Source organism: Gallinula chloropus (genome assembly GCF_964237585.1).
Source record: "Gallinula chloropus genome assembly, chromosome: 4".
In the NCBI taxonomy this organism is placed as follows: Eukaryota; Metazoa; Chordata; class Aves; order Gruiformes; family Rallidae; genus Gallinula; species Gallinula chloropus.
The window spans coordinates 71,960,189-72,104,367 of record NC_140088.1 but is presented as its reverse complement, the minus strand read 5'-3'; the positions used below and the strand labels follow the sequence as shown (position 1 = coordinate 72,104,367).

At 44.5% G+C, this 144,179-nt stretch overlaps 2 protein-coding genes across 4 annotated transcripts; one reads left to right on the top strand and one right to left on the bottom strand.

The window, feature by feature from the left end:
• Positions 1-41,354: 41,354 nt before the first annotated feature.
• LEF1 (lymphoid enhancer binding factor 1) lies at positions 41,355-109,195 on the top strand (the record flags this gene model as incomplete). 3 transcript variants are annotated; one of them, XM_084264112.1, is made up of 11 exons in its annotated part: positions 41,355-41,564; positions 42,415-42,478; positions 43,936-44,069; positions 80,793-80,925; positions 84,705-84,795; positions 86,966-87,049; positions 88,906-89,028; positions 89,563-89,725; positions 92,210-92,317; positions 95,977-96,025; positions 109,116-109,195. In XM_084264112.1, 11 exons carry the CDS (start codon positions 41,355-41,357, stop codon positions 109,193-109,195), a joined length of 1,239 nt encoding a protein of 412 aa, XP_084120238.1. The 3 variants fall into 3 exon arrangements, with proteins under 3 accessions (XP_084120238.1, XP_084120239.1, XP_084120240.1); XM_084264113.1 differs by lacking the exon at positions 86,966-87,049; XM_084264114.1 differs by lacking the exons at positions 86,966-87,049; positions 109,116-109,195 and adding an exon at positions 96,681-96,709.
• Positions 109,196-124,515: 15,320 nt separating this feature from the next.
• HADH (hydroxyacyl-CoA dehydrogenase) lies at positions 124,516-144,158 on the bottom strand. The gene is made up of 8 exons (XM_084264116.1): positions 144,002-144,158; positions 140,246-140,374; positions 138,632-138,789; positions 133,304-133,430; positions 130,681-130,770; positions 129,119-129,191; positions 126,027-126,143; positions 124,516-124,983 (listed from the first exon to the last, which is right to left on the bottom strand). The coding sequence occupies exons 1-8, from the start codon at positions 144,128-144,130 to the stop codon at positions 124,865-124,867; spliced, it is 942 nt and encodes a 313-aa protein (XP_084120242.1). The 5' UTR covers positions 144,131-144,158; the 3' UTR covers positions 124,516-124,864.
• Between the last annotated feature and the right edge of the window lie 21 nt (positions 144,159-144,179).

Below are 144,179 nucleotides of genomic sequence, written 5' to 3'. Positions count from 1 at the left end.
ACTGTCATGCAACTCAGATCAGGCAGCCTGGTATGGATGCATATGCTCCACAGTATGGTACCACATGCTCCTCATGCGAGCAAAGCTGTCACTTTGATCAAAGAGCAGGACCAGGTCCCCTTGCTGGTGTGCTGTGACAAGAGGGGATTTGCACAGTTGGGGAACAAGGAACAGATAAGCAGGACCAGGGGACTGCTTGCCAGGGAGCTCTGGCACATCATACACCCCGCCCCCCCCCCCCACCACCACACACACACACACACACACAGAGGGATGCTACCTTCAGTCTAAATATCCTCTGCAAGTTGGGATGCCCTCTTGACCTACATAGTAGAAAGAATTGTTTATCTTCACTCCTTTCTTGCCCTTTTTTCCTCCCAATAAAGCTTGAATAATCTGTGTTTTCCACACCTCTCATGGGAACTGTGGGTATTCTTTAATTTCCTTTTCTCAGTTTGGATAACTCCAAGATAAATTTAACAAGAAACTCCTTCTGTAATGCCCTCAGGATAAAAAGAAGAAAAGTGAGGTGTAAAAGTAAATGAAATATGACAGCTATATCTTTAAAATCATAGGAACACTAATCTGTTAACTATAGTTCTCTAAATCACAACAGTTCACTGATCAGAGCACACTATTTGTCCTTCTAAGTAGGGAGAGATGCATTCTGAGAAGCTCCTGTGTGAGCCAGTGGTATTGTACTTGGTGGAAATAATTAAAATGATAACTGTTATCACCACCAAGAAATACTTACAATTTAATTAAAGGCAAGGATTCTTTGTCAATGTCTAACTAGAGCTCTCTATGGATGAGATTTTCAGAAGCACTGAAATTTCAGAGGGAATAAAGTAATTTTGGTCTTTTTCTTTGCCAAGTTTCCAATTCACAAGGAAGGCTGACAATACACAAGCACATCTAGTTCTCAGAGGGACTTTTAGGTCATCAAAACCAGTCCCTTGTTCCAGAAATCCAATACTCCATACAACCTTTTTTTATAGACACATACCCCAACCAGTGCCAGCTACAGAGCTGTCCTTCAGCAGTACTAGAGAAGATATCTGCTAGTAGGTGGTGGTGCTGGGTCACAGCTGGTCAGCTGCTATAAGCACCTAGTCCCACAGAAATGGGAAGGTGAAGCCCAAGAAGCTTGACTCTGAAAATGCTCCTTGAAAGGATTGAAACAAATGCCTTTCTCTGATTTTAAATGTCACGCTCAGCGATGCAAACCAAAACAAGTAACACTCCTGCTCTCACCCATTATCATCAGGAGTGCTTGTCAAAGGATGATCAGTATCATTCCTATATGGGAAGCCAAATGAGCATTAAACAAATTCAAGCTTTAGGGCTCTTTTTTTGCAAGATAGCATCAGATATTAGCCACCATTTCTTGCCTCATCACATGCTGTTCCCCTCAGCAATCAAGATTTTAATTACACAAATCTGTCTCTGGGTATTTTCTTGCATAACTACTAAAAGACATGAGCATACTGAACTTGTGGCTATAGTAGAGATGTACATTATATACAAAATCCAAATTGGGATAAGGTTTTCAAACTTTCCAAAATTCAGCTGTACTGAGATCTATGATTTTATATCAGGGTGGGTAAAGGCATGGGTTTGTAGCTTCCTTTTTACTCTGACCCTGGAAAGAGTCCTGGTAATTAGAGATATATGCATATGTCTGCATATGAAAACCTTGGCCAACATTATATGAAAGGAGGCATTTGTGTTGGCACTTGTCAAACTGCTGGCTCTAGCCCTTGAAAGCTTGTTGCAGGGAAACCTGAGGCAGGATCTGACCTGTGACCTTCAACTCCTGACAGGGTAACTTCAAGCAGTTCAGAAGTCTGGTTACTTCTGATAAACATTCTGATGCAATTGTTTAACAGCCCCCATCTGGTGAGCCTTCAGCCTCAACCAGGAAGCCCCTTGGATTCAGGCCCTCTCACAGGTTTCTGCATTTTCCCATTTTTTCCCCCAGTCCCAAATAGAACCAAAAAGTGCCTGATGCCATAAAGATAAAAGTTAAAGATAAATTCAGCTCTGTGGCAGGGGGAGCAGAAGCAGGGGTTTAATCCTTGTCCAGGCATAAAGACTTTGCAAGCATCTCTAGGGGGTCTATGTTCCTCCTCTCTCTTCAAGGTAGACTATTGACTATTTCTTGTTGGTTTTTTACAGTGATATTTGTACAACAGCTACTTAGCTTTTCACAGAGTACCCAGGCAAAGCTTGCCTTTGGATATTGCAATTAAATTATTTACCTGTTATTTTCTCATCCTACAGCAAAACACACCACCTGCTTCACATACTGCCTGCGTGAAAGCACTGCTGTCCCCTTGTTTCAGCACCAGTTTAAAAAAAATGATGCTGCCAAGAAGCAGCACCTGCTTACTGCTTTTGTTTGTTTGCCATAGTTGGATGCTGTGCTGACTCATTTCCTTTCACTTTAAGTATCCTATTGATTTGCATTGATTTTTGCCCAGGTTTAGGTTGCTGTAGAAAAAAATTAATGTTTGCTAAAGTTGGAGCCAAAGTGATTTTAGTCCTTGAGACACAGGAGTCTCACTAACATCCCACATGAGTAGCTGACAACACCCTGCACTAGGAAAAGTTTGGAACAGAGCTGGATGTCAAACGAGTCAGTCCAGGAAAACATGGCAGAACACAACCCTCAAGTCCTTCCCACCATACAAAAAAAATTTGTTTACAGTTTAACTTTTCTTACTAGACAGCTTTTACTGCCACTTAAAGACAATACATGGATTAAAGACAATAGAGAGATTAAGATCTTTAAAGTTAAACATTACCAAAATCCTAGAACTGAATTAAGATTAAGAGAGTGGTTCAAGAAACGTGGGGAGAGAAATGCAAACTGTGATGTTCAGCAGAGGTCAACAGAGGACTGGAGTTGGACAGCTTGCGTTGAGTCTGGAAGGCAGCATGTTGAGGCATAGTGAAAGCAGAAGTTCCAAGTCACCTTTTCTTTGCTATCTGCATTCTTGTTAGGGTTTTGGTTTGGGCTTTTGGGGTTTGGGTTGTTGGGTTTTTTTTTTACACTATTAGCTTCCATTATTTCTTTCTTCTCCCAAAATTGTTAGGTTCCATCTCTTCCAGTAGTTTCATAAACAAGAGTTTTTCAGGTCTTAGTATTTTTAGGAGGGATGTTACAGACACTGTAATTCCAAAACTAGCAAAAAAATTTTGGAAGAGGTAAGCTTCTAGTCTAGGTACTCTAAGTCTCACCTCTGAAGAGCCTGCCTCTGCATTCAGTACAGAGAAATTAAACCCCGAATCAAAGCATTTAGCCTGAAGCCAGATGATGCAAAGCCTCCTCACTCCAGCACACCCTGCACGCAGCACTCCACACACCAACTTGGAAGGTCACAATGAAGACCTTCAGTTCACATCCAAAGACACGACTTAGAGCAATGCTGAGCACTTGCCAACTTAAATCTCTGAAGGCAACACAGACTGCTGGAGATAATACAAAGACCAAATTATAGGAAAGGTCTTTTACAGTGCTCATGTAACTGCATCTTTTGAAACCAACTACATGACACCTTCACTTCCACATTGCTAGAGCCAAGTGGTGCACAGTGCAGAAAACACAGCTCCCAAAGCCAACTCTTCTGCAGCAGAGCTCATACAAAACGAGGACAGCCTTGGGTTGCTTTTAATTTGTATAATATACAGCTTGCCCTAGTTTATACACACTGCAGCATTAGACAATTAGACATGCTGAAGTATCATTATTCGCCTGATTCACAACTGAGCACCCTCTGTCTCAGCTTCTCTTCGCTTCCCCATCCGCTTCTTCATTTTTGCAACTCTCACAGAATAGCTGCCCCACAACTGTAATTACTCCACTGCTTGTTTAATAGCTGCATTTTCTAAATCAAAAGTGGCATTCTTTTCTCAACAAATCTTGATTATTTGCAAATTTTTGCCTAGGAAATTTCTTTCAATTGTTCTTTTTCTATTTTCACATCTTTATGAAGCAAGAAAAGGTCATAACTGAAGTTAAGATTGTCAAGCTTAACTTCTGAGCCTAGTTATATTATAGGATTATGATGTTTCCATTTTGAAAAGTTAATAATCTTTTGCAGAAAGTGTCAAAAAGCAGCAGGAAAAAATGGTGTTGGAGGAAAAGTATTTGCAGCTGTTTTATAAAGCAGTTCTATTACAAAGTTTACAACTTTCTCCCCAAGGCACAGAAACAATACTTCCCCTGTGTCCTTGAGTAAAATTAATATAATAGAAGGATCACCAACACTAATGTATATGCAGCCAGATACTTGTAAAATGACTTGATAAACTTTGCCAGAGCAACAGGACATGTAAAATGCACAATATACAGCAAAATATTGGAAAATGCAGTACATATGGAATACTTAAGGATGGGCACCAGAAAACTTTTTAACATTATTGTAAGTTACATGCTATTTTAAGGTAAAGAAAAGATAGCACCCTGTACTCATGCCAACAAATCGGGTCACATGATCATGTATTCCTATTTATTTACCATACCAGGTAATGATGGAGAGACTTTTAAAATTGCTTGCTGGGTCTACTTTTTGTCTAAACCTACATTGCATTAGTTACCATTAATCCTGCTATGTGGCTCCCAAATGGCAAGGAAAATAGCCACTTATTTTGAAAAATACCTAAAAATGACACTATTTTAGCATCCATCATCTTGCTTCTTTCTAGCCCCAAGGAGTTCTTGTATAGTCCCATGGGAGGCTTAGAATATCTATCACTAACAGTAGAAATAGCCTATTTTTAGGTTTACATGCTTGTGACATATAACTTCCTAAATCTAGTTTCAGTTTATCCCTAAATATTTTATATATATGTATCAGGCAGTTGTAGTAGTAGAGAGGCAGTCAGGAGAAAGAAAATACTCAGGCTACCATTTCTTAGCTGGCTACCCAAGTTCTTTTTTGAAGATTTTAAATTAAATTCTAGTGACTTTATTAATGTAACAGCAGAAGTTAAGCAAATAAAAGTAAACTAATTTGTCACATGAATTTTATTATACCAAACACTGGGATGCACAGTGCATTAAAACAGGGAAGTAAGTTAACCTGTACAAGTAGCATCTTCTCCTGTTCACTGAATAATATTGAACTAGCAACTGCCTTGTGCTGGTGTGAACACAAGTCTTCATGCATCTTATGACCCATGTTTTATCACTTCTGAGGATCAGTATTCTTGAAGCTGGAAAGACAGATTTCAAACTTGCCAAAAGTAGAAACAGTGAAGAGTAGCTCAGCACATCTAGCCCAGGCACCTTGAAGTTCTGCTCAGGATTCTTTCAAAGACCACGAATCTGAATTAAACTGGATTTATTTGGAAAGTTTAGAACTCTGTCTTAAAGGAGACTGAACAGCTCATGCTTTCTCCATAGCTCAAGTAGTAGTATCTTCTCAGGCAAAAGATGTTGACTTTGCTGCAGCTGATCTTAAGAGTTCAGAGCCTCCTTATTTCTTTACTCTATCCACCTAGGAAGGACACACTAGGCATTGAAATCCACAGGGATTATTTCTCAGTATGAACAATGGCCTTGCTCTGAAGATTTAGTTAGTTTTTACAAACACTTGTGCAGCAAAAGAGTCACATTTGAACAAAGATACAGTCACCAGGGGTATATTTTTCTCCAAATAAAGTCATACATTTTCTTTCAGACCATGGACTAAAATGGCCAACCTCAGAAAACTGCAGCATGTAGTAAAAAACCCAGCAACAATAAATTCAGATGCATCACCCAAAGTAACGAGTGCCCAAGGGATATTAGCAGTTACATGGGAGCCTCCTGCCCTATTCCCAGTTTCTGGGAGCTCAACACAGTTCTGCCGCTTGGAGATTCTCAAGGATGGTGAGGCAGACAGCCCTGGTGGGGAGCCCAGCAGGCTCATGGTGCATCTGTGCTCTTATTTCTATGTGGACTTCCTGCAGCAGAAGGGAACAGGATGTTCATCATTAGCCAGTCACCATCTGTAGCTAAAACGTCAGATGGCAGAGAAATAGGAAAGGGGAGTTGCTATTTCTCTTCCAAACCTTTTTTTTTTTTTTTTTTCAGTGAGGTGGCATTCAAATCATGAAAGGAAAGATGATGACTACGGAAGAGTGGATTTTCAGCCTACAGACTCAGGTGGCCCAATATAACCAAAACTCATAGATGGACAGTCTCAGGGATGCCCTAGAGCCTATTCTTAAACACCCCTTGAGAACCAAATATCAGAAAAGCTACATTTGTCTGCAACAGTGGTCGCTGGTTGAGGCAAAATATATTTTTACATTAGTTCTATCCCAGAATAAGATATGCAGACAAGAAAGAAATATATGCAGCAGAGAAAAGCTAGTAGACCATCAAACTTAAACACTATTTCAAAGTCCCACATTACTGAGGATCATAAGAAAACCAACAAAAACCTGTTTTGACCCAACAAGCACAGAGTTTTTCCTTAAGAATCTCAACAGCCAGGTCATGAAACTTTAGTTGCCATAGGGGGTTAGTAACAGAGTTACTTGGGACTATTTCACAAAGAAATTTGTTTCAAAAGATCCAGGAAGTAGAACAAACCTAAAGAAAAATTGAGCTTGTCTATTTTACCCACAGCCTTTTTAGCAGAAGCAATGATCTGTGATTGCAACATGACTCAATGACTCATGTGAACATGCACCAGTATTAGCAGAACTCTCCAGACCCAAAATGAACTGGCAGGAAGACAACCTGCAGCTTAAGCCCTGTATCCTTCCAACACTATGCCAGTGCTCCAAAGAAGTTAACGTGACTTGAATGGGCACTTTTCAAGCCTCAAGCCTCAATCTCTACTGTTAGATGACAGGCCAACCTTTCTTTTTTCAGATTCAGACCTCTGAATACCCATACACACAACCCTATTTCACAAAAATGGACTGGCCCGAGTTAGTACAAAGGTAATAAAAAGAGAATTTGTAGGCATTGTGTCACCTCCAGGCTTACACTGGCACCTGAGGGGAGAACAGAACCTTCTGAACATTTAATTCGATCCTTTACTATGATTCCAGTGCTTCTGGAATTTAATCCATCTTACTTAGAGTTCTCTAGCATGTCTGTCCTACCCTGCAGGGCAAGCAAACCTGGCGACAATGAGGCCTTTTCATGTTCTTAGGAAGGTAGGAGGAATTTAGGATGCTTTTAGGAATCTTTTAGGAACACCATCCCATACACAGATTAGACTACAGGAAGGCACTAGAATTGCACTCAGTTTTCACTATTTGATTCATCTTAATTTTTTTTCCATATTGTTCAATGAGTACTAGATGTTTATCAGTGCAAAAGAAATAATCATTTGAATTTCAGTATATTAGAATTATACGTACATGCAAAAGTACAAATCACTGAAAGAAATTAGCACTGAGTAGATACCACACACAACATCAAAAAAACATTTCACTGCAGAACTGCAATGGAGATTAATAAAGACAGAACTTTATACAACACTTAGCTGTGGATACATAACACAGTCATGTGAACATGAAAGGAGAAAGGGAACATTATCCCTTCATGTTCTGCAATACTGGAAGGCTTAGGTTAAATATAATTTCAAAGTGTTTCTTGGCTGAATCTAGTATTCCACTCTTTTGAGGAAAGTTCTTGGATCCCGTTAAAAGACTGATAATCCTGCAAAGAGGAAGACCACGTTACCACAAGTGACTAAGAAACCCTCCGAATTACCAGACAACATTCACCAACAGGCCTAGCATGCTCTAAAATAAATTAATATTGACTTATAGTAATTGCAGGATATATTACTGTTTAAATCTCACAGTAAGCCAAAGATATCAATTCTCATGAAGAAAAGTCTCTTGAGTAGAACCTCCAGATCCCTCACTCATCGCAGTAAGACATTTCATGATGTGTCCCCTACATGTTGTCATTATGCCTGGAGCTGGACTACAGGAATAATTGATTTTTCAGGTTAGTAACAACATGGGGAGGGTCATGACTGCAAGCCTCCTAAAATATTCATTTCTTTCCTCCCAACAGTAAAATCAAGCCATTTCAGTGGGCATACAACATGCTTTTAGTATGAAATATTTCATTTATGGGCACCTGCAAAGGGCCAGATGCACAAAGTTACAAAAGACTACTGCACGCCCCACTTTATTAATAAAGTGGATAGAGAACTTGTTCAGTCTCAAATCCCTTCTCTGAGTGAGAAGGATAGAGAACTTGTTCAGTCTCAAATCCCTTCTCTGACTGAGAAGGCATGAATCCTCATCATGTAAACATGAGTACGATAGCTTTAATGGTACCCTGGCAAAACAGGAGACAGGAACCCAGGAAGGTGGTGCTAGTTGGTACTTCACAGTCTAACAGAAATCAGAAACCACTTCACAGATGCAGTATCAGAAGCTCTCTGTTGTGCCCTAACAGTGGGAGTGACAGCCTCTGAAATGTTTGTTACAAGTCTTATATAAAATAATTTGTATCAGTTGAGAATTCAGCAGGAGCAGATTTTTTCCTCAGCCAAGAGTCAGAGTATCTCATCTCTAGACATGACTATACCCTCTAAGCATGAGAAAGGAGAACCAAGGCATCCTTTGCCTATCTTCTTGCCTGCATCTATCAGGTTGCTGCAAGGCTGCACCTGTGGGTCACATTTCCATTGGCTTGTACAGCCCCATCTCCCACAGCCAAAAAGACGACTGAGCAATGCTTTCTGAGGGCAGCCCACCCTTTACTGCCTACACTCACCACCACCCCCTCCAGACAGCCCATCTACCCAAAAAGCTGGACAACCAACTTTACCCATAGAGGTCTTTTGCTTATGCTCTCATGGGAGAGAAGGGATCAGGTCCTACTTGCTACACTTGGGAGGTTAAAGCTTAATGATAGACTGTTGTAGTGTGTAATTGAAAATGTCCGGTTTTTTTTCCTCCCACTCCTCACATCACCGTGTTCCTGCTTTGGCATTCCAGAAGGACTTGTATGGCCCTCTCTCAATGCACTCCATGCCCCAGTGCTCTGCAGCCACTGGACAGCATTGATGTCCCTGAAGGAAAACAAGCCCTTCCTTTTGCTGGCTGCAAGGTAGGCACTGACACTCAGCAGAAGCTACTATATGAATAAACATAGCAGGACAGATCCTCCTTAACACAAGCAGCGCTTTGGCATCCTTCTAGTGATGCCAGAGAGCCCTGATGTAGCTGCATATGTGCTTCATGCCCATTTTAAGGTGTTTTTTGCAATGCCAGGGGCATGTAAAGTAGCCTCAGAATAAATGAATTCAGGCCCAACAACACAAACACTATAATGGCATTTCTGTGGGAACTTTCCCAAAAGCTATCTCCCACTGAAACTCTACTCTAGGCTGATGCTCATTCTGCTGGTCACATGTGGCTCCCAGACCTTTTCAGCTCATCAGCCTCTGAACATATGCGATGGCGTCTCTGTGTGGTGGAAAGACAAAAAAAGAAAAAAGGTGGCTCTGCTTCCAACTCCACAAAGGATATGAGCAAGCTGTGTATGCTTCTGCAGCCTGTGTCAGGCAGTAAAATTAGATCCTTACAGACCTCTCCCTTGCAGAGATGTAACTAGCTACACATCGGGCTGTATAGGGCTGTGTCAGAGGTACAAGTGCATCAGAAGAATGGTAAGGAGAAAGATAGCTTGGTTCTGCCATTGCCAGGGTTCTTCTGATAGCTGGTCATCTCAGAGTTGCAGTAAACAGCCTGCAAGGGCTATGTGGAAGTATAATGAGCACTTCTGAAATTATTACAGTTTTTATATGTGCATAGCATTTTTGTTATTAAAAAAGCTCATCAGGAAGTCAAAAGTGCAGCAGCAATAAGATATCTGCACATTTATAATTTCAAATTACAGACCCATGGCTTTATTTTTCTCACTTGCTTGAGTTAGAGATGAAATCAAACAGTTCAATGTTATCCTGAAGAGAATCCAGGTATGCAAAACTCTCATTAACTCTGCCTGTGGGTAAAAAGTAGGCTGCTTCTCTTAAAACCTTTAAAACAATGTTTCACACCAACATCAGTGTAACAGAATTAGCTGACTGATGGTTTGAGAAGGGCAAGAGGGGCTAACATTCCAAAGACCGGACAGTCCTGATTATAGTGCATCGAGGTACCTTCTAAATGTTGCAGACTATACTCACAAGCTGTTGGCATCACTGCTGCCATTCCATGCAAATTCCTCTGCTAGCTGTGCATTAAAAACATTCACAGTGATCTTTTTAACCTCTGTCTATGTGTCCTCAAGAAGTTGACTGAAAACACAGGGAGACCAGTGAACACTTCTACGAAAAAATTAAACTCTGATGCCTCAAAAGTGTATTTTTCATTTTAGACATTTTCTGACTTTCCCCCTTTCATTTGAAATTCAAGAGCCTTAAAAAGAGAAAATAAGTTAGGGGAAAACCTCCCGAAAGGGTTAATTTTTTTTCCCTACAGCTTCTCTAAGCGGAACTGATATTCTTAGTCTGACTTAAGGATACGGAATAGAAAGGCTGCCAACATCTGTTGTGGTCAGAGACAGATAAAAGAGACTAATTCAGAGCTGGAAGAACCCATGTAAAGCATTCTGTGTTGCATTACCCTTTTCATAAAAGCACGCAAAATAGTATTTGATAGTATGGAAGATAGATGCTCACCTAAACTTCTTCACTTTAGGGACCTCAGAGTTTCACACTGCATACAGATACCCTCATCCTCACACCCAGAGCCAAAAAGAGAGTGTACAACATGAAACATTTAACCTCTACCTGGGGAATTCCAGGCTGAGAATATTTCTGAAACACCAAGTATATATAATCACACTGCTATGTAATGGGAAAGAATGAGACACACAGATTATTTGGAAGCTCACGGGTATGGGGATCAATATTGACGTAGACTGCTGATTATGAAGAAGTTAGCACAGAACAAATTAGGATGCTAATTAACTTTGGATGTGGATTAGCCCAAACTCCATGTAGGCACTCAGAGCAAGAGTATCCACACAGAGACTCAAAGAGATAATGTGATTTACATTCACACCCTAATTCAGTTATTAAACATACTTCTCGTAGACAAGCTTTCAAATTAATGTAATCAGCAATTATTTCCAAGGAAGCCAACTGCATCCCAACAGTATGTAATAGGCATATGGCCAAAACTGGGTCAAGATCTACAGCCCACAAAACAGTATCATCTATATTAACTTTTGCCAGGACTGACCTCACTATGGGAAGGGAATTTCAATCTCTGACATGGATTTCAAATAACAGTTATTTTACTACAGGAAGGGAACATTTTACAGGCAAGCAGCTTAATTGCATTACAAGCGAGACTGAAGTGACACCAAATGTTTAGTGTCTAAATGTTCTTCTGGTGCATGCTCTGCTTTCCTTATTCCAAGGAAGCACCCAGTGAAGTCAGCAGAAACTCTGCCCAAGGAAGGGCTGCCAGCCTGCCTTATGTTGTAAAGCAAGAATCATACCTCATGTTTGTATCACTAGATAAAATGCAGACATCCCAGCTGTCCAGCTTCTGGGAAGGTCTGAGCTAGAAGTTCTGCCTTCTTTGCTTCTCCCAGGAGGTGCCCCTGTCCTTACACCAACAGAGCTTATCAGTTTTTCCTCTTAGCAGTTTCTTTACCTCTTACACTCTGACATGAGCCCACAAATCACATCACTTAGCTTTCTGCAGAGGGGCAGAACAGTACTGGCATAAATAGTACCTGGCAAAACTAGAGACATTTTCCTTTAGCTAGCTCCATCTTTTTTTTTTAAATAATTTTGTTCTTCTTGGTCTTAATAGCCTAGAGAGTCTCACCAAGCATTTTTCACTTTGTATAGACTATTTCAGTTGGAAGGGGCCTACAACCGTCATCTAATCCAACTGCCTGAGCACTTCAGGGCTAACCAAAAGTTAAAGCACATTAAGAGCATTGCACAAATGCCTCTAAAGCACTGACAATCCTAGGGCATCGATCACTTCCTTTGGAAGCCTGTCCCAGTGTTTGACCACCCTCTTGGTGAAGCAATGCTTTCTCATGTCCAGTCTGAACCTGCCCTGATGTAGTTTTTTTATCAGATTGTGAAGCACTAGTTCATACCTGCACTGGATCAATAATCAGGGTTCTTAACACTAACGCCATTTTTTCCTCCTATTTATGCATGCCTTTCACAAAGCAGGTGTAAACTTAGAAATTGGCTTTATGACCTCGTTTCCCCATTGCTAAACTTTTAACTAAATGTGATTTTTTCAGCTCAATAGCATGCTTATGTATTAAATATACAAAGAATTACAAAGTCACATTTATTGAGGTTTTACCACTGTTAGATACACATTTCACAACATTAAAAGCCTCCAAATATGTTTTAAATTATTTATAAGTATTTATTTTGTCATACTGAGGGGTTTTTTTCAAGTATAAATAGGTTTTGAATAACTGATCTTTATTTTAGACGCATGGAAATCAATTATTTAAAACATATTTTGAGGTTTCAACAACTATACCATGCCCACCTCTTTCTTAATCTCAGACTGCACATATCAAAATCAAGATGTATGCTACCACTTACTACAGCTAAATGAAGCATCTGATACAGCTCTGAGATCCCACTGCATGTCTCCCAGTTAAATAATATGCCCAGAAGGCCAATAGCAGTTTTCATGCAAAATCTGATCTAGTGGGATTTTGCTCTCCAAAACCTGACCACCTCTAAATCTGTATTTCTACAACTGTGATGGCAGCTCCTCATAGAGAGTTTGGGCAAGAAATAGGAGGTTTTGGTACACCACACAAGTTCTTCATGTTCCACAGTCCAAAATAGACTTATCTGGAGCCAATTTACTGAGTGTAATTTATACCAGACCCTTGCTGGAATGACTTGCACTCTTGCGGCTCTTCAGATGTATATCCAATAGGGAGCTGTCACTCTATGAGTTTTAATACAGAGATCCAAGTACAAAATCCAGTACCCAGAGACACCATGTGGCTTTGTAGCTCTCAAGAGAAGCTGAGCCAAAAGCTCGGCAGCTGGGCTACACACATCCATGAAGTTCTCTTATTTGTGACAGGTATAATACAGGTTATTTTCTTCTTTTCAAGATTTGATAGTGTTCTTCAATAAATTAGGTCAATTAGTTAAAAAACAGGTTTCCAGCCTAAGAAGTTTGGGATTTTTTTTGCTTAGGTTTGGCTTTTTTTAAACTATTAGTTCAGCATGACAGATGTGGCCCTTAGAGATGCCAAATAGTGTGTACATATACATGTACGTTTCTTCCAATAAGTGTAGCCAATTTTCTTATAATCATGAAGACCCTTGGAGCCTGTCACAGTGCTTATGAGCTCAAAAGGCTACATATAATAATCTACGTATCACATGACCTGTCTATATATTACATAAAGAGAACCTGAACCAGTTGATGAAGCAATAGCAGTTGCCAGAGACCAGCTGCTATATGTGAAGTAGTGACATTGTGGAAATCATACCAAGAAGGTACATTCCCACTGCATCCTGCAATGCAGTGCACTCACCTTTTGGCAAACCACTGCCCAGGCCAGGCAGCATAACACTGCACAGGTGATCTCTATTTAGAAAATGGAACAGGCACAGGATAAGAACAACTTAGTTAATTTTGTTGCAATTAGTGTCTGGAATACCTTAATTTAAAAAAAAAAAAAAAACAAAAAACCACAAAACCAGAAGACACAACAAATTACAATGGTTTTACTTTTTCCTTCAGAATGGTCAGAACAGCTTTCATGCAAGCCACTGCAAAGCTTTCTGGATATTAATATCCAGAAACTAGATTATATTCACCTGAATGTATACCTCAGACCATACCACCACTGTACTATCAAAAGACAGTTTTTAGCAGTCTCACACCACTACTGCGTCCTCACTACATGCCTGTTTCTCAACAGGAAGATGAGTAACAGAGTCTGAGCCTAGCAACACACATGCTAGTCAATAACGGAGCAAATAGGTGAGCTTAAACCTGCCACATCCTAGATCCCTGTAATTTCTAGAGCATCCTTTTAGCTTGAATAGAAGGAAGGAGTTCCCTTGCACCTCATGCCCAGCAGGTCCTGAACCACAGAGCAAGACATTAAAATTGTGGGGCAGCAGGAACTTTACTGAAATTAAAACAAGTAGATTTTCATTACCTAAGTATGCTAATGACTTATACCAGCAACATGTCACATTCTTAGTTATCCGTATTAATAGCCTCACTTCCCTCTGGGAAAGGGCTATAGATCTCTCCTGAATATTTTTGCTAAAGTAGTTGAATTTAACAGCATCGGGTAGAGCATCAATATATACAGAGCTCCTGTATTGCAAACCCTCAGCCACACACGGCAGTTTCACCTTTGAGACTGCCTATGAAATTTAACAATTATAGAAAGTTCTTTGAAATCCTCACAGCAGGCAAAACAGAGCAATGACCCCAACACCAGCCCCACCAGCTGTGCCCCACAAGCAAAGGGAAACAGCAATGCTGGCACAGTGAACCCCAACCTTCTGCACCACTTGTCACCTGGTGTGGTAACCCAAGTACAACCCACAACTGAAACGCAGGAAGTTGAAATGGGGAAGGTTGAGGAGCAGCATTAAGTGTTCACCTAATTAGGTACTGAAGGAAAGACACACCAGCAGACTCCCTGGCTCATTGTACACCTCTGCCTCCAGTGCTGGCAGCCTGCCTTGGGATTGCCAGCCAAAGCTGCCTGCTAAACAGTAGCAACCACCCCATCTCCACATCACAACGTAAACCATTAGACTCGCAAATGCTTATTTAGGAGTAAAGGGCATAAGAACAGATTTACTCCCTGATCATTTCAACATCTCGCTGAGCAAGGGACATAGTTGTCCATGTGCTGAGTCATGCTGCTGGTAGAGGGGTCCATAGACAGACAACTATGTGCTGAGCTTTAAGCACATGTTGAAATGCTATTCTAAACCCAAATGGATTTAAACTTGTGTTTAAGATTAAGATTTGCCTAGTGCTTTGCTGAATCAGAGAAAAAAAGACACCAAAAAACCCCACCAGAAAAAGCCTGGAGGATACCAAGGAGAGAGTACAAGGCTGGATTCATTATTATTTTAACAGCAGCCCACTCTTTCAAATTAGTTGATACTTCTGAAGGCTGTTCAAGTGGTTGAACTGTTTCCAGGCTATTAAGTTGGTGTAAGTATTTACTTTGAATAATATTTTGTGATTCAGCTGCCAGATCTCTTTTATCTATAGCAATTTCCAGTTAGTAGGTGTCATTTGCACGTTGCTTTACATATATTTAAGATTTTATGGATTAGCCACGTGCTTCCCAGCTTTGTAACAGTATCGCGGTTTAACACAGTAGGCAGCTCAAACAACCACACAGCCTTCACTCACTGCCACCCTCAATGGGATGAGGGAGAGGATCAGAAAAAAGAGGTAAGACTCATGGTCTGAGATAAGGACAGTTTAATATGACAGAAGAGAAAGAGAAGAACAAAAATTAAAGAATATACAAAGCAAGTAATGCACAGCACAATGGCTCAGCAACCTCGGACCACCAATGCCCAGCTAGTTCCCGAACTGCGGTCCAAACCCCAGCCAGCCCCCAAGTTATAGACTGAGCACGATGGCATATAGTGGGGAATATCCCCTTGGCCAGTTTGCAACTGCCTCAGCAGTGCCCCCTTCCAGTTGCTTGGACACCCCCAACCCTCACTTCCCCAGCAGGGCACTACGCAAAGCTGAAAAGTCCTTAATTTACAATAAGCACAGCCTAGCAACAACCAAAACACCAGTGTGTTATCAACATTACTCTCATCCTAAATCCAAAGAACAGTGCCATACCAGCTACTAGGAAGAAAATTAACTCTGTCCCAGCCAAAAACAGGACATGCAACTTTCCTTTCATGTGTACCAGGCCTCTTGCAAGAGCTGATTGAGCAGTAGGACACCATAGGCTACAATACCAAATGCATCTTGGGTAACATACATATTTTGGCTTTATCCCTCACACTGTATCAGAAGTGTGTAAACAACTAAGAATGCCAGCTTTAAGGAAATAGCAGCCATTATTTCCCTTGTACAACTGCACATTAAAATACAAGCTAGCAATGGAAAACATGCCTGCAGCTTTCTATGAACTGACAGCATTTTAAACAATTAAGTAAATTAATAACTTTTAATTACATAGCTCTCATATCCAGTGATTTTAAAACATTTTTTACAGCTCTAACAGCACCTTTGCTTGGCACTAAGCAATCACAAAAGACAAGAACTGTATTGCAAAAGGCTTACACTTAAACCCAAAAGAAATATTTATCTCAAAAAATAAACCAACCCTGCAAGATCAATAAATATTATTCTCTTCTTTCATAGACAGCTAGACTTCTCATATGTTTAATGGACATATACAAGGCCTGCAAAGTAAAACAGCACAGGGTCTAGCAAGGCTAAGGATTAGAACAAGTTCAAAACCAGAGAGCTTGCCTCTACTCTTAAACCAAGCACTTCGGGGGTGTGTGGGAGACAGAAGAGACTTCTGGTAATAACAGATTTATACCAGCTTAGGTATCTCTTACCCATTCATCTTTTGAAGCCTCACCTTTCCCAACTGCACAACAAGGGAAAACAGAAATCTCACACACCACCCCACAAAGAAGAAGACAGGATCACATATGCCCACACCTCCAGCCCCTCAGCCCTTTATAGCTTCTTTTGCCACCTGGTGTGAGACACAGCTGGGATGAATCTTCCAGAACTGCTCCACCCAAAACACCAGGCTGTGTAATTCATGTAGGTCTCATGGCTGTCAGGGTGGGGCTGGGAGTCAATTTGTCTCCTACTGCAGCAGTAATTTTCTCTACCAATCAGAGCAGTAGCAAGTCCCGCTGAGGACCCAAAAGGCAAGTGTGGCAAGGTCCTTGCACAGGTCCTGCAGAAATCTTTCCAGTATTACACACGCACGCATGCTCCCTCTCCCCCACTAAAAGCCCCTTCCCAATAACATGCTGCTCACAGTCAAATTGATACTTGTATGTTGTTGACACAGACCTTTCATAAACAAAGACCACAAAAATAGTCATGAGTTGCCAGGTGATAGGAAAGCACCAACGTTTCTCCATGGCAAGAGGAAAAGCTAGCAGCAGCAGCCTAAATAGAAAAGGGTTGATTTTTTTGTTTACAATACTTGAGTGAGAACAAACTGGGCCACCCATTTAGAGCTGGATCCTGCTCCCTGACTGCACAGCTATTTTTAACTTCTCTGTTTTTATAACAAGTCTGGCTACAAAGTTTGCTACTGCTCCTTATACAGAGAATTCATAGACTTTCAGCAAGACTGACGTATTTGAGATTAAATGGCAATTTTAGTTGAAAACTGACAAGGAAAAAAAGTGGCTTCTCTTAGCTGGTAGATCTGTGCCCTGCATGCATTCAGTTATAATTTATCCATGCTGGTGATAGAATACATTCCCCTCATTTTCAATTGCTTAGCTCTGCAGACCTGATGGAGCTCAGTGAGACAAGAGCATCCACATCTTAGGGCTTTCCAAAGTACGTCTGTGAGAAACTTGCAGGGATGGTCTTTTGGGGATTTTTTGGGGGGATTGTGTTGGTTTTCTAAATTTGGCTGGAATTTCCATAGGCAACAAGTGCAGGTGGATCTCCCCTACAGCTGCCTGACCAAGCTACTGTGTGTGCAGACGCTTGTGCCATGCAGGACCCACAAGACCTATGAGATTCTCACATAATTCCTTGCCCCCAACAACTAGGGCTTCAAACAAAAGGCTAAGCAAAAGCTTTTCAAATGCTGAATCTGCAAAGGTGAACAAGGGTGTATTTTGGCCGTAGTGCCACCTCTGTCCTTCAGGTCCACTGCCACGGCAGCCAGCTTCACCTCCTTCTCCCAGTAAAGCCCAGCGCAAGCAAAGGTATCAGAAAAGTCATCGTGTTGACTACCTACTGTGCGCATGGCCTGATGTGTTCTTTGTAAGGTAAGTCCAGTCTCAACTTTTAGAAGTGTTCCTGCAAAAGGGCATATAGAGAGGACATCCCTCTCCAGGGATGTGTGGGACAGACTGGTTTTGAGGAGAAGCAATACTCCTTCAACGTTTGTTGCATGCATTTGTTTGGTGGCATGTCCAAGGGGCACGTCCTCAAAGACGGACCCAGGTAAACAACACAGATGACACTGATGCAGCTGAAAATTTTATTCCTTCCCAGTAGCTCCCTCCAGAGTCTAGTCTTTAGCTTCCTGAACTTTAGGGGAAAGATTTATTCGGGGGGGGGGGGGAGGGGTATGGGAGTGTTGGTGATTTGGGGTTTTTTTAATTTCTACTTAATGCCATTAGATGCCGTGAGATAGAAAACTTGAGAAATCAAGCAGCCATACACACAAATAAAAGGAGAGAAAGCAGAGAAAAAAAATGATGTCACCCTCAAGCAGTTCCATCAAGGGATGACATTTTAAATCACATCATGTCTCACACCCATTTCTTAGTGCAAAATAAATCACTCGAACAGAGTGCAAGCCAATTTTTACTTTAAAAAATGTTGTGTCCTAAGGCTGTCTTCTTGAACTTCAAAAGCATACTTCATAATTACTCTACCTATCAAAGGAAACTCAATATTTCACCTCCAACCTCCCTCCACTTGTGTTATAATTTTTAATTGTTAATAAATTATATTAATTTTAAACTGGTTATTCTCTCTTGAAATTACATCTTTAAAATGAGTATGCAAACTGATTTTAAATTAACATATTTACCTTTAAATTATATTTCAGTAATTTGTTTATGACTTTTCTTCCCTGTTAATTCTTGTATTACAATTTCAATCTTGGGTTACCTCATTTAATTTTATTTCAATACTATTGTCTCAATTTAAGAGTTAAAATCTGTTTCATAGAGCTTGAATTTTCTGGAAAAGAAAATACTTTTCTTTTTTAGCACGTTTATATATTTTCACTTAGAGGCATCACTATGCACTTGGGCTTTTGTAATTGCATGTTTAAGACATGGAGGAAAATTTGGAGGTCTTATTTGCAATCTAAAATCTGCTCTTACAGGTTCTTACAGGTGCACGCAGGCACTCGTAAAGAATATATCGCATCAGTAGTTCTGGCAGAGCTACTTTGTTTTCTGTAGCTAGCAGGTGTTTTGCTTATTGCAAATACAGTCAAGGAGGCCAGACATGGGAGGCATCAGGTATTTTCTGTAGAGGTGGGGGTGCTTGTGACACAAGGAAGCAAGTGTCCTCTGAGTACCGAGGTCTCATAGTGAAAGCATCACTCTTCATAGAGTCCAGCGGGCAGCATTTAAGAGTTCTCACTGATTTTTCGAGGCTGGTCACATGTTTACATGGATGTAACTGTCACAAAATGGTAGAAAAATGTCAGGATGCTGGTGCCAATATGACATGAATCAGCGCTCTTAAAAATTCCAGCATGCAGGAATTATCCTCATGGCAGGACCATCCGAAATAGGTGGCGAAGTCTTGTGCCTAAAAGCAACCTGAGCTGGGAAACAAGAAGAGAAGTTCACACCCAAGCAATGGCTTGGCTTCTGAGGCTCTCAGAGTGGATCAAGGCATACTGGAGCACACTGCAAAGGAAAAAAAGCATCCAGTTGGTGAACTCAACAACGTGGCTGAACAAACAATTCCCCTGTTGAAAGAAAAACCTTCCCAGAGATGCCTTTGGGATTCCCGGGCAGCACACAGGAAAGAAAAACAAAGCAGAGACTTTTCCCAGAGACTACGTCGTGAATGTTATGCTAAGACCAGTGTCTACAGGACATTAGTCAGTGCCAGGTGGGTATTCTTATAGTCTGCAGTGGGGAGGGGGGTTGTATTAAAAAAAAAAACAAAACAAGACTGTTTTGCCACCCCAGTAAATTACACAGCCACAAATGAAACTATTTTTTTCCAGAATTATCAGCAGACAGCTGCAAATTGCCCACATTAGAAGAGCTCCCACTATCAAAGGTGTGAGGCAAAGCCTGTATCTCAGAGACTGCTGCTCCCCAAACCTGCCACATTTTGTCATCTTGCCCCCATTATTCTTTATGCACAACAGTCTTCCCATAGGAAAGAAATCTGGGTTTTGTTCTTCCTTTAGACAAGTTCTCTGATCACAACACAGAGTCAACAACATGAAAGACATAAGTTTCCCAAGGCATCCTGATGACACCCATTGCTGGTAGATCACAGGGCAGCTAAATCACAGGAAGATGGAAGACGAACAAGCACACCAAAGAATAGTTTCAGACCAAACTCACGGTCTTGCATAAGTGTCAATACATGCTTCCAAGTCCCAGCTCACCAAGATGAAAATGTAGCTCCTAATTTTTCCCATATGTTTCAAACAAAAAGTTATGAATGAAAGATGGATCTTCTTCCCAGTTCCCTTCCAGCACAACCCACCCAGCTCCAGATTAACCCACTTTCTTCTAATTCAGGCTTCTTTGCGTGGTCAGAAGCAAAGCAGAGAGCTGCACCAACAGGGACACTGGACTTTGCCTCACTGAAGCAGCAGTTGTGTGAGGTAGAAGGCAGCACATGCTGGGAAATTCGGATATCTAAATATGTGTTTTTCTCCAGCAGAGTGAGTGGCAGTGGTTGTGTGGAGGGAGGCAGAACAGTTCCTTTCTACATTGCAAGGGCTTCCAAGAGAGAAATGTCTTTCAAGCAACAGTGAGGCACCACAGCTTTCCAAATGTTCTCATTTATTTCTGAGAGTCGTCTTCCTTTAAGGAGCAACATGTTTTCTCTCGAGTCTGGCATAGCCACTGGCTGAAGCAACAGATGCACTACACTGATGATCCTGAAGAAGGAAAAAACATCTGTCTGCAGTAGTTTTTTCTGACTCTGAGGACCAAGTGTGTAAGCCTGCGGGAACTTCACAGGCACTTGGAGTCCTAATTTATTCATTGGTGGTTTATTTATACACCTTTATGCAAGAGCTTTGGTGATACAGAGTAATGTACATAAAAAAGTTTTAGCATATAAATTACATTTGTTCCTCATTTTAAGACAACAAGCAAACAAAAAAAAAAAAGAGAGAGACTTTGGGTGTCTGTGAAATGGCATGATGCTAGATGCTAGCACACTGAGGAGGGCATTGGACGTTTTATAGTGTACACAATTGGCACACCTGGGAAAATGCATACACTGCCAACTAAAATGCCTAATCTCTTCTTTAGCAGTTTTGTGGTTTAATTACAAAACCTAGTGAACAATTAAAATTCAGGTCAGCACACAGCAGCAATATCAGCCTTTGATGTGGGGTCAGTCTTGGTCACAGTCCTGTACTCATTACATAGGTTAATCAACTTAGTGGAGTAAATATGACAGGACTGGCCAAAAATCTATGTAATTACCATCGCTCTGAGAGCACTGGCAAGCAGGGCTGGTTTATTTGCTTGATACACAAGTATTATTTCTTCTAAATAAAACGCAGATCAAGAGCTGTTACTGTAAAGCCGATTTCTTACATGAACAGTCCCTCTTGTTGCTGCTGTCCATCCGTGTGTGCGCATGTACACACAACAGTGTGTACCCCACATACACTCATGCAAGTGCACCCCACACATCCCCAAATCAAGGAAACCGATCACAACCCTCAGACAGGCTATACTCTGTCCAGCTTGAGGGATGCAGCTTAGGCCAAAATGTCATAACCTTCTGCCCTGAAGAAGAGCAATTCCTGCTGGCTTTCGGGTAAATGCACAGTGCTTTGCTCCCCACCATGAAAGTCAGCAGTTATCAGGCTGTTCAGCCTGGGATTTTCGCAATAGGCACCCAATTTCCCCTGAAAGGAGAGTGACAGCTAGGAGGTTTGAGCTGGGATTTTTGCAACAGTCACCAAACTCCCAGGGAAATTCAGTGAGAGCTGAAGACTTTTGATCCCTTGCATGAAAGTTGATAGCAAATTAATATGCATTTCAATGGTGGTAGGAGTAGGTCTGGGTGCCACACTCCCATAAGCTCTTTTGAAAATCAGAGCCTTAAATGGTAATTCTCTGATACTCCAAATGTGTGGGGTTCAGTATTTTTTTCTAATTCTAAAAAATGTATTAGTCATAATTTTCTTCTGCCTTTCAGTCCCTATGAGATAAAAGGAGTCTGGCTTTACAAGCAGCAAGATTTACCAAAATAGCCACAGAGAAGTTTTAAACCGTTTTTCTACAATATTTCCAAATTATTTTTCTAGTTTTCTTTTCAGTAAAATGTGTGCTATACAGTGTGTAGTACTGTGGGCTGAGCATTTGGCTGGAATGACATGTATGGGTTTGTGATAGGCGTCATCTGAACCCTATCGATTACCTCAGTGGCATCCTCCCTAAGAGCAGCCAGCCAGCCATAGGTGACAATTAACCAAGGGAGGAGGCTGCAGAAACACGCCAGAGGGTACACACGGCCATAAAATACATAACAACAGGGTACAGCATGGCACTGTGGTGGCATGTTGTGTTTTCATTAGGGTGTGTCTAAATATTAAAATAGAACAATAAAGAAGAAAATGTTTTTGTAATAAACCATGGGTCATCCCTTTGTGAAACAACAGCTTTAGTGCTGCAGAGACAAGGTCTCCACTTCTTGTGCTCGTTTTCTGGTGTCTATCTCAAGGGTCTCTTTATTTACTATTGGAATAACAATAAATAACAGGAGCCTTTAAGTGCTGCTACAATGTTAATGCTTACTACTAGTAATAGGCGTTGATGAACAGATCTTTACTGCTCATTTTCTGTTTGAGTCCTACTCCCTACAACACTCTGCTCTCTCATTCTCTCCACCCACTGCATTTAAACGAACAAACCACGTTTTCTTTATGTCATCTCCATCCATCCCAAGAGCTTTGATCACCAAAGGGAACATGTCAGAGCTGGCAGTGTTTTCATTCTGGGGGAAATGTTGATATTTCAAACTTATTTTTGCTGTGCACCTAAATGACAGCAAGTATTTTCAATTGGGCTTTCAATTTAGTTTTCCAAGGGGAAATGAAGCATGGTCAGGATAGCTTGTTTAACTTACCTTTAACATAACTTTGCTGTTTGACTTATTTTATTTTGAAAAATTACTTTTTAAATGCTTCCTTAAAATAAATTAAAAACTAACCTTCAAGATAAAATTGCTGTAAACAAAATATTGAAGATGTGACAGCAATCAAAAAGGATGTATTCATATCTTGCTTTTATATTTTCAAATAAAATTCACTGAAATGGTCACAAACTCCTAGACATTCACTAATTTAAACAAAAATGGCATTTTTGGTGGAAAAACCTTTTAAAATGTTTTTCACGGTCTAGTTAAAGCTACCAGGAGTGAGCCCAATGTCATCATTCCCCCTTGGGACCCACAAACACTGGAAGAAAGTAATAGGGTTTGGGAAATGAAGAGCTTCCCTCTGGTTGAGGTGGGGGTGGTCCAGGGGCATCTCAAAGGGATTAACACACATAAATCCATGGGCCCGGATGGGATGCATCCACGTGTCCTGAGGGAGCTGGCAGAAGTGATTGCGGAGCTGCTCTCTATCATCTTCAACAGGTCTTGGAACAGGAGAAGTGCCTGAGGACTGGAGGATAGCCAATGTCACTCCGGTCTTTAAAAAGGGCAAGAAGGAGGATCCCAGCAACTATAGGCCAGTCAGCCTCACTTCTGTCCCTCAAAAGGTGATGGAACAGCTTGTTCTGGATGCCATCTCCAAGCAGTTGGAAGAGAAGAAGGTCATGAGGAGTAGTCAGCATGGATTCACCAAGGGGAGACCGTGCTCGACCAATCTCATAGCATTCTATGATCTCATCACCGGCTGGGTAGATGGAGGGAGAGCAGTGGATGTCATCTACCTTAACTTCAGCAAGGCTTTCGATACTGTCTCCCACGACATACTGATAGCAAAGCTGAGAGAGCACGGGATAGATGAGTGGACAGTGAGATGGGTTAAGAATTGGCTGTCGGACTGACCTCAGCGAGTTGTGATCAGTGGAGCAGAATCTGACTGGAGACCTGTGACTAGGGGTGTTCCCCAGGGCTCGGTGTTGGGTCCAGTCCTGTTTAATATCTTCATTAACGACCTTGATGAGGGAATAGCACACTCAGCAAGTACACCGATGATACAAAGCTGGGAGGAGTGGCTGACACGCAGGAACACTGCGCTGCCATCCAGTGAGACCTGGACAGGCTGGAGAGCTGGGCAGGGAGAAACCAGATGAAATTCAACAAAAGCAAGTGTAAAGTCTTACACCTGGGAAGGAACAACCGCTTGTATCAGTACAGGCTGGGGGATGACCTGCTGGAGAAGAGCTCTGTGGAGAAGGACCTGGGGGGTCCTGGTTGATGGCACGTTGAACATGAGCCAGCAGTGTGTCCTGGTGGCTAAGAGGGCCGATGGGATCCTGGGGTGCATCAGGAGGAGTGTGGCCAGCAGGTCAAAGGAGGTGATCCTCCCCCTCTATTCTGCCCTGGTCAGGCCCCACCTGGAGTATTGTGTCCAGTTCTGGGCTCCCTGGTATAAAAAAGACAGGGATCTCCTGGAGAGAGTCCAGAGAAGGGCAACAAAGATGATTAAGGGCCTGGAGCATCTCCCCTATGAGGAAAGGCTGAGTGAGCTGGGACTGTTCAGTCTAGAGAAAAGAAGACTAAGGGGGGACCTAATTAAAGTTTATAAATATCTTAAGTATGGGATGCAGGGGGAATCAGCCAGCCCCTTTTCAGTGGTCTGTGGAGACAGGACAAGGGGCAATGGCTGCAAGTTGGAGCACAGGAAGTTCCGCACCAACATGTGGAAGAACTTTTTCACAGTGAGGGTGACAGAGCCCTGGGACAGGCTGCCCAGGGAGGTGGTGGAGTCTCCTTCACTGGAGATATTCAAGACCCGTCTGGACTCCTATCTGTGCAATATGAGCTGGGGAGCTGCTTTGGCAGGGGGGTTGGACCCAATTATCTCTCGAGGTCCCTTCCAACCCCTATGATTCTATGGTTCTGATTCTATGATCTTGCTACTTCTCACCTCAGCTATTGCTGAGTTTTAACTGCCAGCTATTCTGTGGACTTCAGTTGGGACACTGTGGAAATGTGGGAACAGAAAGTATGTTACAATCTTCTTGAACTGAGCTAGCGGAGCGCCAACACTCCACTAGGGACCATATAAATATGTATCTCTAACAGATTGGGTTGTGTCAGTCACCAGAGCCATCCCTGTCACCATTCACAGCAGCGGGGCCAGTCTCATACTGGTGACTTCATCTCAAGAAACCTGGCTTGGTTTCCTTTTTTATTCCCAAGTCTGGAAAACCCGAGCAGTCCAAGAACATTGCAGTTCAGAGCCAGCAGGAGGTGCTCCTATAGCAAGAAAATATGTCCAACAGAATAAATCACATGTATGTGGCACCAAATTTCCATTCTGCTATAATATAAGTTTGGCATATTCAAAACTGGAGTTTTGGCATAGCAGGGAAGCCAGTTTGAGCTGCCCTACTGCCAAAACCTAGACAGATGCAGTATTTCTCTTGTTTTTAAGTTACTGTAATCAAGCATACTGCAAAAGAGGGGGAAAAAAAAAGAAAATATGTTATTAGGTCCTAGTAGACTTGCAATTTCTGAATTTCTTTTATAAATGCCCATAGAGTATTCCATTTTTATCCTCCCAAGTCACTGAGAATAACACATCAAAGAGCATGTTTGCATTTCTATAATAGATAACAGCATTGACATAAGCTTCAGGGTTCATACAAACTATAAACTGAATTACCAATCTCCTATCTCACATATTTATAAACTGTAAGTCGAGCCTGGAGAAAAAATTCCAACTCCAGGTGAAATAATTATTCTGGAGCTTTTAAAGAGTCACTTCTGAGCTGCCATCTGAATTCTGGTGAATGTGAATTATCAGTTTGGTTTGTACCAGGCTCTGCTAGTGTAACAAGACACAAATTGTAACCTGGACTCTGCTGGTCACTGCAGGGGCTAGGTTGGCATTACCATTTGACCAAGAGATTTTATAAAAGCTGCCATGGTCTCTCAGCCTCCCCTGACCAAGGAAGGAAATGCTCTTGCTTTGCCTCCAAAGCCCACAGCCATCACCATGGAAGTCAGTGTTCCTGCAATCCTCTGAGACACCAGAGCCTCAACAGAGCAAGCCCTGTTAGCCCAGAACTTCTGGTTACAAACCTGAAAGCATTATAAACTAGATACTTTTCTCCTCACATGTTAATGAGGAAGAATATAATTACAATTATTTCTATAAATAGAAAGCTCACACAGAAAGGGCCCATTTTTGAAGAAACTGGGCATCTTCCAAGCTTCTTTGATACCAAAGGATCCATAAAGCCAGCAGACCCTGCCTAAGAGGCAAAGGTCAGTGCAACAGACAGAGTGCTTCCATGAGACCACAGGTAACCCAGCAGCATGTATGCCCTGACAAGGCTAAACTGGGAAAACTGAATGAAAGCTGCCTTTCTCCTGTTTGCCAGGTGCTGGGTTGAACATCACTCACCTAAATCACAGGTATCAGACCACAGTTCTTGCATTAGGATGCATGTTGGTGAAATACAATGTCTAGATACAGCATGAGTTGTTCACACAGCAGCAATCTGTACAACCACATTGAAGTTTTGTGTACTATATTATCAGAAAGAAAACCAAAGGGAATGGGAAAACACTGTTAAAATAGACTATTGTGCTGTTTCACACAAGTATGTCAAAAGAAAACCCAAACCCTTAATCCAATACCACTACTGGAATTCTAATACTGGTCTGAGCCATCGGCTCCTCAGCGTAACTCCCAAAAAAATCTTTTCTCCTACTGCTGCTGTTCAGCATGTCCAAAAGGAGAAGAAACCACAAGTGTCAGGAAATAATGGTGTGGGGTTGAGGATGTTCTTTTACCGGATAATTTGACCAAGACTGACTGGAGTCTAAGGTGGACATGCTTGTTTCTAGACCTCACACAAAAACAGTAGACTAAGTTTTTTTTCACATGAACTCAGTAGGACACAAGAGTCTTTGGTTCTGGAATATATAACAGTTCATAGTTATTTAAGATATGCAAAATTAGGTGACTTATTATAGTTTTGTTTTAAGAAATTATATCTCTCCTCTTAAGGTCTAAAGGAACTATCTTGTCAGAAATGGCTCTAATTTTACACCTTAGAGTTTTTACATTGTGGTTCCCCACCACAATACAGATAAGAACAGTCCTTTTCCTTGCATCATCTCCTACTGCATTTTGCAAACACTGGATATCCATTATATCCAATGATATTAAATACCTTGCAACTGAAATAATCAACTGTTCTCATTTCAGTAATAGGACAATAAGCCTTACTCTAATGTGTTGCTAATTTACTGAGCATTTACTAATTTAAAAACTTTCCCTGACAGGCAGAACCAATTTCAAACTAGACCAGGTGTGACATACCCAAAGTTTTGCTGCTTGGTGACAAAACCAGCCTATAAAATGACTTCTGAAGATTCTCTTAGCCTCCTCAGTGTGACTGATTCTTGTTCGCTTGCTACCACACAAGTAAGCACAGAGTTGGCATTAGAATCTGGTGTCGGATCAGCAAAAGGATTCTGGTGACAATAGTAGCATTCACAAGCTCTGTCAATGCAGCATGGTTTATTTAATTCCACAAACACTTAGCTTTGGCCACAGAAAAAGGCAAAGCAACGTAGACAGAAATATTAAGGTAAGTGCAGAGAAAAAAAATTCTCCTGGCTAGACCATGTCTAGATTCAAAGGAAAACTGAGGGGAGTGGGAGTAAGGGAATGGGATTTGTTGTTGTTGTTCCTGGGTTACCCTTTTTTGGAAACAGATTCCTGTTTTGTGCCACAAGTGGCGGAAACATGAGGTAAGGACCATTAACTGATGAAGGCTCCATAGCTGACATTACAGGACAAATACAGCTCAGTGTCTTTAACTTTACTCCTCTGCAAATTTAAAAACTCTCTTATTTTTCTCATTGGAGACATTATCTAAGAGGATCAATACACGGGAGAAAAGCAAGTTCAGCTTTCTGAGAAACAGGGACTGGCACTGAAAAGACGCTCAAAAAGGGCATGAAAAAGAACTTGACTCTTGAATAGGTTAGTATTTTAAAAATTGGACCATGTAAGTGAAAGATGAAAAACTGTTCCAGTAGAATATGCAACAACACTTTAAAATGGAAGTTTACAAACAAGAGCCCCTTTGTTCAGTGGCGCCGTTTAGTTTGGGGTTTGGAGGCTTTCTTGTTCCTTTCTGGCTCCAAATTGTCTTGAAAGGAACTGAATATAAATCTTGCTCCAAAATCTTGCTGAAAAAATATTTTTAGGTTAAAACACACATGCAAGCACATGAACATGATGGACTGGTATGTTTGAGTGACTCTCAGGTCAATCGATTTTCAGGGAAATGGCGAGCATCACCCCAAACCTGAGGTCTCTCAGTAACACAGGGGTGTAATTATTGAGTGTCCCTGATACCTCCATATGGTATCTTATTGTCAGGTGTCTTACTTGTTTCTCCAAATGGCTTGCAGCTTTTCTGCTTGTACTACTCCATAACCATCACAGCTGGCATAGGTGCTTGAGCCAGATGTTACGAAGCTTGAAGGAAGAAGAGGTCCAGGGTGCAGCATTTGCTGTGAGGCTCCTTCAGCTTTAAGGAGAGCTCTCCTTGCCTTTCTGCAGACACCATTAGCAAAGGCTCTTCAGACACTGCTAAGAATATACAGCTATGTAGTCAGCAGGGACAGGTTTCTGAGAGAGGAGCTGGGCTCGCGGAGTTGAGTAAGCAGTTCTGCTTTCTAATAGTTTCATTTGGTTCAAGCATTTAAAGCCTTAAAAACTTAGACAGCTGTCAAAGTTTTTGTGTAAATGAAATAAATAAACATTCCTGCAAAATTGTGGCCAATACAGCCTTCCCATTACACCTGTGTGTCTGAACGAGTAGAACTACTCACCATTATGAAATAGATGGTGGACTCTTTACAGAAACATTCCCAGGTTAGTAAGTGTGGTTACTGGTACAACCCACATGCTCAGCAATAGTTTGTTTTTACATACAGTGACCAGTAACTTGCACAGAAGACAACCTTTCCTGGCAAACTGTAGCCAACAAACTAGCCTGGCTAGGCATATGTGCATTGCCTCACAGCTATGTGAAATGAACTTGGACAGGGCAATGAGGTAGCAACAAATAAAATGCCCTGGTTTGGCAGCCTCCCCCCTTTCCAGGGAGAGGGCTAAAGAACTCCCCTCAGGAAAACCCCTCACAACTTCCCAACTTAGATGTCTGGTTGAAATAAAGACATTTTCAATCCTCATGACCAAAGCAATACTGCCCACTGTGTTTGTGCTGATGGCCAAAATGGCCGCTGTAGTTCTGAGGGGCCTCCACCAGGCTGCCACCACCCTCCAAATTAAAAAAGAAAAATTGAAATAAAATAGAATTTAAAATAATAAAACATCACCTGTATTTAGTATTTGTGACTATCACTGACCTGCAGTGTTACAATTACCAAGAAAAAAGGTGTCCCAAGTACATCTCACCTGAGTGAAGAAAGAGGGAAAGCAAAGGAAAGCAAGATCTCTTTGAATCTGCTTGCCTGGGCCACTGCCTTAGTCACAGAGATGTTCACGCCAAGCTGTTCAGTGAGGTTATACGTACTATACATCTACAGACACGTCTATACACAAGCACATATAGGTGTATATTCAGACTCTTAATTGGGACTGGAGTCCTGTTGTGCTCTTCACAATACAAATACAGAGGATACCATAGGCCTCCTCCAAGAGGGAAGTCTCTGAAACCACAAGCAAGGATTAATTTTAAGGAAGTGCTGCCAAGACCTCTGGAAGTATGTGCCTGAAAATTCTTTCATTGTCCCTTGTGCTGGAGGCCAAGAGATTAGGAATGAGCAGCCAACCTCCTTCAAACAACTTCTCACAGGGCTCTAGGCCCAGCAGCACTACAGCCGCTCCTGGCAATCGGCTCCTCGACTCCTTCCATGAATAGTTCGTGTTTCCTCCACTTTACCAAGGAACAATTGATATTAAATACTCCTAGGTCTTGGTCAATGCTGTTTTCTTTTTCTTTGTTGGCCTCATGTCTGAGTCTCATAAAACTGAGACCAAGAGACAGTAAGAGACCTTGGGGCAATTTTCAGACCATCCATCTGTTGCACATAACTTCACAGTCAAAACAGCCTGTGCCCCCAATACATCCAGCACGGAGGGAGGGACTCCCTGGAGGGCAGTTGTGAAGGCCATGTCACGTCTCGTGGTCAGACCTAGGGCTGCTGTAAGCCTCTTACAAGCTATGCTTTCAGAGCTGAACACCTAGCAAGCAACTTTCAAGGATTTTCCCCCCTTCTTTCACCCATCTTCTTCCACACTGCTTGGTTTAGCCACCAGATGAGCCTGAGCATTCCTACTTGCAGGAAAGCCACCATCTCCTTGTCTCCCCCATGCCTGGCTGGTGGCATGGCTCCCTCATTGCCAGCCCACCAGCCAGGCTCCTCTCCTGCACCTCTGCCAAGCACATGCAGTCTCTGTCCACAACTCAGCCTGGCCCATCTTCCCTCAAAGCCGCTTCCAACAATCTTCTCAGGGCATGGGCATTTTCTTCCTGAGCCTGATGATAGCTCATGTGTCTCTCCAAGATCCTCCGGCCATGCAGTGGTCTTGAAGGAAGCTGAGCACCTGCGTCAGTCTCAAGACATGCTTTTTCCACATCACCCAAGTGCTGGCTGACATATAGGTTCCTGGCAGAACAAAAGGAGCAGAGAAATTAAATGTTAACTATTGCATACTTGTTAACTTATATTAATCTCTCCACTATCATAAGCAGGGCTGGGGCCTAAATTACGCAGCAGATCAGGAGAACTCCCTTTGAAAAAGCTTACAAGGTGCCACCTGTTTCCCAGGTGGGACTTCTGAAAACATATATGTTTCACAAGATCCACATCAACTGAACAAAGTAATATTAATAGAACTGCATCCCCTGCTTGGGCATTGGGCACAAGGCAGTTGCTCTGGTTCTTGGCTTGAAATTAGCATCAGGTCCCAGGGGAGGTTGCAGGCTTCCCCAGATGCGAGGGGGGGAGTTCATAAGGAGGGTGTGCAGCAATAACAAGGTAGACAGAAGTGTGACTGAGGGGGCAGGGAGCTTCTGAGGTGAGAAGGAGCTAAAGGATAATTTCACTCCCAAATCAGAACAATTCAAATAAGTTTGAAGATAGTAACTTTTACCAAAGGAGAAGCTCCCCTGAGGCAGAGACCTGCTAATTTAGAGACCATCCTGTGCCCAACAGAGGCTGCACAGGCACCTTCCATAAACTGGGGAGGGAGCAGATGGGAAGGCTTTCCTGCCTGAATCAGACCTTTGTTCGGACCCACAGCATCAAATCCACCACTACAGTTCGGGGTGTGGATGAGTTAAAACTAGCTCATTGTAACCCTGCACAAGAGCTTCCATAAAGCTACTGACCTGAACTACCCCAAAAAGCTGCACTGCACCCTTCCCCTGGACCCACCCCTGCAGTCTGCTTCAGCTGCTTTTCAAAACAGCATAGTAATTCCTAAGGCACCACAATTTACTATCTACATACAAAACCTGTGTGTTTCAGGTGTTGGGGTTAGTGAACGACAAACTACCTTAAAAATGCAACGTAAAATTAAAGAATTCACTCTTCATAGCTCCAAGTAGGGAACCGAGTAATTAATATATAGCTTAATCTAAAGCTTCTGCTATCCTTATACAGCTCTAGCACTTTGGCCTGCAGCCCCTTTGCTTTAATTGCTCTCGCTAAAGATAGCACTCTTCTAATGCAAAATAATCTGGTGAATCCTATGCCTGCATCAGGGCTAAATGCAGGGTGTGTAAGAGGAAAATATGAGAACTTAACATTACAAGGTGTTTGCTTGCATTCAAGGGAAAATAGAAAGGCTTGCCAGAACTCAGAATGTCAAAAATGAAATTAAATCCCATTAAAAGCTAATTTTTCTAGGCGTCTAATATTATTTTTGTTATGGTGAATGTTTCATGGACCATCTTTTGTTAACATACTATGCTGTGCCACAGCCTGTCCGCATGCCAATGATACCTTCTTTAAAGAAATACAAGTACTGTGCAACACTTCTGACCTTTGTTGTATAAAGATTTTGTTTTATGAAACACTATTTAGATGCTTCATGGCCAGCAAACATAAATAAATTTTATAAAAAGTAGTCCTGGCTGCCAGAGGGTTGGGTTGGACCGGATGATCTCTCAAGGTCCCTTCCAACCCCTACAATTCTGTAATTCTGAGATTCTGTGAAAGACTGAATTCCTCAAGGGACAGACAAATAAACCAGGGAAAGTTTTATTTCATTATCAACATAGTAGCGGCATACATGCATCAGCTGGTATTAATCTTGGTTATAGCTCGAGGCCAGTGACTGATGGCATGCTGCAAATTCAAATTCTGAAGAGAAAAAAAAATGATCCTCTTGATTAATATATTAAATCTCATTTTAAGTTAGATCGGATTGCAGACATCTGACTTTTCCGTCACAGCATGTGTTTGGGTCGGTTTCTGCAGTTTTGGGTTTCCCATTTTGCAGTCTTCTGCTACCTTACCTACTCCGTGCCCAAAAAGACTGTCTACAGTTGGAGATTCAGGGACTTTTTACGCTGGAGTTTGTATCCAACCAATGGTGTTTCAAAGCCAAAATTTGCCTAATCCTTTTCTGCATCCGTTAATCATTTCAGCCCCCATAACATCTTATGGCAAGGAGCTTCATAAATTAATTACACATTATGTAAAAAGGTACTGAAATTAGTAAAAGAAGACTTAGCCAAGAAGACTATTGCTAACTGGAGTCCTTTATTTTGTTGAAAAGCCTTGCTGGGTGGTTCTGGAGGTTCACCCAGATACACAAACATTGCAGCTACTCCTTCCTTCTGGCCAGCACAAAGCAGGAGAGGAGGTAAGGTAAATACTGGAGAGAAAGCAGAGCTTTCTGCAGAGATCTACAAGCCAGAACATGGCTGATCAATCATGGTGTAACAGCCTGACCTGGCAGGTGAGCAACAGGAGCCAAGACTTGGACCCTGTCTGACTTAACCCTCCACAGGTCGCCTGGCCAGTCTCAACAGATCCCCTCTCTCTCATTACCCTTCTCCAGGGAGGCAGAAACCACCCTCCTCATTAGGTAGGGCTTATTCCCAGGAGAGCTGAGCACCTACGGCTCTGGCTGAACCCAGCAGGAACCACAAGTGATCCAAGACTCAGGCCAGCATCGTGCAGGGAATTTTGTGACAGTAAGTGCAGCCGTTCACTCATGGTTTCCTCCTCTATCATATGCTGTCCTTAATGTCACCCCTCCCCGCGTCTTTTTCAGCTCAGGGTCTCATCTGTAGATCCCTGCTTAAACGCAATTATGAGTCAAGGTCTGATGGAAACCTCCTCACGCATGGTGTTCACCCTCCTTTGACAATTCAGCCATGCCTGCAGGACTTTTTTCCGCATCCCTTCAGTTCCCTCAGCCTTAGAGGCCCTTTCCAAAATTCTGAATTGCAAGCCAAAACTGTCTGTTTTCACAGGATGTGGACAGAGCTCCCCACAAAACCTATGCAAAGGAAAAAGGAGCTAAAGGTGAAGTGGTCAACTGCAACTCAGACTGATCTTGCTCTTCATGAAAAGGTGAGCCTTAACTGCTGCCTCCATACACTGTGTCTCTCTGCCTTCCAGTCATCACAGAGGCATGTATTTTTGGATCATTAACAGACATGAAATGAAGCTGTGATGCTGAGATAACAAGGCACTGAACACTACCTCAGACACCTGCAAACTCCTTGATTACCTTCTGACACTTCCCTACCAAACACCACTGCCTTTGACTGGCTGTTACTGTTTAATGCCACATTAATGACAGTTACTTCCCTTGGAAGCCAGAGATGGTACTTCAAGTAAGACCCACCTCCAAATAACTTCATCAGCAAGAAGGAAAATTTGACACCCTGTTAGCTGGTTCAGTGCTGTGCATTTCTACAAGTGCAGTGAGATCCCTGGTACAGCCCAGCTGCTCTTCCCCCACCCCATCCAGCTGTGTATGGGCAAGGGACTTGGTCAGACAGAGGTCAGAGAATTAAAACAAAGTAAATGGGAGTCATGCACTGTGAGGACACATTCACTGCATTGCTGAACTGTCTTACTAACCCAGGAGAAGCCTCCCACACTCCCATGCTGTTAGGGCACAGCTGCCGCTGGAAAGCTGCCCACGGAGCCTCCCTCCCCTCCCACCTCTTTCAAAGGACCTTGTCTGGAGCTACCAGGCTTCTGCTGGCAATATTTGTCAGGGCACAGAGGACTACTGTCACTTAAAAACAAGTGAGGGATTACAAGATGCTTTGATTTTGTTGGGAGCACAGAAAGGGAACGGTCACTCTTTCAAAAGCTAGGAGGAAATGCTGGTGCACAGTCAGCTCTGCTTGTTCGTTATATATTTGGCAGAATACATCAGTGGGTTTATGATGAATTCCAAAACAGACCCAGCTATAGCCATGCCAAGGGCTTTTACAGAAGGACAACTTCTGCCCAAAGCACCTTGTGTACTTCTGGAGCTACAGATACATAATTTTGCACTGGACAAGCAAATGCCAATAGAAATAACCATTTTCAGTGTAAGACTTCCTAACGGCACGTGCGAAAACACCCCGTCAAAAGCCATGCGGTGCCTTTGCCTGGTGCATCCAAGAAGTCATGGTGTGAGAGGCACCAGCACTTCTGAGTGCAGAGCTACAAAAGCAGAAGTGGGGCTCAGCCAGAGGGGCTTTGAAAACCTGCCCACGGACACTGCCCCCGGGTGTGGCATCCTGGCTCTCAGGGATGCAGAAAATCTCATCCGTTCTGGGTCACGTATAACATCTATTTGTTCAGGAGCAGAACTTCCCCCTCTAAGAAAGTAGGAAATGTTGATATAAACGGGCAAAACTGCTACTCTGCAATTAAAACACCACTCTCCAGCCAGAATCTCTCATAAATACAGTGTCCAACAAAACTACTCAAGTTTGGATTTTCAGACACCCCTTCAGGGATGTAGTACTCTACTCCCTTTGAACATCTCTTCGGTCCTTTCAAAAATCCCAGCCCAAAAATCGCTGCTGGGGGGCAGCACGTTGCTGTGCTCTTTTCAGATCTTACCTTTAATATAGCATTAACCTCACATTTTGCATTCTCCCATGTGTGGCCTTCTGGGTTTGGTTCTGACTCTGAGTCCTGCCTTGCCTTTTATCCACACGCTGCGGATTATCTGATCTGATGAGTCATCAGAAATAATCCCGCAATGGCACTGCTCTGTGTGAGGGTTAGTTTGCAAGCTACTTCGTGTCACCATTTGTTTGAATAAACGATGCTGCTTCCCCCGTATTTTATCTTGTGCTTAAAGAACAAAGAAGAAAGCAGCCCCTGAGCCGCTAACTATCTTAATCTCAAAATAAGATAACTTAACATATTCGTGAGATCCGAGCCACCAATGCCTTCCTCTAAACAAAAGCTCTTACAGGAAAAATGCACTGCTGAGATTTGCCCACTCAAATCTCATAAAGCCCATATTGTTGCAAAACCTAGCTCTTTAAATAGAGTAATTCTGGGCTAAGAACATTAATGGCATCCCAGAACTGGAAAGCTGGATGTGTAAATTAAAAAGCAAAAAGCACATATACACTCTTAATATCCTAATACCTATTGCATGTGATCTCTTTCAAAGTAGCTTTAAACGAGAAGTGCAGTTACTCTTTGATATAGCTGCTAGAAACATATCCAGGATGCCCTTTGTTGTAATTTTAAAAAATGAGTCCACATTTCGTAAAGACTCATAATAACTGAGTTCTCAAAGCCAGCACACGTTATTCCCTATTTAGTTTTTTCCTCCATTCAAAGCACAAATACAGAGCGTTTCCCTTCACTCGGCAGCTTCCTCCTGACTTTATCCAACCACGGACTGTTGGAAAAAAGCCCTTTTAGCCACCATGAGGGAAATGATGATGCACGTAGTGAGAAATCCTCCCCACAACACCCCTGCCTAAGTCCTCTGAGGCTGCTGGGGATTGACATCACTGCTTCCACATCTGCAACCCCAGAGCCCCAGCAGCGTCTGGTGACCCGCACCGATAAGCAGCTGGATGTGGGTCATGGCACTATAGGCCACAGTGTCTGCAACCCAAACCAGGACTCAGATCCAAAGCCACAACAGCTATCTGGACCCCGCTTTAATAAAAGCACTGAAATGGAATGCGAAAGGGACTGCCTGCGTGCTACAGCCCAAGAATGAGCGCACTTTGGGTTTTGCCCAAAAAACATCCAGATCTGTTATTTACAGCTTTCCCATGGCCTTGGTCAGAGGAGCACTCAAGTCCCTTCCGCATAACATCACATTTATTCTCACAGGGTGAAAAAAGAGGCTTAGAAGTATTGTCCTTGTTTTAAAAGCAAGGAACAGGTCCATATTTCTGAGTGCCTTCATGTGTCCTGAGGCAGACCAGGGCTGGCTCCCCGGCAGTGCTGCACAGCAGCAAAGTGTGCAGCAATAAGGCTGCAGAGCCCAGGGCTAACTGTCATATCCCTCCTCAGGCCCCGCTCACCCCATGTCTTGATAGAGGAGGATTTTTTTGCCTCAAAAGGAACTTGGGAATTCAGCCTATATATTCAGCTTGCACATACATGGATGTTATCTACATGGGGTGGCAAACCCAGACCCAGGGAATGCACATGATTTGGTCACACTGCCTCAAAAACGACACTGAAGAAGCTTGATTTGAGAGATTTTGGGAACTGACATCTTTTTTGTGCTTCACAGTCCTGCAGGAGCAGCAGGATCCCAGAGGTGGGTGGCCGTCCCTGCAGGGCCAGGGAGGGCAGGGCACGCAGGGTGGTGGAGAGGCTCCCCTTCTGCATCCAAGCTCTGCCACCCATGGACCTCACAGCTCACAGAATAATAATAATAATACAAAATCACAGCACCTCAGCAGCGGGGGGCATGCCTGTGCCTGTCGGGGAGCCGCAGGGCGCAGCGCAGGGGTGCCGCAAAGGACTTCCGCCCCCACCCCCCACCAGCGCACCCATCCCTCGGGGGGCCACCCTCGACATTCGCCCCGGGGGAGAAAAAACCCGCGGAGGGTTTGCCTAGAAACACTCCCTCCAAACTGACACTGGCCTCTCCGGCCAGGAGGAGAAGCATTTGGTCGCTTGTCGGTCAATATAAAGGCGTTCCTCTCCCCCCGCTCCCTCCCCGCCCCGGGGCCGCGCAGCCCCGGCCCGGCCGGGCGCAGGGACGCGCCGTCGGGCAGCACTACCAGGCGCAGCCCGCTTGGCTCCACAGCCCGATGGTTTTAAACAAAAGGGTTATGGCTTGTTGTTGGTTTTTTTGAGGGCTTGTTTTTTTTTTCTCTTTTCCTCAGAAAATAACTACAACACCATTCGCAAAAAAACACTTTTCCCCCTCCCGGAGAAAGCCAGCTCCTTCCCGCCGGCCCCTCCCCACCGTGCGCGCAGCGCTCCCCCCTTCTCCCCCCTGCCTCCGGGCTGGCATTCATCCAAACCGGAGGATTTTTTTTTCCCCCGTCTTCTTTTTGTATTATTATTTTTTTATTTATTTAATTTTATTTCCACTGCACATTTCGGCTCCAGCTCCCCAAACTCTTTGATCTCCCCCGCTGTCTCCTTACCCGGAAGAAAACCCTTGCCCGCTCAGCTGGGAGCTCGGCGCACACGTGGGCGCCCTGGCGCGCCTCCATGCTCCTGCCAAATTTAGTCACACAAAGGGCCCGGGGGGGGGATGAAAGGGGCCGCCGGCGGGACATCAAAGGCGCCGCCGCCCCGCCCCGCTCCCGCCTTCCCCTATATAGGGGGCGCCGGCGGCGGACGGCGCTTTGCACGCGAGGGTGTTCGTAGTCCCCTGGCTGCACGTTACGCCCCTGTTTGCGGGTGTATGTGGTCCTTGGGGACTCCGGTTTCCCATCTCTCCCCGGCCAGCTCCCCTGAAACTCAGCGGGGGTCGTCCTGTTGCTCCGACTGCTGGTTTTCGACCCTCCTCGGGGCCGACGGTGGGTTTCCCCCTGCCTGTTCGACCCCCTCCCCGCCTCTGCCCCCCGGGGACGGGAGAGCCGGGCGAGATGTCGGGGGGTGCTAGAAGTGCGGTCCCCCTCAAAGCTGAAATACAAAAAAAAATACTTTAAAAGGAAGAAAGAAAAAGCACCCTCTAACCCATCAAAAACCTCTCAAACAACCAAAAAAAGCACTAAAATGTAGAAACGTCTTAAAGGAAGAAAAAAAAAAAGACCACGCGAAGATAAAAAATGAAAAGGAAAAACCCCACCGCCTAAAACGCAAGAATAAACCCTGCTGAAGTACTAAAGCGTGCGGCAGCCGGTGCGGAGCCGGGTGCGGGCAGGCGGCGGGCGCGCTCCAGGCGCCGCGGTGAGGGCGGTGGGTCCTGCCGGGCTCGGGCAGCCCCCTACCCCCGGCCTTGTGTGCCCCCCCCTCCCCGACCGTGCCCCTCCCAAGCACCAAGAACTGGGAGCAAAGCGGCAGCCTTGTGTTGTCTCCAGTGAAATCTGGCGTTGGAGTTGAGGTTTCCTGAGTTTATCCTCTTGCCATAAATCACTACGGTCTCCACCTCCCCTCGCCCCGCCGCCCCCACCCCCGGCCCTCTTCTGCCTTCAAAATCCTTCCACCAAAAAACTTATCCGGGAAAAACTCCAGCCCACATGAAGGGGGAGACCCTGGGACGGCGGAGGGGCAAAGTGTGTTTGGGGGCCGGCGGCGGCGGCCACGACACACATCAGCTGTTTTTCCTGAGAGAGCCGGTAATGAAACGGATGGCTGGCCGCGCTGCCCGCTCCCGGGCCGGGTCGCCCCGTCGGGGGCAGCGGGCTGCAACGCTCGGACGCTCGCCGCAGGGGTTTTCTTTTCCGAAAGGAAGCGGCCCGGGGCGTCTTCCTCCGGCCCGGGTGTCCGGTGCCCGCCGAGCGCCGGGGAAGCGAAGGGAAAGGAAGAGGGGCGGGAGAGATGCGGCATCTCTGCATACAAACCACCCCCGGGTTGCCGTTTTCCAAACAAGCGCTTTCCCGACCGCCTCTCTCCAGTTGCCTTTGGGAGAGAGGGGGTTTCCCTCCACCCGGGGAGCGTGGCACAATTAAGCCCCTTCCAAGGGTTTGCATTTCTCATTTATTTCTTTCTCGATTATTTATTTTATGCATTTGTTCGACTTGACAAGTCCATCCTCCGTTTCCCACTACCTGCTCCCTTTCTCGGGGTTTGGCGGGTCTCATTTCTCAGCGGGATTTTAATTACTCGTTCGCGGGCAACGATGCGGGGCCAGGAGCGGCGGTGCGGGAAGCCGGGCTCACCCCGCCCGTGTCCCAGCCCGCCGTGCCGCCGCGCCGGCCGCTCCTCACGCTGCGCCGAGACCAGCATCTGCTGAAAACGGATTGAGCATCCACATACTCCCCTTTCTCCGTCTCCCGACGCCGGAAGGTTTAGCAACCTCGCGGGGCATGTGCAAAACACGAAGCGCACTTTTCCGATGCCAAAATCACGGGAAGTTGTTTCCTGCAAAATGTGCGCCCATCGCGTTCACGAAATAAAAGAAGTTGCGGGTCCTGACGTCTCCCAAACGCGGCGCCTGCTTCTGTTTGGATTCTTTTTTTTTTTTTTTTTAATGTACATGTACCCTGCACCGGAGCGATGCCGTGTCGCCCGGGAGCGAGCGGGGCAGCGCGGCTGCTGGAGTGGGACGGGGTGAATCTCCGTTACTGCTCCGGCTCGCTTTACCGCTCAGGAACCGGGGCGGGCTCACCCCAGCTGGTTTTCTCCCGGTCGCTCGGGGGTTACTACACGTTTCTGCCGGGCACTTGCAGGATTCAATGGCGATGGGTTCAATTCTGCCTTTCGTCCGAAGCGGTCGCGGGGAGCGCCGAGCAAATCCTCGCACACTCCCCCTTACCCGAACAGCGCCATGTGGCCGCAGCACACCACCACCCCACTCCACCCCAAATCCCCCCAAAGGGGAAATCTCAACAAAGCAGCCCTAAAAAAGCAAGTCTGACTAGGGATGCGGCGAGTGCCTGTGCCCTCCTCAGCGGGATTCTGGCTGGGGAGGGAGAGTGCCCAGGCAGTGCCCCGGTGCAGCCCCCCCCCCGGTACGGCACACGCACACACACACACACACGCACACACGCACACACACATGTACATGCAGGCATGCACACAAACGCGCGCACACAGGCTGTTCGGCGCAGCCCAACCAAAGTTTGGCCGGCGGCAGCCCGGCACCCGCTCCCCCCGACCCGCCGGCCCCGGCCCACTCCTCGCCCCCGCCGGCCGGCCCCCCTTCCCCGGGCGCGGTGTCAGTCACGGCGGCGGCTCCTTTCATCTCCGCCGCCCCCGCCCCGCCCCGACGGCGGAGGGAGGAGGCAGGGAGGGCGGGCGCGATGCTGAAGTTGCGCCGCCGCCGACCCGCGCCCCACCGCCGCCCCCCGCGGGGCACCGCGCCCGCCGGCTGCGGCAGGCGGTCTCCGCGCCGGGCGCTGAGCGCGGAGGCGCCGAGGCAGCAACTTTTTTCCCTGCCCGCGGGCGCTGAGGGAAGCGGAGGGGCGCCTCCCCGCCCGCTCCATCCTTCCCTCCTCTCCCGGGGCTGTTTCTTTCTCTCCCCACTCTCGCCCCCCGCGGTGCCGCCGAGCCCAACCGAGCCCAGCCGTGCCCGGAGCCGCTGGAGAAGCTGCGGACAAAGGCCCGGTGGGTGCGCGCCGCGGGCAGCGCCGTCCCCGTCTCCTGGGTTGCCCCCTCCCCCTGCCCGCCCGCCCCCACCCCCCACCCCCCCCCCAGCCATTTTAATTCGGGCCCGCCCGGGTGGCGGCAACTTCACTCGGTAGCGAAACTCGGGAGGGCTCCGCTCCCCTCCGCGTCCCCTCACCCCCAGGGTGAGACTAGGCCCTGGAACAGGGGGGTGGGGGCGGGTGGATGGGAGGGGGGGACACGGGGCTCCTGGGGGGCGGTCCCCGGCGCGGTCCCTGAGGGCGGGCAGGACACAGGCGGGTGTATTTCGACTTATTCCGGCCGTGCGGGGCGGCGGGGCGAGGCTCCCCGCGGGGCCGGTACCGTGTGGGACCAAGGGTACCTCGGCCCCGAGGGGGCGGGCAGCCGGGCGGGGGTCTCCAGCTGCCGAGAGCAAACCCGAGGACTTGACGGGATTTCTTCCCTTCTTCTCTCCTCCTTCTCCTCTCTCCTCCTCCTCCTCCCTCCTCCTCCTCCTCCTCCTCCCCCCGCTGCTCCTCCCGCTCCCGCTCCCCTTCCCGCGGCGGGTCGGCGGCCGCAGCAGACGCCGCGCTGCCGTGAGGATGCCGCAGCTGCCGGGGGCCGGGGGCGGTGGGGGGGACCCGGAGCTCTGCGCCACCGACGAGATGATCCCCTTCAAGGACGAGGGGGACCCCCAGAAAGAGAAGATCTTCGCCGAGATTAGCCACCCCGAAGAGGAGGGCGACCTGGCCGACATCAAGTCCTCGCTCGTCAACGAGTCCGAGATCGCCCCCGGCGCCAACGGGCACGAGGTGCGCGGCCGCGGGGGCTCCGCGGGGCAGCGCGGAGCGGAGGGGGCGCGGGACGCCGGCGGGCTCCGGGCGCCGCCGGGAGGGAGGGCAGCAAGCCTCGGCGGGGCACCGGGGAAACCCCACTTCTCCGAATTTCCACTAAAAAATAAAATTAAAAGAAAAAAAGAAATCTCTCTGAGCTCCCGGTTGGAGAAAGTCGGCTCCTCGCCGCTCCGCGCCCCTCCGCGCCCGGGGATGAGCTGGGGGGAGGGGGCGGCCCCCTCCGCGCTTCGGCCCGGGACGAGAAAGTTCCCGCGGGTGCCCCGACGGTGCGGTGGTGTTAGACCTCCAGCAGCCATGAAATTTCTTCGGCAAAATCAGCGGGGTCGGAGCATTAGCCGCAAACTCTTTAAGGGATTTGCATAAAACTGGGAAGCAATTCCCGATGCAACTTCAGGACGAGCGGGGAACCTGCTTTTTAAAATTATTTTCCTTTTTTTTTTTTACTTTTTCCTTTTTTTTTTCTAAAGATTTGGTAACGAGGCCAACCTGATTTTCATTATTATTTTTGGTTCCTATTTAACCAAGAGTGTTTTGACCACCAGAAATAAGCCCCATTCGTTAAACGGTGGGGTGCTTCTGCTAGAAACGCTTGGCAGAGCCTCATAACATTGTCATAAAACGATAGTTTACACAAGCGTGTCTGGTACAGATGCTTTCCGAGCGACTTAAGAGGCAAAAGAAAGATGCTTATCTCTTGCCGTAACTTTAGTCTCTCTACAAGGAGCTGTACCGCTGTGACCCATAAATGAGCATCCATACAATGACTTTTTTTCTTTTTCTTTTCTGATGGTGGATTCCCTGCGGTCAGGTTTCCAGGCAGACTCAAGCGCAGGATTCCTACCATGATAAAGGCAGAGAGCACCCCGAGGAAGGTGAGAAGCGCACGGTCCTGTCTTGCGATGGTGTCCCTCTTAGTCCCCTTGTGAGACTGCATGGTCCGGTTTCTTTTGAGAAGCATAAATTTAGTACCTTTTGGAGAAGGAGGATGCCAGGGTGCTTTCAAAGCACATTTGAAAAGAAGATGTATGTGCAGCATGTTTATCTTAAGTGACCAAATGGTATTTCAGTTGTTTAGAAGCTGATAAGTAGGCCAAATGGATCTTCACTGAAGAAATGACTATTTTTAGGATATCAGTTTAAACGCATCTCTCTCTTTACTCATACAGTGCAGCTGAGTTTTGTGTGTGTGTATGTGTATTAAGAAACTCTGTGCTTTTTCCCCGTAGCTTAAATCTCCTCATCCAAACCTAAGCATGAACAGACCTCTTGTTTTATTTTCTTTAATGTACCAGCTGGTTAATTTTGATTGAGGAGGACAGAGGAAAATACAGAGTTCATTCAATATGACTTAGGAAGCTGGACACGCATACAAAGAATGTGTGCTGTGAAGGATGGGAAATTATGTTTAAAATAAAATGCTTATCATCATGAACTAAACCAGATCATAAATTCTGTCTAAAGGCAGACACAGTTCAGTCCTGGTGCTTTCTTGGACTCTGGCGATCTTTCTCCAAATTGGTTGTTAAACAGCCTAAAAGCAATAGTGTCCATGCTTGTAGCATTTTGGCAGTGAGGGGGAGGAGGTTAGCTCTCTTCTCAGCCTTGCATCCCCTTAAAACCTCACCTTCGAGTAGCATCATGGTCAGCATAGGTGGAAAACCTGTTCACCCCTTTTTACAGAGGGACCTAAATTCATTATTTTCCTACCATACAGCCTACCTGTCTTGGCTTCCCACTTGACTGTAGTGCCATGTGTGTTTAACAGCACCCCCCCCCCCCAGCCCAAATTGTTAAGTTCTCCTCCAAGTCAGCCCCTGCCCTCTAATTGTTGCCAGTGAACATGGCCTGGGTGAATTGTTTGTTGCACGCAGTGGCTCGGAAAGAGGAGGAAATGATTATATTTAGTTATCACAGCCCTGTTCCTCCCTTACGTAAACAAAGATGTTGGAAACCCATACTGATAGTACTTCTGAATCCACAAATCCTAGAGAGATGCATAAAATGGGGGAAATCTGCTACTTGAGAGATGTGATGTCATTGCTGATGTTTCTGCCTTGATTTGAGCAGGGCTAGTAAAATAAATTGGTTACTCTGAGGATATTCCATATTTTGAGCATAAACTCCTCATTGAGAGTGGGTGCCTCTTTAAGAATTAACTGCTAAATGTTATTGCAAATTGCTGTGGACCACCTTCTGTCAGGGGTGATTTCCACAAGTAAGAAAACGTTTGCATGCAGAACATTTTTATGAATGCACAGTACCTGTTCAAGTGCTCTGACTTAAAGGCGTGTGTGGGGAAATAATGCAATCACTGTTTCCTCTTCCATAGGAAAGCATCCAGACAGTGGCTTATACAGCAAGGGACCATCATACTCTGGTTATTCTGGGTATATCATGATGCCAAATATGAATAACGACCCGTACATGCCTAATGGATCTCTGTCGCCACCCATCCCCAGAACAGTGAGTTATCTCTTCCAAGGACTGGTTTTGGCGAGCTGGGTTTCCTCCTGTTCAGTCTGCATTATGTGTTCAGGCTGGGGTTTCTTGGGTAGCTTCAGTTATGGTGAAGGTTGCACTTCTGCTGTTCAGAGCCTCTGTCCGGTGGAGTTTGAGAGTTCTTAGAGGTGTTGGTCACAATCACTGTGGAAGAGCTGAGATTAACATCTGCGTTGTCTGACGTCCTTTGATCAGGGCTGGGGGGCTTTGGGAGGCAAGGGGGGCTCTGGTTTGTGACTGTAGGATGACATGTAGTGGAATGATATAAATGCTGTCTTTGTAGTGACTGGGACAGACGTGAATTTTCTGGCTTTAACTCTTCATTTGTTGAGGAAAATGAAGGGCTGGAAGCAGAACTGCTGAAGTTGCTTGTCAGTAAGATGAAAAGATTGGATTATTCTTTTCTTTTTTTTCCCCTTCAGATATGGCATTGCTCTTTGCTGATTGATACTTATTTCTGCCATCAGTTGCTCTGCATGAAGGCTTTATGTATCTGGGAGTATTGCTTAGAAACATACTCCGAGTTGTCAGACACAAATTGTGACATGGTCATTTAGGAATGAATATAAACCATGATGCAGTAGTTAAAGCTTTCCTTTGCGTTGTGGTGAGCACTGATTCTTCCAGGTCGGTCCCTCTGTTTCTGTTGGTGTAGATGCATGTTTGATGGATTTTAATGGGCTTTCAATTTTGAATAGTAAATTCCCATTTGTTTCTGTAAACCTCTTGATGCACATATAGAGCAATGGGGAGGCAGTATTAGAAGAGCTGTGGAAATTATATTAGTAGAACTGGAGTGAAGTGAGAAACAAATCTGCTTTTAGGCATCCTGCTGAAAAAATACCGCTGCAGTGGTGTGTGCTGTGATACAAGAAGTTGGATGCTGTTATTTCACTGTTACAAAGCAGTTTTCTGTCTTACTGGCTCTTAGATTTTTGCTTGGCGGTCTCTGTCGAACAACTGGCACTATTTTGCTCTCCATATTCTTGATTTTTCTTTGGCATTGTGGCTTTTGACTTCAAAAACAAGGAAGAGGGGGCCTAATCTGTATTGGTAATTTGACAGCAGCAAAGCATGTTAAATTAGGATGTTCAGATTCAGAATAACAGGGCGGCTTGGCACTGAAAGACACATGGATTTGCCTGTTTTCTGTGTCACCGTTTGTGTTTGAAAGACGGAAAAACTTGTGCGATATGTTGCTTTCTCTAGCTCTGCTTTTAAAAAGGACCTTGTTTGTGTATAAATTACGGTTCAGAGGCCTACAGCCATTTAGGGTGAAGCACGATGACCACGGTCTGTTGGCATTTGTTGTTGTAAACGCTGCTGTACAGAAAACTTCAGTTTGGATGTATGGTGGGGAAAAGGATGCAGACTCTCCAGAGGGCACCAGGATCCAGACCTGCCCCTTTGAAGACTGGGAAACTTCAGACCTTTTTTACTCCCTGTTTCCCACGTTACCTTCCCAAGAAAGTCTCTAGTGCTGGTGCGGGGCTTTGAGCAACAAATTCCAGTTTAATTTTTCACTGAGGATTTCCTCTGCGTATGCGCGCTGTGGGGCTGCTGCTCTTTACTGCTCCGGCGTCGATTCCCTCAGAACAGCAGCTTCTGGCAGAGGCGGTCTGCTCAGGTACTTGAGGAACCGTCCTGTGTGGCTACATTGCAGGGGGTGGAGTGGTGGAAATGCATTTGCTTTCTAATTGTAAAGCTGCCTGCCGAACATCTGAGGGTCTAATTTAGTTCGGTGTTGGTCTTGCATGTTAGAGCAGCACCAGTATTTCGGTAAAATAGTGCTGTTGCAGGGCTGCAGTGTTGACATAAGCCTGGAGTTCTTTCAGTTTAACCACAAGGCTACACGCTTGAGTTATTAAATAATTTTTTTGTTTAATTGAACTATAATCTCTGTTAGTCTCCGAGCTGACAGCTGGGTTTTAATGCGCGCGAGATCAAAACGCCGCGTCCAGGAGATGACACGCTCGCTGGCTTCATGGCTCACCACAGCTCCAGCGCCGTGTGCTGCTGCCGCTTCACCTTTGCCGGGTCCCAACCGCCACCCCGCGGGTTTGCTTCGGCTCCCCTTTTTGGAGGGTGATGTGCCTGGTCTTGGTGGGCGAGGAGCAGCCGAGATTAGCAAACTCCGGAGATGGAGGACTTGCCCGGGGTGTCAGTCCCTGGCCATTTGTGCGTGGAGAGCAGCCCTGCAGTGTGTACCTGGGCCCTGCCATTTGCATGACAAAGCCGCTCCTTGTCGATGCATCTGTTGCCTGGAGGTGTTGTGCAGGATTAAAAAGCCGCCCTGGGGCGCTGAATCTTTTTTTCCGGCCTTCGCAAACCCTGGGAAGGGCCGGGCTGCCTGCAAGCCGCCCTGGGCGATGCACCCCTGGGGGAAGGCGGACAGAGCCAGAGGACCCCGGCCATCTCTTCTGATGGACGCAGCCTCAGCCCCAGCTCACTGTGCTAGAGCAGAGAGAGCAGAGGTTTTTTGGAATGGGAAAAAAGTTTCACCAACATACGTAGGAAAAAACTCGCTTTTTAAAAAAACAAAACAAAACAAACAAAAAGCCCAAAGCTGTTACATTCTTGCTCTGTAAAATTAAAAAAACAAATCTGTAGTCAGTCACAACACATCTAATAAGCCTTAAAAGAGGAAAACTGTAGTGCAATTTCAGCGCAGTTTTTGGAGGGGGGAGGGTGTATGAGGATTAAAAATTTTCCTAAATCTGCTATTGTTAGAGTGGGCTCATTTTCCCTTCTCCTCTTTTTTTGGATTTATTTTTTTTCAGTTTTTTTTATTTTAGTAGCAAATGATTTGCCTTTTACAAGCTGGGTTTGTAGGAGCAGGAGAGTGTTAATCAAAAGAGCAGGTAGAAGCCTCGAGCCACAGTACGAATTCTTATCAGATAGCTGGGTAAGTGAAAAAGCAAAGCAGTTGGTTTGGGTGGCTGCAGGAGAAGTGGCACATGATGGTACTAAAACCGCAGCAACACCTGGTGAATGTGCATCCTGTAAGCTTGAGATATCTTTTGGTGGTTTCTCGGCATCGTGGCGCTACTGAAGAAGGGAGATGGAGACAGATGTTTGTTTTCTAACGTGTGGGTTTTTTCTTACTTTTTTGTTTGCAAGACTAGTTCTGGCGTAGCAAACTTTTCTTGTCTGTGAGATGGTAACGTGGGGACAAAGGAGGTGACTGAAGAAGGGTAATTTCTCTGTGTTAAATTTGTCTAGAAAATAATTTTGCCTTTGTTCCTCCCTGGTTCCCCATGAATTAAACTTTCTGTGGGAAGATAGAGGATTTCTGCAACCTCCCTTGTCTCTGTTCTTATCTGGTCTTGGGGTCTGGGTTTTTCTTTGTGGCTAAACTGTCTCTTTGTAGCAGCTGGAGGTGTCAAATAGGTTGGAGGATACAATCTGTAAACACCTTACAGTGACTTGCAAAACACAGCCTATTCATTTCAAAATTAGGAGGAATCCTGCCAGCAGAGTTTGAACACAAGGGTCAAGGTTTGTATGCAGGACCCCCCTACCCTGCTCAAGTTTTGTATGTTTCTTGTGTGCTTCTGTACCGGCAGAAGGAGTATGGAGATAGCTCCTCACTTGAACAGCTAACGTCCCAGGAAAAAAATATGTGGATAGTATGGACAGGAGGAAGGATGAGGTTAGAAATAACAAGAATGAGTGGTTACAAAACCTCAGAGGGATTTATTTCCCTAGCTGCATCTTGCTGTTTACTTGCTTGTGGGGAATTTTGGGGACCCTGAGAGGAATGTACAGGAGTGTTAGAGGTAGCACATCCAGCTGCAGGGGGACACGAACCTGATTTTTCATGATGCTGTGTTCCCTGAGAGTCTGCTTCTGCTGAATGTGCAATTGTAGGAATTTGCTGGGAGCCATGGTCAGATGAAAGCTTCCTGGCCCAATATGAAATGGGCTTTGTGGCACCGATGCTGGAGCTCAGCTCCTGCTCCTGTGTCACCCATCAGAAAGCTTTGCACCAATTCCTGAGTTGGCATCATAGCAGGATACTCTGAGGGCTGTAGGTAGCTGTTGCATGTCTCTTTCTTCCCCCTGCTAACCCTGACCTGTGCCTGAGGAAATGGGCTGCACAGGCAGCTGAGTGGCTCCACGAGCCGGAGCTGCTCATCCAGCACTGAGACTCAGCTGCTTCACCCTGTGTGGCACACGCCTTCTCAATGAAGTTGAGTGATGCTGATGAGCTCCTTAAATAACTTCAAAATCTGGTGCAGAGGAGCATAAAAGGTTCCTGACTCTGTGGAAGGAGAGCTTACCGGGGTTTATTTGGGTTTGCATGGGGAGGAATTGTGGCACTGTTTGCGTAGGGGCTCAGTGAGTCCCACCAAATGCCAGCACTGGGGGAGAAGAGGAATCTGCTCAGTGCTAATAGATGGACCTCAGTGCTGCAGAGGGTCCCTGTCAGCTGCTCTGACTCAAGCGTCACAGCTGGTCAGTCAAACATACAAGCCAGGTCTCTGAAACACAAATCCAAGCCATGAATGGCTGTGGGCAGAGTTTGGGTGGTGCTTGCTTCCTTCCCCTTAATGAAATGAATTCTCTGTTTGGGAAAGGGGGCAGAAGAAGTTAGTGCAGTGCCTCTAGGCTGGCTTTGTGCGTAGCTTGATCACAGTAAGACGGCATGATCCAGACAGAGTCTTACTCGTGTGCCTATCACCAGCATGGCCTTTGGACACATACAGGAGAAGAAAACAGCCTTTCTGCTTTGCTTCTTTCTCCTTGTAAGGGTGATTCAATTAGCGAATCTTACCCAATTGTGAGTGAACAGGGGGGAAGAATATGTTCCTCTGCTGTCTCAGTGCAGAGGCAGCAGTTTTATCTGTGTGGCTTTGATGGAGGCATAGGTAAAACCCCCACTTGTTACAAATCATCAAGGTTGGAGCCTCTGTATACCAAGATGCATGCATGCTTATGTCCCAAATGTCCTTTTTCCTACATATCTAGGAGCTAATCAATATAAACTATAAAAGGTGGAGCTTCCGCTTCCATTTTAAGGTGGTTTAAGAGTAAAACGTCATTCCTCTTGTTTTGGTGTTGTGCCACCTCTTCTCCAACTTAATCCCGGTGCAGAAAAAACGTTAATAAGAATAGCTTGTTATGGGCTGCAAGTGCCAGGGAGGATATGGCTCAAGAGGAAAGCCTGAAGCTCCACAGGTTCAGGCATCATCAAAAGAGGAAAATACTTTTTCCAGATACTTGCAATGCTGCATGGCTGCAGGCATTGAAAAACCTGGGTACCACAGGCCTGCCTCCTCCCAAGCACTTCTGTTTATAGTTAGGGAATACTTCTCCTGATACAAGAAGGAAATAGCCCACACAAAAGCATTTTACTGCTGCTGTAATATTTCTGAAGTCCCATTAGAGGCATGTGCTTTTTTTCTGCTAGCAGTAAAACACTGTCTGTGTCTCTCAGAAGACAACGCATATGCAAGAGTCTGCTCTAATACGGACATGGAACATTTCTCAGCCCAAGGTCTGCATGTTGTTTGACCTGCTGTCATCCTCTGTGTTGCTCTTGCGTGGACGGACACTGATCCAGCGGCTGGTCTGAGAGAAATGCTGCTGTGAGTCAGGTGGTCTGTGGGTCAGGTTGTCCTCAGCATCTGTGCCATGATGCTCCAGCTGTGCGTGAAAGACTGCCATTTACGCCAAACTGCCTGTGTCCCAGCTAGCAGGCAGTTATTGCTGAGGTGCTTTCTGGCCGTAAGGTGTGGTTGGCGTGAAGACCATTCTCATTTGGCCATTGGGTTTGGTCCCTTCTTACAGGATGCAGGGCAGAAGGTGGCACAGCTGCTGAGTGTGTTGCTTCTGCCCGGGCAGTTGGGGATTAGTGTCTCTTGTCACTCTGGCCCTTCATAAGCATTAGATTCACTTAAGAAAATTGCATTCAGAATAACTTAATCTAGCAGCCCAATGGCTTCTATTTTGAGGCTTGGATCTTGTGGATATGTTTATTTAGTTTGGGTTTCCCACTTCAAAGGAATCTGTCCTCTCAGCAAGAAAGTGATTGAGCACTTAAATAAAAATGTATTCATTGAATCTTTGGGATTGAGCTAAAAGTGCAGTGGGGAGTTAACATTCGCACCAACTGTGCTAATCAGCCAGTTCTCCAAAAGGGGAAGAAAAGTGGTACGAACAGCCCAAGGAGAAGCGGCGTGCCTTCCCTGGCTTCTGGCAGTAGTGTTGCTCGTTCAGGTCGAGGTGAAGGACCTGGAATACCATTGCCTGTGATCTTCAAAGATGCCAAACCCCTCATGTAGAGGAGCATTTTCATGGAGTTGAAAGGTCGACTTGATGTTTGTTTATTTTCTTTCAGTGGCTGTGGGCATAGGTGAGGTCGAGGCAGAAAAATCAATAGGACGTGCTTAGTCAGCAAAACTTGCAGGTGTAAAGTTAGGACGCTTTGATACAATATTTATAAAACGGGCAGTTTAACTTAAAAAGTAAGCGTGGTGTTGTCACCAGCTGTAACACGTTAACCAGAGGATCACTTTCATTAGGAGATATTAGGCAAGCCAGAGAGCAGCTCATTCCCAAAAGCCTCTGTCTATCCAGGCGTTTTCTGTACCCTTGCTCTGTACTTCAGATGGTGCCAGACGAGCCAGCGGGCAGGTCTGCTTCCCCCAGGCCAGTGCACAGGGGAGAAGTCCCTTGGGAGCCTGTGATTTCATGCATGCGTTTGCCATGAAGTACTTTCTGAAAATGCTGGTGCTTCAAACGAAGCTGATGGCAGCTCAGCTTCCCCCCGGCTGACGTGAACGGAGCTCTGGACGGGGATGCAGGAGTTATGCAAAGAAAACCAATCTGCAAGTAGTCTGATTCATCACGTATGTCCAGAAAAACCAGGAAAGGCAACATGGAGCTCTAAAAAAAAATACTCCTCTATTTTTTGGTTGGGGTCCTTGTGACACTGGCTTCTCAGAGACTACTCTCTGTTTCAGTAACTGGTCACTTAGCTATGCTACATGGCTCTATTTCTTCGGTTTTCTGCCTCTTTCTGTATTTCAAAACTGCCTCAGAGACTTGTCTTTGTAAATGTCTGTTGTGTCTCCACAGTTTTGATGTATCTTCTTGCCTTGATCATTCTTCATCTTCCCAAATCTTGCATTGGCAAGCTTTGTATAGCATTAAAAAAAAAAAAGTACAATATGGAAGTGATGATTAAAGGTGTCAACACTTGTCAAATGCAGACGGTACTTGGGGAGAAGGCCTTTCTCCCGGCGACGTGCTAAAATGCAGATAAACCGTGTCCAGCGGTGCACATGTGTTTACTTGGTTAAAATGCTGCAATCCAGTGATTTGTTTAGGGTTTGTTGAGTTTGACTGGTGCCGTTTCAGGTTTAGGAAGCTGCAGTTACAAGTGGTAATTGTGGTTTTGGTTGTGCTCTGACCCCCCTGCTGCCAGCCCTGGACTGCCTTTATTACAGTTTCATCTAACAGGTCCTACTCTCTCGAATATCAATGCACTCACAGGTTCAAGCTTCTTCAGGAGTTTTTGGGAACGGGGTGAGAGCAAGCAGGTGGGTAATGGTCAGGTGTAGGATCCCGTGGCGGTGGGATGGGCTGCGGCGTGCCCAGGTCCCCTCCGGGCTGCTGGGGATCGGCACTGAGAGGAATAGTGAGCTCACTGACCTGGCGCTGGGAGAGCTTTTGAGGATATTGAGGAAATATATCAAACGTACTGAAATACATTTTGAAAAAAATATGAGCAATTAAAATAATTTATCCTGAGGAATGCCCCTAAAGCTTTTTGTTTCACTGCCCTCCGACACTATCACATTGGCTTGCATCTGTGTCTGTTCTTTACTGCCCGATTTCCTCCTGCACACAACTGAAATTAAGCTTAAAAAATAAGTCGGAACTGTGGATGTTGGATTTCAGAAATTTATTACTCAAAACCCCTCTCTCACACACATTATTTCATATCTTAAATACTCCTGCTACTGGGAGAATGGGAAGCTGTGCTGGATTTAAAGGAAAAAAAAGAAATAATTTTTAAAAGCTTAGCTCTTAAGCATGTGGATTTTTATGGTTTTGTTGTGACTTTTTTCCCCCTCTCTCAGTTATTTTGAGGATATTTCTAAGATAATAGTGCAGAGATTCTGTTTTAGATGTAAATCTTCAGAAGGAAAACTCAGAATAGGAGAACTGCCAAGAAATGCTAATTTATTAGGCAACTCCCCAGACAGTTTGACAGCACTATTGCAAACATGTTTTTTTCAAACTGGCAACTACTAAGCTTCTCATTGGAATGACCTGTAAAAAATGACTTCATACTTTGTAATAAGGAAATATGAAGAGACTCTAGGAGAGCTAGTCAAAATCTTCTTTGCTCAAAACATTTTAATTTTAGGTCCGCTCTGAAACAGCTTGCGTAGAAAACCTCCCCTCTTTCTTTAAAACTTTAAATTCTCAATTTTTTTTTCTTTTGAGAGAGATACATGTGGAAATGAAATTATTACAGGCTGATGGGGTAGAACAACAAATACTCAATTGCCAAATGTGGTTTAATCAAAGGTGGTTCAGAAACCCCTGGGTTTGCAGCATGGGCAGACTTTTTAGAAGGAGATTTCTGAGGGAGGTTTTTTTGAGCTTCTTGTCTACCTCTGGCTCCAGAAGTACAACTTCAATTGAAGTACCTTCAGTTTGTTAAACAGTTGAACGAAAAATGCCCTCCTCTGTTAAATAAATCTTTCTGGCCAGAGCATTTTATCAGGTTCAGTCAGCAGAAGAGCCTTCGGGTGAGTCTTGGATTTCTCTTCTGGAGATGTCTTTTCACAGCCCGGGAGCCCGTAACTCACACACTGGCTGTAGTCTCACATATGCTTTCTGCATCTCCAAGCCTTTCATCAGCTCCTTGGGTTCTCCTAGGACGGGTGGCTGCTTCAGAGGGTGGCTTAGATTTGAGCCTTGGGACTTCTAAGCTGGGACTGGGAGAGCTGCCCGTAGTAACGTGAGTGCCGCTGGTTATAGCTGTGTCGGGAGTGGAGCAAAAGTTTGTGCCTGTGCAGCTAAGCATGAAATAGGTAAATTCTATGTATAATTACCCAATGCAGAGTCTAGCAAGAGGACATGACCTATGGAAATTGCAGTGTGTTGGTGGCTGCTGGCAGATTCCCAGCAGGTATCCCTGGCGCCTGTGTCGGCACAGGGTAGAGGGTCCCCTGCCTCCCCCCACCGTGCTCCCAAAAGCAGAGCCTCAGTCCAGGAGGTGCCTTCTGCAAACAGGGAGCCGTAAAAGCCCAACTTGTTCAGAGACAAAAGAAGATGATGGCAGAGGTGGGAATAAAATCCGTGTTTCCCAACTTTGCTTCAGGAGCCTGCCTGAAAATAAGTTCCTCATAAAGAAACATTTCTTGTGTCATTTGCTGTTTTTTTTTTTTCTTAAAAAGAAACCAAAAATCGGAGAAAGTAAAAAACTGGGATGCGCATGGAGTGGGGAGTAAGAGGATTAAGACGAGCACAGATAGGAAGAAAGTTGGTGGCCGTGCTGGCTGTGGCTGTATTTCATATCCAGCTTTTCAGTTATGGACCAAACAATCTTAATGAAGTTTCTAAGAAAAAGCAAGGAGGGGTTTAAAAATCTGTCTTAAAACTGTTTTGTCCAAAAGCAGACTTTGTTTTTCCCCATTTTCACTCCCTGCCATCACAGTATCTTCCCACTCTGTTTTTTGTCTGCTGTCTCTCCGCCAGGGTGGCAGGCTGCTTGTCCTCAGCATCATTATTTGCACACACACCCCTCTTTTGTCTCTGTTCCTTTCTCATAAATTCAGCTCAAACGGTGTGCTCCTCTCTGAGGAAGCTGCCATTGATTCATAGCACTTGTACATGAAGGGCTGGGGACAGCTCAGCAGGATTTCTCAGGTATCTCCCTTGGGCACTGGTGTGGTGAGGCTTTTGTCTTTTAAAATGGGGCTGGGAGGACCTTACTCCGCTGCTTCTTAAAGCAGCTGTTCTGGATGGAGTCTTGGCAGTGATGGCATCCATCTAACTCTTCCAGCCGTGCCGGGCCCCTGCCATGGCCTCAGCAATGTCCGTGCCCTGTACCTCAGCAGCCTCCAGTGGGAAGAATCGTTTGCAAAGGAGGTGCTGGCTGACTCGAAGCTGGAGCATTTAAACTTCTGGGCATCCTGAAACACTTGCTACTTTCATGTGCACCCAGGCTAGAGCACAGCTCTCAGCTTCCTACCAAGTGGTACTTGAGCAGCGTGCCCTGGTGTCATTGCCTGCCCAGTTACCCAGGTCATCGGTGGTGTTTTCTTTTTCCTTCACAGCTCTGTAGCTGCAGCGTATACAGGGTGACTACAGTTGGTGGTTGAACATCCCCCAGCACCACAGCCAAACCTAAAGCTCAATTTGTTGCCATTGGGCAGGTACTCACTTTGCAGGCATCGGTATATAAGGAACTGGTGAGGTTTGTTGGCAGCCCCCCCCCCGACCCCAGCCCTCTGACTGATAAAAGGCTGTGTGAGGAGAAGCTGTGCCTCTGCTTGGGCACAGAGAGCTGCCCGTGTGGGTTATGCGGTGGGCTGCACAGGATGAAAAGCTGGCCAACAGCATTTGCGTGCCTCTTTTGGGCTAAATGGGGTCCCTCAAATTTCAGTGAATAGTGCAAAAAGTAGCAAGGTTTCAAGCAAAAGTATCAAGTAGCAAGTGAATCCTCTGCAAATGAACAAAAAAGTCTCTGGGAGGGAAAATAAGCAGCAATTACGGTAAAACATACTTTTTCATCACAGTAATGGTTTGATGCTGAAAGGCAGGGTTGCAGCTTGGTAAAAAAGTGACTTCTCTGCTGCAGTTTCTTCATAGCAGCGAGTATTTTGGAGATCTTTGAAATGCTACAGACATTGCTTGGTTTCTGGAGGTGGGCATCTATCTGTAGATACTGGGGACTCCTTGCAGGGTAGGCAGAAGTTGAATGAGCTGCCCTGTCAACATGGCAGTGGATACTTCTATTTACAGTGACTGCTCCAGCTCGCCCTATCTTCCTGCTCTTTCCTCAGCATTGCTTTATGAACATCCTTCCGGTGATCAGAGTGGACACCAGAGCCAAAAAAAAAAATTAGTCCTGATTTAAGAGAGCAGGCTGTGCAGAGGAAGCAGTAAATTTGCTGGAGATGGCAGGAGAATAGAAGGCAGGGGAAGAAACCCCAAAACCTTGGGTTAACATAGAAAAGACTTCTGTCTTAATACTACTAAAGCAAAATAAATATTTTTAAATCTTGGTAAAGAGCTTGCTACATTTAGCTCAAGTTTCAGCAGTGGTTTCAGTATGGTTAGTGTGCATTAAGAAACAGTCAAAGTAAAAACCAAGGCAGTTTCCCAGCCTTGAAATGACAGGGACGTAAGCTCTGTGTCCACAGGGAGGGAGGGCAGATCCCTTTGCCGTTGTCTTTGAGTCGGGGGTTTAATGACTGCAGGGAAACAAGGAGTGTTAGAACAGCAGAAGACAAACTATACAGCTAAGAGGAAATAATTTTTATTGCTGATACATGGGTGCTCATAATGCTTAATTCTTTGCAGCTTATAATGTTTAATTCTTTACAGCTTATGCTTTATTTGTACATTCTTCCTTCCACACCACTCTGCACACTGTAGCAGCAGCAGCAGCTACCAGATTTCAGAATTACTCCTCTTAAAAGCTCCTATTCAGTGGTTTTAGAATTAATAAAAATATTTGTTGAAGTAGCAGTGGTGCTCAGACTGGCCAGCGTATGGACACAGAGTGGTGCAGCTGCTGCGCTCTCGCGGGCTCTTGCGTTTTACATCCTCCTTATCCCCCTCCTTTCCATTCATAAGTTTTAAAAGTTCCTTGGAAATATTTTTTTCAGAACAGTGTAGATGCACATTTAATCAAAGTTCAAGACAGTCTTTCTGGATAGAGATTTACTTTTGTTTTCACCAGCAAGCCAGATGAGGGAGGAGGAGCATGGGAGCGTTTGATGCCCCTGAAAACAATTTTGTGGCAAGAGTAGTTTTAAGGTAGCCTGAGAGTTGTCTGCATGGCTGGAGGAGAGGGAATCTTAGAGGAGGTTTTGTGGTATTGTACACTTTTAGGTAATTTTTTTGTCTTTTTAGATAACTAATGGGGATTTAGTGTTTGTTTGCCACGTGCTATGTGTCTGGTTTAGGGTAAGTGAGCCACTGTCATTTTCGACAGGGAGCTGCAGAGGGGAGGCGACAGCTGGGGCATCTGCCTTTTTTTGCCTTGCATCAGGTGTTAAAAGTCACTAAACGTACCGTGAGTTGCAATATTTTTTCCCAATTTGACTCGCTTACCCAATCGTATTTTTACTTCAGCCTTTAGGCTTGAAAAAGCATGTGCATAATCAGTTCATTTTGTGTGGTCTAGGCTATAAAAATGCCCCCTCTGTTCTTTCCATATGAAAAACGTGTTTTTAATTTCGGGGAACTTATATAATTTTCTGTGCTTTCTTTTGTATCTCAGATTAAAAACAAATGCTCCCTTCCCCTAACTTTGCATGTTCCAATTACAGAGTTGTGAAAATAAGTCATCCTTCGGCTTTTGTTACTTTAAAACAGCTATCGGTGATGTCAGAGTCAATACTAAAAGCATTAAGAATGCTGGCAGAATGTAATGCAGCTGCAATCCAACATGATGTTGGAAATGGGGTTGAGAGCATAAAGGCTTTCCATATTCCCAGGGCGCACAACTGCTCGCGGCCTTGGCTTTGATCTCTTCAAAGGCTGCTGCCTCCTCCTAGATGGAGAGACTTGGCTGCCACTCGCTCGCATTGAAAAAAGGCAGAGGTCTCTATTCAGGCAGAAATCAATCACTGTGCAGAAACAATTATGTGTAATTCAACCATCATGAAAACAGGGCGAGATTATGGGTTTGTTACCTGAGTGACTGCGTGGAGATGGGGAGCAGCGGACGCGGGAGTCCTGCTGACATGCCACATCTTGATGACAATTATAGACACATGAATGATGTGGCGGGCGGGGGCGGCGAGATGACAAATGCTGGTCACGCTGTCCAGCAGAGCAGAAAATGAGGTTACAATTGGGAGATAATGTTTGCATATGTAACCATATTTCAGCAAGCTGGGCAACTTGAGGGAATAGCAGAGACGGGCGATCGTAAACAAAGTCCGTGTGTGCCGTGACTATCAGCTTTCTACGATACACAAAAGCATATGTGGGGTGAGAAGCCTGGGTGCTGCGTCCTCAAGAACTGCTTCTGGGAAACAGCCTAGCGGCATTTTTTTGGGGTGGGAAGAATTGCCTGGGAAAAGGAGAAATCTCCCAAGTTCGACCCTCAGAAAGCAGAGGAAGCAAACAAAAATCCTTCTCGGTCCCTCTGTATCTTGGGACAGGGTGGTATTAACATGGCAATGAGAGATTGCTGTTTACGAGCGGCATTGACGAGCACATCTCGTGTCTCCTGCCTTCCCCTCCCAGCGGGGATTTAGGCGAGTCTCATGGTAGCGCATCTCTGAGCGAGAGAGTGTTTAGATTTGCATGGTAACATTTTGGCTGCAGTAGGCGGTCGGTAGTGTGACGTGATGCTCAAAATATCTTCTGATGTATAATGGCCTCCTTTAATTAGGAACTTTTTTTTTTCCCTTCCCTGAGTGGCGAGCAATAGCTGATCGTCTTCTTAAAAAGAGAAGTGGCATGTGCAGTATCTACCATGAGAATATTTATTTAAAGCGTTATTGCCTATAAAGTCTTAAAATAGTTTTCCTCCCAAAAAGGCAAAATAAAACACAGATGACTGATTATAAAATGGTATTCCCTCTCAGTTTGGTGCACAGGACGAGCTTTACCTTTTATACTGCTCAGGCTTAGACATCAGAGGCGCAAGAAGCTGCTTTGAGTTACAGATCTTCAAACAATAAGTCAAAACAAAAAATCAATCCCTCCAGTCCCTGGGTGCAGTTAGCTAAAGATAAAAGAGAAAAATAAAGTTATGCTAAAGCAGAGAGAGGAAAGGAACAGATATGCCAAGGAAACACAGAGGACAAGTGCAGAGTTGAAGTGGGCCTAGTATGAGCCAACATCAATGAATTTTTATCTTATCAAAAAGTTTTAAGGTTGCCAGTTCTTTTCAAACTGGATACACTCTGCTCCAGGGCTGCCTGGAGCGTTGTCTTCAATAAAAGTTGCTTCTCCCCACCCTCCACACACCTCCCTCTCACTCCTAAATGCAATCACATGCAGGGATTAGGCTGCACCTCACTCAAGGTATGAACTTCACTCCAGACTTCAACAGTAAATTAACTACTCTGGTAATCCCTCGTGATTACAAATATGAACCAAGATTCCTTTTTAAGTATTTGGTGAAAGATGCATAATCTTAAAAAAGTAAACTTGTTACCTTCTGGTGACATTTCCTCCCCCCTTTGCTTTGCCTCCCAATAAATTTAAATTGTAAAAGGAATTTTTAATATTGATTTTAAACAAAATAAATGGCATTTTTAAACCATTTTTGATAGCTCAGTTAAATACCAGTTGACTGTCTTGATTGAATCAAGCAAGTGACTTAAGCCTTAACCTGTGAAGAAAAGCATCGTGCCTCAAAGTTGTGATACACAAGCTAAACCCCTCTGTTACCTCTTCAGGATCAACATCTCAGGGTGCAGTCAAATCAAAAAAGCCTTCTTTGGAAAGAGGCTTGTTGGCTTTAAGGTTCTGTTTCTGTTGCATCTTTAAAGGTGCTTATGATAGGGGCAAATGAGTGTGTTTGAGTCCCATCTGAGGAGCTTGAGGCGGTTGTTGGCATCCCTGGATCAGGAGGGCTGGTGCTGGTACCTGCCCCACAGGCATGTGAGAGGCAGACAGGAGCACCTATTGCTTCCTGTAGTAGCTACTCCAACAGCAGAAAACAGTTTATCCAACTAAAAGTGATTATTAGACACGGATGATACATTGTGTGAAAAAATACCCGGAATGCACTAATAGTTGAAGGATTTAGGAAAGTCTGTAGCCCAGTAGCCCAGTAGCTGGTGTTTCAGGGCCTGTTTCCTGTCTGCAGTGTGGGGAAATATCCAGTGCATCAGTGAGATGACAGAGCAGAAGAATAAAAGATTCAGGATACGCAGATGCAAGTAAGTGGAGGCAAAGGCTATTGATGCTAGGTCTTGCTTGTCACCGAGAATTTGAGGAGGCGATTTCAGACAGCTGTCTGGTAACCTGGGGCTGGGTCTTCCCTCCGGGGCCTGCTGAACCGCTGCCTTGAGAAAAACATCAATCACGCATGTTTATGTAAACAACTGCATGAGTTGCCACAGAGGTGTCTATGGGATTACAAACTGAAGAGGAAAAGGGTTAGTGAGTATAGATGTTAGTATGAGATACAGCATAGAATATATGGCCCACAATGAGAAAAAATGCTATCTCCAGTCTTTCATTTCGATGAAGTAGAAGTTATTGTAGGTAACTCTACTCATAAGAAACACTCAGCCAGTTATTCCCTGAAAAAAAAACCCCATAAAAATCTGCAGCTCGATAATTATTCCCATTCATCTCTGGATAGATTGCATCTTAAAGATAATTTTTTTTAATTGCTTTAATAGTTCTCCTTATGGTTGTCTTCTTTGAAGTGAAGAGCAGCATGGCATGATACCTCTCATCAGAGCGGCTGCACGAGGGGCTGAGCAGAAGCTGGAGGCTGCCCAGCTACAGCTGGGTGGTACAGAACAGCTTTCATCCTTTACCAGTTTTGGTTTCCTCCAGTCCCAGCTTTAGATGAAGTCTTGTCAGCAGTAATTGTCAGTGTCTCAAAAGAAACTTTTTATGTTCTGCAGAAGCAAAAATGGTTCCAGGGCTTGATAATCAAAATGCTGGTTATGGGATGTGCTGCTTACAGACCGGTGGGATTTTGCAAGAGTCAGTAGGAAGAAGACCAGTAGTCCTTGGGACGGCTGATGCAGAGCAAAAATTACTGCAAAATAATAAATCCTGCCCAGAGAAGGGGACCATGTGAGGCATATGGTGTGTTGTGATCTTTTCCGAGTCTTTCGTGAAGAAGCTAAGCACAAGTTCCAAAATATGCTGTTTTGAATGAGGATGAACTAGGAGACTTAAAGAATCTAATCTGAAAATGGAAAGTGCCTGAACTGAATTTACAGAGTATTTTGATTTGTTTGCGTTTGAAGCATGTGTTGAGTGGAAGCAAAGGATGGAGCCAAGGTGAGCAGGAGCTGCAGCGCTCTGCCTGTCCTCTGCTCCTCCTGTACTAGGAAAGTAAGCCCACACCTAGTGGTTTTGGGAAGCATCAGCCATCTCCCTTTCCCATTTCAAATACATATTGGAGATAAATATGTTGACTGGGCCTGGTTCCTCTTGGCATGGGGCTTTTCTTTCTTTGTCTTTTTTGATCCGGCCTAGCTGAGCATCCCAGCAGCTAATTGATTTAGCCTGTGTCAACTCACTGCAGTACAGAGACTTGGTTATTTCAGCTCTCTCAGCACAGCATGCAGGGAATAAAACTAGCAGCCAAACACTGTGGCAGGCTGGGACAGAGCAGGGGCTAAACCCAGAGCAAGGGCCTGGTGCAGAGGTGTGCGGCGAGGAGCCGGTGCTTCATCCCGTGGCCTCCGGCGAGCCCCTGGGAGTCTGGAGCTGCTCGTGGGATGGTGGGGCAGGCGCAATTTCTCAAAGCTGGCCTACTTAGCCTCTAAAGTAAACACCAATTTGTGGTCTCTTAGTAGGGAGGGACTAGTCCAATAATGCCAGCGTAACTTTCTTGCCAGCTATGTTTTTTGTTCAGAGCAGCATTTAACTTCATCTAATAGGGACGCTCAGGTTTCGACAGTCGGCTTGCAAAAACGGCAGGCAACCTGAAGGTGCCAAATGATTTATTTGATAGATGCCTGCGATACATAGCCCTGTATGTCTCTGGGGAAGAACCCCAGCTGGGTCCTCCTGTGCGTGGCACAGGCTCTGGGAGCCACTCCTTGGTGAAGCGGATACTTCGGCTGAAGAGGGGGTCAGAGTTCTGCCAGGATGGGAGCGGGAGCATCGGCAGCACCCAGGAAAAAACGCAGAAGCTTGAAGTCAGCTGTGGCTGCAGGAGTGAGGAGTGACCACCTTGACCTCCTGATGGGCACAGTTCTGCCTCCAGGTTGCTCCAGCAGCAAGTCCTCTGTGGATGCACAGGCTCAAAGTTCTGCACTGTTCAACTTCTGTCCCGGTGGAGCCGAGCCTTAAATAACAGGCAGATGTTTGCAGAGCGTGTATTATGGAAATCAGACCAGTCATAACTTGACTGCTCTAAAATAATGCATGTCTCTTTAGAAGAGTGGCGGCTTAGTTTTTTTTGGCTGGAGGCAGAGACAAATTTGTGTGTGCAAGGCAGTGGCCTGTGTGGGGCAGCCAGGGGCAAAGCCCTGCCATTCCCACCCCTCAGGGCACTTGGGCCATCCTGGGGTGGCCCCGACCCCATTAACTGCTCCCATAGGAAGATTTTTCTACATCCCACACCTCCTGGTTTCCCCCGCCAGCCCCCTGTCCCAAGAGGGTATCCTGGCAGTGGGGAGGTTGCTGGTGTGGCCGCACAGCTGCTGATTTGCATGTCTGCCTACGTCGGGGCAACTTTCATGTCGCTTTGCTTTCCTCCCCAGGGCCAACAGCACGGGGCTGTCTCCCGCAAGCTTCTTCCCACGTGCACCATGCCACTCCCGTGCCCTGAATTGGTGGGTCCAACTCAGCAGGGTTGCTCAGCAGCACTTGGTGGCTGCCTGTGGCTGCCTTGCAGGGTTGTGCTTTTCCTCATCCCGGCAGCTAGTCACGAGGAGAGCTGCTTTGTCATTAGTGCTTGCACAGGGTCACCTGCAAGAGTAATTCAATTTTAAAAATAAGCCTTATTCTCATTGTTGGAAATGTACTTTATTTTTGACATTTCCTGCCTTTCTAACCATCCCGACCCCCCAGATGTTCACACTGTCCTCTCTTCCAGAGGAGGTGTTTGTGCAGTGGGGAGAAGGCTGCTTCCTGCTCTCCCGTGGCAGCCTCACCAGCTGGACCTGCAGAAGTATTGAATTAGCTTTATTATGTCGCTGATTTGAAGTCATTACTGGTGTAAGCCGATGCAGTTCCATTATTGTTGATGGGATTGGGGCTCTTCATGTCACAGGTGAATTGGGCTCAATTAACTGAAGCTGTGGTCTTAATTAGAAGCTCGGCTTTCAGTGGTTCCTCCTAGGTGCCAGAGGTGGGACACCCTCCGCTTTGCCTTGCTGCCCCACAGGGCTCTGCGAGTCAATGGGGAAAGGTGTTGCTTCATCCTGTGCTGCAACCCTAGGGATGACACAGCATGTTCTCCTCCTTCACACTGTGCATCCCCTTTGCTTTTCCTCTGTGGGAGAGGAAACACAGCACGAAAAGTGGGAAGTGCAAACCCACCCCTTTGGGCTTGCCCATACGGAGCCCAGTGCCTGTGTCATGTTAGCTCTGGATCTACCCCTGTAGTATAAATGATGGTGGATGGGTGTTTTACCTCTTTACTTTGGAGATGGTGAGTCAGGGGGTTTGACAGATGCTTGGCTTGACAAGCTAAGTGGGAGGCTTTGTGTTTGCACTATGTGACAAATTTTCAGTGGCCGTTATTAAATATTACTTCCTGCAGCCATACCTGGCTCTCCTGAGCACCTGGATGAAGCAACTCATCTGTAAGTGCTTTGTGAAGAATGTGATGCTCATTACTCCACTTAGGTGTGTAAAAGAATTTAGCACAGGAAAGGAAGCATCAACTCGTGGGACAGGCAGGTGACACAGCTACCCTAGAGGGCCAGGCTCCTATCTCCCCTTCAGCTGCTCTGGAGAAAGGACCGCTTCCCAGCAGGCTTGCAAATGGTCTTCCGCAGCCTGCTTTTTCCTTTCCATAAGAAAATGCATCTTTCCTGAGGCATGCTTGTGCTGGATGCTGGTATGTGGGACCATCCTGAGGGCATGCCCATCTGCCTCACCCCTGCTGCTGGAGGGGACAACGGCCGTTCCAAAAACGTGCACCCTCGTGCTAAACATAGCATCAATGTGGGTTCTATTTTTAGCGTGCATTTTAAGTGTGCTTTTCAGTGGGAGCCCTGCAGGATTTCAGGAGGAGTTCCTGTAGCCAGGCTTCCTGGCGGTTTATGTCCTTTCCTGGTGAGGAAGGATCTGCTGGAGATGGAGAACTTAAGTGATCCTCACTGGGAGCTCTGTGCACCATGTGCTCACCCAACTGGCTGCTACAAAACAGGCGACATAGCCTCCAGATAACTTAAGAGCTTCTTCGTCTGTCTGGTCCCTGGGGTTTTTTTTTTGTCCTTTCTCTCCACTCCAAAAGGTGTTAGGGGCATAGATGCTTGGATGCCTCTGCCCTTTGTTTGAGTATGGCCCTGGCTGGCCAGCAGCATCTGGAGGGACTAAGCAGTAAGCATGGGCAAAGGTTGGTTTAACATGCAACCTCAAGTAAATCCCTTTCAAGACAACTCCCCCATTCATGTTACGGTTTGGTACCATTGCTGTTGTACCCTGTCGTGTGTCTAGTTGAAAAGGGGTGAGAAGATGAAGAAGAGTTGAGCAGCAGGAGAAGGCTTAGAGTGCTGTGGTTTAGGCTTGTTGGATGTAGATGCTCACTCACCCGCTTATACCGTGGGTGGCAGCTTCCCTTGGGCCAAACTGGAGTTGGCACCCACCAGCAGCCTGGGCGTCCTTCCCCGCTCCATGGCTGTTGTAGAGGGACTGGTCTGTCTGGTAGCCATCAGGAAGGACTCCTGTGTCTGGGTGCAAGATAATGACAGGACACCTATGCTTAGTGCCTCTGAGGTTGTGATCTGCAAAATCTCATTGCAGCTGCAGGAACAGGCCATGCTGGCAGCATTGTCCTGCATGTGCCCTGTGCCTGGGGGAGGCAGGGGAGAGAAAGGTACTGCTATTTTTGTTCCAGTGGTGGTTTGTGATGGTTGTTTCGTTGCCTAGATAGCTTACGGTGGGTGGCATTCACATCAGAGGCTACCCCACACCCGAAAAACAGAAAACAAACAAAAGCTGAGATAAGCGATACTTTAAGGAAGATCAAAAACTTGTCTGTGTGTTTCTTCTTCTTGGGGGAACGTGCGGTCCTACTGACAGATCAAATGCAGGTTTATGTAGGTACGCACAGGGCTCTCGGTGGGCCCCCTTGTTTCCCTCTAAAAGTAGCAAATGAGCGGTATTACTGAGAGGATGTGACAAGTTTGGTATGAATCACCCCCTCAACACAAAAAAAAGTATTCTCTGAAAAGGTTATTTTTGTTCCGACATAGACTGTCAAACGTTGCCTCACAGTGTTGCTGGAACAGTGCGGTCTGTGGTGTGGGACAGTAAAATGTTGGCTTTCTGCATGGGAATTGTGCAAAACACACTCGTCGTTACTTTGTCTCCTGAACAAACTTCCAGTGGTGTGGGTCATTACTTCCTAAGCCTGCTTTATTCCCGTTTCAGCTCAGCTTTGCAACAGCAGCCCTCGCATGTGCGCAGCGCCCTGCGTACCTACCTGTGTATTTCCAGCCCTGTTACCTCAGATGGGCTGAAAGCTGATGGCTGAATAAAAAGCTTAACGTGGTTGAGCTGTGTTTTCTTGTGGAAGGTTTATGTTCATCTTTATGTTGCTTGCATACCTTGCATATGTAGGGACTAGTCTCTGCTGCTATCGCTATGCAAGAAGTCAGCCTCTAAACTTAGCCCAGATCCAAGCCACCTTCCCGTGAAGATGCATGGCACTCCTTCTCACCATCACTGCTGACAGGCGGGTTTTATTTAATTCACATCAAAGATCTTCTTTCAGTGCTCTTCAGTGCCCTCGTTTCTTTTGGGTTTTACCCTCCGCATCCCTTGTGCTGTGGCACTTCTGCCACAGTGGTGCAGTCATGGGGCCGGTGGGTCCCTGGCATGCGTGGCTGCGGGAGCTGCCACTGGTGTTTCAGAGGGCATGGAGCTGATTCTCCTCTGATCTGAACAAAATCCTGTGCCAGCTGGGTAATGGGGGGAGATTAATGACTGCCTTGGAAGCCAGTTTTCCAGCATACTGGCCGGAGGGCAAGCATCATGATAGTTGTAGCGGCTGGTTTGGAGAGGAGGGAAATGAGGGGAAGATAAAATTGCACGCCCAGAATGCCAGGGTAGCCTGTGTCCATGCTTTGATGTCTTCTCCCTCCACACCCTCCTGTGGGTTAAAAATGAAACTAGACTGCATTTATAATGGGTGTGTGAATATCTGTATTTAGCTTCAGCCAGAGAGTTCCTGGACTGGATCCCCGTATGTGGAGAGGTACATTTGGCCAAATGCAGGACCGAGTATTTTCTGTGCCCTAATTGTGGGGATAGACGGATGCACATACACACATATGTTTTCTCATCAATTCAGGCATCGTAGCCTAACACATTCTGACACACATGTGCATTCTGGGTTAGGAAAGGGGATGAAGGAAGCCTAAGTGTTCTTTTATTCCTCCTGTATATTTCCGAAGGGTGTAGGTCAGACCATGGGTTTCCCCTGCCCCATCACCATTACTTTGGAGTGAGGACTGTGTAGAGATGGCCCTGTTCAGGTCTCCAGCGAGGACACAGGCACCATGCAATAAGCAAACGTAGCTACAGACCAGCCTCAAAATCTCTAAAATCCATTTGTGCAACCAGAGAAGTGGGGGTGTGCATCCTCCCTGTGATGTCTGTTGCAGGGGTAAGAGCCATCCTTGCACACTCAGATAGGCCCGAGCAAAAGACGGGCTTCCTCCTAAGTGGCAGGCAGGGTGCACACACGAAGGCAGGTAGCTCAGAGAAATTCAGTCTCCCTCTTGTTACTGTGCAACACTTCTGCATCCACTTCTGCACTGCACGCTTTAATCAGCAGCCCTCCCCCCTTGGCCCCCAGGCCTCGAAATTCCACAAAACCCAATTAACAGAGATGAGAGAGCTCTAGCATGTATACATATGAAATTTCAGAAGGCTGAAAAAGAGACTCTTAATACCATAAAGCCTGCCCTAAAGTAAAATTTGCATCTGAAATCTACATAGTTAACCCCCATGAGGAAGACAGCATAGCTGAGCACAACTTCGCCTCCCCTGGGGTAATTTATCCAGGTCTGCTGCTCGGTTTGGCATCAGCCTGCTTGCAGCTGAGGAGTGCTGCAGAGCGAGCCCCACACCTCACGTACAACTTCAGGGTCCATACTCCACACCCGAACCCAACTAAACAACCCCAGTCTGAGAAGATGAGCATGAACTTCTCTAGGTCAGTGACTAAAAGCGGGCTGGGTAGACATGGTGCTTGCGTAGGCTCATTAAAGGAAGTATTCAAGACTGATGTAATTATCACTTACAGATTCAGCATATTCAAGCCAGGGCTCCAGGTGCTTCACGCTTTAGTAACCTGGTACTATATTGGCTTGTTTGAATTACCCATCCTGAACTGTCCTGAGAAAGACACCCCCTCTTTAAATCAATTACAAACAAAAGCTCTCAGCAAATCCAGTCCTTTCTGTATGGGTTCAGTCTTCAGAGGGAAACCAGAGCTAAAGCTTTATTCCCCTTCTGTGCTTTTATCTATCACTTCTGCTATCTTGTTTGTGTAAGATACAAATTTTCTCCTCCTATTATCCTACTTACAGCTTAATCATGTACTAATTGGAGACCTTACTTCTGTTGCTCTGCTCTTTTTTTTGAGACTCTGTACGTGCATCTTTCATAAAAGCAATAAACAAGTACCCTCTTGAGTTAAGAGAAATTAAACAAGAGCTAAAGCCTCTCACCTGAATGCTTTATATGATTCGTCAATGCAACAAGTTTGGCTTTAAGGTGGCTGGTATCTGAGGAGGGTGGCAGCAGGGACTGGGCAGAGTGCTGGGAACACAGGTACGTATTGGCCTGCAAAAACACAAGGCCTCAAAGCTGCTTTTTTTATTACCTCCGGATTCTGCAAAGGGCTGGTTATCTCACGCTGTGAGCCAGCATGATCAAAGCCCCAGGAAAGGTCAGGCATTCCTCCAGGAGTGACACTCGGCTGCCAGCAGCACTCCTCCAGCCCAGGCTGCAGCACCGCACTGAAATCCTTTATCTCGTTAACGAGTGAACCTACAGATTAGCCGGCCTGGCCTTAGCTTGATGTCAAGAGCATGTAGCACCTGGCCTGGGTTTTCTGAAGAGGAAAGGTGCTTTTTTTTTTTTTTTTTTTTTAAAAAATGTGGGGGGGGTAGCATTTCCTTCCTCTGACTTAGTGTGAGAGAACTCGATGCTGAGAAAAGCTGTGTTTCATCTCTGTGCTACGTTGAAGGAGCTGCTGTCCTAATGTTCTCAGCTCCTAGTTTTTTGGAAGTGATACAAACGGTGAGTTCCAAAATATTTGGCGTATGAGAAATTACCCACGGTATCTTCTGGTGATAGTATTTTCTCACTGTTTTGATAAACTGGCATTTAATTGCTCACATTGGTTATCCTTCACGAGCAGCCTGTTTGTGGAAAGGGAGGTTTGGGGAGGGTAAACGGAAGGAAGAGATGCGCGAGATGAGCAAATCCCATCTCTGCTTTTGCGTGTCAGGTGCCATATTATTTCATTTGTGCTAGTTTGGCAGTGTGAGGGGCTACATGCTTCAAGTTTGGGTGATGTGGGTTCACCTCGTGGCTCATGGTCCCATCTCTGGCTGACTGTCCTGAGCCCAGTTGGTTGGCATGGCATTTCTGCAAGCTTTGTCTTCAAATGGGTGCTGAGACTACATGAAAGGCAGAGGGACTTCTCTTGTGCTCCACAGCATGATAGCGTCTTGGCTGTGACCCAGCACCTGTGAGATGGTGGAAGCATGTCAACAGCCTGATACTTGGGTAATTTTTATTTTTAAATGAGGTTAAGGTATCCTTATCCTGAGCATAGGATAGAGGTAAGAGAGACCTTATAGGCACTTGCTGTCTGGCAGCGTTTGGTATTACACAGCAAGGGCACTTTACTGCCATGAGGGGAAAAAAATGAGGTGTGGGTTTGGTTTTTTTTTTTAACAGAGCATTAGGTTCCTTGTTTAAAGGTCCTAGATAGATGCCCCTGAATCTGTCTCTCAGCTTGTTTCCCAAATGAAGGGACAGTAAAAATTTTTTTCATCTGCAAATAAATGTGGCGAGCTGTGCAACTGGATGTGGATCAGCAGCTTCTCAAGCAAACTGAAGACATGTCTGTGTGTAGCATCTATCAGGTCTGTGGCTGGAGGACTCATCTCTGCTGCTCAATGTCCAGGTGGTCCTCAAATCCCTGAGCATGAACCTAAAAAGTGTGCTCCTGCAGGGAAAAGGGGAAGGTCTTGTCCTGACCTCCAAAATACCGTGCTGGGAATAGGGAGGGAGCCTGCTGAGAGTAGGGAGGATAGAGAGGTGCAGATCTCAACCATGTTCCTGGCTGGTGGCAGCAGCTAGAGGGGTTGCTGGGTGGGAGTGTAAACCCTGAAACTGCTGCAGCACCTGGGCTTGCTGGGTTTTCTGCCCCACGGTAGGTACCTTTTGTGTCCATCCTGAAAAAGAAAAGGGTTGTCATTGTGTTTGGGCATCTCTGGCTGTTTTGACCATTGGCCCTGTAAGCAGTGGAGGGTGCAGAGGGGCTGAATGCTTCCCCAACTCTCCTTGCGTAAGCCTTTTTTTTGCCTGATAAATTGTTTAGTGGCGTTTGTGGGGCCTGACACAGCTTAATTTCTTGCAAATGCAGCCTTTATTGCAATGGAAAGTACTGAGGAGGGATGCGGTTATGATAAGAAATCATATTCCCCCCTCCCGTGCTTTGATGGGGGGAGTTAATTGCACAGGGGAGTGCTAATTGCATGAAAAATCACACTGCTGGTAACGACGGGGTGATGGTAAACTTTGGAAATACCTTTTCAATGAAATGGAGCATAACTCATATAATGTTTGTTGAGTTAAGTAGGATTGAAATATAATTGCGGGGCGACCCGTTGCTACTAGCAGAGCTCTGTGTGCAGCCGTAAGCCCATCTGGAAGGGTGATTTACTGGAGGGGTGATTTACTGGAGGCTTGGGCAATCTGGCAATTTAGGCTCTTTTTTATGATGTTTAGACTTCTACCCATGTTATAAAGTGCAGCCCAGGGTTTTTATGAGGATGTAGGTGCCTGTTGCACAAAACTTAGGTTGTGGGCTGGGTGTGTTTTTTTTCCTTTTAAGAGTGATTTTTAAATTTTAAAGGGCAGCTCTTGGAATTGGGGAGAGAAAAAAAAGTCTAGTAGCAGGCACATATATCCTGTGCAGGATTTAAAAGGCATCATGTGTGTTGTGCATACCAGCAACCTTTTTTTTAAGCCCTGTGTCTGACTGGAGGAAGGAGCTTAGTAGTAACAGACAAAATCAAGTGGGGTGTTAAGGGGAAGCAGCGGAGCCCCACATTTCTCCCCATCTCTCCAGCCACTGGTGAGCCTTCAGGTCAGTACCCAGGATGACTGTGTGCCTGAACAGGAAAGGCCTGAAAACCAAAGGAAATGCCTGGTTTTGATGAACTCAAGGATGCAGTGCAGTAAAATGAACTGAGCGGGGCCAGGAGGGTCCAGGCAGCTTCCAGGTGAGGGCAGAGTAGTGGGACAGAGGACGGGTTGCTGAACAGGGCTGCAGCAAAGCCAGAGGAGAGCCAGTGCCACCGACACAAGGAAAGATGCGTTTTGGGTCTCGAGGCCCTCTGAGTCACGAGGATGTATTTCAGCAGGCACGGGCAGCTCTTGGAGGCTGCCAGAGTTAATGTTGGATCATCCTTCTGGCACTTCTTTGTTGGCTCCTCTCTGAAGCCAGAGGTAAGGCTTGCCATGAGATGGCTTTCTGGGGATGGGAAATCCTGCTTCCCTGAGCAGTCTGGGAAGGCAGCAGGCATGAAGGTAGGGTGCCCCATCTTTTCTGGGTATTCCTTTCCCTTCCTTTTTCCACTTCTGCAAACAGGCTGGCAGCTTGCACAGGCCCACTGCAATTGCTGTGTTCCCTTGAGCTGAGTAATATGGCAACCTGTGGCTTGGAGGCCTCAGTCCCTTTTTTATATATTCTGAGATGCCGTTTGGTGAGTGGGACTAAAAATACTGAGCATTTAGATAATGTGTTGGTAGCCCAGCATCAGGTGGTGTCTTGTGTTGGGTTTATTGGTCCTATTTACACCAAAAGTTCAAATGAAACAGTTGTTGGCATCGATGATTTAGGCCAAAAACCTGTTCACAGCCCTGCTCCTTTCAGCCCAGGCCTTGCTCAAGTCTTTCTTTGCTTGTGCTTAGCTGTGTGATGTGATTTTGTATTTTTAGCTACACATAAATGTAATTTTAGGGCATGTTTTTTATCTTATTGACGTGACAAACCCTCATGGGACTGATACATAAAATCAAGTTAGTAGCTTTTCAACACTTTTGTTTGTACTGAAATCATCTTGCACAATGTGGTAGAGAAATAATTCGTGTTGTGACCTTCTACTGATGGCTCAAATAACCTGTCTAAGAGACATCCTGTTTCTGGAGGGCCCTATTGCTTTAATTCCTGTTAAAATTGGTTTTGCCTTCTGTGGAACAGTGCTGCAGAAATTAAGTACTTGCAAATGCGTTTTACCTCCAGATAAATGTTGCAGTTTGCATTTTCAATCCTCATGAAGCTTTAGCAGACTGCTACTTTTGGCCTAATCATTTGTACGTTTTTAGGGATTTTTTTCTTTTTTTTTTTTTAAAGTTTAAAAATGAATATTTTATTTTAAGCCTTTGGACCATCTTGCCCACATCCAATGATGGATGTCTAATGAGATGACTTTGTACCTCCAGTAAATGGTTACATTGTTTGAGCTGATGTATGCTAAGACTTGATGCATTAAATCTTTGGTCATTAGCAGATGCCATTAGCAGAAAAGTCCAAATCACTTAGAGCTGAGACTTAAGACTTTTCATTAAAACCTGAATTTGCATGTTATTGGATAAATCTGTTAATACGGTTTAGCCGGACTTGGGGAAGTTACTTGAAAACTTTTTCCAGTGCATACGCAGGGTCAGCAGTGCCTGGGAGCCTTGAATGTGAAGAAACTGTCCCCTCTGGCACTTCCTTCATACCCCCTCATATGCTGAGGGAACCCCGCATTACTTCGGGTGGTAGGTGCTCCTCACCTCCCAGCAAAGAGTGGGGCAACCCTTCATGACACTTCTGAGCTGGGTGGTGTCAGCCTCAGTGGGGATTTTTTGCTGCAAGAGCTTTTTGGCAGCAAGGGCTTGGTGGGGAGCAGGGCTTGCCAGCACCAAGGACCAGCCGAGGAGTCTTTGGTATAGTCATATTTGCCAATCCTCCTCCTTCACATACGTTTCCATCTCCCTCCACCTCCTCCTGGCTTGTAGAAGGTGGTGGATGAGGCAGGAGCCCTTTCAAAAATGTCAGTCATATTGGGTAGCATAGTCAACATGCCTTGATCTCTGTTTTGCTAGAAGAAAGCAGTTGCTAATGTGTCAACATCTAAGTTACAAATTCAGGGGTGGTGAACAGAAGTTTTGGACATGTTAAGGTGTGTCAGGTTCTTGCACAGGTGTCTGAGCCCTTGTCCATACATTCTGTGAGACAGAGATCAGATGTCTTGCCAATACTCTGTTCAGTGCATCTTAAAAATTGCTGCTCAAAGAGAAGTTGACCCATTTCTTGGTCTTCTGGGGTTCGGATGGTCTTGCCTATGGCATGTGGTATTGAATAGGCTGCAACATAGACAATGTAAATACATTTAGTGGAGATCTTACTTCAAGCACTTTTGATCCATCGCTGGTGCAGTGCTGAAAAGCACCTTCCTGTCACCAGGGTGCGGGACAAGTTTTTTTCTTGGTTTCCCCCAGGAGCCTTGGTCTGTATCCTGTGGGACTTAAGGAGGCTGATGAGGAAAAGTCATCCCATCCTGTGACGCACATTGTCTGCCAGAACAGGAACACCAGGCTTCAGAGACTGCTGTTGGACTGCCTGCTGTCACACATAACTTGTATGCTTGTGTAGCAGTTGGTGTTTCATTTGCCTGAGCGGTTTCCATGCTTGCTCTAAGTGAATGGTTGAGGGTGCAGAGGAACCCACAGTTTGAATATTCAACTGCAGTGCATCCCTTTGCCCAGGAGAAGCACGTTAGCTCACAGGTCTGAGTACCCTGGAGAAGGGATGCTCATAACCTCGAGAGAAGCAGAGCAAGCTTGTGTTTTTGTCTTAACTCAGCAGATGACTGGGGACAGAAACCAGAGGAGTGGTGTTGTCCCCAGGGAAGAGCTGAAGATGGCACAAGAGGTGACACCAAGATGGGCTCCAGCATCTCTCCTCCCACGCAAAACCCCCAGGGCTTCCTGGCACATAAAGTCCCTGTGGCTTTCCCCCTATGCCACCCCCACACTCCCCTTCCCTGTCACAAGTGGCCAGGCTGCAGGCACTGGTTCCTCAGATGTCCCATGTACTTCCTCTGCTGGTTTAGGGCAGTGGTCTTTATCAGCAAAGCGTTTCATAAGCCAGATCAGAGGCTTGAGCTTGGGCTTATTAAAACACTGCAGTGTCTTGTGTTCCCTTTGGCCAACAGAGAACAGAAAGGGTTCTGGGCCGGTCAGGAAATGAAGGGTGAAAATGCCTTTTTAGCTGATGAGACCTGCTTGTTTGTGACAAGGATGCCCAGGGCAGGAGCAGAGATGCTGTGTGGTGTAAAGGCTGGGGAGGTGCTGCCCCTGGGACATGTTACCATCTGGAGACTTAAGTATTTCCAGTGCTGGCAGTCCCATTTACCAGGATTTGGACTGCTTAGTGAGTCCTGCAGTTTGATGCTGCAGGTTGCTGCCTGTTGGGTGCAGGCTTCTGAGTACCTGTATTTACATCAGGAAAGAGATAAACTGCTCAGGATGGGCAATCTTTTCCCACATGGACCATCAGTGTGGGCACCGGAGCTGAAAACGAGAATGGGCTGGCAAATGGTGAAATGTCTACTGGCGATTAATGGCCACAGGAGAGGACCCAGTGCTGAGTTCAGAGAACAAAACACTGAAAAATATTTGAACTGGGGAAACCCTTCCTTGCAAGCATGTGGCGTTGCTGGTGATTCAGTGCCACATCAGTCATTAGTACATATTTCTAAACTAACAGGCTGTGCAAGGAGTATAATCTGTGTATACGTAAGCTTGCAGTTTGTAAGTAGAAATAGGCTTGTCCCCTGCCAGTTCCCTGGAATACCAGCCTGGCTCCCTCATGGTTCACCAGCACTCCAGGTTTCCTGACAGCCTTCCTGAGCAGCTGAGAACAAACAAATTAAGAAGTCACGAGAGAGAGCAGAGATAGCAGGGGATTTCTAATCAAGCTATTTTAATACTAGGTGTGCTTTAATCACTTACTTAATGGCAGTGCTTAATGAACATTTGAAATAAACCGTGTTTCTGTCAGAGATTCAACACCCATGTTTTTAAAGTTGTCTTGAGGGAACTCAAATGTTTATTACAACTTTTCAGCAAAAACCTGTGCGGTTGTGCTGTATTAATTTCCAAGATTGAAGGGGGTGAGGGGAAGTTGGAGAAAAGCAAGAACTTAGACAAGCGGTTAGCATAGTGCTTTCTAACTAACATTGCAATTAACCTGAATCCAGATACTGATTCTAATCCATGTAGATAGATGCTTATCCCAGGCTTTATCAAACTGCATTTATGCTTTTCTTTGCAGTTCTCCCCTGGCTGTTTCACTGAAGTTTCTATTGCATGCCAGCCCTTCAGGCCTCAGGCAGAATGGTTTGCTCTGACCCCCCTTGCCTCTCCTTGTATGCTGCCGGCATTTCCAACTGTGACACCCTTTGTCCCATGTGCAGATCTTTGTGTCCACTGACTGTGGCACTGCACTGTTGGTCATGAAGCAGCCTTTCCCATGCATTTCTGCCACAGACAGATTCTGTGGGGTGTCCCAAAAAAGAAGGTGGTCTGGAAAGCTGGAAAAGGGGCACAAACTTTTCCTGCTCCTGAGTAACCACTGTAAGCTCTCACAAGGATCCTGGGTGCCTCCCTTGCCTGTATATGCACTAGCAGCTTCTCTCCATTTCTCAGGGGTCTCCTCCTGGGCTGCTGCTGCTCTGTGGTCGCCTGATGCAATGTGTCCTGGGGAGGGAAACTTTCAATGACTGACTTAAAGTGACTTGCTTCTCCCCTTCCCTGGCTCCCAGCTCTAAATGCAGCTTAATCGTGTGGCAAAACATTGAAGTACAGAACGTGAGGAAAACGGGAACAAGGAGGATATTTTTTTTTTCCTGACCTCATCAAGCCATCAGTTTGCCCCCTGAAACGTGTGGTTTTGATTTTAGTTCTGTTCTGAATAAGCGTTAGCAGTTGCAAAGCTGTAAAACTTCACATCGGAGTGGATGCAGCCTTTCACTTTGTTTCCTTACCATGGTGAGTCCCTGGGGTGTCACCCCTGCTGTTCATGAGCATGAAAGGTCAGTGAGATAAATGGCCTCCCGTTGCCCAGTTGTGAAACAAGGTCAAAAGGCTGTGATTTTTTTTTTTAATTTGGCTTTCATAAATCACAATATTCTTAAGTCCCTGTTTCCTGTGAGCGGGGTGTTCCTGTGGGCATGCTGCCTCATCCCTGCTCATTTTACTTTCAGGTGAGGCTAAAAGTAAGGTTCCAAATCCACCATCCCCATACCTGCTAGGTCATTTTCCCAACTGTGCTGTCCAAGGATTGGAGAAGGTTGTGAAAATGAGGCATAAAATGATCTCTGCTGTCAAGAGCCTAGAAGGAAGTTGGCCTGTTTAACAAATAAAATATTTGCTCTAAATAAATGGTTTTGAGCCGTGGGGTAGGTGGGCTCTATGTATCGAGTTTGCTGCATCTCTGCAAAATTATCTATGGAAAGGGATTGTACAGGAGTTCCCAGGGAGGTGGCAAATTGTAAATGCAGTTATTGCTGGTGTTGATGAGCTTGTTTCATCCCTTCATCTGGCCAAAACCACCTTAGTGTTACCTCCTTCCACTCTTGGTCTCCCTGTGCTAAAGCTTGTTCATGATGAACCCAGACACAGCCCTGGTTTTGACGTTGCTCCAAAACTACATTCTCCTTGGTCCTGCCTTTTTATTACAACAGCTGATCAGCAAAGGCATAGATGCAGACTTAGTTTAGCCATTAAAATGCTATCGCTATTTTGAGAGGACAACTGAAACTGCCATCTTCTGTATTTGTTAAAACTTTTCTGCCTAAAGATGATTTCAGGACTCTAGAAATTAGAAATTAAATAGGCTAAAAAGGGACAGATTTTTCTTGTCACTTCAGGTCAAAGTAATTTGTCCTTTTATTTTGAGGTACTGCTAGCAGTAGTGGAAAGGTTTGGGGTTGGTTGGGCATGGGTTTGGGTTTTGAATTTGTTCTGTTTTGTTTTTTTTTTTTAAACGAGATGTCTGTTGTATTTTCTTCCTGAATTTAATATTTGCTGTCAAAAACTTGAAGCCATGCTTTTTGTAAATAACCCTCTCTTTCAGGAATGGATGGGAATGTACACGTTTCTCAGTCCTTACATTTTGGTTGGGGTTTTTTTGCTATTTTTTTTCACTCTAATTTGCTTTAGTCTTCACTGAGGAGCCCATCTGCTGGTGCCTGTACCCCACACACAACTTGTTGACAGGAGAGGAAAAGTAGACAGGCTAGGGCCTTTTTTTTGGTATGTTTACAAGCGGCTTTGTGTTTAAAGAAGAGGGGGGTGGAGGTGGGAAAACCCAAAAACCAACCCAGCACCTTTCTGGGTGTTGACCTAGGGACGCTTAGGTCTTGTGAGCACAGGCTCTCTTGCTCGTGGTTCTTTCGGAGCTTCCCTGCCTGTCCGTGATCTCCTTTGTAGATGGGAGTCCTTTGAAGGGTCGTTAATTTAATATCTTTCTCTGCGCAGCAGCTGGAACAAATGGTCGCCCCAGCTCCAGCGGGAGCTCCCGGCCGCCCGCCTCGCCCCGTGCTGACCTACAGGCATTTTTGCCATGACTGTCTCAGGCTTTTTATAGTTTTTGCACACTTGTTGCATATAGGATACCTTAAAGGTGCAGGCCTTTGCTGAAGCGTTAGCTGGCTGTTGGGGGAGGGCTTGGTTGTTTCTTTTTTCCCTGGCAGCCTTGCTTTTCAAAAGTCAGGAGAATTCAGACTGAACCCGAGAAGCAACATTTCACCATCCAGTCACGGGAAATTAACTCAGACTGTCTCAAAGTGTACCCTTCTTCTGAGGGGATGGTGCTCGTTGAAAATGGACAGTAGCACTGCTGCATTTGTGTGTTGGCAGAGGAGCCCCTCCTCAGCACCTGGGTCCTGTGCATGGCACAGGAGCCGCTTCCCGTGGGGAGGCAAGCAGTACCTGTGCCAATGGCTTCTTCCCCACAGCCTTGCCCTGTCCAAAATGCCCAAGTACAGTTCAAGCCTGATGCTTGCAGACTGGTTGCTGTTTGTAAGAGAAATGTTTGCTCTTGTGCTGAATTAGATGGTTGTTCCTGCATTACTTTTATGCATCAATAGTTTAAAATTGATGTCTGGTGTATGGCAAAGCTCCTGCCAGTATCCTGGCTACTGCTGGGTCAGAATTCTTATCCCTGCCAGCTCTTACCCTTTACCCACTAATGTTTCATTGGGAGATTTTGTTGGGGTTTTTTCATGTCAATCATAAAGCTGAATAATGGCTTCATCCATGCATTGACTGGTCAAATAATTAAGCTATGTTTTCTCTCAGCCCTGCCTCTTTTCCCTGTTTGTGTCCCTTCAGGGGACTTGGCTTTTAGGACAAGAGGCAATGGGCACAAACTTGAATATAGGAAGTTCCACCTAAGCATGAGGAGGAACTTCTTTACTGTGAGGGTGGCAGAGCACTGGAACAGGCTATTTAGAGAGGTAATGGAGTCTTCATTTCTGGAGATACTCAAAACCCATCTGGATGCTGTCCTGTGCAGCTTGCTCTAGGTAATCCTGCTCTGGCGGAGGGGTTGGACTGCATGACCTCCAGAGGTCCCTTCCAACCTCTATCATTGTGTGATTCTGTGTGTGTGACTGTCCCCTGCCTGCACTGCCTCTACTCAGCCTGAGCACATGCTTGGGAGAAATAAAAGACACTAGCTCTGAAGACCAAAGCTGATGAGCAAACGCCCAAGCAGCAGAAGTTCCCAGGGGGTGGCTGGGGAAAGTTCCTCCAGGTGCAAGGCCAGCCCCCAAAGCATGCTGCCACAGGGTGTGTTTTGAGACAGTGCTGTGGTGCTGTAGCCCTGATGGGCCAGTGGCCTCAGAAGGAGGCCACCGAGGTTTAGTCACTCAGGAGCGAGTGTCCCGTGGGGCACAGCTGGTCCGTGATCTCTTCACCATTGACCTTTACTGCTCATAATGGGTTATGACAGCTGTGTAACAAGGTGTCTTAAAGCCTTACACCTTTGTAAGCCACAGATCCTCTTTTGTAGCTATTTATTTTTTCCAAATTACAGATCCTGAGCTAGACTGTACATTCAATTTCCTTTACTTTCCAGGGCCTGTAAAGAAGCTTAGGCCCAGAGTTTAATGAAGATGATGAAAGTGCTGTGGTGTGGAAGAATGCTGTGTGTGCTGTGTCAGAGCTGTGTTAGGAACTGTTTCAGAAAATGTCCAACTTCTTCAGATTGTCTTGGAGATGAGAATTGCTTTACTGTGTTTCCTGAAGCTGCTTAGATACAAACTTGCCCCAATATATTACATTTTGGTGGGTGGATGAGGTATAATTTCAGTACTGAAATATTGAAGAGCCTCATGTAGTACAATAGGTAATTATGTAATTGTGTCATCAAAGGCATGTGGACTGATCAGGTTTTGCAGAAAATTTTTGAGGTTGTATGGAGGAGAAAAGGTCCTCCGTGAACCGTGTCTATATCATATGTGTCACTCGTGAGCTGGGGAGAGCCATGGTTGCTAGCTTGGTTAGCAGGGCTGAGTGAAGCATGGGGGACTGAGTTCCCCCTGCATGGAGATTACTAATTAGATTGGTGGTCCCGGGGTGCAGTGTTTCTGCAGCCATATGCACCATATTTTGAGGATCTGGGGAGACAAATGTAGTAGGGGTGGCACAGTTGCAGGGAAGGACAAAGCCTATAGGCAAAAAGATTGGGCTGCAGCAGGAAGAGTGTAATTAGGACCGTTCGTGTTTGGTAGGATTGCTCAGCCCTGGAAAGGTCAGCCCTGGAAAGCCTTTGGGGCTGTAAGGCCCACTGCAAGCAGCAGGTGGTAGAAGGGGCTTCATCATGGTCCCCAAGAATGAAGGGTCCAGACCAGGATCTTGTGGGCCTGACTAGGGCACGTAGGCCCAGTCTGTTCATTCCCTGGCCCAGGGGTGGGAGGGTTGAGAGGGCATCAGGAAGGGCATACAGAGGAGATCATGGTCTCCTGTCTTGAACCATCGCTTGGAGGACAGCCTGGATAATTCATCTGAGTGGACTTGTAGTGCAGGTGCCATAGCAGAATCAATTTAAGTCCATAAGGCTTTTGGAAAATATGTCATCAGGCCTTTCTCATCCTGGTTTACTTTCACACCTGTTGCCCTGTGTTTTTTCCCTCTGCCAATCACTGTGGTTATCTTGGTGAGATCCCAGGAAAGGGGGAGGCTCAGTCTGTGTCCACCGAGTCCATGTCTGGTGACATCTTGGTGCCCACCAGTATTTAGCTGCCAGAGGTCCCTAGGTCCTCCCAAACCAGAGTGGGGGAGGAACACCTGAGAGCTTTTCATTATTGTTGTTACTTATTGATAATTTCCCCCACAGTTTTGGGCTCTACAGACCCCCAGATGCTCTTAATGGAGACTGGCCCGTTTATATGTTAATTTTAAGCCTGCTGACAAGCAGGTTGCTTTTCTTCTGACTCCTCACATTTCCTTCACTGGTTGAAAGCCGCTGCTGTGGGCTTAGGGGGGATAAGGTGCCGAGAATTAGAAAAATAACATGAAATCTGCAGGATGCTGGAGAGCAAGGGGGTACTGGGGTTGGCTTGCTCAGTGTACAAACGGGTGATTCCTGAAAGCAAGTAACCCTGATACCAGGGGCGTGCATGACAATTACACCCAGTATAATACAAAATGTTAATTACTAAATTTTGAGAAATTAATGCTGATTAGCAGCTGTGTGTGTGTGACCTAAATACATCTATTGCCTGATCTTTATTCATAAAATACAGTTTATTGTTGATAAAGTAATTGCTGAATGGTGGGCTGGCCCGCTAGTCTCATGGCTAAAGACTGGGGCCTGATTTGTAAATCGTCTGAAATTTGTTGGCATCTGTTTTTTGTTGAATTTATACACACAGAGGAGATGAATAGCAGTCGGAACTATCCCTTTTACAACTCAACTCACATATTCTTGAGAATTCATATTGCTTTTATTATTTGGTCACAAAAATGGACCTAATGCTTGTTGGCTTTTAAACACCTACTGTAGCGCTGCTTTCTCTCTCCATCTTGCAAAATATAAGACAAGGCCGAAGCTTAAATTAAAATCCTCAGGTTCTTATCTCTTTCCCACAGGAAAGCAAATCTGTGTTGAAAACCGTAAAATTAAGAGGAGAGCAAGGATAGCATAATTTAGCAAAAATTCATGGCACCAGATTCTGAGCTATATGACTGGAGGGATAGGTCAGACATTAAGAAGATACTGCCTGCTAATGCAAGTTCCTTAAGGTGGTGCTCTGGAAACAAGGCAAGCAGAAAATGCCGCACTGGTTCCCATTTGCTCCCTTTCCTCTACTCCTACCGGCCTTAACAATAAATTGAGTTGTCCATTTAATAACCCTTCTGCTTCCAGAAGTCCAGAGAAATCCTGAGTTTGCACTTGGAGTATTGCCCTGATATTTGTTTGTGCTGGGGCTTCAATAGTGAACTCAAAGAAAATGAATTTAATTGGGCTCTTAAATTATTTTTTCTCTTAATTTGTCAGGCTGTCTTTGCTGAGTTTGATCAGTGTTTCTGTCTGAAGGGCAGTTTAGTCTTGCCTTTTTCTTCAATTCTATTTCAAACCAGTTTGTGCCATAATTTTTGTTAAGGACAGGCTTTTAACGGTGGCTTTTCAGTTATCTGGTTCCCAGGCCAGGAGATTTCAAGTGGAGTTTCTAAACGTACTAGGGGAAAAGCCTGCTGTACCCTCTGGCAAGGCCAGGGGCTTGTCCTCGTTGCGCCATGCTGTGGTTCCACTGAAAAGTGATGGGGAGGAGGAGTGAAGTCAATGATGCTTGCGTTGCTCGTAAGGCTGGAGATGTGGCAAACCTGCAGTGTGAATATATATATATATTTTCTTTTTCCATTAATGCTGATCCCATAACTGAATGGTTTCTTCAGCACTGCTGCTGGGTCTGGTGTCCTTTGGTCACAGCCCATGGTGTGTGTGGCACCGACCTGCCTGGCGTGGTGCTCGGGCATGGTGGTATTCCTGCCTTGTGGCTCTCCAGCTGCCACTTCCCCAGCCCCATCTCTGTCTCTCCCAAACACCTGCACTCCTGTCTCTGGCCTCACCCATTTCTCTGCATTTCCTCAACGTCTGCATCCCTCCCCTGGCACCGGTGGTTTGAAGATGCCGATTCTGATAGCAAACCGGGTTGCTGTCTGCCAGCCCCAGTGTTGTCCCTCCTTCTTACAGTGACACAAATAGATTAAAAAATAGCTTTTTGGAAGTGTGTTTTTTAATGCAGAAGCCTGACCTTGCTAATGCTGTTTCATTTTTTCCTTCTCTTGCAGTCAAACAAGGTGCCAGTGGTACAGCCTTCTCATGCGGTTCACCCCCTCACCCCTCTTATCACCTACAGCGATGAGCACTTTTCCCCAGGGTCGCACCCGTCTCACATCCCCTCTGATGTCAGCTCCAAACAAGGTGAGCCCATCCTGTCCTGGCAGGGATGCAGAGCAGTCCCAGTGCCCCTCATGCTGCTGATAAGGGCGTTATTCTTAATATTTTTAAAGGGAGGGGTTCCAGGCACTCTCATCTGCTTCCAGTGATGGCAGTGCTACTGTGATGTTGATGCTGAACTTGGACATTAAAATCTTTGTGCTCTTTCTAATGTGGTAGTAGTCTGGGTTTGCTCTACTCATCAAAATATTTTAAAATCTCAGTAACCAGCAGCCAGCTGTTGCCCAGAAATGGCAATGGTTCCTCCCCTTCCCAAAAATATGGGAAGAGTACTTCAATAGTGGTGTTAGTGAAAGCTTTTCTTTCTCCCTTTTATTCAGACCTGTAACTTGTGTCCTTGTATTCTGGCTATCCAAATTCTTCCACGCTTTGGTTTTCATAATGAAAGCACAGCCCATAAAATACAGTTTTGAGCCTGCACAGATTATGATATTGCGAATGTGACATTTTTTGGACCTTATGATGTCCACTGCCTTCTTCAGAAAGTGATGTTTTAGATGCCAGTTGCATGTGTCAGTTTTCTCTGTGCTCCTTTTTTGTTTGTTTGTTCTGTTTTAAAACAACAAACCCCAGATCCTCACGTAGGAGCATCAAATGGGCCCCACTCCAGAGGGATGCAGAGGGAGGACTGACCCTGGATGGTGCAGGTCTCAGGCAGGGTTTGGGTAAGCAGCCTGAGGAGGAGAAGTCTGTGCAGGAGAACTGGTGGCAAGGAGGGGAGGAGAGGGAGCAGAGAGTTTACAAAGGTGTTTGCTGTAGTTGAGATATCTGTTCGTGGGCATGAAGTCTGTCTGTGCCGGGACTGGTCCTGGAGGGTGCCGCTCCTGCTTCCTTCACCATTCACACATCCTGCCATGTGGTGTGACACTTAGTTGACAAGATCATGAACTCGGCTTTACCTGGGTACACTTCCACATGCACAGTTGTCCCATTTATCTGGAGAGGTGTGTAGCCACCATCATGCTGGGAGAGACACTTTTCTAGTTCTGACTTCCCCTACATTTTATTTTGGCATTACTGTGCAGATAACATGGGCTTCATCCAGCTCTCTGTGCTTTTCTGTTGTTTGATGAGGTTTTTTAGGTAGGAGAAATACAAAAAAAGCACTGTTTGGAAAGCCTGGCCTGTAAATACATGTGTATCTTCTTCGGAAATGGAAAAAGTAAAAGGAGACCTCCTGTCCTCATTTGTCTTCCTCCTTTGCATCAGTGCCCAGGAGAAGGATATTATGCTTGTTCCATGAAATCCCAGGGATCCCACAGGGTAGAGAACAGGATTTCCACCTCTTGCCCAAGCTGGCCATGACGGCTGGGGCATGCCCCACTGCTGCAGTTTGTGAGCTCAGGAGGTTTTTGCTTGCTGCATGATGGCTTTGTGCTCCTGCGCTCCAGTCCGTTGCCTCTACTCCTGGTTTATTTTTACACTACTCTCCTGCAGACTCAAGCTGAACTGGTTTTTTGTTTCTGCTGCTCATCCTCCCTCCTGTCTCTTCTTGCCTTCTCCCCCGTCCAGCCCTGGTGCATCCCACAGCTCGTGTCCCTGTCCCCATGCATGAACCCAGAAAGGGGCTTGGCTGGGTGTGTGGCTGGAGCTTATGGCATGGAGCTTATGCCCCTCTGGTGTTGGGTCTCCCTTTGCGCAGTGCCTGGCAAAGAAGGAGACGGATAACGTGGGCTAGAGACTTCTGGGTTTGGCTGTGACAATCTCCTTGATGTGTGTGGTCTTTCCATTTTCCCCATTTCAGCGCCGCTGGCATGTGGGAGCAGCCCCAGTGAAGTGGCCCATGCAGTGGCTGCAAAGGGAGGATTTTTTTCCCCCTCAGGTCCTCTGCCAAATGCATCTGACTATTGTTTTTGTCCTCGCCTCCCACTGTGGGTCTGGAGTGAGGCACTGCCCTGGCACCCCAGCCTTGATCTAGGGTGCTCTCCTCCCACCAAACCCCCTCAATGAGTGGGTCCACAGCAGCTTGCCCTTAACACTGCCTCTTCCACCCCAGGCACTTTGGAATGGACATGCAGATACTGCCTTTCAAAAGGTGGTCTATTTTATTTTACATTATTTTCATTATTAATAATTGCAATTGTTAGTTTGATTTTTTTTTTTTCTCTTAACCCTCTCACAAACAAGAGCTTGCTTCGGAGGGCACTGGCTGTGCAGTAGCTGCATGTATTCCTGCTGGGCGAAAGGTAGCTGATAGTCACCCAAAAGGGTCCACGAGTTTGGACTAGCAAAAACTGCCATGTGTCAGTGCAGGAAGTGCAGCGTCGCCTCCATGTTTCAGAAATGCAGATTTTGGGGAAGGACCAGCCCAGATCCTTTCACAGAACTTGGTGTGGCAGGGCCAAGGTTGGGTTGTCACTCCCTGGGCCATCAATTGTCACCAGAGATGAGAGGAATGAGAAGCTGGGCTTGTTTCTCTCTTTTTTTATTTTTTTTTTTCATCTCTTGTTTTCGTTTTTTCAAACTGCTCTAAAAGAGCATTCCCTCTCACATGAGACCCTTGGTATATATAAAGAGTTCCCTCTCCTGCTGCCCAACAGCTACTTTACACCTCTGAAAAGGCTAAAAATATGATCCTCAGGTTGTGGTCCCAAGTCAGAGAATTTAGCTTTTTCGAGACAGTAACACTGCCAGTATTGTTTTACATCCTTCTCTCTGCACAATCCCAAAAGAGATTTTTCAAATCTTATAACTAAATTCAGAAGATTTAAATAGAAACTGGTTGGCGGGTGGTGTGTGGAAATAAATCAGTAACATCAATCTATAAACCAAATCTCAAGGTAGCGCACTCTCAGTCTTGGACCTTTGGAGTATCATGACATAAATATTTAATGCCCTTTTAAAGCAGCTGATTTAACATGTGGAGTAGACTTAACAATTCCTTCTGCTTCAGCTGCCTCTTCCCCAAACATATTTAAATAAACCGATGTCTTTGTGGCCTCTGCAACCGTAATTCCGTGTCTCCTGGGGCCCTGAGGTTTAGGTGAAGAATGAAGACCACGGACCCTTTAGGGACAAGGATTAGCTTTAATCTTGAGGTGATTCTTGCAGTTGTAGGACTCTGTGTTCTGGGGAATGTGAGCTGATGGATCATTTCTGATGGGACTCTTATTTTTCCATGAAATACTACCAATGCAAAACAGATTGACCTTGGAGCCCACACGAGTCAACTTGATGAAGAGCTTAGTTGAAGCTGGAGTGACAATTGGAAGCCAAATGAATCATATCAAGTGTGACCATTACAGGCCTGAAAATTATTCTTAATTAACCACTGATCCTCTGTGGTAGCAAGTTCCCAAAATCTGTGAATCCATAAGGGAACCCGTGAAAACGTACAAGTAGCAATTTACCTTATCTAATAGCTCCGCTGCGCTGCCTCTTGACAGAGCTTTGTTTTCCTCTTGTTTCGTGCTGGGCTTGAAGAGGTGTCCTCAGGATCAGATTGGGTTTGGTGAAGCCATTGAGAGGACAGTATTGCCTAACATGCCTTACAGGAGATCTAAACTTGCACAGGTCCTTCCTTACATTTAGTTCCTTCTTCCACTTCCCACCTTACCACCCCCCACCCTGCCCCTGCCGTGTATTTCCCTTGGGTAGCCTTTTGCTTTTAACGCTGAAGAAGGCGGTCGTTTCGTACCCAGAGCACAATTCCATTGTTAGCACTGGCCGTGTTAGCTGTCAACTGTAGCTCACGTGTAGTGTTTTAAGGGGAAAGTAATTAATTCTTCTGTGCTCTTAAACAGGCATGTCCAGGCATCCTCCAGCTCCTGATCTCCCTACCTTCTATCCCTTGTCTCCAGGGGGGGTTGGACAGATAACACCACCTCTTGGCTGGTAAGATCTTTTAGATGCTTTTCAGACAAAAGTGCATGGTCACACTGTTTGCTGTTGTTGAATCGATTGCAGCATTTATAAAATAAGAATGTCACTGCAGTAAAAAATTACTATGTTATTTTATTTGAAAAGATCAAAAAATGTCGATCTTTGAAATGAATTGAATCTGGTTTTTGAACACGTACAGAAATTGAAGTGTGTAGCTGTCACTTTGAAGTCTATGTATTCCTTATGGCTCAGATTTGTGGCTCTTGGCATTTGGAAAGATAGCAGAAAACAGTTCTCATGGAATTAAATGTAAATTTTTAATAAACAAAATTGCAATTACTGAGGGGAGGTAAGAAGGAACTTTGAAGTGTGTTTATGTAGGGAGGGGGGGAGGTCTGGAAGCTGCACCAAAACAGCGAACAAACTTTTGTAGCCTGCTGCTTTTCGCAGTTTCTGTGTGGACAGGGGCCTTGGTCACTGGGAGATTTTGCTGCTCTTGCTAATTCTGGTCTCCTGAGGATCTCTCCCTGCCTGTCAGGGTGTCATTTTCCTTTTGGAGAAACCGTGGTATTTTCACAATAATTGATTTGGCAGGATGCGTCATGTCTGCTTGAGGTAGATATTCACCCTCAGATGTGTTGGAGCAAGATATAAGGAAATTCAGCAAAAATTTCAATGCTTTAGAATCTGTATCTTGACTTGTGCCCATGCAACAGGTGATGCAGATTATTTTGTTTTTAAGTGTTCATGAGAGGGAAACATGATCCAGTTGACCATAGGCAGAAGAGGTAAAACAAAAGTAGAGAGCAGAAGAGGGTGTAAGTGCTGTACCGCTGGCAGGCCTCTCAGGGAGTGCCACATACCTTTTTGGAACAAATTATTAGTGGATACCAAAGTAAAATATGGAAATATCTGACCTTCCCCCCCCCCGCCCCCCCCCTTCCCCATTCTTTGCTTCTCTGTTGACTCTACCACCACCAGGCAGTTCCTGGCCGTCATTTTCCAGATGTGGTCAATCATTTCTTTTGAATGGCTTCTCAGTGCAGAGGCTGGCGGGAGAGAAGAAGGAGAGAGACCAGATTTGATGTTCTAAGGCTTGGGGCTGTGTTCAGCAGCAGCGCTCACTGACAGCAGGACGTACCCAGCTGTCCCTTGGGCTGTACGGCTTCCAGCTGCCTTCTGTGTGGCAGCACTACTGAGGCTTCCTCCACCTTTTTATTTTTTTAATAGCCCCCACCCCCTTCCCTTTGAGCACTGCTCATTTCCAGTAACACAGTCCAAGTGCAAAACCTTTATCCTGAACTGTACAACGGCCAATGTTCAGTTTTGGTTTGGTGGTTTTGGTATTCTTCCCCTCCCCTCCGAAAACCAATCTACCAGTCAGTAAGTCACTGAATAGGACTGTTTGAGGTGGTCTTTCTGGGCTGGTTCAGGTTATTGGGGCTGAACTGGTATTTATTTGCATTACCTTAGCGTGCTACTTCAGGGTGTTAATCATAGTCACAACCTGAACTGTTGCTAACTGAAAGTAACCAAAACAGTGATGATGGTGAAGATCAGAGTCCAAATGATAGGCTGGTGACAAAATATTTTGTATGTGTGGGAGTATACAGGAGGTAAGAATTTCACAGAAGCTTCTACTTTTCTGAGGGTTGAACGTTAAGTTCAAGTTATGGTGGACTTGTGTTGCTGTGGGTTTTAGGTGGCTGTGGCTTTGTTTTTTTTTTTCAAAAAAACTTCTACTTCCTTAGAAGAGCTGTCTGCTTCTACCTCACTATAGAAGATGCAAATGAAGAGCGTCCTAAGTTTTTGAAAACTTAATAAAACTGTTCCAAAGGGTTTCTAGCTCGACAATTCAGTCTGGTGTTCTTGCACTGGTCTACAGTAGAACTATTTGGAATTAAAAAGTCTCTTTCCTAAGAGCTAGTGAACCAAATCTGATTCCAGTGCTTATAAAATTAGGTGAGAGAGGGAGAAAGAGTGTGTGTGCATGGGAATCTTTCAGTAGCAAGGGAAAAAGTCCAAAGTGTTCAAGTATTTGTTAGGTTTGAATACAACAAGTGTTACCCATTACTATTTTTTTATGACTAGTACTGAGTTCCCATCAAGTGCTTGTAACTCTAGAGTAACGACTGAATACCGTATTGTATGATTGATGGGTTCCTTTCTTCTGTGACCTCAGGCAAGGTCAGCCTGTATATCCCATCTCGAGTGGATTCAGGCAGCCCTATCCATCCTCACTCTCAGTCGACCCTTCCATGTCCAGGTAGGTGTAGGAGATGAATGACTGACTGGGGAGTAACTGCTGGCGTTAGAGGGCAAGTTGCTCTTCTGCTTGCATCTTGGTCTGCCTTTGCTTGCTTTTTAGTCAGCTAAAACTTTATGCATACATTTTTATTTAACATATATTTGTGTATATGCAGTTTGCCTGGATCCCACACTGGTCTCATTCAGCATTTTCTTGGCAGTCTCTGAAGCATTGTGACTAGGAGCACCAGTGATTTGTCAGCAGTGAATTGAGCTGTTTCATCTGAAATGAGTTGTTAGTTCATTTCTAGATGCAACATATAGTGTGCATCCTTGAGTTCTGCTCATGCAAGCGTGCAGCCAGGTGGACTGTCACTCTAGTCTGCGTTCTCTTGTTCTGATATCAAAGTTGTTGGTAATTAGTCTTGAATCATTTAGGTATTGCTCTGTGGAAACTCACAAGTAGGTAGCCCAAAGCCACTAATGGCAAGGGATGCCAGCACAGTGTGTTTGTACTGGTGTGTGAATCAGGCACTGTGTCTTTATGTCTAAGTGCAAGCAAGCAATGCTGGGACTTGGCCACAGTACACCCCAGACCTCCTCTCCTCTGCTTTTGCACTCTAAAGACAGCTTCTGCATCCTGTTCTTGGTGTATACAAGGCTGTAATATACCATTCTTGGGGTTTTTTTTGGTGTAACTTGCAGAAGACACATCCTCTTGTGCAGGGAATTAAGGCAGGTGATGTAATAAGTGATGGGTCCTCTTGCCTCTGTTTTTGTGGGCTCCTGTGGATTACCACTATCCCTTCACTGCTTTACAGAGGAGTGATAAGCATGTGCCTGTCATGATGATTGAGAAGAAAGCCCATTATTTCTCCATAGCAAAATGACCTGCTTTGGTTACAGGGCTTTGAGTTCACTTTCTTTTGATGGCATGAAGGGAGAGGGGAAGGTGACTAGGGAACAGAGAAAGGAGAGACTGTATGTGATTCCTTAACTAGCACTGATGTGGCAAACCTTTGGGCATGAGCTTGCTTTTGTTGCTAATGGTAGTTCTTAGCAGTTCAAAATAAAGCATGGAGGTTTGCTGCTGCGTCTGAGCTTGTCATGCTCAGCACCTTCAAGATCCATCTCAGCTATTCTTGAGGATGACCTGGGTTAGTAGGGTGGGATGATTGAGTTAGTGGTGCTTTGGGTTTGTTTTTTTTTTCCTATTTTCCTCCTTCTACAAATGAAGGTTTATTTAGGACAAAACTCTCTCTCTTCCCATCCCACCCCCTCCCTCCGCCTCCCCTTATTCCAGGACGCAAGATATTTTGTTTATTTTTTTTAAAGCATTTGAGGGACGGCTAGTGAGTTTAGATCAAGTGATGTTAAAATCTTTTAACGTAAGTACCATGACAAGACAGAGATTCCTTAGAGAGCCATTAGGGCCTTCTTGAAAAAACTCTTTTATTTTATTTGTTTCTGCATGGCAGTTCCCTCCTTTGCATTGGCTGGTGGTGGATATTTTAAGAATGTTGATACCTTGATGTGGAAAAACAGTTTTTGGTTAAGAAATGTGTATTTTTTATAACTAATCACTGCAGCTGTACAGCCATTACATGTTTCTTGCGTGCATTGCTTAAACTGTTTGCCTGAAAGGTAATAAAATACCTTCTATGCAACCAAAATGTTGACTGGTTGGTTGGTTTGTTTTTCCTGAATAAATGGGGTACAATGCACAAATCTTAGCCAAATATTTTTCACGTGCTCTTTAAGAATTGTCTTTCATTGCAAGCTCTGTAGCGTTTGCATTCTTGAGACATCCTGCTGCTATATGTTTGATGCCTGTCTTCAGTAGGGTTACAGACCTTCCTTTGTTTTCTCTTCTAGGTTTTCACATCACATGATTCCTGGTCCTCCAGGCCCTCACACAACTGGAATCCCTCACCCAGCTATTGTAACACCTCAAGTAAAACAAGAACATCCGCACAATGACAGTGAGCTAATGCATGTGTGAGTCTGCCTTTCTGCACTAGCCCTTCATCTATAAGTGTTTGAGAACTAACTTTACCCAAAAAAGAGTCAGAGGTTTAGAAGAAAGAAAAGTGCCTTTTCTGCTGGAAAAGGTTCTACTTGCAAAATCTACTTGTGAAAAGTGGCTCTTTTGTTTACTACTTGAAGGCAAAAGGCCTAAGACAGAAGTGGATGAGGAGCTATCCTCCTGCCTGTAGCGCTGGTCTTCTAGGGTACTATGGATGGCCATTCAGAAAGAGAATTGGGACTAGTGGTAAATTTGGAGCAGATTCACAGATCAAATGTTGTTTGCTAAAGAATGTCACCCTGACATCCTCCCTGAGTATTAAATTAAGTCAGTTCTCTGAAATGATATGAAAGTGGATGGGACATGACCACTGAAATTCTCATTCTTACTACTTAAATGCTACTGTAACCACAGGTTAGTAACTTTCCATTGGGGTTTTTTTAGGCTGAAGGTAAATGGATGCTTTTTTTTTCCCTCTCCTTTCCTTTTCCCCCACCACGTTTTAGGAAGCCTCAGCACGAACAGAGAAAAGAACAAGAGCCAAAAAGACCTCATATTAAGAAACCTCTGAATGCTTTCATGTTGTACATGAAAGAAATGAGAGCGAACGTTGTAGCAGAGTGTACTCTGAAAGAAAGCGCAGCTATCAACCAGATTCTCGGCAGAAGGGTATGTACAGGAGGGGGGGTGTACTCACGTGTGCTGCTAATTTGTGTGTTTCCCTTTAGTTGGGTGTGATGGCTCACTTTCTGCTTGAGGTGCTAACTAATGTGCGACTATCAAATTAGCTGTAGAAGATAAAACATGCAGCTAAAAATAAAAGCAGTATCTTGATTTTTCTTTTTTTTTTGGCTTTAGCAACATCATCAGTCTGGTGTCTGTTCCACTCATGTCATGGTGTCAGCGCCTCAGGCGTGAAATATCCTCATTCACACAGGGCAGGAACATTCAGATCACCTTCTGGGTCTTCTCTTAGGCCTGCGTCCATCAGAGTGGGAAGGGGTCGTACAGAGATCAGCACTGGATGCCAGTGGAGATGGAACTCAGCATGGTCCAAGTTGTAAAGTCATGTAGGTTGGGAGAGACCTGTGGGGGTCCTTAAGTCCAACAGCTGCTCAAAGCATGTTGGGTCACATCAGGTTGCTCAGGCACTTGCAGTTAATGTCCCGAAAGTCAGCGGGTGAGTGCTGATGATTCCAGTATATGTCCCAGTGCATTGCTGAGAGCCATTTGCTTCTGTGGCATTGTAGGCATGTTGTGTTCTTTCCATGTTCTGAACCCCTCCCCTAAGATACACAAGCCAACCCACTATTACAAAAATCATATTTGCTGTCTGCGTTGTTCTTCCAAGGGAAAGCGCTGGAGTTAGATGCCCATTTCCCCCTTGACTGTCAGGGACATGAGAATTAGGATTACTTTTGTCTCAGTCTAAGTTTGAGCAGGGATTATTCAAATCCCCTTGCTCAGTGAGGCCCTCTTCCTGACCACTGGCTAAGGCAGTAGTGAGAGGCAATACAACTCTGGAAACCTTGTGCTTTTCCAGTGTGAAGACAGAACATGACCTTCACTGCTCCCTCTCTCTTACAGTTTGAAGACTCTCCCCACTCCCCCACAGATCTGAAATCTATGGGTGCTTATCCCAGCTCCTGCAGCCTTCTGCATTCTCTCTGCTGTTCTTGTTACCCCCTCTTAAAGGACATCTCTGTCCTTGCCTCTTCATGCAAGCCTCTAGCATCATGTTTTCATTCCAACTCCCTCAGTAATAGATCTTAATTGCTTACTGTGTCAGCCTTGTTTCCTTGGACTGACTGAAGGCAGTGGCTTCCTTATCTCCATTTGGGTAATGGATCAAGTCTGAATACTCCAGTACCTGCTTTTCCACAGCTTGGACTCAGGGAGAAAGTAACTTGGAAGTTGGAAAGTGCCTCAAATTTTACTGTGGTACAAACAGTGTAGGAGCTATCCAGTACAATTACTTGGAGATGAATTATTACTAAATATTTTGCATTCAGTCCACATGGTCACTATTTATTATACTCTGTGCCGCTACAGAACAGGAACCACCTCCGTTTGCAAGAGCTGATGCTCTGCATGCTGCTGGGTGCTCTGATGCTGTGGTGTAATATGTTCACTGCCTTCCAGACTTGGAATGCACTTCTGGAGTTTGAGAGTTGTAAAGAGGCTGAACTGCTGTGCTCTCAGTAACACATGGAACTTGGCAAGACAGACAAGCACACCTTCTGATGCGTAACAAAACGACAGACTAAATCATACAAATGTGATCTGATCTGAAATCCTCGTTCTGTAAATTATTCTTGCATGAGTGTCTTAATGATTTCATGTCTGTCTTGTGGCTTTTGTTTTCTTGATATCATCTTCTCTCTCCATTCCTCCATACATGTTGTCAAGGTCAAACAAGAAGTAGTTTCTGATGCTGCAACAGTGGAACCTCATTTTAAATAAAAGGCCTTTGCCTTTTTTGGTTCAGGTCTATGGCAGATGTTTCAGCTGGTGCCTTTTCAAATGTACAGGCTGTCAGGGGGGTTTGTTTGTTTTTTTTAAACTGCAAGACTGCAGTTCTGTATCTTAGAAACTTTTTGCTGTTGCTATTTTCTTTTCTTCTATTATAACAAGAACTGAGAAAGCAGGTACCTCGAAGTTCAGTACTTCAAGTTGATGTTGGAATGGGAGCCTGCTGGTGCCCAGAAAGCCCTCTGCCTTGGCATTGAAAACGCATGTGCATCTGCTGGTTAAAAATGAGACAGCAGAGCCTTCTGTGGTGGAGAGCTTTAAAAGCAGCACAGAGCCCTTCTGTTTTGTTGGGAGTTAAAGGGTGCTCTTTGGTTGTTTGGGCGTGTGGTTTTGGTTTTTGGTTTTTGGTGGTTGTTAGGAGAGCATGGTTCTGTGAGCAGATTATTTGGTGAGCCTTCTTTCCATAAATGATTTTTGTCTCACTCAAGGCAGTTGGCAGTTACAGACCTGACAAATGCCTGATAGCTGGGCAGTAAGCATGGGTGCTTGTAATTGCTAATGAATTTCATTTTTGCAGTGGGGAAGGACTGAACCAAAGTCATAAAAAAGAATTGCTGACGTCATCTGTTGCCTAGGTATGAGTTATTTCCTAGTCTAATGCTACGTTTATTTTGTTTGCAGTGGCATGCTCTCTCCCGTGAAGAACAAGCGAAATATTATGAACTAGCTCGTAAAGAAAGGCAGCTACACATGCAGCTTTATCCAGGCTGGTCTGCAAGAGACAACTATGTAAGTCACTCATGTGAAGGCTTTTTTTTTTTTTTTTTTCTCTTTTTTTCTCTTTAATTTGTGGAAAATTCCAGCTGGAGGTATGGAGAACAAACAGATAACATAAGCGATATACTTGTTTACACTTCTCACATCCAGAAAACTTGAGATTTTGTTGTTGAGATGCTTCTTACAAAGGTCACAGTTTCTCAGGGGGAAAAATTAGAATGGAAAGTTGTTGGGGTCGGTTTTGTTTCCGAAGACAAAGGCCAGTACTTTCTGAAAATTTATGTTCTACCGTACAGCTTTAAATTTTCCGTAACTATGATTTTGACCAGTTGCTATCCAGAAATCTGCTTTAGACCTGAGCAAAAAAGGAATCTATCTCTTTCAACAGAGTCAAAAGCCCAAGGGTCTTTATTCAGAACTTTAGGTGAAATTAATTCAGAATGGTGCATCTCTGAAACAAAACCTGAAAAATTTGTTTACATAAACTTCAGGATAGATCCTGCTTTTATACTGTTTGGTGAAGCGAAGTTTTCTTACAATTGCTCTTATTTTATAGCTAAATATAAGTGTTAGTAGCACGTTGCACAGCTTGTGCTGCACAGTTACACTCTTGTGCGTACAGTGAGCTGTCAGAGCAGTCATGTTAGGAACCTTGCAGGCTGCAATCCTGATCCTGGCATGACATCTGGGCTCCTTTCCGTCCCCCCATCAGCTGTGGCATTACTTACTGTGATACGAACCGTACGTGCTATATCTGGCGCAGTTTTCCATCCGTATTGGGTAGACAGCAGTTACTTCTTCACTGCAGTGATGTCTCGGGGACGTTAAACATTGAGGTACCTAAATAAGAGTGTTAAGGGAAGCATTTCCAAGCCAGCACACCTACTGTTCAGCCTAAAAACCCCTTTTGTTATAAGCTGGAGTCTCTCAGGGTGATGCATGACACAGAATGCACTGACACAGAAACTACATGATCATCTCTGAAGCAAATGCCTTGGTCTTGCTGACTTCCATGCCCAAGCACAGACACTACAGTAAGTCCTAGCAGCTTGTTTCTGCCTGTTCTATGCAGTCGTCTTTTCTAGCAAATGAACTGCCAAGAGCTTCTGCAGGTCGGGTTTATTTCCAGTAACCAGACCATGTCAACAGAGCTGTCTTGACATATACCTGGGAACAGATAGGGCCTCTAGTGATATACTCCCTGAAAACAAGGGGCATTTCTATTGACTTGAACTTACTTGCTGGAAAATCAAACCAGTTTGGAGCCTGCTTAGCTCCTGCTTACTGGACATCAGCCTCCAAGATCATCCTGAGATGCTTAGTCATATTGACTTTGAGACCGTTATGTGTTTTGCCATACAGCACAAGCAGTGGACCTGTGGCTTCTTAAATGCCTTGATAGACATTTGGGGTGTGTAAGGTGGCACACATGAGTTCTATCTTTGACATGCTTCCAACCTACGTCCTGTGTGGAGGTATAGCTTTGACAACCTCCAGTCCTGTACGTTGCATGGGAGAACTCTGCTAGGCTTCTCTTGCAGCCCTTGCCTCTGCCTCTCAGGAATGCACACACTTGTTGCAGTGGTGGTGAGAAGGTGATTGTAGCAGATCACAGTTTTATCACTGAAACTTTCTTGGGTATGCATAACTTTTTTTTTCCTTGTTTCTCTTCGTTTTTTCTAATCTGAGCTGTGAAAAAATGAAATAGTATTTATTTAGTGCAGGTATTAATATAGTATTTTCAGAGTTGGAAGTGACTTGGAGGTGACTTCTGTTTCACATGGCTGAATTTCACAAAACAGTACAATTAAAAATATGTACAACTTGTTTTTAATTCTTTCATTGGGGTTTGCCTGGATCTTTAGGATTGCAGAAGTTTCAAAAAAATGTTAAGCATTGCTGTTCAAATGCTGGCAATATCTGTGTGCTTTTTGGTATCTCTTTATCACCGACACCCAGAGCAGTCCTGCAAAGGTGTGCGATGGCCACGAGAAGCACGGTGTTTTCATAATGTGATGGTGTCTGTGTGTGCTGGAGCTGTCAGAAACTACCTCATTTGGGAATGCTGACAACTAGTTTTCAGCTCAGCCTCTTCCTTCTGTCCCTCTGCTTCTGATATCTCATAGATGGATCTCAGATTGGCTCTCAGTATGTTATCTCTTGAAGCTGTCCTGGCATAGAGAGTACAACATAATTTCCCTCCCATGTTTTTTCCATGTTAACATCTGCACTAATGCACTTTCTTCTGTAAAGAAGTGTTGACCTTGGTGCCTAAATGATAAAGCATATCTCTGTGAGCTTCCCAGAGCCCCTGAAATCTGCTTTCCAACTTCTTCTCTCAGTCCCATCTTTGGGAGCTTGCTCACGAGGCATTGCCCAGCCCTGTTGCCAGCCTCAGAATAAAGTAAGGGCAGGAGCTTAACAGTCAGGCTGGCAGACCAGGCTGGGGGCTACTTAGAGCCATCTGCCATAGCTTCACTGTGACCTGTGCTTGGAGCCCTCACTTGCTGTCCGTCAGTGAGCACTGCAGTGGTGTGAGGTGGTTTCTCACATCACTGTCACCTTGCAGAGCTAGCTAATGGAAAGACGAGTCCCTCCACTTCAGCCCTTGCAGTTTGCAGCCACCGCGCCTGGCACAGTGTGTGCTGGGATGCGCGCTGGTGGCTGACAGCAGGCTGCAGCCCATCCTTCTGGTTTGCCAGAGCTCATTTGTTGGAGCCTGTTCTTGCAGCCTGAAGGCTTCTTTAAATACGACCGTTTAAAGCCAACCCTAACCGAAAAATCCCAACCAAAGAAAAAAGCTTTGACTGACAATACAGGAGAATAAAGAAAAGTCATATGGAGGAATATCAGAGTGGTAATTTGAACGAGGCAGGATGGTTGAGGCTTAAAATTATGAGTCTAAACTGACCTTTAGTTTCCTGAAAGACACAGCAGACCGGGAGCTCTGGCCTTTTCCATAGATGGGGTGCAGGAGAAGGCTGAGTGTGTGGGTCGGCAGGATGAGCCTGTGCCAGCACACTGGTGCCAGTGTGGTGTCCAAGAAAGACAGCTGCCAGGCATCCATTTCTGTCCTGCACCTCGGTCACGTTAAGGGTGCTCTGCTGTACAGCCGTTGCTATTCGCTCACTGCACAGCGTGTTCCCGGCCCAGCCGTGAGAGGCTTGGCTTCTGTTAAGGTACGAGCCATATCAGAACAGTTGTAGTTGGCTGGTTTACACCCTGGGGACAAAGTCACGGTCAGCCTAGGTACTTTCAACACCCTGTCTGCTGCTGCCACGTTTGACAGTGTAAGTGTCTGAATGTGTGAAGACCCATAAATTACGATATCAACATATGTGTCATCAGATTATTAAGCGTGAGAAGTCTTCTAGATGCTTGTGGCTGCCAGCGTTGGTTGAAAAACTGCCAGAAGTTGTAATTCTTTGTGGATATAAAATTGTGTATTGCTTGTGTGTGTATTTCTCTATAGATGCTGGAAGCAAAACCCTGTTACCATTGAAACAGTTGGAAGAGGGTTAGAAAAGGTTTTAGCTCTTCCAAAAACAATTGATTTGTTCCTGACCACTTTCTCAGTGTCCAGATGGCTTTTTTTCTGTGCTGTGAGGTGGGGGAGTAACAAGAAAAAGTTCTCAGTGGGTAACAGCATGGTAAAACTTCCTATTTTTCAGGGGAAGAAAAAGAAGAGGAAGAGAGAAAAGTTACAGGAATCAGCATCAGGTAGGCCATGAACAGCTCTCATGGTGTTCACCCCGGGTGTGTTCTAGGAACCAGGGCTTGCGCTGTTTGATGTGTACGTGCTTTTCTCTGACACTTGCTTCTGGTGGATGTTCTGAGACCCTTGACTCTGAATGCAAGCTTGTGAAGATGCACTCAAGACACGTCTCCTTTCCCTTCCGCCTTTCCGTGCAGCAGTCCTGGTGGCATCAACATCTTTGTCTGACCTTACACATTGCTGCAATGTCCTGCTTTGCCTCTGCTTCTCTCCACAATCAGTGTGGTATCATTGTTAGACTTAACTGTCTCTGAAATACCATGTGGGATTATTGGACACTCGAAGCTTCACACTGACCTTCTTGTAGCCGCTGTGTTTTTTATCGCTCTACTTTATGTTTCTGTGTACACTAACAGCTGCCTGGTAGGTTGGCTAAAAGCATCAGTGAGGTCCCCCTTTGCCTGTACGATCTATAGAAAGAGTCACCCTGTTTTCCCCAACAAAAATGGCTGGTATAAGAACCATAAAAAAACCAAACAACAAAACCAAAAACACACCAAAAAAAATCCATGTAATACTGTAGCAAACAAACTTATTTGGAATGTGGAAAAACTCTGTAACAGAAATTTGTTAAAGGAAAACAATCTTCTACAGGTACAGGCCCCAGAATGACAGCTGCCTACATCTGAAGCATGGTAAGAACATCTCTAAAGCTTTCCTGAATTGTAAAATAAGCTTTCTTATAAATTTTATGCAATAATATGAACTTAGAAAAAATTGCAGAAGTATCATATCCCAAAGCTAATGTTACTTTGACTACTGATGGTTTTTATACCGGCTATCTATTAGGTGTTCACCATTTCACTTCTTAACCTTAATATTTTCAAAATTGACCATACCTCACTGACTTGCTGCAAGTCTGCCTGGGAAGCACAGGGATGGGTTTATTAAGCAGTGCAAACCCTCCCAGCCAGCAGACTGTCACAGCTCATAAGAGCAGGTTAGATGCTGGCTTCAGAGTAGATTTTTTTTTTTATGCTCACACCCGCAAGATGCTGGCTGGCTGGGTACACTTTTACAAAATTATTCACCTGTATACTAACAAAACACCTGCTGAGAAAATGGGACTGTATTTCAGTTAGATCAGGAATTTCTCCCTCGGCTGTACAGTGGTATTTCACGTGTGGGGCGGATTGTTGGTTTGGTTTTTGCATTTTTTGTTTTTACTGTTGTTGGTGCATTTCCAGCATGTATTTTCTCTCTTCATATCATCATATCATCTGCAGTAAAGGTGGAATGACTAGTGGTTGCCCATCTCTTACAACACCATTTAGCCTGCTTGTGAGTGCACACCGAACCTCAGTGAGATCCTCATTTCTCAGTGTTTGCCTTGGAAGGCCGGTCCTTCTCTTCCTCTCGGTGTGACACATTGTCTAGTAGGAATGGCATTCATTTGACATAATAGCTGCGCTACACTAATTAACCCAGGAGATCCCTGAGCGTTCCAGGAGCCATGCAAAAAAAATAACACTTTGTAAAGTTACCTACACATTGTAACAGAAATGGGTCTTTATTCCTTCTCCTCCTGCCTTGTTCAGTGCCGAACAAGAGCCCTTGGCCGTCAGAGTGGTCAGCAAAGCGGCGTCCTGTTGGCTCTCAGCTCTGCTCGGGCTTTCAGTCAGAGAAAGCCAAGCTGCGTTAGCTCTGTGCAGCGTGTCAGTTGTCAGTCTGTCAGCACGATTCAAGCCTGTTCTGTAGTTATGCCATTGTGCTGGTTAGTCTAAATTTGGTTGCGTTTAAGGCTTCAGGTTTTGTGTTTGTTTTTTTTATTTTAAAGCTGAAGAAAAGTGAGAAGGCAAAAACACGTGCTCTTTTTCCTTCTGCTGAGCAAGTGTTCTTCAGGCAAGCAGACAGGCTTGTGCTTTACAAGGGCCGAAGTCATGCTGATTTTAGATGTGGGTTGCAGCATTCGGGTTCCGTAGCCTACACTACAAATGTAGCCGTGACGTATTGCTAGTTACAGTGATGTATCGTTAGTTACAGTGACTGCCATAAGTATTATGCCTATTAAATGAAAAAACCCCAACAAAACCCCAACCAACATGTACTTTTACCCTGAGTTTTGTAACTGATATTTTGACTTAATTGCCCATGTTCATGATTGTTGTGTTTTACCCTTTGATTGTTAGCACAGTGCCAGTAAGCAAACCACACAATATCTTACCTGAATTGATGCAGAGTACAACTTAAGGTTCAAGTGATAGTTAAAACCTGGGGATATTTGGTTTCTTGGATGCCTTACAATCTAGCAATGTCTGCCTTGTCTACACCAAACCACTTTTGTTGGAGTTTCCCTAATTGCATTTGCCATAGTAGAGGATGAGTTGAAATAGAAAATGGTGAATGTTCCCAGTGTGTGGCTTTTCCCTCTTTCCCTTTTACTTCTACAGCCCTTTCTTCCTTCCCCTCAAGCTCTATAAGAGTGTGGAAACTCTGATACCTGACTCTCCATCCTCATGCAATTTATGAGACTGAATATGAGGACAGTGGGTATCTTCTTCCACTGAAGGAGGAGCACACTGTTGATTCCATATATGCACATGTAGGCATCCTCGCTAAATGTTGCGTGCTGGGTGAATGGTCTCCACTGGAGATGTACAGATGTTCTCTAGCTGGAAGTAAATGCATAGAGTGATTTAGGGAACCTCAATCAGCCAGACTTCAAAGTGAACTTCTGAAGGTTAAGACTCTTGCCCTTTGCAGGCCTAATCCAAAGAATGTTTTGCCTACAAGCGTAATACCTTACCAGGCCCACAGCAGAGCTGTTGTAGTCTTTACTGGATGGAGATAATAAGTTTGGGAATGCCTTTCAGTGAGTGCTGCAAAGAGCTCTTGAAGGCAGGAAAACACTAGCTTTCTTACTCGAACGGGTGGTGCAAGGAAGAGGGGGAAGGAGGGTGGGAGGTCTGGGAAGGAGACAAGCGTTCTGTTATCTGAGAAGAATCAGAAATGAGTAGGTGGCAAGACCAAAGAAAGAATCTCGAGATCAGCACAAAGCAGATCAGCCAGGGCTGTAATTATGATGATGTAAGTGAGAAGGATGAAATGGTGGGAGGGTTGTGTGGTGGGATGTTCAGAGGAAAGTAGCGGAAGAGATGTGCAAACAGAAATGATTTAAGATACTGTGAAAGTTTTGGGTGTGCGTTTTTTTCTGTCCATGAACACTTCAGCACATAACTGATTTTTAAGGTGGACCTCTGGCCTGGTTTTTGGCTTGGACATAATTTGAGTGATGAAGTCAGGGTGGTATCAGTGTTAAGTTGCTGCTGGTCCCAGGGTTGTACACAGCAGCAAGCTTCTTGTGGCTTCAGTCTTTAGGATTTAGCTGAGTTTCGTGATGTCCTCCAGCCTGCTGAATGGCCAGTTTGTAAAACATGCTAATACCAGAGCACTTCAGGAATACGGTGACCTGGTGCTCCAGTCCTTGCTAAATTGTCCAGGGGTACTCCAAAGCATGTCACCATTCTTCAAGAGTTGTGGAACTGTCCCCAAGCAGCATTTTGTTTTCAGCTGACAGTGGCCCAGCACGATGTTTGATATAACTTTTGTTGAAGAAATAACTCCCATTTATTCTCTCCTTTTGAAATCAACCGGGAGCGGCGTAAGACCTGGTAATGCTAAAAATGAGTTTGGGAGAGGCCAGGAGGGAAGGGGAAATGAGAAAAGCTACGATTAAGGACAATGCAGAGGTTTCTCTGTTGAGAGCCTTTAGGAAAGGTGGGTGTTTTCTTGTTAATTTTAAGCACAGCCTTCTAGAAGACACGTAGGTGGGAGCAGTTCTGTGTCTGAAGTAAGGATTCCTCATTTGACTTTTAGAAGCAAAAAAAGCTGATTTGTAGCATCTCATGGGTAGCTTTAAATCAGTAAGGAAATAGAAGGGTACTAACAAAATTTCCTCCTGATTGTTCCCCCACATGGAAATAGTTAAGTTCTTATGACTTTACTACGTACAAGTAAAAGGCAAATCATTTGATATGTGGCAGGATGCAGTTGGGAAGTCCTCACAAGCTACATCATTTAACATTGTGTTTTAGTGTATCTTCAAGGGCTAAAAAGAGTTACAGAAGAGCTTAATAGACATTAGAAAACCCGTGAGAAGTGTGTTTGTGACTTGCAGAATTCCATGACAGCTAGTGTTTAGATTAGCAACCCTTTCAGAAATGAGGAAACCTGACTAATAGTGATGTGCGTTCAGAAGCACTTAAAAGGGTCAGATTAAGACTGTTTGAACAATGAATTATCTATAGTGTTTCAAACTTCCTACATAGAAATTAGAGCGAAGTTTCAGTGCAGAAGTGATTTTTGGATAGTGTTGTAACAGTTTATGACCTGATTATCTTTTCCTTATCGTTTAGAAATAAAATGGAATGAGGTTGTGAAAGCAGATTGTAAAGTGGACCAATCTACACCCAGACTACTGTGGAAAAGAACCATCTAATGACTGTGGGTATGGTTGACCGTGGGTTTCTGGCCAGCATCCTAGAAAGGACGTGCAAAGAGGATGTGGTACCTTGCTCTCTGAAGCACGTTTTCTAACCTGGCTTGTCTGATCCCTTTGAAATTGCTTCTGGAGTAGTTGAAAATGAAATGAACACTCCACCCCTTTCCATCCTCGCTGACTGCCTGGAAGTTCTAAGCAGAGACTTAAGGATTTGTGCAGACGTTAGGGCGTGTGAGGACTGTGCGGTGATGTTGGTGCAGAGACAGGTCCTGATTTGCTTTAAGAATTATGCTTCCTTTGAGACCCATGTTTCCCTGTTCCCTGTTTTGCCTGTGAATGGTGGACTTCAGCATCAGCAAGAGGGACAGAATGAACACAACTGAATTTCCTGGGCTGAAATACTAAAGTACTGAATGTTCCTGTTAACTTCAGCCTTCTTCGGAGAGGCAAAGAAGTTTCCAAGGACAACAGGTATAGGCCCAGACAGACCTGCTTCCTCCAATGTAATTCTGACCTGATGTTGACCTTGCTGGGGTGAAAGGTAGAAAAGCTTCTCTTTCAGGCTCTGACATGGAGGAAGAACAAACCTGGAGAGTAGCGGCCGCCTGCTCCTGTGGCAGGTACAGCAGGGCACTGACACCTGCTGGGAGATACCCAGCAGAGCAGATCCCGTTGTCCTCCTCCAGCTTGGCAGAGGAGCCTTCTGAAGTGCTGGAGGGAGGGAAGGCAGGAAGGAAGGAAGGGTATAAAAGCTATTTTGAGCGCAATCAGAGACTACAGGAGGGTTACGGGTAAGTCAGGGTAGGGGCCAAGCATAGGTTTTCCAAATAAAAGCAAGCAGTAGAACACTTTCAACTCCACAGTCACCACAGGTGCGGGATTAGAGAAACAGTCACATTTTTAAGTATTTACAAAACAGGATTTGCAGTCAAAGGGTGCATCATGACCAACTGTGATGCTGACCTTCATCAGTTCATGTTTTAAACTGTCCTTGACAAAGGGCAAGAGTAGATAATTCAGCAGGTGAACGTCTAGAACCTGTTTTATCAGAGGTGCTCAAGTTGCAGATGCTACTGTGAAGTTAGAGATGCCAAATGAAGTTTGAATTCGGCCACAGCTACGAGTGATTGAAAAACATAACCCGTATCACTTCACTTCTGAGGTGTTCGCAGTCGGCAGCTTGGGCTGGAATAAAGAACCTTGGGACAACTATTGTTCTAACCCTTCCTGTGGGATAGGGTGGGGACAGGGAGTTGATGGCTGGTGCACCATTCTTCTCTGGATGCAAACAGTGTATTTTAGTGGATTCAGTAAACTTGCCACCAAATGGAGAATTCTAAGGTCATGAGAAAAACCCTATAGAAACAAACTTTCATAAAAAAAATTTAGAGTCTTGAAATGTGGTTTCATTTCCAATTGAAAGAAGACCGCAGCATCTCAGCATTCATCCCGAGCCTGTATTGCATTTCAAGGGTTTTTTTAGGGTATTTACATGATAATTTTCGAAATGAAGTCGGTGCTGTGTGCCTGAACAGCTAGGAGGCAGCTTGTTACCACACTGACAACGCCCTTCCCGTTTGCTTCTGGAGACTAACTTGGGTGAAATCTGTCCTCCAATTCCAACAGAATTGTATTCAAATGCAGGTCTGTCAGAGCTTAGCAAGCCCTAGCACTGAGTTTAGTTTCTGGCTGCCTCTCTCTTGGAGATTATGATTGGACTGAAGATGTCTTCTGATATACAGGAATGCAAAACCAGCCATCTTGAAGACAAAACCAACCAGAACAACAAAACAAACCCAAAAAGCTTAAATTTGACATTACAAAAGTAATAGAGCCAACTTCCTCATACCAGCCAGTTCCTTCATCCTCTACTTTAAGACCTTTTTTGCAAGTTATCCTTTGCCCACTCATTACAAACAATTTTGAAGTGGCAGCTTGGAAAGCTCTAAGAGGAGGGCAGCTCACAGCAGGGCCGCTCAAGCGCCGCTGCCTAGCCAGTTAAACACGAGCCTGGCCCCCAGTTAGATGGTATGGGTTATAGTCTGACCTTTCAGGGCACCAGCGTTCTGCTATTGGTTCCAGTGGTAGGAGCAAGCATTGGAAGCATTTGTGCAGCCCTGGGGTGGCCCTGGGATGTAGTGTGTGAGCTGGGTTAGATGCAGCTGAGGGGAATGGTATCAGCGACCATCTCCCTGAATTAGAGTTTATGCCACGGGTATCAGTAGAGCAGGGTCAGGTAAGAGAACTAAGGAGGCTTAACTGAGCAGAGACACAGTTTTGCTTCCTCCTTGGAAAAGATTTTTTCCTCATTAATATTAAAGTTGCATGAGAATTGAACTCGGGGGTTTCGAGAGCCCTCTATCCCTCACCTCAGAGAAAGGTACAATTGCATGAGATACAATGTTACTGCCAAAAGAACAACGTGTAATTAGTTTCATGGTGTGTGTGTTTGCCTTGGTACTAGGTGAGACTACGTTTTGATGAATAGTTGGGTTTCTTCCCGTTATGTGTCTTCTGAGATACACAACAGAGGCTTGTGTATTTTAGACTACTGGAGATTTTTTAGCTGAGATGACTTAATTGCATCAAAATGAAGGTGATGCATCTGAACTCGGTAGTGGTTTCTGTCTTAGACTGGCAGTGTTGCTCAGTGGATGTGTGTATGTACAAGAGTTGATGAAGCTCAAGAAGATACTCGGGTTATATCTGGCTTACCTTTTGGTTACATGAAAGCAGCTATTTATATCATTCCATGTACTAGAAGATTTAAATGTTGAGATTGTCTTTCAAAGTACAGTGTAAATTCTAACCTGTGTTTGTTTAATCATGGCAGAGAAGATGATCTACAAAGGAAACCTTTATTTTATCTTTTGAAAGAATATCCACTTAATACTTTACCAGTGCCTCATCTCTTTTCTGCTACAGCAGGTGAAAACTGAAGTAGCAATTTCAGCACCCCTAGAACTGATGCATCTTTTCTCACAGCTCTCAGTCTACAAAATAAATAATTTAAAAGATACTCTTCTGAATATAGTCTTCTGAATATTTATTACATGCAGTAAAGACAGAAAAAGGGGACAGCCTATTTCTCCCTCCCTTGCAGATCACTTTTAGGATATTATTCCTGTTTAAGAAGCTGCTAGAGAGGGCTGTGCAGAGGTAATGTTTTTTGATTGCAGATGTGGCAAGTCTCTCTCCTCCCACCCCCAACAGGAAAAACACGTCCTGGGTCTTTCAGTAGGATCATTCTAGAGATGGCAGCTCAGTGATAGAGCTGCTGCTTTCATGCTGCCCACACTGCTACACTGGGGGCCTTTGGTAAGAGCCACACCTGCTTTGGCATCACTGATTTCAGCCACACAAAACAGGAGCTGACACTAACCTACTCTGGAAGTGGTCTCTGGCTTGGGGAGGAAGGGGGTTCCTGCTCTTCACTTAGTGTGTCTAGCTTAGGCCAGACTAAGACAACAGAAGTTGGGACTCCAGACTCTACCTGTAGTTAAGGGAGAGGTATTTTCAGGGGTGCTTACTTCAGGGCATCTAAAAGACGAGGGGATGATTTGTTACTGGAGTTTCCATTCACTGGTACCCACAATGGGCTGAGGCTAACAGTACCAAGGGGAAAAAAATCCACAGAGAAAAACGTTCTACTGACATCACTTCAACATGGCAAAATCTGTTACAGTTTTAGGGTACGATTTTATGTCATTTCTTTGGCAACAAAGGCAGCTTAAAAGGCTTCCTCTGTTTCCTGCTGGTATCCAGCTCTCGCAGAGAGGGCTTTTTCCTGTCTCCTGTAGGTCTCCATCCACGTGCTGTAACAGCTTGTGGGACCCTGCAGCAAATCCGATGACTGAAATGACTGGGGGGTTGTTGGGAGGTGGTTTTTGGGGTGGGTTTTGTGTTTCGGGGCGCTTTTTTTTGTTTTTGTTTAGAAACAACAAAGGTTGTGGAGTGTTTGTTTTTGTTTGCCCAGAACATTTGAAGGATCTGGTTTAGGCTAACCCTGCAACCCATGGCACAGCTGGGCAGGAAGAGGAGCAGACTGCAGCGCCGGCATCTATCTGCTTGTGCCTGAAACTCCCTCCAGCTCTGCTGCTAAAGAAAATAGAAAAGCGCTTCGCAAACAGCGTGAACCTTTCTGATAAACAATGACCTGGTTTTGCATACCCACGGTTCTGGAGCGTTGGATAAACCCTGGCAGTAAGTCTAACGTGTTCGCTTGGGACTTCAAAGGAAAATGGCAGTTTCAGCTGCCGGGTCCCCCCGTTTGCCCTGTTGTTTGAAGAACTGGATTAAAAGCCAGGTTTGGAGACCGACTTTTTTGGGTTTTTTGAATACACATAAAAAAGACAAGACTGCCATTGCCATTTTATGTAGTCTTGTCTCTTCATACAGCTGTATGAAAACAACCTGTAGTGGTGGAAGGTGTAGAAAACCCCACCTGGTTTAAACTCTTTATTTTCCCTTGCTTTCCTTGCAGGGTTAGCTGCCTGTTTTACTCTGTAGTTACTCCCGTACTGACCCAGGCACCCTTGACTTTCTTCCATAACCTCTTCTAATTAGCATGACCTGGATGAAACTGCATAATCCTCTCCCTTGTTCTAGAAAAACAGAGGAGGTAAAGACTTGAGGAGGAGCACAAGGCCTTTGTGGACACACCCTTCTTCACTCCATCTTGTTCCCAAGCCTGGGGAAGACTTCTTATCCCCCTCTGATGCTCTTGCCCTCAGCTACTGAGCCCAAGGCTTGTTAGAAGGCCCTATTTTTTACTGTAGTGATTCCTGAAATAGAGTTTTATCGCTTCAGTTGTAAGGCTTTTCTTTTTACAGGGCATTATTATTGTTGAAATTTATTTCTGTTTCTTCCCCCACCCCTCCCCTTTCCTCCCGCAGTCAGATGTACACTGCAAATGGCACAGACAGTGCCTCCTATTGTGGCTCAGGCTCAAGACTTCACATATGTAAAATGTGACTTGCAGCACTTTCTTTGAAGCCTAACCACAGCCAGGGAGCTGTAATTGCAGTCTTTGATTGCGCCGACTTCACTTGTGGATTGGGCTTTGCTAGGGCATGCCTCGCTTGGCAAGACTTCAGCTACAGCCCCCCAGTGAAGTCTTAGATGTGGGAAGTCTTCAGTCTCCTTAGCACATGCCTGTGGTTTCTTGAAAAGAATCCTGATTTGACCTGTTTTATATCTGTAAGGCAACACCACCGTCATTGGTGTTTTTTTAGGTACGATTTGGTTTATCAGCAGCAGAAGCTGTTCCCAGCGCGTAGCCGTACCGCGCCGCTGCGGAGAGGCCGCGTTCTAGATGCTGTTTTCAGGATCACTACTGTGTAATTTGCTGTACTGCAGCGCTCACTTAGAAACAAAAATATTTGGGGCTTCGCTGTGCTCGTCCCCTTGCAGAGTGACAGTGGGAGCTGCAGCTACTCTCAGACAGGGGATAACGAGGCTGTGGCAAGGAGGCAGGCGCTGCAGGGCCGCTCTGGACTGAGAAAGACGTGATGGCCGCTGGTTGAAAAAGCTGAGGGCCAGAGCAAGGCCGCGGTCATTATTTTAACCTCCTGACTTCAAAGACAGCTTGCTGGTAAGGGAAGGGGGGAGGAGGCAGGGAACCATCTCCACAGAAGAGCATTTCATTTCCTTCAGTGAAGTAGACATTCCTGGCTGCTAATGGGGAGTAGCTCTGAATCACTGCGCTTGTATCGGACTGCTGTGAACTACTGGCCTGGCGCCTCAAGGCCATTCCTCAACAGGAAGCTGAATGTTTTCATGTAAGACTGAGAGGAAAACCTTCCCAGGAAGAGCAACCTGGACCAAACCTTTGAAAATCGGGGATGAAAAGGCACAAAATAAATATAAAGCTGCAGGGTGCTCTCCCCAGTGTTCCTCTGCTGTTTGCTTGGCCTCTCGTTCGTGCTCCTTGGAAAGGTAGAGCCCTCCATGGCCCTTTGATCCGCATGTGGTACAGAGCACTGTGCTACTTTATGAAAAAAAGGGCAGGAAGCTGGGGAGGCTTTTTTTAGTTCGGCCTGGGGCTGGTTTCATGCGGAAATAGGAACTCAATTAGTCAATACAGACCACCTCTGTTGAAACCACTGGTCTGCCAGTGGCTTTCAGCTGTGCTGTTTGAGAGGCTACAGTGGCTTTAAACGTCCTTTTGTGGCTACCAGCAGCAGGTGAAAAGTGTTTCTCATGTATCAGGGCTGGCGGTATGTGGGGGAGGAGAGAGTGGCCTTCAGGTTACAGCTACGTGGAAGAGCTTGATAGAAATCTGTGCTTGTTCTTTCTTTACCATACTTAGTCTGCTGCTAGATGACTTCAGTGTCCTCACCTTTCCTTTCCAGTTAAACAATAGTCATGTGGGTGGCCTCTGATGAGGAGTCAACTTCTTTAGTAAGATTTTTGGAGCCTCAGCTTGTGCTCACTAAAATAAAATGGTCCGAAATGGATTTTGGAGGTTTTCTGCCCTGGAGTACGTTAGCCTGTGTAATTCCTTATTCAGCTTATTGCCAGGGTGGGCAAAATGCTTTGTGTTGTACTGGCTTACATGGAAGCTGCAGCTACTGGGAGATGGGTGCCCGGTTATACGTGGCCCTGGTTTTAATTTCTGCTGGTGCATTATTCCCAGACATATATACAGACTGGGAGAAGAGCTCCTTGAGGAGCCCTTCTGGCCCTGCTGAGAAGGACCCGGGGGTTTTGGTGGATGAGGAACTTAACATGAGCGGGCAGTGTACTCTTGCAGCTTGGAAAGCCAACGGTGTCCTGGGGAGTGACCAGCAGGGACAGGGAGGTCATTGTCCCTCTGTACTCTGCCCTTGTGAGGCCCCACCTGGAGTCCTGTGTCCGGATCCGGGACCCCCAATACAAGAAAGATGTGGAACTGTTGGAGAGGGTTCAGATGAGGGACATGAAGATTATCAGAGGGCTGGGGCACCTGCCCTACAAAGAGAGGCTGAGGGAGATGGGCTTGTACAGCTTAAAGAAGAGAAGGCTGTGGGGGGACCTCATTGCAGCCTTCCAGTACCTGAAGGGAGCTTATAAGTAGGAGGGGAATCACTTTTTACAAGGGTAGACAACAGCAGGACAAGGGGGAGTGGATTAAAACTAAAGGGGGGGGACGTTCTTTACAGAATGTGGTGAGGTGCTGGAACAGGCTCCCCTGAGAGACGGTGGATGCCCTGTCCCTGGAGGTGTTCAAGGCCGGGTTGGGTGGGGCCCTGCGCAACCTTGTGTAGCTCCAGGCCTGGCGGTTGGTGGCCCTGCCTGTGGCAGGGAGGTTGGAGCTCTGTGATCCTTGGGGTCCCTTCCAACCCAGACCATAATATGATTCTATGATTATTTGTTGATTAATTCTCTGTTGGCTCTTACAGGCTCAAGCAGTCTGCCTGAGTAGACTAACAGAAGTTTGACTTCTGGTTTCAGCAACTCTGTTTCTTCATAAACTTGTCTTGCCTTGCATGACTCAGGGTGCTGGCACTGTATCTTCTTTGTGTGACTAAGCGTTTTGTGTTTCTTCTGGTGAAAATCCACCCGCCTTTTCCACCAGTTACCTTCCAGTGCTAGTTTTGGTCGTTCTCAAAAGCTCTACTCATTGAACCCTCTACTTGTTGGGCAGCTGAGGAGTACCCAGAGGCCTGGAGGTTAATGTAGATTTTTTTTTTTTTTTTTTTTGAGATCCCAATAATCCTGAGATGATTACTGGAGATCATGTGTCTGTCTGTGGAAAAATGCCTGACTCATTAGACAGGCTTTGGGTGGAGTCCCTGTTACAACCCAGTTGTCTGGGTCAGAAGGGCAGGAGCGATGGTTGAGTTAGCAATTGTGTAAGTTGGCTGATGTAACCCAGAGACCTGAGGTTGAAGAACTGTTCCTCTCTGGCTGAGCAATGCCTGTAAGGCTTGTGCTACTGGCCTTTTCACATGCTGCAAAGAACATAAATCCTTCCAAGATCCTAGTGGACTTCACTGCTAGATTAGAGACTTGTGGTTCATATGCAACTGGAAGGGAAATTGTACACTGCTGAAGAGCAGCACCAGTCCTCCCTGGTCATGCGGATGCACAGTAGGGTGAGCCAACCACCATCCACCCCCAACCCAGGTGCTTACAGAAGTAGGGATTTCTTCACTTCTGCAGGTTGCAGCTTGAGGCTCTGAAGTAGAGCTTTGATTGACCTGCAACAGTGCAGTACTAAAGGATGTTACATGAGGGGGTCTAGTTTTGTAAGACACCTGGATCAAATGTTGTGGGTAAATCTGGTACAAAAAAAGGAATCACTCCTGTAAGTGTTGACTGTCTGAACATCTTCAACCCCCACCTTTCTACTTGGTGCAGACACCGACTTACAATCCACCGTATTCTCCACAAATACTGTTGCAAACTTTCAAGGAAGAGGGAAGAGCAATCCTCTGCACTCTGCTTTGGCATCGCACGTGCACGTTCCGCTATGCAGTTGTGTCACAGTGATTCATCACCAGCTTCTTTGAGGATTTAAAACAAACAAACAAACAGAAAACACTAAACAACCCCAAACCAGGCTTCATACAGTCTTTATCACTCTCTCTCTCTTTCTCCCTTCCCTGTAGGTGGGAAAAGAAACGCTTTCTCAACTTGCAAAGCAAAGGCGGCGACACCAGGACCCCTTCTGGAGATGGAAGCTTGTTAAACCCTAGGTGTGTCCTTCATCCACACAGACCAACCCCGAGGAGTCTGTCTAGGATGTCATTCACCCTGATGTCACTGCTAGAGACACTGAATCATAAAGACAATCACTGCCAAAACCCTTCATTATCACAAGGTCCAGCCCCGATATAAATAGAGCAAATGAGCTCCTGGGTCAGCAGATCAGCTTTTGTCTTCTCTCCACCTCTGCCTTGCACTCTTAAAGCCCCCGTGTCATCTGTGTCCATATCGAGTCAGCAAACAAAGTAGCGTGGCTGTGTCTGCCTGCTTCAGCCACCAGCCAACCACAGCTGCCCCATACAGCACACCAAGGAATGGGATTTGCCTGGACCAGGATGACACACTCAACCTTCTTTTTATTTAATGGTGCGACAGGATCAATTTTGGTTTTAGCTTTTTTTAAAGAAACTTGAATGCTTTTGTATTTTAACTTTTAGTTTGTAATGTCTTTGGTGTATATTTTACTAGGTATGAGCTTTTAAACAAGTGTCAGAAATCTGAATAATTTTTAAATAAAGGGGGTTTTTCTCTCTCTTTTTTTTTTTTTTTTTTTTCTGCCAGAGGAAAAACCTGTATGGAACAAGGTGGCTTTTTGTTAAACTATTTGTAACAAATAGTGGCCTCTCAGTCTATATAATACAGTGTCCTGTAGAACTAAATAAATATAACAACAGTCAGCTGGTCAGTCCACATGTCAGTCTTGCATCACCTACTCTGTAACCATAAGCAATACATCCAGCAAATCTGACTGCAGTGAGTTCTCCTTCTCACCCATTCCCCTTCTCCTTGTAAAAAAAAGCCCAGCACTTGAATTATTACTTCAATTGTTCTGTATTTGTATCTGTTTTTGTTAGCCTGTTAGTGGGATTTTATGCCAGTTGTTGAAATGAGCATTGATGTACCCATTTTTTAAACTAGGAAGGCACAGCCTTTGCCAAAAATACTGTCAACCGAGTTTATTTTTTTTGTCATTCCAGTTTGAGTTAATGTGCTGAGCATTTGTTTTTTAATAAAAGCTTTGTAATAAAACTACACTCAGTTGTCTGGCTTAAAAAATAAAATAGGAGAGTGGCTCACGCTTGAGGGAGGAGAAGCCCTGGAAGGTGGAGGAGAAGCCCTGGAAGGTAGAAGCAAGCCCAGGAAGGCAGAGTCACGCCTACGGCTGAAGGATTTTGGCTCGGTCTTCCCTTGCAGGAAATGCAGTGTCTCTTGTCAGGCTGTTTGTTCGTCTGAAGTCATTTTGGAAGAAGACTTTTTTTCTTCCCAAACAGAGCAGAAGCCTCTTGCTTTCATACCAGGAGTACAGAATTGGGAGGCTTGGTGCTCCTTTAGGCTTCTCAGATTTGGCCCAAGTGCAAGTACCAGGGTCTGCAATCCCTCCACCTTCAGTATCCTACTAAACTCTTAGTGAGCACAGTGGTTGTTTTAAGCTGATGGTGATTAGGAAATCTCCCAGCTTTCTTTCCCATGGGATGGCAGGAGCAAAGTGACTTGGGCCCTCGTCGTGTCGCACCAGCTTCAGTGGAGATAGATGAGCAAGTAAAAGCCCCTACTGATGGTGCTGGTACCCTGGTGGTAATGCAAGGTTTAATTCCTTGTGATACCAAATAAGTTATTCCAGGTGAGACTCACATTCTGGCTGTAGTCCTTGGCCACATGAGGGGTAGGAGCCTGCAGATAAATTTCTTACAGCTGTATAAATTAACTTGCAGTCAGGGACTGGAGCTGGCTACAGCATCATCTGTGGAGAGTTTGGTGCCATGGTGTCAGAATCAAAGAGTTGGTGTGGCCCACCTACTGCCAGCGGTGCCATGAGATGTTCCTGCAATAGCCAGCAGCTCCTCTGCACGCATCAAAACTGAAAACGCAGGTATTTGAGTCTATCAAACCCCAAATGCCACCAGCAACTCCTCTGACACCTTCCCCTTTCGCTCAGGGACTGGTATTCCACAGCTTGGAAAAACAGACACAGTCAGCTGCCTGACTTCTACTAAGGGACTTCAAAAGGAGAACAAATCCAAACCAACCTGCTGTAGCTGTAGATAAACCATTCCAATGGTTTGTGAGCACCACTGCAAACGAAGTGTGGATTGTCATCGCATCAGCAGACCTGTTCCTAGTTCCTGATCTTGTCTGGGGTGAGACTGGACTGAACCAAGCTGGAGCTACAAGAAATAACATAGGTGAGTTGTTGCCTAAGGAAGCTTTGTGATTAGATTGTTTATAACTGACCCTTTGCTGCATAAGAAGTGTCATAGTTTAAAGTGTTCTGGATGAGTTTCCAATTAAACCAGCGTGCACTGCACGCAGCCCAACTGTAAGAATGGAACCAGCAAATCAGTTCTGCCATTATTTATCTCTAGCAACTAGTGACTATGTTGAAAAAAAAAAAAAAAAAGGCAAAACAAGTGACCAGGCAAGGGAAAGCTCTCTCTGATGGCTCAGGAAAAGGCCTCGCAGAGACCAGCAACTGGATACTGGAGTTTTGCAAGACCTGGCTCCGTTTCCATTCCAGCCAATTATCCCAGCCTTTGCTGGAAACCTCTCTGGTTTTTGGTTTGAGGTTTGGTTTTGTTTTTTGGTTTTGTTTTTAAAGTAAAAAAAAAACAAAAAACCCAAGCCAAAACACCCAAGTAATTTGGTGCAGTAATTGTTGTAAATCAAGGATTACTGCAATGGGTTCTGTAAATTGCATGTTCCAAAGATAACAGTTCTTTTTAAAACATGACTTAGATTTTTTAATGGCTCTTTAAAAAGCCATTTACCCATTTAGAAAAAAAAAATGCCCCCAGAAGAGGTGTTAGCCTTCTGTAGCACACTGTCCCAAATACATGATATAGTCAACAGTTGCCTGTCTTAAGGACAAGGGGTCTTTCAGCTCCGATAGTGAAGGACAGAAAGAATTCAGGAGCTAAAAATAACATCTCTGCTGTAACAGGGAGTTGAGTAAGCACCATGTGTTGGGCTCATTCACAGATCAAAGCCCGTTCGCATATAGCAACTATGGGAAAGGTTAACTAACAGGCAAGACCCAGGAGGCTCCCATGGGAGTACCTGAAACAGAGTAACCACGCTGCCCTGGAACACCCCCTGTGAGGTGGATCAGTGTCCCCTCCTGCTCCCCTCTGCTCATCGGCATTTGTTCCCATGGGACTGCGGAGCAAAGTGACTTGAGCCCTCGTGGTGTCACGCCAGCCTCAGTGGAGACAGATGAGCTAGTAAATACCCCTACTGATGGTGCTGGTACCCTGGTGGTAATGCAAGGTTTAATTCCTTGTGATACCAAATAAATTCTTCCAGGTGAGACTCAAAAATGGCAACTAAATTCCTGGTGTGCAGTTAAGGCAGAGGTTGGTATCTAACCATGTCTTCTTGGGTCCCTGAGATGACCACCCTGTATCTCCTGCAGAGAACGCCCTAAAGGATTTAAATGTTCATACCTAATGGCAAAATTAATTATCCAGATGCTTCTATAGATGCATTTATAGAATCACAGACTGGTTTGGGTTGGATGGGACCTCAGAGACCATCTAGTCCAACCCCACTGCCATGGACAGGGACATTTCCACTAGACCAGGCTGCCCAAAGCCCCATCCAACCTGGCCTTGAACACTGCCAGGGAGGGGGCAGCCACAGCTCCTGGGGCACCCTGTGCCAGGGACTCACTGCCCTCACAGGGAAGAATTTCTTCATAAATCATAAACCCTCTCTGTCCCCCCATACTTCATCCCATGCACATGCCAAAACCAGCTCTGCACAGATCATGGTACAGGTAGACAGACCCATTCATAACCACAGAAGACATTCCAGTAGCTAGGAAACACATGTCCTTCCCCTCATGAAAAAAAAACAACAAAGGGCAAAGACTCAGAACAGGGCATTTGAGCCAGGATTATTTACAGCTAATGAGGCCATCACAGGATGGTCTGGCTCCTCAGGCTTCTGGATCACCTGGACCAGAGCCACTTCCCCTCTGTTACATAAAAGAACAATGCCCCAAGCTAACTTTGGCTTCTTAACACAGCGAGTGATGACAGATTCACTAGTTGTGCTTATAGGGACTCACCACCTCTAGAGAATTGTCTTGTGTTGTCCTTTCCGCTGTGGATTAGCTAACAGAAAAGGCAGCAGGGTCGCTGCAGAGGTGATCACGAGCTCAATGGTCAGGGCAGTTGGCAGCAATCCTGGTTTCAGGCTGCAGGACAGCAGAATCCGGCCAGTCATCTGCACTCCTTTGAAACCATAACAGTGCACAAGGCTTTGAAGCAACTGCTCCCTGTTTCCTGATGGCCTCCTGCTCTGACCTACATGGCAGCTAATTAGGCAGAAAACGAAGGACACTGCAGAGACAAAGATTTGCCCAGTAACCTCTCCAGCAATGCAACAGCAGTTTGTTCCCCTGCATTCACAAGAGGGCTGACGTGCCAGGCAGCCTCCCCTCCAGCATAAGGACCTAAAACCAAGTAGAATGTTGCAGGGGAAAGAAGGGACTCCACAAACAGCCAGAAGCATGTCCGTTATGAACACATTCTTCCTATGTCAGGTCAGTGACAAAATTACTGGGCTAAGAAGGAAGATAGCCAACAGGAGAGCAGCTGTAGCAGGAAAATGGCCTGCTGTAAACACAGACCTGAGATGAAGCCAAAAACCTAGAAAGTGTGCCTGAACACATTCATCTTTCCACATGACAGGCCAGGAAGAGAACCTCTGGATTAATGTACGAATTTACCCTGTGCATCTCCTCACAGAGAGAAAGATCAGCTTTTGGAAGCAAGCAAACAAGCATCAGTAGCCCCAGGAAAAGGGACATGTCTGCCAGAAATATGGAAAATGAACCTCCTAGCCACTGGTGGTCAGTCAGGTCAAAGCAAGGACTAGAATTCTGCTCCCCGTCCTCCCAGGTAACTACGCATATTGTCAGGCCACGGGCTTTAGATGATGTTTTCTCTCTGGCTGGCACAGTCCTGCAACAACTGTAACTTCACTCAGCCACAGAAGCAGCATCTGCTTGGCTGAGATAACAGCCACCACTTACCTGGTCTGGGATACAAAGGGTTAGTTCCCTTGAAGGATGTCCTACAAAACACGTTTCGATAAACTCACCCATCTCACCTCCCAGAACCCCAATATATACAAAATAAGTGACTGGTTTGTTCATCCCTCTCAGCTTCAGGAAAGCCAACTGGAACCAGCAGAGCCTAGGAGACAGATTTCTATCTGCTTCATACCATAAGAGCAGACCACCATCAAGCAGTCAGTCCTGTTCACTGTGCTGAGAGAAGGAACTGTGACAAAATCTTCAGCAGAGTAAGAAAAATAACACACTCAGCAACTTAATGATGTCGGAAACTCGCTAACACACACACACCCCCCACCCCCTCCCCCTGCCCAGGATATTGATCAGACTGAGGCAGGACCTTCCCTGGGTGTTAAGTTAAGAAAGAACGAGCCACAGAAACAAGGACTCAGAAACAAGGACAAAGCAACTGCTATAGAAGGGCCAGGTGTCCTCAGCACCTGCTTAAGTGCTGGGTAAAAAAGAGAGGACAGCACACACCAGAACATGGCAGTGGCAATTTCATCTCAGTCTAGGGGTGTAGCAAAGCCTGAGGAGGACAAGATTCTTAAAATTTAGTTGCTGCTTTTGCTTTCCTGAAATACTTACCCTTCTCCTGTGAAATGTTTTATTTTGTCATGACTGGCATAAACAGCAAAAACTTCTCCCCCTCCACTCAATCCTAAATTAGATAGGCAGCAATCATATTGGCAAACAAACTGTGCCTGAGGAAGCACAGACCAGCCACTGGGGTTTTTTCCTTTAAAAACTTGCAGGATCAAACTCTACCCAGCTTTGTAGCACAATGTCCTGAAAGAATTCCCCATCAAAACACTTTAATCTAAGGTCCTTCAACATATTTAATAGTGACTGCTTGAAAATGAGGAAGATTTTGGTATATGGCCTCTAAGTTTCCCTTTGTGTGGGACTGGTATAATCACATGACTCAGAAAAACCACTGGCAGCTCCCAGTTAACCACTGAGCAGGCTGGTTCGGCCCCCACTGGCATTCTACAGCCCTTACTACCCACGTTATTTTTTAATTCTTCTTCTTCTTTCAGTGTGAATTTACTGAAATTACTTACTGAAATAGAATAGCAAGCAACTTCTCAGTGTTCAAGCACTTCATTGCCTTTAGCCTCTTATCCATTCCACTTCACTCCTGCTCTAAGTCTTCTCCATCCTCCCACTTCTTTCATGCCTGGCTGATGCCTCTGCTCTGCTAAGTGCTCTCCTCTGCTGTGAACACCAATGCTGTCTTTCTTCCTTCAGTCCAGTTTGGAAATAAATACACTTTGAAGAAAGAATGGGTGAAAATACTGTTTTCAAGTCAATTTAAGGAAGAATTTCCATGTATACCAGTTCCCCTAATGTGTTCCAAGGATGGTACTTCCTTAGCTCATAGATAAGATTGGGTAAGATAATAATAGAATCACAGACTGGTTTGGGTTGGAGGGGACCTCAGAGACCCCACTGCCATGGACAGGGACATTTCCACTAGACCAGGCTGCCCAAAGCTCAATCCAGCCTGGCCTTGAACACTGCCAGGGAGGGGGCAGCTACAGCATCCTTGAGCAACCTGTGCCAGGGACTCACTGCCCTCACAGGGAAGAATTTCTTCCTAATGTCTAACCTAAACCTTCCCTCTTTCAGGTTGAATCCATTACCCCTTGTCCCATCACTACACTCCCTGACAAACAGAATTATATATAACTGGTGTAAACCACAGGCTTAAGAATTAAACAAGACACACACAAGTATTCTGGGAGTACATAACTGCTACCACACAATTATATAGACATGTAATATATTGTATTTATCAACCAACATTTGAAGAATTCTTCCAACAGCTGTCTCACCAGCTTAGCCCCTTGCCACTTGTGTTTGGGAGTTACCTCACTTCCAGAGGCAATGGTAACAACTCAGAGAACAGTAAGAGAACAGACTAAGTTGAAGAGTGTGGATTTGTTTCACCAGAATGATTTTCTGTTGTGCATGACTGTAGCACTACCTTTCCAGGGAAGCAGAACTAGCAGCTCACAGAAAAGATTAACTGGGAAAGCAGAATACCAGTCCCAACTACACACTGCTACAGTGACACTGCTGAACACTGACAGGCAGCACTTTCTCACTCATCCCTTTACCAAGTGTCATCCAATTTTTTTTCCAGACATTATGGCCAAAACTTAGGTAATTTATAGACATGACAACTCCTAAACAGGACAGGAAAGTGTGCAAAGTTCTTTGGAGGTTCTAATTCACATCTTGAAATCAGTTTTATTCAATAGTTATTTGGAATCCTTTACTGCATACTGGATTTCCAGCTGCCGTGTCAGGTATCAAATTCTGATACTGCTCCTTCTATTCCACAGCAGATCCAGAAAGCTCTCCAAAAATAATTCCTTCCACACAGAAGGCAGAGACAGTGGCTCTCCTCCTTGGCAGTAGCCAAAATTTACATGGAGTATTAGTTAAAAGAAAGCAAGGTTTGTGTGCAAGCAAGCCTTACCAAACAGCTATACCTAAATAGGACAGCCTGCTCTATGGGCACTGCCTTCTTTACGTAGCCTGATTTAATTATTTAGATTGATTTTAAGATTTTAATTCCCAATTTCAATATTAATCAGTTTTAAATTGAGCTGGGTGCCTCCAGGTTTGTGCTACTCTCAGAATGTGACTTATCTAAGTCAAACTGATACCAGACATTGCGCTCAGCCTGGTCTTACCTGTCAGAGTAACAGTTTGTTCCCTAAAAACACAACAAAAGCCATTTTTTAAAATCAGAGTCTGCCTTGGAAACTTGCCTCCTTGCAACATCAGCTGCTGCTGTAGAAAAGCTCTGCCCCTTGCCAAAAAGCAGTGAGCCTGCGGCTGAAGATGGTGCCTGTTGTATGCACGTTTGACACATTCATTGTTGGCCATCACTCTTCCCTTCCACCAACACGCTACTTTGAGTGCCCATGTGTCAATAAGCAAAGTAATGCTGTCAGCTCTAAACCTGTGCAAGCAACTTTCAGAGTATAATTTTGCCCTTGAGGTAAACTATACGCTCAACTTGTATCCTGAGACAACGAAATGTCCTCACAATTTAGATCCAAGTAACAATACTGGCTTCAGTTCATAGATTTGCCAGTTTAGCATCAACTAAGGCAACAATGGCTTTCAGTCTGAGCCAAAAATAAAATGCCAAGTCTCTGAGAGAGAGAAAGACTTCTTCCTCAGTTCCAATTAACGCTTTTGTTCAAAGAAATAAAAAAGATGGTATCAGGAAAACCTCTTGGGTGAAATTAACAGCATCACCCCCCCCCAAATATTCTCTCTCCTTTGTAAAAAAAAAAAAATTACCACTTTAAAAAACTCATCTCTCTAGTACTGAATAAATTAAATTCTCCAAGTACCTTCTGTTTCCCAAAGTGAGCTGTTTAAATGCTTATCATAGATCTCACTCTTCACAGACTCTGCCATTTCCCTACAAGCACTCTGACTGGTTTTTAGAATTCACAGCTTCTTTCAAGGCAGCTTGTTCTCAGTGAAGGGTTTCCCCACAGCCTGTTTCACCCATGCTCCTTCCTCACCGGACTCACGCAAGTTTTCTTAGGCACTTAAATATCATTTGGGTGGCACTATTGTTGTGATGGCACCCAGAAATCCATCCATCAAGCAGCTGTGATAACCCTTTGGCTCAAAAGAAAGTGAAGTGGGAGGGCGGAGAAATCATGAGGCAGTACTTCTTCTGACTGTACAGTCTGATTGATACTGCCTGAAATCAATAATTAGCAGCATGAATAGAGTTTTATTCCTGCAGCTGATTGTGTGAAGAGATAAACAGCAAACAGAGAAGGAAAAGGCTGAAAATGGCTGTTTTCTTACACAGTCTTTCAAGAACTGCAGTGGGGTGGGAGAACTTGTCATGAAGGTCCATGCCAGTTGTCTTCTAATATTCCCTCTTCTTGTGATAATTAAGTTCAAGATTAAAATAAAACTAAGATCCACAAAATCAACCTCTTCCATACATATTTTTTTAAGTTCTGAGAAGCACTTCAGTGCTGAAAAGAAATCACTGGAAGCTATGATGGCTGGAGTGCTCCATCATCATCTGCTTCAGCATGGGGCAAAACATCACTAGGCCTCCAACTGAAACAAAAGACTTTTGGAAATCTCATCCTAAATTGCAAAGAATAAAGCTCTGCAGCATCAGCTGTAAAGAGCCCGTTAAGCCCTCTTGTCCTCTTCAGTGAAATATGGACTTCAAGTAGCTGTCAGAAACACTTCACCTTTTACAAGCTCCAGAGAAGACCAACAACCTAAAAAGCCTGTGAAATATAAATGCAGTGTCTTACACCTGCCTATGCTTCCAGCTTTGCAGGATCCAGAACAGCAGGTCTCAAAGTTCATGTAAAGGAGTTGAAGAACTGGAGTTGAAGTAAGGGCTTCCTATGGCTGGAGTGCTCCAATCCGGCTCAAGGCATCATCCCTTCATGATGCTGGAGGATGAGTCAGGGAACAGAGTGGTCCCTTCAGCAAACCATTATGGCACCTACACAGTCCCTGCTACCAGCAGAGCAAACACCAGTGTGTGCACAATCAAAACCCACTTACTGTAACTGTGTGGGTTTACCATTTTCTATTGCAGAAACATTTGATAGATCCATTTGACTATGCAAGAACAATTAAGAAGCAAAAGAAAGGGGGGGAGGGGGATTTTATTTGGTGCTAATTCACCGCATGCAAATTCCAGCTATTTACTGCAGACCCACTGCCAAGCACACTCTTCTTCCCACAGTGCATCAGAAAGCCTCTCGCTGGTGAAAGTGGTTAATCCACAAGATTTTTGTTGCTGAAGCCACGACTCCAAATGGGGGGTTTAGGTTACTGATGACAAAGCTTGTGCATTTTTTAACTAGCAAATACTGTAAGGGCTTGTCCATTTACAGAAAAGCACCCTAGAAGTGGTTGCTGGCAGGAAAACGGGACCAGAATAGAAGAAGCTGTTACCAGGCAGGACAGAGATACACCAAGCAAAGCAGCAGCGAACAACAAGCTAGGAAAAAAATCCTGTTATCTGGCAGCACGAACCAGCCAAAGCAAGCAACAAGTTCCTCAGTGCCCGCCAAGCAAAAGCCTTGTGCTAAAATATCCTCCTGCACCCCGGCCAACTTGCAGCATCTGACCCGCTGGAAACAAAGCCTGGCCTTGTGCCGCACTGGGTGCCTCGTGCCATCACATGGCTAAAGACACAGCCCCTTTAACAACCAGCTTCAGGGGTTCGGAGCATCCCTACCCGAGCAGCAACCAAAACCCTCAGCCAGCATCGCAGCTTTATGGTGCTGGTTTCCCTGCAGAGAATGCACTGCTGTGAGTTATGGGCAATTAATGGGAAACCAAAGAGAAAACCTCTCAGGGAAGAAGAGAGAAGAGTGAACTGAACAAGCACAAAGCTGCTGCACGGGCACACAAACCTAAATCTGATTAATGTATTATCAATAACAGCCCCAGACCTCATCACATACTGTTCCCTGATCGTATACACTTAATTTAAGACTGTGCACAGCACTGCATTTATAAATGGAAAAGTATACTGGATAGCAAATGGTACATAAAAAGGTATTTCAGTTTCAACATGAACTTTTAAGAAGATCATAAATTTCAAGACAGATCATTCTACAAATCATCTTTGCAGTTACCAGACTGTGGCTCTACTTAACCCTTCTCAAACAGAATTCAGCAGAAGCACTTCCCTCTGACTGTGAACAAGAGGAAAAGCTGCTGAAGGAACATGTAACATGAAAAGATCTAGCTCTTAAAAGAAACACAGCATCTGCTTTTGCTTCTGGTCTCAGCTCTTCCAAAAAGCACGGGGAAATACGCTTCATTCTGATCAGTTTTATAATTGCTCATGTGGTTGCACGCTGTACTGAATAAAAATACTGAGATGTGGGTCACTGCTGTGGCACCATAGCTACAGGTGCAAGAACAGTACCACCTCTCATGAAAAAATTAACTCCAAAACTGTCAACAGTAATTTTTTAGGGACAGTTGGTCGCTACAAAATACAGAACCTGCTTCTTGGCTTGCCCACATCACTAAAGCCCCTTGAATTTCTCTAGGTCTAAGAACAATAACCATGCATTAAACTTTAGCAATTATGTGTTGATAGCTTAATAAAAATTATTGGTATGAACAGCTGCAATAACCATCAGCTATAAATCTATTCAAAACAGACACAGACTTGGAGAGAAATAGCCTGAGACACAAAAAATATTTCCTATCTTGGGATGCTACATGGTGGGTGCTTACACAAAGAACTCACTAGAGAACAGCAAGCATCAGGACTTTCAAACAAGTTCTCCACTCTCTCTGCAAGGAGAATTTTTCATTAAATAACAGAAGTCAGAAGTGCTTTCCAAAAGCAGGAGCAGCAAACAGCACATGCTTTCTCACAGCTGACCATACTCTTCCCCCGTTCCCAGTAAGAACAATACAATCCCATCACAAAACTCTTGACTCTCATTTCGAAGCCACTTCCATGCTTTTCAGAGGCCTGACTCACCGCCAGAGCTGGTAGGAGTGGATCTCAGGACTCTGAAGACCCCATGCTAGGTGCTGGAGTGAAGTCATGTCTTGCAATAGCCTGCTTTTTATAACTGGCTTTTGAAGGGCATTTGCATTGTCACTTCACAACACTTGGGTTGGATGGTCTGGGGGAAAAATACAGCTTGGGAGGAAAAAAAAGTACTTTTACAACATGTATATACAGATACTCAATCAACTCTTCTTCCTACCCTGTAAAATAAGGCACAGGTTGACCAACACTCCCATATGAACAGAGCAGGACAGCAATGCTATTTTCCCAAATAAATTCCTAGTAAGCTGATCTCCTGCAAGTCCCCACAACAAAGGAGGGAGGAAGCAACAAACTCCACTTTCCATTAGATTCAAATCCATTCAACAAGTTCCTATCTCTGTCTTCTAAGAAAAGTCCTGCAGTCACATACTGGAAAAGCTTGATGGTGTTTGCAAAGAAAGATGCAGATTTGTAACTTCAGGACATCTGCACTTGACAAACACGCAGCTGTCACTGCTGACCCACATACAAGTATTTCTGTGCTCCCTGGCATTAACTGAGAATATTTCATCTGTTAGAGCAAAGCCAAATTTTAACTTCTCTACACTTAATACCTCTTCAGATCAAACTTTATTGCCACCTCTTGCACTTTATACCCCATAAGCCACTCATGCAGAGCATCCTCCTCCAGTTCAATTAAGATTGTGCTTTCAACTCCCTCTGTAAGGTTTGCTGTGCTACTGTCTTCTACCCAGCTGCATCAGCAGCTTGGATGACCATAGATGGAGCACGTTTGGCAGCTGAAATGACCCAGATGCTGAATCTGGAGTCATCTTCCCAGCTGTAGTAGCTGGGCTCTCATCCGACTCCTCAGCTGTTGGCTGTCAAGCTGCCCTCAAGCTTTGCCAAGCATACATCTCAAAGCTTCCACCCAAGTGGGGCAAATGCTCTGAATCTGTGAGGCCTGCTGATAAAAAGGATTGCAAAGACTAAAGGTTTCAAAAGTAGGCAGTGAGGAAAATCAAACATCCTCCTTCCTTTCCCTTTTATCCCTCTTTTTTTGCCCTCCCACAATCTTTCCCCATATTAATAACAACTCAGGAAGGGCTCAATCAGGTCTAATATATAATGTCCTGTCTGAGAGACTGACTAGCTGGAGCTGCTTCTTCACTCAACACTACATGCAGTGGAAGGTGGCTCATGGGCCTCTGCATCAAGTCACAGGCATAGCAAAGGACATCCTCCATTAGACCAGGCTGCCTAAAGTCCTGTCCAACCTGGCCTTGAACACTTCCAGGGATGGGGACATCCACAACTTCTTTGAGCAACCTGTGCCAGTGCCTCATCACCCTCAAAAAGAATCTTTTTCCTAATATCTAATCTCAATCTCCCCTCCTTCATCCTAAAGCCGTTTTCCCTTGTCTTGGCACCCCATGCCCTTGTTAGCAGTCCCTCTCCAGGTTTCCCACAGACCCCCTTCAGGCACTGGAAAGGTTGTTTGGTCTTTTCTTCAGGCTGAACAAACCCAAATCTCTCAGCCTGTCTTCATGGAAAGCTGCTCCAGCCCTCTAATCATCTTTGTGGCCCTCCTCTGGACCTGCTCCAGCAAGTCCTTGTCTGTCTTCTATTGCTGTCCCCAGAGCTGCTCCAGGTCGGGTCCCACCAGAGCAAAGAGGCAGAATCACTGCGCTCGACCTGCTGGTCATGCTGGTTTTGATGCAGCCCAGGATACAGTTGGCTTTCTGGGCTGCAAGTGCACATGGCAGGCTCATGTTGAGCCTCACATCAACCAACAGCCCAAAGTCTCCTCCTTATGTTCCATGTGCCCAAGCACAGTTTCCAGCAGGATTTGCTCCATGATCTTGCCAGGCACAGCAGTGAAACTGACCAGCCTGTAGTCCCCTGGGGCTTCCATTCAATTACCACTACACATTCTGATCTAGACTTAAGGGAGACTGTTGGAAGTTATGGGCTTTTACTTCATGTCTGCCCATCCTGGCACAGCATTCCACATGCTGGTAAAATAAACCATCCCCACCCACCAGTAAAGTACCTCCACATGGCCTTTTTGCCTCTGAGAAAAAGAAGTTTCTTTTGAAATAGCAAGCCAAACTTACAAATGCCTCTTTCAGGTTTCTTGTATGCATTGCATATATACATGCTGCACCTGTTAGAGGTCCTGAAAAGAAAACACTGGGTTTAGAGAAAGTTTGTTTTTCTAAAATATCGTATTTAATAGTGAAAAAATATTTCGCACATTTAACATTAAATAACCTGAGCCTTGCTACAAACTTAAGCATTTCCAAATTAAAAATAAAGATGATCTTCAGAGTAAAGTGAGTAGCATCAGTTGTGCCTAATTGCTTTTGTAAAAAAAAAAAAAAACAAATAGCATTTTTGAAGACACAAGAGGAATACACAGTTCTTTTTTAATTAATACTGAAAACAGTAGTTCTGAAGCTAATTTCACTCTGCAGCACTTCAGTCACTAAGCTGAATTACCAGGCACTAAGAACCTTCAAGTGAAATAGACTTCAGATGCGAGAAGTGGACTGTATTTTAGGCAAACAAATTCATTTTAACAATGTAGTACTAAAGAAAAGAGACTGTCTATGGTACCATTTCTTCTCTTTAACCCTCTTCAAGACAAGCAACTCAAAATCAAAAGATCTGCATTTAGGAACCAGGATTCAATGCAACAGTCCTTATTCTCTACTTGGTTATTTCTTGTGCGATTGTCAGCAAGGAAATGAACATCTCTCAGCCCCGGTTTCTTTATAAGCAATCTTAATTGGATGTTGGGGGAGAGAGGAAGAGGCAACTTGAGAGCTACATAAATATTAATAGTGTCTTCAATTCATATATATATATATATGAATTCAATTCATGTATATATATATCTGCGTTCAGTTTGCAGATCCAAAATGCACGAAGTAAAAGGCGGCTGCTGCTCTGCTGAACTGCAGCTGCAACTCTCATGCCTGCTTGGCTCTGCAGCATCTGGAGACAAGGCAGGCTTGCAGCGCTCCCCCCAGCAACAAATCCAGGCTGTCCTGAACACCAAGGAAATACAGCTGCAAAATAGAAGGTGTCTAACACAGCCAGATGCACTGATTTGTTCATACGGCACAGACCCCTGTTTCACCCACGGAAGTACTCAGCTGCAGTAGCAGTTTAGTGTGTAAAAATGACACTTGAAATGAATAGCCAGGAAGTAAAGCCAAATTACTGGATTCTAGGAAGCATAGGGAAACTCTGGCCAGCTTCCTAGACTAGTAATAAAACTAAAATCTATTTAGTAGGCCCTTCAGAATAGGAATCATCACCTCTTCCTTATGTTTCTCCAGCACCTAGCAAAAGGAGGCCCTGAACCAGAAAGTGAAAATGCCAGAAAATCCCAAGTCACAAGTTCTGCTTTGAAATGCTGTACTGAGAACCCTCAATCCGGGTGATACCTCCCATTGCAGGGCTGGGGTTTTTTTATTTTTAAACCATATGACATTCAAGAACCTGTTGTTCGAGGCACTGTAATTTACGCTCACAGCTTAGCACTGAATTTAAGGAAATCCCTGACAAACAACTTACTGGCTGTGGATCGCTACTTTTGCTAGCGTGAAAAGAGACTGCCACCCAGTGGACTACAACCAAGCACACCAACTGCAAGCCATGACATTCAATAAAGAATTGTTGAAAATTTTATTTTTAAGAAAGTGTGGTTATTTTTAGGATTTTTCATTTGAATACATAAATTCATTTGTCATTCTGTCCTGTACCTGAAAAAAAATCAGCATTTGCATGAAGGCACTGTACATAAAAAGCTTTTCAGGATTAGAAGGAAAAAAATAATCTACCAAATCAAGCTTTCACCAGAGAAAGTTAACGAGTGCAATCAGTCAGTTCAGAGGTGAGTTATGTTCTAAATGCAGCTTGTGCCATCCTGGGAAAGGTTTTACAGAATTCAGAATCCACCTGTAATATGGCAATGCTGAATAGCATACACAGATGGTGTAACACCTCTCGACGTCTGGAGTTCACTGGTATTTGTAAAATCCTTCTCCAGTCTTCTTACCCAGCTTCTTTTCTTCTACCAGTTTATCCAGGAGTGGACTGGGTGCAAAAAGAGGATTGTTGGGCTCTAGTGAATGCCACCCTGGTGGAAGAAAAGATGTGGATGAGTAAGTAATAGTTCTGTTTATGTGCAAAGATAACATAATATGTGCTACATCTCCTTAGAAAAAAAGTAAGAGGTCAGAAAAGTGAAGGTGGTTTGGAACTTATTCTAGACTCTCTAAGACCTCTGAATACAGCTGTGTAAAGTACAGATCAGTATTCGTGATTACGAGCAAATCTAGCAACTAAGTCTTTAGATGTAGTCTACTCTGAACACCTTATAATCTCCATGAATGAGGCTCTTTAATGCTTAAAAAACCTCAACCAAACTAACCTAAAGCCTCTCACAATACAGTTAAGTACAATGAAATAAAACAAAGGCTACGCTGAAAAGAAAATCCAAGCTGAATTTCTACCTGCAAAAGACACGGTCAGTTAGAATAATACAACACTACTCCACAGTACTGTCCAAAAGCAACAGAGGTTTCACTGAAGATTGCATTTCAAAGTGACATTCTGCCTCAGAGAATATTTAAGCTGCTCAAAGTAATACAACAACTGTCAACACTGTCACCAATTACGGCTCCTTTTTTTGTTATTGTACTGACATTCATCCACTTACCAACTGAAGTGAAAGAGAGATGGTATGCTTGTATCTTTAAAGGTTTTCCTTAAATCTATTTTATTTTCCTATTAATTGAGAATGAAAACAGGGGTGGCAGAAAAAGGAAGGGGAGCCTCAGCATCTGTTGTTTTTCACCAGCATTTCTTACCTCCTTACATGTTTCTCATCCCACCAATTCTTTTTAGTTATAGAAAGGTCCACTAGTGTTATTTTCCACTGGAACTTAATGAAGTCAGCAAACAACCAGTGTTCTGTCCCCATGTACATAGGGTACAGGCATACAGTACACGTGCTGTACTCATACAGCATTCTGAGCTGAATTCTCCTTCCTTTCTCCTCAATGGTTAAAAGGCTATGCCATAAACACTCACTTTAATTAAAAGTCAGATTTTCATTAGAACATTCATCTACAATTTAGCTAAAAAGGGGAAGAATAGAAGAAAATAAGCATGCAGTACCATCTATAATGTATTTACTGGTATCCAACCCAACATAGTCCAGCAGTTCAAATGGACCCATGGGATAGCCAGCCCCAAGCTTCATAGCAACATCAATATCTTCCTTTGATGCATCTCCTAAAGAAAAGATTGACAGTTTGATGAACAGAAAAGATTCCGCATCTACTTGGCAAAACCTGTAAATAATTAACAGGGTGTTATTCCACTCTGGTGCAGCTCTTCACAGAAATCTCTGCACGTTTCAGAACCACAAAAACTGGAGTCAGCATACACATGATGCTGGAGTACAAAGCTGAATCTCTCTCTCACACACACACAAGCGCCCAGCAGGCCTGCTTCCCATGCTTCTAGCTTCCACTTGCATTTCAATATAGATCACTATGCTACTGATGGAGCCACAGCTAGTGTGCTCAACCTATCAGAAAGGCTAACAGAAGAATTGGTCACTATGAAGAATAAAGTGTTCCTTTTAGAGGCAGCTGAATACTCTAAGTAAGGAAATATCTCAATTTCAGCTTCATGAGATCAGCAGCAGCTTGTGAATGACTGACAGGACAGAGTTACCCCTTGCTCTGCAACAACCAGAAGGCAAGTGACATCCAGCTGATGGACAAGGCAGGCACGGGGAGAGCAGTAGCAGCTGAGTAACAGCTTAGTTACAGCAACCAGAAAATATCCAACATCAGAGACTGAAGAGACTGTGCAGGTCCAGTTAAATTTGTGAATTGCAGCATATAAAGCCCCAGAAATTTCTACTTCAGTCTGTGCTTATAAAAATACAAATCCTGCACTGCAGATCTCACAGTTAACATTTGCTCCATTCTTTTGCTGGGAATGCATTATTTTATACAGCCACAAAACCAGATGCACCTCTACTGATTCTAATACATATTTTGATAAAGGCAGTGCACTTCTTTGCAGATCCTATAACAATGACAAGATTAAACAAACCCCAGAGGTACTTGTTAAGTAACCTCCATGTTCAATGTGCACAGGCATTCAGGGTATTCAAAAGCTTGACAGACATAGCCTGTGCAATTTATACACCTAAAATCAGAGAATCTTCACAATAAATAAAAGGGATGATTTCAGTTAAAGTTCTGTATGAAGTAGTAATTTTTATATTATCTCCTTTCACTCTTTAAAGCTGCCAAGTTTTTTAAATCATATTTTATTTCAGAGAAACTGGGAAAATTAGCCTTACTTAATTCCAAAGTAATTTCAGTTCCTTAACTCACTTGAAGCTGCTGCACATGTATGTTCTATCAACAGATCTGTCCCACTTTGTCAAAACTGGGACTTGACACACAGCTGTGTTACAATACAATTAAAAACATAAAAGGTCAAATGAAGGTTGTACCCCTAGTTCATACCAGTCTCCTAGTATAAAGCAGATGTCCATAGATGTTTGATTAACTGCTTTTTTGGCTTTCCACTAAGAACAAGGCAGTACAGAGCACCATACATTAATACTTATTGTATGTCCCCTGTTTAAATCACTGCTAATATACTCAAGGCGTTCTACCTATGCAAAAGCACACACTTATCTGAAGATGATTTTGTATAGATACAGACTCATGGACCAACTCAGTAAAATGGCATTTCAGTGCTTGGGGCTGCCAGGAAAGAGACCTACATGTCACATTAACATGGATGACAACCTGGCTCATCTTGTGTCTACTCTGACAATTAACTCAAGGGATACGATAAAAATTTAACCTGACTGAATGGAAATTATGAATTGGAAGACAGCCATCAGACTTCTCAAAACTTTAACTAGCTTTCTAAATAGATTTCATTAGAGTTAAAAAATTCATAAATTAACTTCAACAAGTTTGGAGATACCACACTGTTGAACAAAATACAAACAGAATAAAGATGAAATCAAAATATTGTTTTGCTTAGGTAGAGAACAGTCAATTTCAATATACAATTCCCAGTGACACAATTCTTCTACACTTAATTAAAAGTTCTATTGTCTCTTGAAATAAGCATAATAATACGTGTCACTTAAAGGCGCCTCTTTTAGACACACTGGAACACCCATACACTTTATTTGAAATTGAGACTTTTTCTAAGAGAATAATGCCCCTTTGGATCCATGCCTTTGCCTTTCAAGTCACTAAATTTGTTCTTTTCTCCCTTTGAGATGTAATTAGGTACATCTGTTGATGGATAAACAAGTTGTGTTGGTTTATATTTTTTTCTGGAGATCAAACCATCCCTTCCATGTGCTATAAAAGAGATTTTTAATATTTAAAGTGTATTTGGTGGAATCCTGATAATGGAGTGCTTTCATCTGTAAAAGAGCAGCGATTTCAAAACCAAAATGTTTCAAATTGCATTCCTAGTAGCACACAGCTATGAGCAGAGAACTTGAAATAAAAGCAATTATACTCTGTAATTTCATCTTTATCCACTACATTATTGGTTTGTTTCCTTTTCAGAACAATTATCAATGCTTTGAAAAATGTAATTTTTCTTTGGGGATTCGTGATTATCTCTACCTGACCTGAAAGAGACCAGCAGTGAGATGGGAGTTCCTAAAAAACCTATGTCTAAAAAAATAGACATAGAAGTTGAGACAACAGTTGAGCCCAAATCATTATACCTATATACCACAGTGTGCCACTGATTATTATACTACTTACCTCACCTAAAACTTGCTGGTTTATTTCCCAAGCTTAATGTAAATGAACTCAGGAGAACGTAGCTAATGGTCCCATTATAGGATTTTCAACCATTTTCCTTTACATCTCTTGGGATGGAGAGAGGAAGGTTCCTCATCAGTTGGCACAGGGTGTTTTTACAATGGCACAACACTGATGTCACCTCCAAACCAGAAACATTTTCCACCACCAGAACTTTCCCACACAAGTAACTAGTACCTTCCAGCTCTGCATACACTGACATTTCAGAGCGAAGACAAGGTCCTTCCAACTACACATACTGGATCATATTTGATGTTCACTATTCACTCTTAGCCTTCTGGGGTCTGAAAGCTGTGAGGGAATCACAAGGCTTTTCTGAAGGGATACAAGATCGAGCAGTTACAAGTCAACATTCCCCGAAGCCGGCATTCTAACAAGTACCTCTCTCGAAAAGCCGAACAGCTTCCATCATGTATGGCACCAAGAGACGGTTTACAATAAACCCTGGTGTGTCCTGTGAACAGAAAAGAGGGATTCTAAATAAGCATCCTTTACCAAGGCTACACTCAAATGCTGCATGCCAAATTAAACAACTGGATGAAGACACTTATTGAATCATCAACTTCTACTTCCTCAACTGTATTTTTCACCTGGTTTATCTGCTCAGTATTAAAACATGAAAGATGAATGTCACAAACAAGGAATAGGACATAAACATTCATCACAACAGAGAACAAGACTATGACAGGCTCAACTAAATCTTAAAAAAAAATTCAGTGCAGTCAGATGGCAGATGTCTTTTCTTTGCAAAATTCTGCTGATACAGTTTCCTGACAGATAGGAGAAGACCAGTTCTTCCCTAAGAGTTTTTCTTGTGTGTTCACTACTAGAAATACTCCCAGTTAAATACTGTACTGGTCCCCCACTGCTCACTGGTAAACCGTGCTCCTGAAAGTAGGATTACTTCCATAGCAAACACCAGTGCTATCAATGATAAGATACACGCTGTCAGAAGAAGATAAAGTGATACAGAACTTCTTTTACACAAGCCTTAATCAAATAAAAAATACAAAGAAAAGAGAAAGATATATGCAAATATAGCAGTATCTTGTATAATACTGTTACAGTTGTTTATTGTTCATTCCGTTTTATCTCAGTATTTAATCCAGAGAATTCCAACCAACTTTCCTTCTACAAACAGGAATGAAAAAAAAGCAAAGAGTTTCAGACACAGAGACTGCACTACCCTCTACCCAACCAACAATTCAGCATATGTTCTGCACATTACGTGCTGCAAAACTGTGACAGAAACAGGAAAAAAGGCAGCTAAGGCCACAGAGCAATACAGCAGTACAGCTAGAATTAGAATCCAGCATCCAGATGCTGAATTCCTGGTAACTACCAGATCCCAGGTCTTTCTTTTTATGACCAAATGTCTCCTGGGGACGGTGAAACTCAATTGCTTACAGCTATCCACACCACAACTTAACGGATTCAGAAAAAGAACGCTTAGGAAGCAGAGTGCTCCTCTAGTGAAAAAAACCAACCACCCAAACACAACTGTGAAGCAAAGAAGATTAATATGGGCTTAGTTACTGCAGTCTTAAGAAAAATGTGCAATAAGCACACACCATAGAAGATCCATCCAGCTGCCACACAGTACAAGGGTAGCAGCCTTGTCTCTAGCAAGGACGAGCTCCTGGTTAAGTTCTCTAGTCTTGGTTTCTGCAAGACTGGAATACAAAACCCAAACATTTTAAATCCTGATACTTCTGAGTTTTGCTCCCATATAGAAGATGTCTAGAGTCAGTCTTACTTTGGGGAATTTGTGGCCAACATGGGTGTTTCCTTTTTCAGAATGCTTTCAATAGGGAAGACAAATTGGACAAAAAGAAGCCTGGAAATTCTTGAAGTGCTCTTACATATACTAAAACCTTGTATATTAAAATTAACAGTTTTCAAGAACAGACCTTCTAAATACCAGACAATCAAAATTTACTCACTTTACAACTCACAGGACTCTTTCCTAGTGCTTTACTGAAATCCACAAGTGATTCAAAAGTCTTTTGGCTGGTCATTGGAGTCTTGATGACCTGAACAGATGGAATGTAAGGAAAGGGTAAGCACATTTATGAGCAGAACCTCTATCACTTCCTAGTACAGCAATGATTAAACTGTAATCAAGAACACTATTCCAGAAATTCACAAAATATTTGTTTTTCAAAAACAATTTCAGTGGATATGTATGTGACATAGAAATCTATTTTTAAGATAGATACACTATTTCTCAGTTTGAAAGTATGTTTCTTTAAGACACTTTCCCACTCAGCCAGTATCAGTGATAAAAGGGAGCATCACATTTAGAGATTACAGTCTAACAAAACAACTTTAAAATCTAGTCTCTGTTGCTTTGGAAAACACAATGGCATCACTCTAGAGAACCATACTAACAAGCATAGTTTGTGATACAAAGGGTTGTAACATCTACCCTGTGAATAAATATCTGCCTGACATAGATATTTAATATATTGCTCTACTAATTATTTGGCAGGGTAAGCTGACCTTCTTTTCCATACACCTAAGTCAGGCAGATACTTCCCCCCAGCCTAATGGCTGACATGATGTCAACATAAAAAAAACCACTGTAAGGACAGAGGAAATGGTTTTTTTCCTCAGCAGAAAAAAAACCCCAGTGTTCTTTGATATTAGATAAAAATATCTGAGATAATTACGTAAGACTGCAAGTTTAAAGAATGAGTTTTAATATACACTTCAGAATTTTGAAACATGGGCCCTAGCCTTTTGGACTATTAGAGAAAGAAATCCCCTCAAAGCTATGTGCTTCTGAGCATGAGATCAACAAACTATGGAAAGAGCAGATACAACTCAAAGGCACTGCAGATTTGTGACCCATGAAGGACAACTTTCATGACAGATGACTGGCAATTTCAGTTACATCTTTCACAGTTCTGGTGATTCTCTTGATTTTCCCATGATTATTTCAAACTGAAACACGTTCTACATAGGAAGTGCTGTTCTGCAATGTTTGTCAATGCCAATCCTGATTTACAGCAGTAGATCTGAAACAAAAATAAAGCTTAAGAAGTGTTTCTATTTACTGATATTGGCATCTTTCAAACTCAAGTCACTAAAAGCACAGCTTCTGTGTTCTAAATTTCTTGAAATGCTGCTCATCAGCCAGCATGACTCTGAGCTAGGAAATTCATAAATCAGGCAAAAAACCCCACAGATATTAAAGATTGACCACATCAGTCAAACAAGGTTTACTCTATTTTGTTCTTTACAAATGATGATAGGAATCTCCTATATTTTTCAAATCTCACAGAGGCTTAGTTTAGAATTGTACAGACTATGATTCACTTTAGGCTTGAGACCAGGCATAGAACATTTCCTCCATAGAAATACATGAGTGCCAACAAGCAGTTCTTAGCATAGAAATCAATAAAGTGTATGTTAGCCTAAGGAATCATGCTAAAGATTCCTGCTATTTCTGACACCACCTACAAAATTCCTCCCTTCTTACCATAGTAAGATAATTTAGTCACAACACAGAGGACACACTATTAAACTAAAAAAAAAAAAATTATAAATCCACATGAGTACTGAGGTTAGTGACAAAGAATTTATAGGTGTCTCAGCCCTCATCTGGCAACCATACTCCAACTCAAATTTGTTAATTTCAGCCAAAAGGTTCAAATATTTCAAAAGTGGGAGGAAGAGGAAGAGAATGATATGTTTAAAGACACAGAACAAGCAACTGCATAAAATGTATTTTAATGGTAAACGAAAAACTAAAGTGTACCTCAGGAGTTCAAAAGGCAGGCACAACATATGTGAAGCACTTGTCAGCAGAGCTACACTAGGACTCATTACTCGTGGGACAGAGGAAAAAGGTTTACAGCATTAAGGGCATAAGTACATTAAACTTCAGGGCAGACTGGTCAAAATGCAGTTTATTTTCACTAACTCAAGAGTTCAGCTACTCAAGGTCATCCACAACAGGGGAAGGTGAAAAAAAGGAGCAGGGAGACCTGCTGGTTTTTTCTGTAATGTCAGCTTTGCTTTGGTGGCTCAGGTGAATTCTCACATCAGATTATTTCTTATTCTGCTTTGCACTGCAGCATTATTAGCAACTGCATGATGTAGCCAAAGGAAAGTATATTTTGAAAAGATGTCTAAAGAATTATATAAAAAAACTTCTTTTTACACTTTTTCTGAGGCTGAGAAGTGCTGTAATACTTCCAGACAAACCACATGGAACACTGAAACAAACATGACTGACTTTTGAAATAAAGTCAAATAATGTTTCAAAATAACATTTGATTAATTTCTATACCAGTAACAATCAAATCCCTCTATCAGTCATGGGATCATTTTGTATAAGCTGTCAATAATTCTTATTAACCAGTGTGCCTGAAATGATCACTGTAAGCAGCCTCTCTATTGACAGTTCTTATCACTACAGGTACCTTATTCCATATCAGAAGTGCTGAAAACTGAGACCTACTCTTTACCTAAACTAATTCTTACTGATGACAACTGCACTGCAGTTTCATAACAACTACGTAACAACTACAGTTGTTATGATGATGACAATACACTTACCTCCACAAGCTTCATCATAGGCACAGGATTGAAGAAATGGAGACCACCAAACCGGTCCTGCCTGGTGGTGGAGTTAGCCAACTGTGTGATCTGCAAGGAGGAAGTGTTGCTCGCAAATATCGTGTGCCTGGGAAAAAAGAAACATATAGACAGCATAAATTAGTTATTTTTCTGACAGTAGGAGGCTAGTGCACTAAACATAAACAGACAACCATTGGCTAACCATCCACAAAATTCTCAGAACTATCCCTGCAGATTACCACGGTCCTTTTGCTGAGCAATGTACAGCAATAACGAAATAACCACTGGAAAGGCTGTGTGAGATTCTGACTCTCAAATAAGGATGTTGAATGCTTACACTAGTTGATGGCAAAAATAAAAGACTCTAAGTAGAACGTTTTTGTTAACTCTCCAAATCTATTCCAGGTAATTACTTCAGCAGTTCTGGAAACTAATGGTGGTATTTTTTATTGTTTATCATTTACACACCTATGGAAACTCAATTTGCCATGTTAAAAATGCACTTTGGAGCCTTATAAAAAATTGGAATCTCTTTGTTGTTTTTTAGAAATAATGACCAATTGTAAATGTGATGAGCAATCTTCAACCAAAGCAAAGAGATGATGGGTAAAAAAAAAAAAAAAGAGAAAAGATAAAAATTGCCACTCTGCAAAGGATGCACAAAATCACAGGAATTTTCAGACATATATGAAGTCTTTTCCCAACAGAAATCAGATTAATTACAATTTATAATGTATTGGGTGTATTATTTTTCAGAAAAATCTCAGAACCTTAACAGCACTGCTATAGTGCCATCACACTGAAATCTCACAGAAATGTTCTTTTCTTCAGCACACAAAGATCAGCAACCATATTAGAGAGGAAAGTCTACCCCCTCCATTCTGGGCTGTATCCTACTCATCTTTCAAAAAGTTATCCTACTAGACTCACGAAATGTTAATTTATATTGGTATTTTGTGTACATTTTACTGAGATGTAACTGAGCTTTGGAAACAGAAATTCCAGAAAAGTTAAGTCCCAGTCTTGGTGACATCTTATAGTGGCATTAAAAGAAAACTTTTGGGGATTAAAAAGACCCCACAAAAACACCAATTTTTTAAATGTTTTCTTCAGTTTTTGAGACTCTGTTAAGAAGGAAATAAAAAACCCTAAAATCCTGAGAATTCCTGTAGATATTTCTTACAAACTTCTTTTTGTTATTTCCCCACTACTAAGTGGGTGTTATATTGCTCTGCAGTGGGGTACTAAGAAAAGCATGCTACATTTCATAGCTTTGACCTTGCAAGGCCAATGCCTCCAAAAAACACTCATTCCCACTGCAAATCTGCCACTGTAAAAAAGAATTCGAATATTCATCTAAAAATTAAGCACACCTATTTGTGACCATTGTGATCACTGCTGGGTTTATATCTGGGTTCACATTAAGTGAGAGATTTTTTTCTGTGGGTCAATACTGCAGCCTCACACTACATAAAGCCCTGAGGAAAAAATTTATTCATTTTTTGTTGTGTGTAAGGGCGTTTTATTTCCACTTTCTGCTCTGGCCAAAGAATTGACTTAAGTTGAGTTTAAAATAGAATTTACATGCCTCCCACTCAGAATTACACAATCCATGCTTCAGATGACAGCAGTGCAGGAAGGCTTTTGAAAGCACCAGTCCTAGCAGTGCTGTTTTTCCAGGCACCGTGTGCTTTCTCTTGGTGCCACCTAGTGGGTCATGGAAAGGCGTTAAAACCAGAGGCCAGAGACACACACCATTTCGGTAACACTGACTCATACACCAGTTCCCTTACACAGCGACGCCGAACAATGGTTCTGATGTAACAGTTGTATAACGCAGTGAGCGGTTCATAACCACTGGCCAGCTCCTAGCTGGGTTTCCACATCTAGAAATAAATCCTAGGCTAAGGATGGGTCTGGGATTGCCGGTGTTGACAGGCATTCCCACCACCCAGAAATAAACAGAAATCAAGCACACAAGAGCTCTTAAAGCAAGATACCCAAAACCTCTTTGGTCATGTTCACTACGATCTGGTTCAGATGTGGTGTCTAAGGGCCTAAAACCCACAAAGAATGTGGGAATATTCTACAAAATCCCTAATCCGACCTTTTCAAAATGGAAACATGAGGAGACTGGCTCAGTTCAGTAACAGGGAAGCAGAACTGAAGCATGGGTAGCAATACCTTATCACCTGCTCTAAAGATGATGACCAGTAAGAATTACCATATTAGGAGGATGAGTATAACACTGACAGGAACAGAATATACACTAACAATGCTGCAAAGTTTTAAGAACACAAACCTCAGGCTGATAGCATCCAAGAAACAGCACTGACCATTTCACCTGAACATTTACCCAGAGGAGGAATACCTGATGTGTCCTGGGATTGCAAACTCTCCCCATTCATTATACTTTCTCTGAAAATTTAGGAAAAATTCAGCCCCCACCCCTGAATAAAAGTCTCAACAAGGGACAGCTTTCCCACCTCCCTCCCATTTATAGCCCCACTTTAGAAGAATTATACATCTTTTATAGAGAAAGAGGAAGTAAGTTGTGTTTGGGTGTTTTAATGGTTTGGTTTTACGTCATCCCCAGATTTAACTTCATTGGAGAGCTCATCATGGTGTAAATACAGGCACCAAACCCGTAGCTGTTGCAGCTGAGGAAACCCATGAGACTTGGAAGAAAAATGCAAGGCTCCACACAACTTATGTTCCAAAGGGCATTATTCAGCATCCTGCCTGAGCAACTGCAACACACAGCCCCTTGCGTTTCCATCAGCTACCCCACTGTAAACCCTGAGGTCTGAATTAAGTCCTCCTTTCTCAGAAGCCAGGTCTTTCATGACCTCTGCCTGTAACACACACTTGACAGTGCCATCAATGCCCAGAGCCACAGAAGCAAAGCTTCTCCCAAGACTCAAAGCTATCTTTAAATAAATCTTGTCTTCAGTGCCAATCAACAGCAAGTCCACCACCCCCATCAAGCTTACACAACAGTTAACCCACACTGTACTTTTAGACGTTTTGAAACACTGAAACTTATTGAAGGCTGTAGGACACCTGCACCAACAGGCAGAGCCTTCCACTCCACCACAGTGCTGCAGGGCTTGAGTAAATCCTACCACTTCCTTCTACAGAGAAAAACAGCCACTAGCTACTCACATCATCTGCAACTAACTCTATATCCCTCACATAATTGCAATTACTATTTGTATCTAATAGCTAGTATTTTAAACAACTGGCTACTAAGTTTCACTATTTTACTAGCTTTTCTTTCTTTCTGTCTAGACTTTCTACTCTGTAACCCCTATTTTTCACCATTCATGCCCCTTCTCTTTATGCTGCATGTGAAGTATCTGTATGTTTATCATAATTTCTATTTAAAAGGAAGGCTCCTTGCTTAATATTTTTCCATCCCTGCAAAATGATGACTTTTGCCACCAAAAAAAGCATATCTGAACAACTCCCAATGTCTTTTAATACTCTGTAACGTAAACTGTGAAGTTTTAAGGCCACTATACACAGTTCAGTCTAAGGAAAAATAGCCTCAGGTGTTCCAAACATATTATTAAGTGAGGCCACAAGTCCCTGTGTCCTTTTCCTTGCTGTCTGGTTCTAGACAGTTTGCCATTTAGTAGACTATAATTTGGTCATTAGCTTTCCCTAATGAATATGAACAACAAGTCACACAATCAACAGTCTTGTTTTCACAAAACAAACATAATCTAATCATGACAAGGTATCCTGGTAATTGACAAAAAGCACCTACTCGATTTGTCTGTCAGACTAAGCATAAAGGCAAGTTACCCTGTTCTCAGTGCACTGCTGTGCACTGTGTTCTGTGATCACTCCTTGTTTTCAGATGTACCAACTAATTTTGATTATTGACCATATGAGACAGCCTGAAAATCTCCCCAGGCTGAACTAGTGATAACATCTTTTCTCCCTTGACATTATATTCAAGGCACAGCTTGCCTAGTTGTTTAGCCTAGAGTATCTCTTACCCAATACCCCCAGATTTAGCTGTACTAGTTAAAACCTCAACCTGCAAGCAGTCAAGATCTCGTGATCCTGAGTCATCCATTACAAGGATCAAGCTCCTGTGACTATCCACTTATTTAACAGCATTTCTGGATTTGGACATAATTCAACAGTAACTTCCAACAGCTTTTAAATGTAATGCCAACGATGTTCCAGGGACTGATTCTCCCCTTCTATTCTGCTCTGCTGAAACCTGCAGTACCCCATCCTGCTCTGGAGCCCTCAACACAAGAAGGACATGGGCCTCTTGAACTGGGTCCAGGAGGATGATCACCTACCTGGAGCACCTCTTTTGTGAAGACAGGCTGAGAGAGTTGGGCTTGTTCAGCCTGGAGAAGAGAAGGCTACAGAGAGACTGTAAAACAGCTTTCCAGTACCTGAAGGGCACCTACAGCAAAGCTGGGGAGGGACTGTTTGTAAGGGCAAGGGGCAACGGTTTTAAACTCGAGCAGGGTAGGTTTAGATTAGTAATTAGGAAGAAGTTCTTCACTGTGAGGGTGGTGAGACACTGGAACAGGTTGCCCAGAGAGGTGGTGGAGGCCCCATCCCTGGAGACATTCAAGGTCAGGCTTGATGAAGCTCTGAGCAACCTGATCTAGTTAAAGGTGTCCCTGCTTACTGCAGGGGAGTTGGACTGGATGACCTTGAAAGGTCCCTTCCAACCGAACACATTCTGTGAATCAAAGTAACTGAGTGCAGGCTAAGGAATTATTTACATTTTTACCTCACGCACAATAACCAGCAATAAGTTATTTCCAAACTCGTGTAATGCAAAGTAAACTTAGTTCACTTAAGCCACTGTTGAGCTATGACTTAACAGCCAAGAGGCTGAGACTTCTTAAAGACTCATTCACTTTAAGAGCCCTGAAAACAAATATTTTATCATCCCAGTTCCCTATTTAAACACAGGAACACGTACGGTAACCATACCTCATGTCTACCAGGACAAGCTTATTCTACAGCTGTGCATTTGGATTTGAACTTGCTTAGCAGATGGATAAAACTTATGAATAAACATACCTGGAAGCACATCACATGAGGCAATGTAACAATAAACCTGGTTGATACACCTGAATGTTTGTAGAATATGCACCTGGCACACCAACTATTTCATAACACATGACAGTCTGAAGTTAATCTAAGGGAAAAAACCCTTTTCTTTTTAGCAAAAGGAGCTACAGCAACACAGAACTAACGGTGTAAGAATAAAACCAGAAGGTACAAAGGTCTAAGTTTCAAATGTAACAGGAAAAATACACATACTCTGGTGCAAACTTATCCAGTCTCTTGAAGAGTTCATTTTTAAGTTCCTGGTTCTCCACAATAGCTTCTATCACCAGATCCGTGCTGTGGACCACTGCTACTGCATCTGTGCTTGTTGTGAGGTTCTTTAAGGTCTTCTCCATGAACTCAGCACCAGCCTGAAACATTTCCAAGAAGTTGCAGTGTCTATTTACAAGATTTAATTTATTTTCCCACAAAACTCCCCTTACGTGCTCTGAAGTGGTTTTGAGTCCTCAAAAACTCATAGCCTGCCACATCTCCAAATCAGTGAGAAAGGTCCAGTATACAGTTACAATGCTTGTACCAACAAAATTTTCCTAGCCAATCAAACCTGCTTTAAAGCAAATAGGAGACCTAAGAAATAATTCTTTTAGGAAGACTACGTGCTGCAGTCCAACCTTCCACATAAGAGTCTGAGTGAACAACCAGTAGGTCTATCAGTAGTTTCTGACACAACCTGGACTTGTCCGCCATAAATAGCAACTTTTCCAGGTTCCAGCCTTCACAATGTTTTCCTTCACTGATTATCTGGTTTCACTCCTACAAAGAGGTACATGCTTGTATATGAACACTTCAGGAAATCAAATGTCCTACACTCACTATGGTTTCAGTGTAAACGTGGGGGAAAATTATTCTCTTTTCTGAGCAGTAAATCTGCCAATCACTGATGTAGTTTGTGAGGACTCTCCAACAGAACTGCAAGGCTTTGAACCAAGTGTAAATGGAGACATAGTACAAGTAAAGCCATAACTGCATGCTACAACATAATGTCATACATGTAAGTACAAGCATCACAAGGACATATTTTTAATTATCATTAAAATACTCCCCATAATTATGTACAGGAAATTATAATGCTGTGGATTATCCTGTTATTACTACAATTTTTCTTCTGTTTTCCCTCATGCAAGCAAGTCCTTTCTCATTCCTTTGTGTGCTGTAACATTCATGCTACTAATCACCTATGCTAGTACATATTGTATATGTTACTATGTATCAACAGAGGAATCAAATCTGCTGTGGAATTTACAGAAACAGATATAGTAAAAAATAACCCTTAGGAATTTAGATGTGTCAACTGCTTCATAGTGACCACAGTGACTTGCTGTATATATTACTCAGTAATGTAAATGCAAAGTATTTTAGAGATCAAATTCACATCACTTCAGGGTAGTTAAACCTGGTCTTTATTTCAGAAATCCTGTGCCCAAGTGTTTGGTTGGGATTTTTGATTGGTTTCTTTTGTTTGTTGTTTTGTTGGGTGGTTTTTGAAGAACAATTCTTACAAAGGTGTTCAGACAATTTTTTAACTATTGGCTTTTGGACAAGATTGGTGCATTCCTAAGTAAGCACTCATAGATAGTTGCTTTAAATCTTTTATCTCAAGGCTGAAGCCTACGAAAGAATATAAAGCAAGACATCTTTCAATCTCCCTGAATTAAAGAAAAAAAAAGTTGTTAAGCACACTGGAAAAAGTTTTCTTTTTAAGCCAGTATATTAACATGCTCTGGTATTGTACACAATATCAGAACTGCAGTATGGTATTTTTGTTCTCCTAAATTTTCACAGAACTATAAAGAAGATGATGTCAACCTCAGGCTTATCTGCAAATTTCTTCTTTGTCACTCTCTTCAAACTCTCTTCAATTCCTTTTGCAGACTTTTTAAGGATTTCATCTGACTGGTCTACTAACACCACAGTGTGACCACTGGCTGCTGCAACCTGAAAGTTAAAAAGAAAAACAGATTCAACATCAGTATCATAAAACAACCAAACATACCAGTTTGTATTGGGGCAGGCAATACACTAAATAACTTGGGCAAGAAAGAGAGCTAAAGAACGTTGAATTAACACTTACGCACTCGACTGGAAAAATGACGAAAACCTGCACATGGCTGGGGAGGAAGGGAAGGGAGAAAGATCTCAACTTGTAGGAAAGAGAAAAATAAATCCATTTTCCCTCCAAGCTGTCTGCAAAATGCTACGTGCACCTGGAGACAGTTGAATTCTGCAGCTATGGCTAGAGAACGAACAAGAGCCCTAACTGTGATCCTGTTCTTTGTGAGGAAAAAGGGCTATGGAGACCACAACGGGAATGCTGGCAGGGTGAGTGGATGGCACAAGGGGTGGCTAACCCTGTGTTCCCGGGACATAGCTTAACACAACTCTGCTGTTCAGCCATGGGCACAGCCCTGTAACAACAGGAAGGTGAAAGGGGAGCTTCTGGGAGTAGCAATGAAGCGTTTCCCCCTCCAGGAGCCTGCACAGGCCTGAACGGCCCCACAAGCTCCCTTTCCTGCGCACTTGGTACAAGCACTGGCTCAGCTGCAGGGAGCAGTACTGGGTTGTCTTTCTGGATGGTATTCAATTAATTTCAAACATACAATGTCACTCTCTCACACTGCAACAACCTATTTGTTCACTGCTCATTACCTATTACTTCACTATTCATTAATGTTTCTCTTGTTAGTTAGCAACAGCCTATGCTCATTTTCAGAACTGTTGAACAGAGTTTCAATATAACAACAGTAGAAATATGTTGTTAAAACATGGCTCCACTGACTGTTTTTAAAGTCACACAACTTCAGAACCGACCTTCTGCAAACCTCCCCTTTACATCTAACCTTGCACCCAGGAGACTAAAGATTCTCCTGTGCCCACAAGACCTACTTCAACAAAGCCAGCTGAAATGAAAAGTACAGAGAGATCTCTTGGAAAAAAAGTGTGGTGCTATTCTCATCAAAGTTGCCTCACTAATCCAGCAAATAAAGAAGCACCAGACTGCCTCTGGACAGCAAGAGATGTCAGTCTGCTGCTGGACATGTCTTTATCCATTTATCCATTTTTTAAATTATTTTTTTTTTTAGTCCTTACAGGCATTTCATTTAAAAAAAAAAAAGTTATAAAAAACATTTAAACCAAGCTTTGACTTGCCCTCCTAATACTTCATCTGCTGATGATCATTTGCAAGGGCAAAGCAAGACCTTCTACACTCTCCAGAAATAAAACCAGCACCAAGCACATTTGTAAGAGATGTTTCACTGATTGGCCATTTAGGATTACACCATCACCAACCAGTGGGCAAAAAATGCTAGAAAAAATTAACGTCTCCCTTTTCCCACCTCACCCTTACCATGTTTACACAGACAGGAAACAAGAAAAATGGCAAAAAATCATGCCATTCCTTGCAATTGAAAAAACACACTTGCTCAGATGCTACTACCCAACAACCTTAAGAATGCTAAATGCAACCACAAGAGCACTCGGGAGTCAATCAACGCTTTTCTCACACAGAAGTGCTTTTGATGTGGCAGAATCAGAAGATGATAAACTCTTGGCTTTCAAACATACATTTTGGCAGAGGCTAGCTTCTCCTGACAGTATGAGAAAGCAAGGAAAGAGGACAGACAATCTCTTAAGTGTTCTAAAGGATAAGAGAAGCTTTATTAATAGGGCGCAGAGGAGACTCCACTCAATGTTAGAATCACCTCTGCTTTCAGGTAATTCTGGATTGATAAATTGAAGGCAGATGGTCAGCGAAACAATCTGTGGTTCTTAACAGTGGCAGACGACTGCAACCCCCATTACTGTCAAATACCAGACATGTTCCTCTTGTCAAGCTGCTCTCTGAAAACATGCAGTCTAACACAATATTCACTTTCCCTGCAAAATTATAACCTTTGCATAACACACATCTTCCTCAAACTTGAGAACAACTTTCTTCAAAGTGGTTCTTTGATGGCTCTTTCAGTGGAAACCTTAAGCTTTAGTATCAAGGTACAGAGAAGTGTTTTTACCAAACAAGTTAATGAGCAACTAGCTAATTCCTTAACAAAAAAGAAGAAAAAAAAAATCCCTGTATTCCTCCTGCTAGAGACTCTCCAGGAACGTAAGAAACCTTCAGTTCTGAGAAGGAAACCCATTAATTTGTGAAGAATTGCTATTTATGAATTCCAACTTCGATCTCAATTTCTTCCTGGGGACGCCTGCATGCTCCAGCTACTCTTAACAAAGTTTCTGAACTATCATGAGCAACTATCATGGAACTATCATGGTCCTTCTGTCAATTACGTCAGTATCTGAATCTTAAGTCACTGACAGGGCAGTTCAGTCTTCCGTCCCAAAGCTTTACCAAGTTAAAGATGAACTTGAAAATCGAAGACCTGAGATTAAACACTGGGAAAATAAGTCCTATTTAAATATTAACCACTTCATAACTCTGCAGATGATTGACAGCTAAACATTCATTTTAGCTGCTGTATTCTACTTCAGTAACTTGCAAAATGTCACTTGATCTGCTCCCTTGGCAAGCTGGAAGAAGCTTCTTTCCTGGACTAACATTTTCCAAATATTATTACACACAGTCAGTTTTATAAATAGTCCGTACATTGCCTTAAGAACCACTTTAAACAACTTACAACATTGACCTTGGTGGTCCCTGCCTACCCGCCTGGCCTCAGGATGCGCGGATTAGCAAGCGAACAGTAAGTCTGAGAGTTGAGCAAGTAACTGGGCGCAGGACAGCAGGGCCTTCCGCTCCTCCGCCTCACTAAAACCCAAATCCGCACAACTCGGCCAACACGGCAGCTGGACGCGTCCCTCCTCGCTCCTCATACCACCCTGCAGTCACAGAACGCGCGAGGTCGGAAGGGCCTATAAAGGTCACCTGCTCCGACCCCCCTGCAGTAAGCAGGGACATCCTCACTAGGTCGGGTCACTCGGTGCGCCCTGCCAAGCCTGACCTTCCTCTGTAAGGCGCACAGGCTGCCCAAGCTTTGCTTGTTTGGTTGCTGGTTTTTAGTACGGCCCCTGCCTTGCAACTCCGGGAGCGCTTGAGCGGCGTCTCGACTCGTCCAAGCTGGCAAGGCCGGGCCGGTAACTGGCACCAGCATGTGTCGCTCCTCAGCCGCAGCGGAACGCGAGCGGAGACCGACGGCTTCGCCTTCCCTCCTGTGCTCTCCCTGCTCGCTCGCTCGGTCGGGGGCAGGTTACAACGATACGGCTGGGTCAACTTCAGGTAAAAAAGACACCAAAGCGGGAAGCCAGAAGCGCAGGGGACGCGAGGAGCCGCAGCACGGGGCGGCCGGGGCTGGGGGCGAGTGGGGTGGGTGTCTCCCTACGGCCTCATCCCGGGCACGAGTCCCGGCTTGCCTCAGAGTGCCCCTGCCGGCGGGGCCGCCTCGGGGAAGCGAGAGCCATCACGGCCGCCCGCCGCCTCACCCCGCACGGGAGGCGAAGGGGGCCCTCCCGCTGCACGCGCCGAGTAACGTCCGCCCAACGGCCGCCATGGCGCCGCCGCCTCCCCTTCACCCCAGCCCCCGCCGCCGGGACGGGATAGGACAGACTCACCTGGGCGATACCGGCGCCCATGAGACCGCCGCCGATGACCGTGACATGCTTGACGATCAGCTTTTTGGCGGCCGCCGTGGCGGCGGCGGAGGAGGCGGCGCGCACAAACTGGCGGGTGATGAAGGCCATGGCGAAGGCGCACAGCGGGGAGCGCGGAGCCAGGGGCTGTGGCGGCGGG

Bases quoted from the DNA above. Each gene is read 5' to 3' on its own strand.
- HADH (XM_084264116.1), bottom strand. From the start codon at position 144,130: ATGGCCTTCATCACCCGCCAGTTTGTGCGCGCCGCCTCCTCCGCCGCC. The intron at 140,375-144,001 runs GTGAGTCTGTCC...TTTAACTTTCAG, and splicing joins TGGGCGCCGGTATCGCCCAG to GTTGCAGCAGCCAGTGGTCA. The intron at 133,431-138,631 runs GTATGTGTATTT...CTTTTTTCCCAG, and splicing joins CTGGATAAGTTTGCACCAGA to GCACACGATATTTGCGAGCA.